The sequence below is a fragment of the Cricetulus griseus genome, chromosome 6 (genome assembly GCF_003668045.3).
Source record: "Cricetulus griseus strain 17A/GY chromosome 6, alternate assembly CriGri-PICRH-1.0, whole genome shotgun sequence".
Taxonomy (NCBI): domain Eukaryota; kingdom Metazoa; phylum Chordata; class Mammalia; order Rodentia; family Cricetidae; genus Cricetulus; species Cricetulus griseus.
The window spans coordinates 154,198,613-154,307,519 of NC_048599.1; the positions used below are offsets into that span (position 1 = coordinate 154,198,613).

Sequence of the window (108,907 nt, forward strand, 5' to 3'; positions counted from 1 at the left end):
AACAAGCCACTAAGCGCCACTCCTCCATGTCATGGTCTCTGTGTCAGTTCCCACTCAAGGTTCTGGCCTGGAGCTGTCCTGACTCCTGAGATAGTGGACTGTAACTGTAGACTGGAATAAACCCTTTCCTCTCCGAGTTGCTTTTGGTCATGGTGTTTATCATGAAACAGAAAGCAGACTATGGATAAATCGTCTCATTGACCAAGGTGAACAAAACAATTTATCTTTTAAAAGTGTGTGTATACATGTCAATGTAGTGCCTGTGGAGGCCAGAAGAGGGTATGTCTGATCCCCAGGCCACCCAATATAGGCCCTGAGAGATGATGAACTTGGGGCAAGAGCAATATGCACTCTAAACCACTGAGCATGTCACCCCCATGAAGCAGTTTTAGAAGACAGAATCTGGATAGCAAGAGGCCAGATGCTCTCCATAAACAGCAGAGCAAAGAGGAAGGAAATGAAGAGGCCATTGCTATTTTGTTAGTAATAGAGTTTAGACTAGATCTCATGGTGAGTCAATCACGAAGCGTTTTTGTCAGGCAGGTAAGAGTCCATCAAGACACACACCAAGAGGACAATGTTGGGAATATTAGTCAATGACAGAGGCTGCTAGTTTATGTAAATGAGGATGGATGCTTCTTTGGGGATTGGTTTGTTTCCTTGTGGGTTTTTTGTTTTTTGTTTTTTGAGACAAAGTTTCTCTATGTTGCTTTGGATCCTGTCCTGGAACTCACTCTGTAGACCAGGCTGGTCTATAGAGATCTGCCTGCCTGTGCCTCCCAAATGCTGGGATTAAAAGCGTGGGCCACCACCACCTGGCTGTTTTTGTTTTTTCTGCTGTTGTTTGGTTTGTTTTTAGAGAGGATCTCACTATGTAACCCTGGCTGGCCTGGAGCTCATAAAGATCCCCCTGCCTCTGCTTCCTAAGTATTAGAATTACAGGTATGCCTCACTATGGGAATGACCAATATTTGAATGGGTGACCCCAGTTAGTGTAACTGTTTGAGAAGGATTAGGAGGTGTGGCTTGCTAGAAGAGGTGTGTCACAGACGATGAGCTTGAAGTTTCAAAACCCATTCTATTCCCAGTTAAGTTGGATCATCTCTGAGATGAATTCAGGGCTGTTGTCATTTTGAAGGGTGTCTTAGGTTTTCTATTGCTATGAAGAGACACACACCATGACCACGGTAACCCTTCTAAAGAAAAACATTTGATTTGGGCTGGCTTACAGGTCTGAGGGTTAGTCCATTATCATCATGGCAGGAAGCATGGAGGCTACAGGTAGATGTGGTGCTACAGCTGAGAGTTCTACATCTGTATCAGCAGGCAGCAGGAAGAGAGTTTGAGCCACTGGCCTGACTTGAACATCTGAGACCTCAAAGCCTGCCCCCAGTGACACACTTCCTCCAACAAGGCCACACTTCCTAATAGTGCCACTCACTCCCTGTGAGCCTATGGCGGCCGTTTTCTTCCAAACCACTAAATTCTACTCCCTGGTCCCCATAGGCTCGTAGCCATATCATAATGCAGAAATGTATTAAGTACAACTTTAAAAGTTCCTATAGTCTATAAAAGTCCAAAATCTCTTCTGAGATCATGGCAATCTCTTAATTATAATCCCCTGTAAAATCAAAACATAAAAACAGTGAATGGACCAGACCCTCACCCAGCCCTCTGCTGTGACAGCCATGACAGGCTGCAGAAAAGACCCAGCAAGACGCAGTCCTCTGGCTTCCTGACCTTGTCCCACTTCCTAGTCACTAGGAGGTCAGTTACCCTCCATGTGGCAAGGAACCAATCAGAAGTTAGCTGGTGGGCTCTGGATGTGCTTTACGGTAACAGTGGCAACCACCCTGGGAGGGCCTATAGGCCATAGCCACCAGTTGGCCAATCAACACAGGACAGTTCGCCCAAGCCTGGAAGTGCACCAATCCTGAGACTGTTGAAGACCCCAGCACTCCCTTTGCTCTACCCCAATAAATTACCTGCCCCATGGTCCCTCTGGGTCCTTCTTGCTTCACCCACTGTGTCAGCCAGACGGAGGAACCAAGTTAATACAGTTGACTCATTGATTGATTAAAGAAACCTTTGCTTTTGCATCAGAAAGTTGGCTCCTTGGTGGTCTATTTGGGGTCTCTTGAACTTGGCATAACAAACAGGTCGCATACTTTCAACATATAATGGCACAGGATATACATTACTGTTCCAAAAGGGAGAAAAGGGAACATAGTGAGGAAATACTAGACCAAAGCAAGACTGAAAACCAGCTGGGTAAACTCCAAACTCTGCATCTCCATGTCTCCAACTCCATCAGATTGTTTCCACTCCGAATTAGTGGCTCTCTTCCGTAGGTATCCCATGGCTCTGGCATCTCCAACATTTTGAGGTCTCCAAAGCAATCCAGGCTTCACCTTCACACAATGGCCTCTTTAGACTTCCATGAAGGGACAGCCCTGGCCTCAGAGGCTTTCCTTAGTCACAGAGGGAGATTCCATAACCCCTTTCTTGTATCCTGACTGTAGAGCCAGAACCACATGGCTGAAGCTGCAAAGTTCTGCTGCTTGCTGGGACTGAAACACGGCCCCCTCATTAATTAAATCTTCATCAGATTTCTGTTTTTGATTTCTTTCACTGCCTAAGCCTGGCTGTCGTGGTCTACTCAATCTGTAGACCAGGCTGGCTCCAAACTCGGAGATCTTCCTGCCTCTGTCTACAGAGTGCTGTGAACTACCACACCCAGTCCTAAATTTTTCTTTAATTCCTTTTCACAAATTGGAAGCTTATCTGGGTGGGATCTTGCCCTAAGGTCATCACTCCTTTTATTGGTTTTTAACACCAGGATCTTCTTTAATCTGTTTATCTTCTTGAAAATAGGTCTTAGTGCCATTCTACTTCCTGGAGCCCTGTTTCTGTACATATTGTATTTTTCATTGCTCAGTTTGCTCCTTTTCACTATAGATCTGCATAGTGAGAGTGAACACTAATATCTAGACAACAGAGTCAATACTAATCTCTTTTGAGATTTCCTCTGCTAGTGCAACTAATCCAAAACTCTTCAATTTACCTTCAGGCAGACTTTTCAGACAAGGGCAAAAAGCAGCCACATTCTTTGCCAAAATAGCATGAGAATAACCTCTAAGCCACACACTAACAGTCTTCTCTGAAACCTCACAGTTCAAATCATCCTCAGTACCGATGTCTTCTAAACTCCTACTAGGATGGCCCCTTAATCCCCATTTAAATCATTCAGCTGCTTTTCTAATCCACAATTCAAAGTCCATATTCCTCCAAACAAAAGCAAGATCAGGCCTATCACAGCAATACTCCGGTCTCTGGCACCAACTTCTGCCTTAGGGTTTCTATTTCTGTGAAGACACACTACGACCACAGCAGCTCTGCTAAAGGAAAACATTTAATTGGGGCTGGCTTACAGTTCAGAGATTTAGTCCATTATGTCATTGAGAGATTTCTGTACCCCAATATTAGGTCTCTCCACCAATGCAGTAAGCCAAATCAAGCTGAATTAAAAATAAAAGATCAGGTTTTATTGAACAAAATGTTCCTTGGTGACCTTTCCGGCCCCCATGTTATGTTTTTGTTTAAATTAGATATAAAGAAAGAGAGGAAGCACAAGATGAGACATGTTAACCATTTTATTATAGGCCCGGCAGAGAGGGAGACTAAGAGAGCCGGTTGCCATAGAGAGGCAGAGAGAACACATAGATGGGAGAAGAGAGAGCGAAGAAGACGCAGAGAGAGAGTGAAGCAGGGAAGCTGGAACTTTTAAAGGGAAGACTGTGCATGTGCACTGAGGTTCCACGCATGCCCAGAGTCCTCACGCAGACTGTAATTGCGTGGTGGGTGATGGCATGTTCCCTGTGCATGCCCTGACTATTGTCAGAAGGCAGGGTCTGTCTCTTAAAGAGGTAGAGCCAATCAGCATTAAAGCCTGAACCTTTCACCCCAGAGATGAGATGGGGAGAGAAGACTGGAAAAATTACATGGCCACTCTCCAGAAGTCAGTTTAAATACTGTATAGGTGTGGTCTTGAACAGCTCCTGGGGAGAAGCCACCACTTGGCAAACTTTCTGAGAAGTGCCAGGTTTGGAACTGAAGGGACCAGCTCCCCATTTCAGCAGCCATAACAGACTAGCATGAGCCTGTCTGACCTTGTCTTGGTCACTAGGAGGTCAGATGCCTGCCTCGTGGCAAGGAACCAATCAGAAGTTAGCTGGTGGCGCTATGCTTTACAGCTCTGGGTGTGCTTTACGGACAAGCGCACAGCAATGACACGCAGAGCATAGCAACCACCCTGGGAGGGCCTATGGGCCATAACAACCAGTTGACCAATCAACACAGGGCAAGCCCTCCAAGCCTGGAGGCACACCAATCCTGAGCCTGTGGGTAACTCTAGACTCTAGACACTCCCCTTATGCTGCCCTATAAGATCTCTATGCAGCCGGTTCGAGCTGTCTTTCCCAGCCATCCGCCATGGTGGATGGATGGAAGGCCCAAGCTAACATGGGGTTAGCTCGTAAAACAAATACAATAAAGCCTCATGCAGTTTGCTAACTTCACCAGCTAACTTCTGATTGGTTCCTTGCCATGAGGCAGGCAGCTGACCTCTTAGTGCCCAAGGCAAGGTCAGACAAGCACGTGTTCAGCTGTTATGGCTGCCGAAATGGGGAGCTGGTCCCTTCAGCTGCAGCTCTGTAGGAGCTCCTCCTACAGGAGGCTCCTGGCGGCTGTACAGACCTTCTGAGCCTGGAGAGATGGTACCAGCATTGGTGTCCCAGGAGCTTGGCAGCTGAAGAGGTAGTGAGGATCACGGTTTAGGGTCCTGTCGATCAGGGCTCTAGAGACTTAGGAGGTAGCTGCTTGAGGAGTACCCAGTCCTCTGAGGAGAGTGAGGTGGGCTCTGGCTCTGGGGCAGTTGCATCTGTTGGTGTGGGGTCAGGGAGGTAGCTGTCAGCATGTGAATGGAGAAGGGACCATAGGAGGAAGAGGTATGGTAGGTACCTGCCAGTGAGGGTTCAGTGCTGGGAGGTGGTGAATGTGGAGGAAGGGCCTTCAGTAAAGGAGCTCAAAAGGGTTTAGGCCTGGAGGCAGGTAAGAGCAATGGGGAGGAGGGAGGGCCAAGACAACTTGAGTTCAATACAAGTTTGATGAGTGTGGTGGCCCTCTCAACCTTGCCAGAGGAGTGTGGACAGTAGGAGATGTGGGATTTCCAGGAGATGTTGAGGGCTTCAGACACGAGCTTTGATGACCCTGGAAGTGAAGGCTGGGCCGTTGTCCATTTGGATGGTGTGTGGCATGCTGAACCAAGATGAAGTGTGCAAGGAGTACCTGAGCCACCACACCTGCTGTTTCACGGAGGTGAGAGACACCCTGTGAAGATGTCAACAAAAGTTAGGAGAAAGCAGAGCTTGTTATGAGTGGTGGATGGAATATAGTGACTGGCTGAAACAGGGTGATCTTGAGGGCCTCACAGGTGAGTCTGGCTGCTGCTGCAAGGGCCCTCAAGCATGGCTGCCGTCCACACACAATGGGGTCTAGTTGTTTGGATAGAAAAGCAATGGCTCAATTCGAAGTCCCAGCCAATTGGGTTAGAACCCCACTGGCTACTCCCAACCTTTCATCTGTATAGAGGTGACACAGTGTGTGTGTGTGTGGGGGGGGGGATGGACTGGGAGAGCTAGGATAGGGGCCTTTAGGAGGGCTTCCCACAGTAAAGAGAAATGGAGGCAGACAGTGGCTGGATGAATAAGGGGCTCCGTGGGGGTCTCTCTGGATGCCTGATGCAGCGGCTTGTCTTTTGATGGTAAAGTCATCAGACCCCAAAATGTGAAAATCTGATCTGTTATGCTCAGGGGCTGTAATTCCTGCAGGGCTTGGGCTCTGTCAGAAGTGAGGGTCTTTGTTATTCTTTTAAGCTGCAGCTGCTGATATAAAGAAAGGAACAACAGATGAACAACCCACGTGGAGTTTATTTACAGGGGGGGGGTTGATGGAGCTGAGTTGTCAGCCAACCCAAGAAGAGCCAAAAGAGGGAGAAAGATGGAAGGCTGGACCTTTTAAAGGGAAGGTCCCATGCGCATGCACATGCGCAGTGGAGTTTTGTACATTCGCAGAGTCCTCACGCAGGCCATAATGCATGGCAGGTGACGTGGCAATGACTTAGCAAGTTTTCCTGTGCGTGCCCCGCCTGTCGTTAGGGGGCAGGGTCATCCAGGTGTATTGTTCTTACAATCCCAGCTGTTCTTTATTATAAAAGTTGGGGAATTGGGCGTGGCAGGTTAGGGAAGTAGGGGAAGAAATCTCAAGGCTGCTTCCTGTTGACCTGGGGCATTGACCATCTTTGGGGGGATCTGAGAAGGTTGGGGTGCTGCCATGTCCTGGGGTAGATGGTTGTTTCATTGCAGTCCGGGCTGTATGGTGCTCCCTGGTGCCTTTTAGACCTGGCAAGATGTTCGCAGAGCAGAGGACAAGGTTAAGTTTAGAAATTTTTTTTTCTTAGGTCCTGCACATGCCCTCGCATAATTCCAAACTCGCTTGTGCTCCTCATGTAGTAAGTTGTTACTTAAAATCATGATGTCATGGAAAGTAAGACTATAAGACTGTGCAATGTACTGAAATTCCTTTATAAAGGCAGTGGGGTTAGCGGTATAGGATCCTAATCTGTGCTGAATCTGAGAGAGCTCTGACAGTGGGAAGGGAACGTGGACTCTGCCCATGCCGTCCACACCGGCTACCTCACGCAAGGGGAGGACTGTGGCCGGATCAGCTTTGGCAGATCGAGATCCTGTTCAAGAGTGAGTAGTGGGGGGGTGAAGGTGGGAGCCAGGGGTGGGCGTTTGGAAGAGGAAGCTGGAACAGGAGCAGTTGAGGCAGAAGAAGAGATAGGAGGGTTGAGGGTCTGAGCAGTGATTTCAGAGGACTTGGTTAGAGATTGGAGACGAACTGGTGGAGGTTTGTTGGCTGGATCTAAGTCAATAAGATTTACTTCGGGCTTAGATTCCATAGCCAAGAATTGGGGATGAGGGAGAGAGTGTTTAGCAAATAGATAGAAAAAAGCCTGTACAGAAGTTAGATAAATCCCACAAAACCTCAGGGTCTAGAGTTCTGTTTGGGGGCCAGTGAGACTGGTTCTCTAAGGAATCCCTAGGCCATTTCTTAGTACTGAGATACATGAGTCTGAATGCCTTAACATATGACATGAGGTGTAAGTTCTCTAAAAAACATCCCAGTGGAGTGGATGGGCTTTATCTCCTTATTTGGTTTATTTCCCATGGGTGAACAAGTTAAAAACCAGTAAAAGCCCCTCTCCTAATGCTCGTCAGCTAGTGGGGGTACTGAAGGGGCTTAGCCCGATAGACCCTGGGTCTGAATAGGGACTCGGCTGTCCCAAAGAACAAAAAGAAAACAGAAGAACCCGACAGTCCCACAGCAGCTAGCCACTAAGGGTACTGATAGGACCACCCATAGGAAATAAGCCATGAGTGATTGTCAGCGAAGGGGGTCGACCGTGACTGTGACCATGAAGATTGTGGCTGGGTGCTCTCCCACCTCCAAGAACACCAGAAGGATGCCAGACACTCAACAGTCAATCCTTCAGGTTCAGGGAGACGTTTACGCCGACTGAAAGAGGGTAGTCTTACCCAATAGGGTCCAGTGTTGGATGTAGAGTCCCAGCAAACCAGTGAGATGGAGTGTGGGTTGTCGATCCGCCTGTAAGGGTTCCCTTGCTTTCCCATGTTCCCGCTTTCCCAGCGGGCGCCGGTGAAAGTACAAGGAGAGCCTTTCCACGTCCTAGGCACCAAATGTTACTCTTTTTAAGCAGCAGCTGCTGATATAAAGAAAGGAACAACGGATGAACAACCCACATGGAGTTTATTTACCTGAAGGGGGGGATGGAGTTGGGTTGTCAGCCAACCCAAGAGGATCCAAAGAGAGGGAGAAAGGTGGAAGGCTGGACCTTTTAAAGGGAAGGATGCACATGTGCACTGGGGTTTCACACATGCGCAGAGTCCTCATGGAGGCCGTAATGCATGGCGGGTGACTTGTCGATGACTTAGCAAGTTTTCCTGTGTGTGCCCTGCCTGTCGTTAGGTGTATTGTTCTTACAGTCTTAGACCTTAGGTTGAGTTGAAATCCTAAATACACCACAATGGGAGAGCAGAGCTGATCCTTAGATTGGGAAACACAGTATCCCAGGAGCCAAGTAGTTTAGGAGCAAAGAGGTGGCCCATAGGGACAGAGGAAGGAAGGACTGCAGAGAAAGAGATCATCTGTGAATTGGAGGAGTGAGCTAGGACCAGGATCAAATGTGGAAAGATCCCAAGCCAAGCTCATTTCCATACTCTGAAGGGGGCAGTGGACCGTGAGCTCCCTTCTCTGGTGGCCATTTTGACCCAGTAGGTTTGGTCTGCATATTGTCTCCCTGCTGCCTGAACTCAACCTCTCTCCTCGGGAGTGAGGGTCAAGTGCTGGGATGACACAGGGGTCAGACCACGTCAGGTCTTAGGCTTGGGAAAGATAATGAAACTTCTTGATATAGGCAGGAAAATTAGCAGAGAAGGAACCCAACTGGTCCTGAAGGGAGAAGAAGACATAGACTCAAACAATTCCCTCAGTTCCAGCCACTCGGAGGGGCCAGGGAAGGGCAGGGGTCTGCTGAGACTGTATATGAGAAGCCACCAAAGAGGAGTCCCGGGAGGGTTAGGACATTGTGCCAATGGGGACCAGGGTGTAGGCTGTGGCACTGAAGTATCCTTATTGGGAGGGGGTATGGAAGGAAGAGGGGCAGTGAGAGGGAGGGGAGAGAGGACGAAGTTTGCCTTCAAACTTTGCCCTGGAAGGGGAAGAAGGGGAGGGGCAGAGAAAGGAATGAAGGTTGGCCACTAAATGGAGCATATGGCAGTGGGGCTGGGGGTGGGTAGACAGGGTTGGCCAGGCAGACCTTAGAACACAAGAAGTCAGGCACTCTGGGCGTGGTGTGAGACACGCCCAATCTGAATAGATTTTGTAACAAGACACCCAAAGGTGTTTGGGAATTGGACTTAGATACGCAGCACCCCATTTCACAAGCCTGTGTCTGAACCCAAAGTCTAAAGCAATGTGTCCACTGCTGTAGGCCTGGGTTAGGGGACCTGTGGGATGTGACTTTGTGACACCAGAGAGATGCTATGTAGCTGCTGAGGGAGAAAGAGGTCTGGGCATCACCAGTAAGCCAAGGCCACAAATAGAGACACAGGTTAATAGAAATGAATAATAATTAAGAGATAGCCAATAAGAAGCCTGAGCCAGGGCTGGAGAGATGGCTCAGAGGTTAAGAGCACCGACTGCTCTTCCAGAGGTCCTGAGTTCAATTCCCAACAACCACATGGTGGCTCACGATCATCTGTAATGAGATCTGGTGCCCTCTTCTGGTGTGCAGATATACATGGAAGCAGAATATTGTATATATAATAAATAAATAAAATCCTTAAAAAAAAAAAGCCTGAGCCATCTGCCAAACAGTTTATAATTCATATAAGCCTCTGTGTATTTACTTGGGACTGAGGGATGGCTGGACAGAAACTTCAGTCTACAGTTGAGCTGATTCCTTTTGGAGTTTTGGGAATATAAGAGTTTCCCTTGGACTTTACAAGGTTAAGGCAGGAGACTCATCATGAGTTTGAGGTCAGCTGTGTGGGCTAAATAAGTTTCAGGCCAGACCGGGCATCAGAGTAAAAACTGTCTTTTTTTTACAAATGCAGAAGGGAGAAGAAAGAAGAGGCCTGCTTATCTCTCTGAGTAACTCTGGCTGTGCTGTTAAGTGTTTGTGTGGTGGTGGTGGTGGGGCAATCTTAGGGTTTCTACTGCTAAGATGAAACACCATGACCAAAAAGCAAGTTGGGGAGGAAAGAGTTTATTTGACTTACACTTCAGCTTAGCTGCTATCACCAAAGGGAAGTCAGGTCAGGAACTCAAGCAGAGCAGGAACCTGGAGGCAGGAGCCATGGAGGGGAGAGGCCATGGAGGGGAGCTGCTTACTGGCTTGCTCCCATGGCTTGCTCAGCCCATCTTCCTATAGAACCCAGGACCAGCATCCCAGGAATAGCACCACCCACCATGGGCTGCTCCCAACTGATGACTAATTGAGAAAATGCCTTACAGCTGGATATCATCAAGGCATTTTCTCAACAGAGGCTCCTTCCTCTGATGACTCTAACCTCTCAAGTTGACACACAAAACCACCCAGTACAATTGACACCTTGTCAACTTGACACACAAACACATCACTATTAAGCCAAGACTTTGCCTTTCTTACTCACTCCCTTGATCTTAAGTAACTTTAAAAGTCCCACAGTCTTTCAAAATTCAAACACACTAAAATTCCAGTTTCTTTATAATAGCCAATCTCTTAAAATCTAAAGTCTTTTAAAATTCAAGTCTCTCAATCAGGTGGTGGTGGCACACCCCTTTAATCCCAGCACTTGGGAGGCAGAGACAGGTGGATTTCTGTGAATTAGAGGCCAGCCTGCTCTGAGTGAGTTCCAGGAAAAGCTACACAGAGAAACCCTGTCTTGAAAACAAACAAACAAACAACAAAAAATAAAAAATTCAAGGTTCTCAACTGTGGGCTCCAGTAAAATATGTTCTTACCTCAAGAGGAAAGAATCAGGGAACAGTCACAATCAATCAAAGCAAAGAAAAAAAATTCTCTCCCAAGAGCAAATTCTAGGAGAAGGAGATTATGCTACTTTAGAAAGTCAATGCCAATATGATGATCAACTCTTGGGTTTATGCTGTACAGCAACTTTGAATGCTTGGGACAGAATTGGGGAAGTAGGAAAGAAAATTGAATCATTCATAAAAGTTATACAGGGCCCAAAGGAAGCTTTCACACATTTCTTACAAAGACTGTCATCAGCAGTCAACAGAATGATATCAGACACAGAAGCTAGAAAAATAATAATTGAAACTGTGGTTTTTGAAAATGCTAATGCCTGCTGGGTGGTAGAAAGAAAGAAAATGCTAATGCCCAATGCAGAAGGATAATTAGGCCTTTAAAAGCCAGGTCAGCACCTCTGGAGGATTGGATCTGAAATACAAGAAACTCATGGCTATGATGATGATAGATGGATAAGAGAGCTGCTTTCAAGAGGTTTAAAAAAATCTAAATGTCAGATGTCAATTGTAGCAAACAAGGTCACCTTAAAAAGGACTGTTAACAGGGTGTTCCTAGAAACAATGTTTTTTATAAACATAATCCAAACAGAACGCCCTCCCTTCTGCATTATGCAGAAGATGTTGCAAAGGCAGGCATTGGACTAAAGAATGTAGGTCAACAAGACGTTTTAAGGCAATACTTTGCCATCAGGAAACTCCCTGAGGGATCCTCTCACAGGCCCCTATACCAAGTTCAACTCAGTCCTTTCCTGTCTCCATGGAAACTCCTTCACAGGGCAATTTAAGAGGCTAATACCTATTGCAAGAAATCATACTGCTCTGAATGACAGAAGAGCTATAAAAGAGAGAAGAACAAAATGTCAGGAAAAATCACAAAGTGAGTATATTGGCAAACTTCTATAAATGAGCTGAGATGAAAATTAAAACTACGAATAATGATATTATCATTGAAGGCCTGGTAGACACAGGTGTGGATGGCCTTCATAGCTATTGATTTAAAAGATTGCCTTTTTAGTACACCATTACAAGAAAAGGACAGAGAAAAATTTGTGTTCACTGCCTAATTACAATAATTCTCAGCCTGCTTAGAGCTATCAGTAGAAGATTCTCCCACAAGGAATGTTAAATAGCCTACCATGTGCCAATATTTTGTACATCAGCCATTGGAAATAATATGTAAGCAATTTCCTCAATCTATAAATTTTCCATTATATGGATGATATTTTGTTAGCTGACTCAAATGTTGATACTTTAGAAAGTATGTTTGAACAAGAAAATTTTGCCTTGTTGGGAACTACAAATTGCTCCTGAAAAAATAAGAAGAGAAGATTCTATTAATTATTTATGATATAAAATAGGTTTACAAAAAATTAGACCCCAAAAGGTGGAAATTAGAAAAGACTGATTGCAAAAAAAAAAAAATTAAAAAAAAAAGACTGATTGCAGACTCTTAATGACTTTCAAAGATTGCTAGGAGAGATTTCTGATCAATGGCACTTCTTTGGGCTAAAACCTGATCAACTAATTCATTTAAACAAACCTTAGATGGTAACTAGGAATTAACAGCTGAAGCTGAGAGAGAATTGGCTTTGGTGAAAGATGAATTACAGAGAGCACATGTGGATCATTAGATCCAAAGCGTAAGTGCATTCTAGAAGGTGATATGTTACCCTCTAAGCATCCCCCACAGGAATCTTTTTTTTTTTTTTTTTTTTTTTTTTTTAGTTTTTTTTTAGTTTTGCAAGTCAGGGTTTCTCTGTGCAACTACCATGGCTGTCCTGGAACTCGCTCTGGAGACCAACCTGGCCTCGAACTCACAGAGATCCTTCTACCTCTGCCTCCCGAGGGCTGGGATTAAAGGCGTGCGCCACCAATGCCCAGCTCTCAGAATTTCATTTTAAAACACACCATAGCAAAGGTTTGAAAAAAGACTTTTCTATTACATGGCAACAAGCCAAGGATATTATAAAGAAATGTTCTACTTGTTCTCTATACAACCAAACTCCACTATCTCCACAATTGATACTCAAAGGAATGAAATCTGGCAGATGGGTGTGTTCCATTTTGTAGCATTTGGTAAATTAAAATATGTACACCACACCATTGATACCTATTCGGGTTTTTAATGGTCACTTGCTTTGAGTTTGGAAAGGGCTGGTTTGGTAATTACACATTTGCTCAGAGTTATGGCCATCATGGGTAAACCTTCACAAATAAAGACTGACAATGCTCCAGCATATGTCCCTAAGAAAATTAAACAGTTCTTTGCTTATTATAATATAAACCCTATTACTGGTATACCACATAATCCTATAGGGCAAGCAGTTATAGAAAGATCAAATTGAACTCCAAAGGATATGCTAAATAAACAGAAAGGGATGATTAAAAAATCCCAGAAATAGATTGCATAGTGCAACTTTGAATTTTCTGAATACTAATGAGAAAGGAACAACAGCTTCGGAGAGACAGTGGGTAATAGAAAAGCTTTAGAATTAAATCAGCCGGTACACTATAAAGATGTGTTGACCTCCAAGTGAAAACCAGGACATGTATTACATTGAGGAAGGGGTTTTGCTTTTGTTTTCACAGGTGAAGAAAAGCTATGGATACCATCAAAATTGATAAAGATTAGATATGACCAACACACCTCTTAATTAGAAGAGGTAATAGTTCACAAGCAACATGGCCACTTAATCAAATGTTTTTCATTTGATCAGATATAATTTGCCCAAAGAGGACTTCCCCAAAATTTAGGGTTGGGTATCCAGCTAAAGAATCCAGAGACCACTGGACAAATGAGACATCTGAACAAAAAGGAACAATCATCCAGAAAAATTGTCCCAAAAAAAGAAGTAAATTGGGCTATTGGTATATCATATTTCCAACAGGATGAAATTTCAAAAATCTTCCCAAACATTTGTTTCTGCCTTTCTCTACAGTCATATAATGCAAATGGCCTTTTTGTAGTCCCGATCCAATTAAAGATTAAAGCTGGCTTTGGAGTTGGAGTGTGGCTCTCTCCTCTAAACCCAATGCTTGTTAAAGTAAAATCCAAAAATCTGTGTCTCATGTCAGAAGAGCCACCTGATATAAAACAGAAGAAAAAAATATTTCAAGACTATGGTACTTCCACTAATCTCTCAATCCTTTGCTTTTGTATTGACTTTTAACAGCATAAATAGTATATTTATATAAAAATTTATAAAATTAATATATATATATATATATATTTTAAAGTTTTTGTCGTGATATTAATGTTCATATAGATTATGAAATAATTCTAGAAAAAGGTTTCATCTACATGATTTTGGGTTTGAGCCTCTATCAGTTTTCTGCAATGAACCATGACCACACCTACCAGTGACCTTTGAAGTCTCCAAAAGGAGGATGGGGCCCCACAACCACAATTTCTCCAGGACTGTGACGACACCATTAAGCTGAACAACACACAGCTTGTCTTTTAGGCTCTGGTTGGCTCTACTCCACTGCTACTGCTGTTCTTGGTGGTCATCTTGTTGGGCCCAAAAAGGGGAACAACTTTGGGAGACACAGTCCGCAGAGTCACTCACGGGATGCAAGTTCGATGCAAAAGCAAAAGAATTTTATTCCAACTCGTTAGGGTCTTTCTCTGAGAAGAGATCGACCCCAAGTTTCCAAAGCAAGCAGATTTTATATCTTTTTGGTCACTTGGCAGGAGTGTGACAACCTGATGATTGGCTATAACATATATGAGTCATTTACTGATTGGTTGGGAACTGAACTTACAATTTTGCCCACCAGGGGTTTGGAATGTTATTTTCGTTTTTACAACTGCAAGGCCATGGGACAGCCAGTGTTTTTTCCGGGAACAGAGTGACTTATATTTATTTTCAAAACTTGGGTGCTCTGGAGCAGGGTAACCCATAACAATTGTTAGAAACCAGACAGTTGTTGAGGATAATAACATTCCTTGGAAACTAGTAATAATAACAATTTCCAGAGACTGGTCATCATGACCAGCCATTTCATATGTTCTTTTTCCCAGAGCTGTGTGTGTGGCCAGAGTGATTTTCAAATACATGCTGGTATCAGGCTGGGTTTGAGTTGAGGTCTTTCAATCTCAAAAACAAACGCTGGGCTCTTCTGCTGCACCTGGGCTGCACTTTCACCATAGCCTCTCATAGGCTCTCTTCTGAGTTTTGCATAGGGTCTCTACTGTATATTCACATTAGGTATATATAGGACTCTTTTAAAATATAAACTTTAGCTTGTGTGCCAGAAAAACTAAGTCCCTGGCCAGATTTAGCCCACAGTCAGTCATTTGCTGATCTAGAGCATGGTAGTCTAAGGAAAACTCTGACTAGGCCAGAGTTAAGACATGCATGCATGAGTGTGTGTGTGTGTGTGGGGGGGTTGTGTATTGAACTGAATGAATGCCTTGTTCATGCTAAGCAAGGAAGGTCTCAACCCCTGAGCCATCCTCAGTCTCTTAATGGGGGACTCTAGTGGGAGCTCTACCTGAGTTACATCCCCAGCCTTGTTTTGTTGTTTTAACTTGGAGGCAGTCTCACTAATTTCCCAGGGCGTCCCTGAATTCATTCTATAGCCCAGATTAACACCTCAGCCCCTGAGTGCTGACGTTACAGTAGACTGAACCAACTTCTTTGTCAGGTTATTCAATGGATAGAAGGTATACCAGTCCCGAGGGAGGCTTGACAGCAGGACCTTAAATTTTCAAAACAGTCAGTCTGTGTAGCCCCTGCCCCCTTTGGCTTCAGCTATTATGAAAGACGCAACCAAGAAGAGAGGAAGTTTCTGGGGACTGCCACCAAATGGTCTAAGTTGTGTGAACCCAGAGTTGAAGCAGGTGGTCGGTCCTTCTCAGGTGAGTTTTGATCAGCTTCTTCCAGTAGCCGGTGGTGCTGAGGACATAGCAATCCAGAGACTGTTAATAGAGACTCTGGTAGCTGCTGCCACCTAGCGGACAATCAGCCATTACCACAATCCCGCCCACAGTCTTTCAAGGGAGTCTCTGTGAATTGAGGGTCCACCCATTATTTACTTTCAGCAATGTGGGATGTGAAGAGATAACGAAAACTTTATTTAAAGGGGGAAAATGGGTAGGTGCTACTTTTTCAGGCAAAACCAAGATGTTTTAAGTATGGGTGTGGTGAAGGTGTGTGCCTATAATCCCAGATCTTGAAAGACTGGGGAAGGAGGATAGTGAGTTAGAGGCCAGCCTGAGCTACACAGCAAGACTTTGTCTCGTAAATAAATAAAAATTAACAAACGGACAGGGTGAGTCCTTGAACACAGAGTTTATATTTGGACGTTCCCGGCCTTTTAGTAGTCAGTTTTCTGCTAACCAACCCTGAAATGGGGTGTGAGGTTGAGAAATGAAAGTCTCCGGGCTCCAGTCTGTCCTTGCAAGGATCCCCTGATTGATAGAGACCCTTCTCCAATTGCATGTGTTCGGGACTGTGTCCAGCAGGTGGCGCTGTGGGAACGGAAAGTGGCCTCGATGATCTTCCAATACTTCCAGGAAGCATCGCCAAAGAGATCGTTTTCTTCCTCCTTGTGGGGGTTCCAGATTTTTCAAGTAGCGCCTGTGTGTGTGGAGAGAGCAGCTCCTGAACAGGAGGACGCCCTGGTATCCAGGTAATAGAAGTCTCTGCGACAGCGGCTCACGCCACACTTGGTGGCAATGGGAAGCCCAGAAGCTCCACAGGCACTCCTTCCTCACTACGAGACTCATCAGTTGACTTTAGGTGTTTTCCCTTCTTGGGAAATGCAGAACTTTAGCCAGACACCAAACGGGACAGCGAAGACCGTGCTGATCTTCCTTCTTTGGGCACCAGTCAAGATGCCAAGGCAAGCAGCTGCCAGCACCAGGGAGTCCCTCCAGATACCACAGGCCCCGCCCACCGTCAGGTTGCGCCCTCCAGCCTTAACAATCAGGTCCTTCCCCTGTATCCAACTTGGCCCGAGAAGATATCCTGAGCAGCTTTCCAGGAGCATTCGGCATTCGGTGGGAGCTCTCTGCCCTAATGGGGCCATTCTGCCCTGGATATGAAATGTGCTCATGTGCTTGACCATTTGGTCTCCAACAGGCGGCACTGTTTGGGGGAGATTGTGGACCCTTTAGTGATGAAAACCTAACACCAGGAAATAGGTAACTGGAAGCAGACATGGAAGTTATAATCTAGCACTGTTTCCAGTGTGTCTCTGCTTCCTTGTAAGCCGGGTTATGAACAGCCTCGCACCACAGATGCACTGAAGCCATCACAGTGGACTAAAATAAACGCGTCCTCCCTGGCTTCTGCCTGGTACTTTTGTAACAGACACAGACCCTCGATCCTGGTCACTCCTCCACTTGTGTGACGGAACTTCCTGCTAGATCTTGGGAAGCTGCATGAATCCTGAGCTATGCCGACCCCATCCTTCCTATCCCAGAGGGTCACACGTTACTAAACTCTTCATCAACACTTCCAGCTCTGTGTTGCCTCCTTACAAATCTAGTACCAAGACAAAGACGCTGCTGCAAGACACGAGACTCCAGGATGAGAGAGAGGTCCCCCCTACTCACAGTCCACACATGTGGTTCCCTTGGACTTCAAAGCTCCATGGGGTCCAGAAAAAAAAAAAAAATGATACTCCAGGGATAAAGTTATTTTAAAGGATTCTTTGGGGATGGGGGTTGTTTGTTTTTTCCAGACAGGGTTTCTCTGTGTGTCTCTGACTGTCCTGGAGCTCACTCTGTAGACTAGACTGGCTTTGAACTCACAGAGATCCCCCCTGTCTCTGCCTTCCAAGTGCTGGGATCAAAGGCGTGCATCATCACTGCCCAGCTAATGGATTCTTGCAAAAGGATCTTCCACTCAAATTAAACCTTCTGGAGTAGAGTTTCTTCCTGTGAGATATGCTGGTTCCTAACTCAAAGAAGGCTAGGGGCTGGGGCTACAGCTAGCCCAACTTCCTAGAGTCCAGAGGACTAGGGGAGTCCTTGTCTGTGTGAGAGAGCTTCTCTCAGTGTGAGAGAGCTGCTATCTAGAGTCTCCCAAGAAGGGCTGTGAAGGGCTGGGGTGGGGGAGTGATAGGGGTGGGGGTTGGAGTGAGGGGTGGTATTACTCAGTACTGTAAGATGTTGCAACCTGAGTTTGATCTCTAGGATACAAAAATCACTCCCTCAAATTTCCTCTGAACTTCATCTGTACTGTACACTGTGTCATGCATGTGTCCACCCATATACATGGGAATACACACACACACACACATACACACACACACACACACAGAGAGAGAGAGAGAGAGAGAGAGAGAGAGAGAGAGAGAGAGAGAGAGAGAATAAATGAATTTTTTAAAAAAAATCTAAATTTCTAACACCAAAGAAAACGGATCTGCTCACACTGCATATTGGGACGTGCAACACCATGACAGCCTCACAGAAAGTGTGTCAGCTAGTGCTGGAAACAGCCCTCCTTACTGCCACCATGGTTACTATTTGGGTTGGTGGAATGGACTCAGCACTTCCTGGGAGAATCTGGTTGTTGCACACTTGGCCATGTTCCAACATGACTGCTCATCCAGAGAGGCAGATAGCTGGAACCCTCCAATTTGGAGGATGTTTTGGTTTTGATTTTTGGATGTGTTGGCTGTTGGTGGCTTTCTCACTATTTAACTAATAATTGCTGTCAGTTCAGCCTTGTCATTACCAGCTTAGTTTGTTATGCATTATTTAGTTAAATTGCAATGTATAACCATGTGGATTTGCCGCTCCCCTTGTGTGTGTGGCCTGCAATTTTCCACTAATTAGACTTTTTGAAGACACATATGCATTTATCTACTCAAATCTGCATCATCTCTTTGCATGTTGCCAGAGCAGATGAGCGTGGTGCCCAGCCCTCGCCAGGACCAAGACTCTTATTACCACCCAGTTATGTTCCCATGGGAAAGCAGAACACAGCAGGAACTCAGACTATTTCTGTCTCCTGACGAGAGAGGTGCTGGGGCTATGTCAGCAGGTGTGGTCTGAGGAGGGACAGACCCCATGCAACTGAGATTAAGAACCCCAAATTTCCAGCCTACCTCAGCCACCAACCCCAAAGTCTTAACCCACCTGTCAGGCATGAGTCAGCCATGCGCTATGATCCCTGTCAAATGGTTTTATTTTCCCCATTGTGGAGAAGCTGACAATAGGGTCTGTGGTCCCTGCAGCCCCAGGACCCTCTGGCAGGGCCCAGCGTTGCCAGCTCAGAGTTTGATCCACCCAAGGTGGGGCTGCCTCTGGGAGGAGCCAGGCCTGCTGCGGTTCCTATGGAGACACTCTGAGGTTGTTGGGACAGTAACCCACAAGCATAGGCCTGTGGTGAGGATAAGGCCAACGTTGTGTAGGTTGAGGCAGGAATGAACTCTCCATGGATGCAAATACCTAGAAATCCACCAGGAACATTCAGTCTAGAAAAAACAGAGGATACAGCAGGTGATGAGCAGGGAAAGGCAGAGCAGCAAAAAGAAGACACAGCTGGGGAGACACTCAGTTGGCCATGTGCTAGGAAGCAAGCATGAGACTCTGAGTTCAGATTCTTCCATGGTTAGCTTTCACTGGCCAATTGACACAGCCTAGAGTCATTTGAGAGGAAAGCCACAATTAAGGGATTGTATAGATCAAATTGGCCGTTGAGCATGTCTGTTGGGTCTGTCTTGATTGCTAATTGGTGTAGGAGGGCCCAGCCCACTGTGGGCAGTACTATTTCCTGGGGTGAGGAATCCTGAAGAGTGTAAGGAAGCTAACTAGCTACACCAAAGCCTTTGTTACTTTGTGGTGTCTGCTGTGTTTCTCTGGCTGTGACTCTCTGGATAGAGTTAACTCTGCATGTCTACCTTCCAGTTCTGCCTCCTTCACGGATGGGTTGTGACCTGGAAGTGGAAGCCAAGTGAGTCCTTCATCTCCTAAGTTGCTTTTGGTTGGAGTGTTTTATCACACCAAGAAATGTGAAACCAGAACAAGCACAATGTGCCCATGTAAAAAGAGGCTAGAGGGTGAGCACAGCACCCACTCCAAAACCCAGGGGAGCCGGGCAGACGCAGACTCATCTCCCAGAGCTCACTGGCCAGCTGAGCTATCTGACTGGAGAACTTTGGGCCCAAAGAGAGATCCTATCTCAAAGAATAAGGTGGAGAGAAAGAGGAAGGTATCAGACATCCAGCTCCAGCCTCCACATGCTCAAGCCAGCTACACACATCTACACACAAGCAGAGTGAACAGAGCTTTCAGAAGACCAGGCAAGGGACCAGGGACAACGGGAGAGCACAGAGCTAAGTCTTGCAGAAGCCCAGGACCACACTGACCTTTGGACCCAGGTGGGCTTGGAGGGGGCGGACCCCCTGGAGGCAGCAAGGCAGAGCTGCTAAGGGCCTCGGCCACCCAACTGAGGACTTGAGTACAGTGTTGGACCTGGGAAGAAAGAGGTGTTTCAGGGAATAGGGAACCAGGTGGTGTCCTCCCTGCCAGTCCCTCTCGGCCACGCCCAAGTCCTCACCTCTCTCTCCAGCCCCTTCAGACGTCGCTCATACTCTCTAATCTGTCCCAACTGCTTCAGTGCAGTGTCCACCCTAGAAAGAGACCATCAGAGCCCTGGTCCAGCCGACCTGCAGAAGCCACGCCTCCTGAAGCCCATCCTTGCATCCTCCCAGCTGAAGTCACAGCATCCCACCCGGGGAATCCTGCCCAACCCAGGCCCCTGCCTCACTTCTGAGACGTGCGTTTCAGACGCTCGGAGTCACTGTCTCGCTTGTCACGAGCTTGTGCCAATAAGAAGTTCTCTTTGTGCACAGACTCCCAAGTGAGCAGCTTGCGCTCAGCTTCCTTAGAGAGATAGACACCTGCAGGGTCAAGTCCGGGAGTCGACGGGCTGGCCTACCTGGGGCCTCGCCCCTCCCCCAGAGCCACCAAACTCTTCAGCCCCCGCCCCCATGGGTGCAGACCATGACCCCCATCTGAGCACTTGTCTGTCTTCCCTTCCCCCTCCCCAGTCCTGCCCCCTTGCAGACCAAGCTCCATTCTCACGGAAGTGCTCGAAGGCTGGGGAGGCGGGCAAGTGAGCCCTACGACACCTGTGCAGCCACCTGATGAGGAGGCGCACATGAGAGATGATAATAAGGGGCGGGGCCAGCGCAGGCCGAGAGTGGAATTCCCGGATGAGGCTGTAGCGTTGTGCCTTCCAGTAGAGGTCGCTGTTGTCTTGTACTTTGCTGAAAGTGTAGCTGTTGAGACCAGAGACCAAAGATCAATGGAGGATCAATATTGGAGGCCAATAGAGGACGTTGATCAGAGGATTCGGTTATCAGTCAAGATAAAGCAGTCAGGGGCTGCAGAAATGGCTCAGCTCCTGCAGAGGATCCAGGTTCAGTTCCCAGCACTCATGAGTTGGCTCACAGCTGTCTTAACTCCCATTCCAAAAGATCCAGTGCCCTCTTCTGGTCTTTGCTTCACTACGCTCATGTGTTGTGCATACATACATGCTGGCAAACATTCCTACACTCATAATAAAAATAAAGTTTTTGTCTGGTTTACAAAGAGAGTTCCAGGACAGCCAGCACTGTTACACAGAGAAACTCTGTCTCGGAAAAACAAAACAAAACAAAACAAACAAACAAAAACTAAATAAATAGATAAGGTTTTTGTATGCAAGTGTCTGTGGAGACCAGAAAAGGGTGTAAGATCCCTTGTAAGTTGAGCTCCAGCCATTCGTCCTATGTGGGTGCTGGGGTCACTGATCCTCATGACTGATCTCCAAGTGTTTATTTAATGTACAGGTGTGTGTGTGTGTGTGTGTGTGTGTGTGTGTGTGTGTGTGTGTGTGTGCATGTTGTTTGGATAACCTCGATGTCATTCTCAGGATGCTGTGTACCTTTGAAGCCCACCTGGTTCTAACAAGGACCTTAAGCCCAGTGTCTCTAATGAACTCTCTTGAATAGACACAAACAATACAGTTGGGCCTCACACTGCAAACAAAGGTAATTCCAAATGGGGCAGTGATCTACAAACTAGAGCTCAAACCCCAAACTCTTAGCAGAAAACCCAGAAGTCCATCTCCAGAATACGGACTGTCAACAGACACTCATATGGGACAGCAAGAGCATAGGCCACAAAAAAACAAAACTTAGGCTAGAGAGACAGCTCAGCTAAGGTTAGGAGCCCTGGCTGCTCTTGCAGGGGACCCAAATTCAGTTCCCAGCATCCACACAGTTGCTCACAACTGCCTATAACTCCAGTTCCAGAAGATCTAATGCCCTCTTCTGACCTCTGTAGGCACTGCACACATGGTGCATACACATACATACAGGCATAATAAAATAAACTACAAGAAACAAAACAATAATTCAATAAAGTGGACCTCATCAAAATTAAAAGCATTTAGTGCATGGCAGCCCATGCATGTGACCCCAACACTGGGGGAGGGGGCAGGGGCAGGATCACCCTAAATTCCAAGACCAGCCTGGGTTACCGAGTGAGAACCTGCCTCAGCATGCCAAAACAGCAGCAACAAGTCCAAGTAAGACACCAGTCTGGCCAGCACTGGGTGAAAGTCAGGACATGAGATATATTGAACAGTCTCAAGCTGGAAAAGCTGGGGTGGCAAGGCCAGGCACACCTGAACATGGCGATGAGCAGATTGAGTAGCAGAATGTTGGCCACCAGCAGGAAGACGACCAGGAGCAACACCACCAGCCAGTTGGCATACTGCGACACACAGAAGCCCGAGACGCGCCCTTCTGGGTAAGCCCAGGAGCCCTGCTCTTCAGAGCAGTTACCTGGATTCATGAGGGTCACTGCAGGGGGATAGCAGGTGTGAGGCAGAAACTGGGGAAGGGGAAGAGACTGGGAGACAGACACAGTCAGAGAGAGGGAACACAGACCTGACTGGAGAGCCCTTCCCTACCGTCCATTTCCTCCTGGGGAATTTGACCAAAGATCTGCAGATAGGGACGGTAGAAGACACGACGAAGGATACTCGGTAGGTTTCGGTCCCGGGGCCTCAGGATCCCCTCTGTGGCCACCCCATAAGCCACAAGCCATACGCAGAGAAAGAAGAGGAAGAAGAATACATCCTTCATCTGGAAGCAGAGGAAGATGGGGCTGAGTGTGTCCCTGTCTTTTCCTCCTGGCTGCACCCCTCCCCACTCCCTGGCTACGCTTCTTGCCTTAGACACTCAGCATCTTCAGAGGCCTGCCTCTTGCTGCCCTGCCCATCTCAAAAGCCTACCTCTCCCTGGCCACACCTGGCACCCCCTATTCACAGACCTCTCCAGTCACTTAAAGGCAAAGCCCACCTCATCTCTACAGTCTCTCACACCACACCCTGTCCCTCCTCCTCAGCCTTACCATCTTGCTCACGATGACAATCTTGGGCCCTAGCTGTTTGTTCACTGTGAAGATATGCAGCAGCCGCAGTGTGAAGATCATGAAGTCGAGGCAGAGGACTGTATGTCCCAAGTCATACAGCCCAGGGGTCAGCCTGAGGAGACAGTCACACAGCCCAGGGGTCAGCCTGAGAAGTCAAGTCACACAGCCCAGGGGTCAGCCTGAGGAGTCAAGTCACACAGCCCAGGGGTCAGCCTGAGGAGTCAAGTCACACAGCCCAGGGGTCAGCCTGAGGAGTCAAGTCACACAGCCCAGGGGTCAGACTGAGGAGTCAAGTCACACAGCCCAGGGGTCAGCCTGAGGAGTCAAGTCACACAGCCCAGGGGTCAGCCTGAGGAGTCAGTCACACAGCCCAGCGGTCAGCCTGAGGAGTCAAGTCACACAGCCCAGGGGTCAGCCTGAGGAGTCAGTCACACAGCCCAGCGGTCAGACTGAGGAGCCCAGGGGTCAGCCTGAGGAGTCAGCCACACAGCTCAGATCAGGGATGTCTCCTCAGATAAGGCAGAGGCCACACCGGGCAGAAACAGGGAACTTCTGAGCACCTGCCTTTCTCTGGTCTCAGTATAATGACAGATGATCCCCTAAGAATCATGTTAGGAGCTTGCCCTGCCATGTGCCTGCCATCCTAGCACTGGGGAGGCTGAGACAGAAAGATATTTGGGAGCTCCAGGCAGGCATGTTATAAAAGACCAGTATTAGCTCAGGACCCTTAAGATCAAGTTCTCACACAAAGGGGATTTATGTGAGACAGTGGGACAGGGGGCAGGCAATAAGAGACAAAGTCAGGAGACAGAGGATGAGGAAAAAGGCAAAGGAACAAGGGAGGTGGGCAGAGATACTTGTCCCTCTGAATAGAAAGGAGACAGACATGGGACATGGGCAAATGGCAGTTTATAAAGGTAAAGGAGAACCCCGTGTTAGGATGAGGTGTTTAATTTTAATTAGGCATATTAATTAGGTGAGCCAAAGAGGGCTTCTGACTGCTGGACATTGGTAGTCAGCCTCAGGAGGACAAACAAGGGAATAGGCCTTAGTGGTTAGCTTTAGGAATGTAGTCTAATGGTTTTTAGCAAGGCAGCAGGAATGGAGGACAAGGGCAAGCCTGCCAGAGGCACATGCTAGAGTTGACTAGTGTGTTTCACCTGGTCTATATAGGAGTTCTACACCAGCCTGGGCTACAGAGTGAGACCCTGTCTCGAAAAAGGGGGGGAGGACCCCTAAAATATGGAGTGGTCAGAGGCCCATAAGTGAGCAATTTGCAGGAGTCAGGCTGACAAAGGTTATAAATCTGATTTGATTGACAGTTCCATGGTACAAAATGCCAGGTATTGCCTAGCATGTCCTCATGCGGGGGGGGGGGGGGGGGGCCTCAAAGCTCCTTCTGTCGGGCAGACAGGCATATGGGTGAAGCTGTTTAGACAGAAATGTAGCCACTCCACCTGCCCTTCCACCCACCCCTTCTACACCAGGGATGTAAACTTGTATTTATTTATTTATTTGTTTGTTTATTTATTTATTCATTCATTTTTGGTTTTTTGAGACAGAGTTTCTCTGTGGCTTTGGAGGCTATCCTGGAACTAGCTCTTGTAGACCAGGCTGGTCTCGAACTGACAGAGATCCACCTGCCTCTGCCTCCTGAGTGCTGGGACTAAAGGCATGCACCACCTATGCTCGGCTAAACTTTTATCTTTTGCAACAATAAAAATTAGAAATAGAAATAACCCAAGTGTCCATCTGGACACTTACAGGATGGGTCATCATTTAGGCTGGAGGTGACGATGTTCCACCCTTGACACTGGCTCTCCTGTCCCCAGCAGGACCTTGGCCCTGTTTTCTCAGATAAAACATTACACAGAATAAAGCCTGGGACAAAGAGACAAATCAGTTTGCTAAACTCACTGATCTCCCTCTCCCTTTGAATAAATCATTCTTACCAGGTACTCTGTTTCACCTTCACACTACCTCTTAGTGTGGCAGGCGAGGAATGCTTCGGTAAAGTGGGGCAGCTGTCTATCACGGGGGGGGGGGGCTGGCGAGGGGGGGGAAAATAAACCTAGGACCTTGAAAATGTTAGGTAGGTACTCTACCACTGAGCCACAGCGGCACCCTTCAATGGGGGATTCTCGGCAGGGGCCAGGGCCAAGGCCAGAGCAGCTCACTCACCTGCAGCCGACGCCTAGCAGGAAGCAGGTGAGTGCCAGCAGGTCGCACTGGTTCCAGCTGTCGGAGAGGTAGAGGTGCAGCCGGTGGCGCAGAGGAACTTTGCCGGGCCCAGGTCCCCCGCTGGCCAGGCTACCCCAGCCACCGCCCAGGCCCTGGCGCAGCTCTTCGCACAGCAGCGTGAAGACCCAGAAGTACAGCAGCAGCTCAAAGACACCGGGTGTTCCGGGCTGGAAATCCACCAGCAACACACGCGCAAACAGCAGCAAGAATAGCAGGTAACTGATCACGTTGCCCAGGAAGGCGGTCACTGGGGAGCCCCAGAAGTGCGACCAGCGCTTGGCGCAGCCACCAAAGCAGCGGGCACGTACTGGCCGCCGTCGCCTTTCCAGGGCCACCTTTGCTGAAGGCTCCGAAGGCCTGCAAGAGAGCGATCCTCAGTGACCCCTGAGCTTGGACTGGCTTCCCAACTTGCACCTCCACATAGTACCACTTCACACTCTGCACACATGAAGACACAGGCACACCCAGCACATTGGAGACTGAGACAGGAGGATTGCCTTCAATTTGAGTCCAGCCTGGTAAAGAGTGAGGAAGAAGGGAACCTAAAGCATGGTATAGGGACTCATGCCTGCCATCCTTACACTTTGGAGTCTGAGACCAGAGGAGTGCCATGTGAAGAAACAAAACAAACACCAAAGAAAAACAAATAACCAAGAAAAGAACAAAAACAAAAATTGAGCATAAGCCAGGTGTGGCATCGACCAACTTTTACCCCAGCAGAGGCAGGCAGATCTCTGTGAATTGAGGCCAGTGCTGTATCTACCTAGTCAGTTCCAAGCCAGACAGGGCTATGTAGAGAAACCTGTCTCAAAAACAAACAAAAGCACTGACCTGTTTTTAAAAAATTGAGCAAAAGGAAACTAGCCTGGAAGACGCAAAGAGGACAAAGTCAGCAAGAAAACACCATACAGGGTCAGTGCACAGGGAAGCTTGCAGAACATGCAAACCTACAGATAAAGTCAGCAGGTGAGCTCTCAGGTGTCTAGGGCTGGGGGCAAGAAAGTGACAGCTGAAGGGACTGAAGTCCTATACTAGAAGTCTATTTAAATTAACTGGGCTGGAGAGACAGCTCAGTGGTTAAGAGCACCAGCTGTTCTTCCAGAAGACCTGGGTTCAATTTCCAGCACCCACATAGCAGCTCACAGCTGTCTATAAGTCTATTTCCAGGGGACCTGACATCCCCACACATACATGCAGGTAAAACACCTACACACACACACACACACACACACACACACACACACACACACACACACACACACATATATATATATATATATATATATATATGAGGAGGCCATTGAGAAGAGGCCCCTGTGTGTTTAACATTTGGTTTCCTAGAGATCTGTGGGCACAGGGACCTTTGTGTGGCCTTGAGTGCAGACAGGTCATTCTAAACTACTCAATACATCACACAGCATTGTCACCTAATCTTAGGAATTAATCCATGATCCAAGAAAAGGCTTCGTAAATATAAGCATCCCACAGGCTTAATCACATTAAATTGATCCCCGGGGTAGAAGGAGAGAACCGGCTTCTACAAGTTGTCCTCTGAACTCCACACTCATGCTGTGGCATGCGCCCTTCCCCTCCCCCCCCAAAAAAAACCCACACATACACAAATTAAAAAACGGAAATGTGACTTAGAGGAAACTTAAGGGGCTGGAGAATCGGCTCAACGATTCCAAGCACAGGCTGCTGTTCCAGAGACCAAGTTTGGCTCTGTACCTGCGCTAACCTGGAAGGATGCTGTCTGCAGGGGCCTCAGAGATTGTGCAGAACTTGGATGTTACTATCAGATAGCCTAATTCCTACTAAGTATCTTTAACCCCTTGTCTCTGGTGTCAGATCTAATATTCCAATAGTCAGATACAAATTTGCCATGTATTAACTTCATAAAGCCCTACTCTCCACCAATAGACAGCTAAGAATGCTGCGAGGTGGCACCTGAGCCATGGCTTAGGCTCTTCTGCCTGCCCTCCCCATCACTTGATGGCTTTTTTTTTTTTTTAAGACAGGTTTTCTCTGTGGAGCTTTGTAGACCAGGCTGGCCTTGAACTCACAGAGATCTGCCTGCCTCTGCCTCCTGAGTGCTGGGATTAAAGGTGTGTGCCACCACTGCCCCCGGCTTACTTAATGACTTTTTGTTTGTTGGGTTTTCTTTTGTTGTTTTTTCAAAGCAGGGTTTCTTCCTTCATTTCTTTCTCTGTCTCTCTGTGTCTCTGTCTCTGTCTCTGTCTCTTTCTTTTTTGTTGTTTTTGTCTGTGTAACCACCCTGGCTGTCCTGGAACTTGCTTTGTAGACCAGGCTGCCCTGGAACTCACCTGCCTCTGCCTCCTGGGTGCTGAGTTTAAAGAAACCCAGCCAAGATAGGGTTTCTGTGTAGCCATGGCTGTCCTGAAACTCGATCCATAAAACCATGTTTTTTATTTTAATGCCTTTGTTTTGTTACTATAAAAACTCCACGAACCTATTCTCACGTTGGAACATAGAACTATTAGCTCAGTGTTCCCAGGCTTAGGACATTCCTATCTGGCTCTAGAATAAGCTATCTCTGATTCCATTTGAGGTGACAGCTGTAGGGGGTTGATTGTTTATTTTGGGGTGTGGGTGGGTGGGTGGGTGTTGACAATTCCCAGCACCAACATGGAAGCCCAGAACCTGTATAACTCCAGTTCCAGGGGATCCAACGCCCTCTTCTGGCCTCAGAGGGCAACTGCATTCACATGAATATACCCCACAAATCCATACATAGACACATAATTAAAAATGAAATGAAATCTTTTAAGGTGTTTAAAGTGTTAACCTAGCACAGCCTGCCAGTCTCCTGTCTTGGAGTCCTCCCCAGCCCCAGGGAGTCTGAGTCACCTGAAGGAGTGGGAGAAGCCCTCCCAGAGCAACACTCCAAATCCTCCAAGTGTGTCCTAGCTCAGAAACACTTTTCCTTTCCCATGTTCTTTGTCTGTCTGTTTGTTTCTTTGGATATATGCCAGAGCCCAGCCATGCTTTCCTTGGTGCTTCTCACTTTTTTTCCAGAGTGCTGCCCACCATCTCGCCACCATGCTGAGGGGTGCCAACCCCATGGCGTAGGGGTTCCTTCCTCTCCTCCTCTTCCCAGTACTTTCTAAAAAAATTGCTTTTATTAACCAAACTAAGAACCGGGGCAGGTGGCAATCAGAGGTCTTCCTTGATGGCAACTCGGCTCCACAGTGTGTCGGGCAGAGCCCAGGGATGCTTCTGCCCCTGCCTCCCAGTACTAGTGCAGACATGCACAGCCACACCTAGATTTCTATTACAGGTGCTGGGAATCTGAGCTCAGTTCCTCATGTGTGTGCAGCAGGACTGCATTGGCTGTCTCCTCCCTATTTTGTTTTGTTTTTGTAGGTTTTGTGTTGTTTGTTTGGCTGGGATGGAACCCGGGACCTTGAATAGACTAGACAAGTACTCAGCCTACATATACTGAGCCTGTGATGTCTGGCCTTCATGGAGAGCCAGACAGAGGTGCACACCTTTAGTCTCTGCACTGGGGAGGCAGGGGCAGGCAGATCTCTGTAAGTTCCAGGCCAGCCTGGTCTTCAAAGAGAGTTCCAGGACAGCTAGGACTACACAGAGAAACCCCGTCTCAAAAATCCAGCAACAAAAATTGTTTCTCTCCCTTCACCATGGAATCTGGTCACTGAACTCAGGTCCTTTGTGTGGAAAGTGCCATCTCACAAAGTCAGTCCTTGAGCATCTTCAGTGGCGCATTGAAGCCATCCTCTCCTAGCTCTCCCTGCAGCCTTGCTTCAGTGCCTGACGGCAAGTGGCAGCTGATGCAATCCCACAGTGGCACCCTCACCCCACAGTGCTGAGGTATCACTCACCCAATAGGACCTGCTCCATTGATGCTACTATCCATGTCGAAGTCAGGGTTCTTCTGTGTGGACTCCTCCTCTGACTTCCTGCCATAGGGGGCAGGACACAGAGTGAAAGATAGGAAGGTTCTTGAGAAAGACCCAAACTTATTTTATTTTATTGGTTTTTCGAGACAGGGTTTCTCTGTGGCTTTGGAGGCTGTCCTGAAACTCACTCTGTAGACCAGGCTGGCCTTGAACTCACAGAGATCCGCCTGCCTCTGCCTCCCAAGTGCTAGGAATAACTGTGTGCCACCACTGCCTGGCGACCCAAACTTATTTTACCACAAACAGTGTAGATATTAGATGAGTTGCCCTCCTGTAGAGCCATGCCTAAAAACTAGAGAAATTGCCTATAGAGATACTACAGAAGCCATCCAACAACCCTCACCTTCCAAAACATTCCCTCCAGAGAAGCCCCAGACCCTAGGCGACTGACCTGAAGGTGATGAGGTTGGTGTAGATGAGAGGAGGGCAGAAGAAGGCGAGAAGCAGGGCCCAGATGGGCGTGGTGCTGTCCATGTCCCCCCACCACTTCTGTGTCAGCAGGGACTGTGGGGTGTGCAATGCTCGAGCTTGAATCTCCACACAGCACCCAACCCCATACTCTGACAAGGGCTGAGTCACACTGCCAGGGCACAAAGCAAGCTTCCATATGGGGGTGTCAATGGTTAAGAGTTTGGGGGACAGTGGTCAAAGGCAAACTCTTCAGGTTTAGCCAGTACAATGGAACAGACAACTTTTTTCCCCTAGATTTTGAGAGAGGGTTTTTCTATGTAGCCCTGCCTGTCCTAGAACTCACTCTATAATGTAGTGTCTATTGTCTGGAGACCAGGCTGGCCTCAAATTCACAGAGCTCCACCTGCCTCTGCCTCCTGAGTGCTGGGATTAAAGGTGTGCAATACCATTGTCCAACCAGCAAATGTATATAGGTGTTTTGCCTGCATGTATGTCTGTGCACCATTGGGATGGCTAAGGTTATGCTTTATTATAAAACAAAAATGCTTTGAATTTGGCTTGAAAATTGTGGTAGTGGTACTAGTCTTGCCCAGTGGGATTAACACTATGGGCATGGTGGCCAGATAGGTAAGAAGAGGGCACCCGATCCCATAGAACTGGAGTTACAGATGGTTGTGAGCTGCCCTATGGGTAATAGGAATCGAACTTGGGCCTCTGCAAGAGCAGCCAGTAACCTTAACTAGTGAACCATTTCTCCAAGCCCAGAGCAGCCAACTCTTATTGACATTATAGGGCAGATGCTATGTCAAGCACTTTGCAGGGACCAGATCACTTAACCCAGAGACTGAATGCTAGTGTTTTCTCCTCTTTTTTTTTTTTTTTTTTTAATTTCTTCGAGACAGGGTTTCTCTGTGGCTTTAGAGGCTTCCCTGGAACTAGCTCTTGTAGACCAGGCTGGCCTTGAACTCACAGAGATCTGCCTGCCTCTGCCTCCGGAGTGCTGGGATTAAAGGCGTGCGCCACCAACGCCCAGCGGTAATTTTGCTTCTGTTATGGATCATAATGAAAATGTGCAGGGCCTGTGAAAGGGTTGTCTGACCTCCACAGGGCTGTCTGAGAACCACTGTTGTAGGAACACTCCAGGAATGGTATCCATGGTGTCTGAGTCACACACTCACCTGTACCCCATCCTGGGCAAAGAATGAACGAGCATCAGCCTGCATGGCCAGCTGAAGGCAGGTGGCCTCTCCCCACAGGGGACATCGTCGAAGAAGCAGGCGGGCAGCTCGTTCCTCACTGTTGTGGTAACACTCTCCAAAGAGGTCTGGGGACAAGGGTACAGGTGAGGACGAAGAACAGGGTGGAGAAGTGGCCTTTGCATACCCACAATGTCCTTCCCACACACACCCACACTCATGCCCTCAAACTTGGCAGCCAGGTCCTTCCGCCGTGAAGCCTCCTCAGCCTCCCACTCTAAACGAGCCATCACTCGGAGGAGGAGACATGCCCCAAGAGCAGAGGCCACTGAGTTGGAGCCCTGGAGAGACAGAGAGAGAGCACCCAGACAAGCCATTAGCAGGGTCGCCAAAATCGCACTCAAAGACACAGTGGAGCTTGGGAGCACTGGGGGCCAGTTTCGTGGGCAGTGAGTTCAGTCTTGGAAGATAGACAAGTTCTGGAAGTAGATAATGGATGGATACAATGTTATTACTCTTCTTAAAAAAAAAAAAATTCAGGGGGTTGAAGAAATGGATCAGCTGTGAAGAGCAGTGACTGCACTCACACAGAAGCTCACAACTGTCTGTGACTCCAGTTCGAGGGGACCTGACACCCTCACACAGACATACAAGCAGGCAAAACACCAATGCACATGAAATAAATACATTATTTTTAAAAAAAATTCAGTGTGGGGTTGTATATCAGGTGGAATTCATGAGGTTGAGGCAGGAGACTCACAGGGTCAGCCCAGCCTGGGTTACACAGAAAAACTCTGTCTCAGCAAGATAAAACTAGGGGTAGGGATGTGCCCAGTGAGTAGGGTGCCTGCCTGGCTCCACAAAGCCTTCTCAACACCACATGAGTCAGGGACATGGGTACATGTTCAAGACCACTCTTGGCTAATATCAAGTTCAATGCCAGCCTGGGCTATTCATACCCTGACTCAAAATGACAAAAGAGAAAGACTAAGAATAGAGTGCTGTTTGGGTGAGGTCAGAGGTCAGAGCAGCCTACATGTCTCTAAGGCCAAGGATTCCAGAACGAGGGTCCGCATTTACCTTCTCCCAGAAATAAATGGCCATCTGGGCTCGGTTCAACAACAACGCCCAAATAAGCAGGTCACTCCAGGGGGCTTGCTCGAAGTTGGTATCCATTGAAGATTGCATGGTGGCCCAATCCAGAAGCAGGTGGGCCTGAAAGCAAAGAGAAGCCAAACCCGCCCTGTACCTGGGCCAGCCAGATCCTCTCAGACACTGCCCTTCCTCATCTTATTACACCGTCTTTCCGAAGCCGCAACATGCACCCTCCGCCTCCATGGTCCTTACATTCTCTCTGCAGTCCTGGCCCAGCTGGGAGTCTCGGATATTCCTGGCAGGGTATCTCGGTGCGCATGTTTCTCCCAACAACGTCCTTAGAACTTGCCCCACATTAGGAGGCCGGAGCTCTGTAGCCCCATCTTTTATAGGTAGTGCTTTGCCACCACCACAATGTGATGCCTGGTCCAGAAGACTGCGGATGAGTGAGTTAGGGGACACTGCACTGTACAGCTGGGCCAGGCGCTGGGGGGTCAGGAAGTGTCCCAGGCTAAGGCCATGGGAGATGAGCAAGCGCACAAACTCAGGCCGGTCGTTGAGCAGCGCGTCCATGAGAGAGGCCTCCAGGTGGAAGGACTGTGTGGGGGAAGGGCGCAGTGAAAAGCCGACACAGACCCGTCAGGGGAACTCACGTGCCACAGTGAAGCATGATGGGAGCAGAGCAGAGGGATTGTGAGTGGATGGGTAGATGGGTGGACAGAGGAGCGGATGGGTGGATGGATGGCTGGAGGGTGGGAGGGGGAGAGTAAATTAAGTTATTGGTGAGTGGATGGACAGCATGGATGGATGGATGGATAAACAAAGGATGAAGGATGCATGGATGGGTATAAAGGGAGACAAGGATTGAGTCAGGGACAGAGGAACAGAGATGAGTTGAGGAAGGCTGGGTAGATCATAATGGAAGACAGGTGATCAAGAAGTCAGCCAGAAAAGAAAGTGAAGCCTGATGCAGGGTCTTCAGTCCCTGGGTCCTGACTCCTCACCCGCCATTGGATGTCCCCGCGGAAAAGTTCACTTTGGGCAATGTCCACGCGGTTCCAAGCCACAGCCAAACGCAGCTCATCCAGGTATGCTGAGGCCTCAGAGCTCCCACAGGCTGGAAGGATGAGAGGGGAAGGGTGGGGGAAGTCGCAGTGACCCACTTGACAGCAGTGTTAACAATGACAAGAAGTGGTTCCAAATGGTGGCTATCTTCGGGACAACAGTGTCTCCTAAGGTTGATGGATGGGCCAACAGAGCTCCAAAGAGGAGCAGGGCCACACAACTTTTCTATTCCATTTTGAAAAACAAAAATACATCAAGAGTGGAATTATAACCATTCTGTCATCTCTTGTTCTTTTTCCAAAGTATCAAGAGAAAGAAAGCAAATGGTTGATAAAACCTTGCTTGTCCATGGGTAGGTGGGTGGGTGGATGGGTGGGTGGATGGGTGGATAAAGACATTAGTGTGAGATGATGGTATGGATAGGTTGGAAGAAGGGATTGGCAAGTGGATGGATGGAAGAAGAGTTTGTGGATCACCAAATGTATGTCCCCTTAAAAATTTCCCTATACCTTTACTTGGCATCATTTATCTCAAGAGTCTCCTGCCCTTACCCTTCCTGCTCACCCTGCTCCACACCATCTTTCTTGAGGTCAACTTACTCAGAGAGGCAGAACCCCAGGATCCACCCCTCATGTCCCACAGGCCATCAGGCCCTGAGCCATCATGCCATGCCTTCCATCCAGTTCCCATGGCCACAGCACATTTCAAGTGCCATATCCATGCTCAGTGTCACTGCAGTCTCATGGTCTCAACGCCCCTAGTCAGGCTGCCCTTCCTGCACACGAGGGCCTCTCTAACATAGACTGGTCTTGGTGCCCCCACCACTGCTTCTCAGGTTAAAGTCCTGACCTGCAACTCCTCCACTGGTAGGACCTATGCCCCTTGCTTCTCTTGACTGCAACACTCTCTGCCATTTATAGGCTATCAGGCATCTCTTGCCTTCTCAGAAATATCCCATGCTAGAGACTACATCACAGACCTAAATCCTCAGCCACAGAAAGCCACTAGCTGAGGGACTAGTGCAAGTTATTTTCCTCCCTCTGAGCCTTATCCAGCTGCAGTGGCCACATCAGCCTCTTCAGCCAGCTACCTCACAAACCACACCCACTAGCACATCTTTCAGAGTGGTGAGATTTAAGATGAATGGAAAGATTAATAAGAGCCAGGTGTTGGTGGCACATGCCTTTATTCCCAGCACTTGGGAGAGAAAGGCAAACTCTGTGAGTTTGAGACCAGCCTGGTCTACAAGAGCAAGTTCCAGGACAGCCTCCAAAGCCACAGAGAAACCCTGTCTCGAAAAACAAAAAACAACACAAACAAAAAAAATGAAAGATGAATAAGTAGATAGAATTGTTAAAGGGCTGGTGGATGGTTAATGATTAAAGGTGGATAGACTGCTATATCAGTGGGTGTATAGGTCCATGTATGTATGGACAAGTGAGTGAGTGGATGGGTAGCTACATGAGTGAATGCATGACTAGATGGTATAGATGGACAGATGGACAGATGGGCAGATGGGCAGGTGGATGGATGAATAGATACATAAGTGGATGGATAAATGGATGGACAAGTGGATGTGTGGATGGATAGATAGATAGATGAGTATATGGATGGATGGATGGATGGATGGATGGATGGATGGATGGATGGAGGGATAGAGGGAGGGATGGATGGACGGATGGATAGATGGATGGATGGATGAGTGGGTGGTAGACGGGTGGGAGACTGGACAAAAAATGATTAAGGGAAGGGAAACAGATGGAAGAATGAATGTTTAATGGACATATCAATGAGTGGATCCAACAGGGAAGTGGTGGTTGAAAACAATGAAAGTATCTAGGGAAAACTGTCCAACAGCACCAAGCAGAAACCTAGGAAACAGGAAAGACATGAAACACAAAGGAAGTGTGGTCTTAGGCTTAGGGGATGGAGGGAGGAGAGGGGGTCACCTCTCGGAAGCAAGGGTGAAAGCCCATCCTACCGTTCACAAGTGCCCTCAAAACAATGGTCTCAAACTCCTCGGAGCCATCTTCCGAAGAATAGACTGTCAGCAGCTCCTTTCGGGTCATGATCCTCTCCACCTGCAGATCACAGAGCTCCAGTCCCCAGCCAGAACCGGTGCCTGGCTCCTCCCAGCTTGGTTCCACAATGTTATACCTGGGCCTGCAGGACCTCAGGGTCTCCCTTAGGGAAGTAACGCCTAATCCGATCTCGGGCTTCGCCTCGTCTGAGTCCCCCACTCCCTGGAGCCAGAGTATCTTCCAGGGTCTCCACCAGGCAGTCGGCAGCACCCCCAGAGCCGGCCACCAAGAGACAGGGGAGCTGAGCCTGCGTGGCATCCTCTATCCGCTTCAGGAACAAGGGGAGAGCTAGTCAGGGTCCAGCCCTCCAGTCCCCGTATCCCTAAGATTATGGAGCACAGAGTCCTGGCCCTCAGCTCTCCTCCCACCTCAGACTCAGCACTGCAGCTCCAGATACCTTCAACATCTTCTCATCACCATCGATCAGAAGAAGGAGTACAGGGATGTCAATTCCAGTCCCTGAGAGAAAGGGGGAAAGAGAAACTTGGTCACCTTCTATCAGCCTTTGCTGGGGATGGTAAAGAACTACATTTCCCAGGAATCTCTAGGGCAGACATTAATCTTGAACCAACCTTGTGGCCAATACTCATGGGAATCATCATTCTTCTTATTCTTTAAATAAAAATTTAATTTTTATTCTTTGAGTAAAATTTGAAACTTTTCATTACATTTATTTATATAGTGTTGGGATGGTGCTCACAAGTAGGTAGAGGTCAAGGACAATTTGTGGGAGTCTCTCTCCTTCTGATTTGTGGGTTCTGGGGACAGAATTGTGGTCATCAGGCAGCAGGTGTCTTTCATTGCTGAGCCACCTCATTGGCCTGGGAATGTTGTCATTCTTTGTGAACTTTGAGGTGGGGGAGACACTATGGGTTTTATTATTAGTGTGTGTGTGTGTGTGTGTGTGTGTGTGTGTGTGTGTGTGTGTGTATGTGTGTATGGTGCATCTGTGTGTACATGTTCGTGTGTGGTCATGCACATGAGTGCGGTGTGCGTGTGCCACAGTGTTTGTGTGGAGGTGCTCGCCTTCCACTTGTTTTGGAGCAAGCTCTCTGGTTATACCCACTGCATACACCAAGCTAGCTGTCCCCATCCCCCATCTCACCACAGGAGGCTGGGACTGCAGATGTGAGCAGCTGCAGCCGACTCAATTTGAATTCGCAGAGCCTCACTCTTGCATGGCAAGCACTTTGTCTGTCTCATCATCTCCCGGCACACCCACCACACACCCCCACTCCCACCCCCAGCCCCACCCCCACCCCCAGTTTTTAGAACAAAGTCTCATGCATCCCAGCGTGGCCTCAAACTCATTATGAAACCAAGGACGACCCTGACCTCTGATCTCTTGCACGCATTCACCTCTTGAGTGCTGGGACATTTCAGCACCAGAAGTCAAGGGTGGTGCCACCTAACTGCAGAAGGCAGGAGAGAGCTTGGAGCCTTCTGACTGGACCAGCGAGGTGAAGGTAAAAGGAAGGAAATACAAATAGAGGGACCATCTCAGCACCATAAAAATATTGATAAAGTCCAACAGTAATAACATAAAGGCGATTGTGTGTTGTAAAGTAAGAAGACAGATGGTGTAGGGCGGGTGGGCCAGGCTGCACACCCCCACCCTGGCGGTCTGGGTTGAAGAAATAACACAAGAAAAGGAGGTGGCTAAATTTAAATGTGTGTTTTCTTTTCTCGTTGCTATTGCTGATCTGGGCTTTAGGGGACAGGATGTCTCTCTAGCCCAGGCTGGCCTCGATCTCATGGTCCGCCTGCTTCAGCCTCCCAAGTGCTGGGATCACTGCTGTGAGTCGCTACATCCAGGTAAAACTGTTTCCTCTCTTCTTAAAATCATGTGTATATGTGCGCATAAGTCAGATGACAACTTGCAGGAATTGATTCTCTCTTTGTACCATGTGGGTTTCAGGGATTAAACTCCAGTCACTGGCCTTAGCAGTGCCTTCTGCCTGTTGAACTATCTGCATCTCACTGGCTCCACAATCACACATTCTTGATCAAAGTGAAAACTACCACAAAGTAATAGAAAGTTACTGTGCTGTTTTGAATAAGAATGCCCCAATAGACTCATATATTTGAATGCATAGTTGCCAGGGCGTGGCACTGCTTGAGAAGGATTAGGGGGGTGTGGCCCTATTGAGGGAAGCTTGTCACTTCACGTGGACTTTTCTCGGTTTCAAATGCTCAAGCCAGGCCCACTGTCTCTCTCTTTCTACTGGCTGAGGATCTGGATACAGAATAAGGGTCTTCTCCAGTACTGCGTCTGTATGCATGCCGTCATGCTCCCTTCCGTGATGATGGTATACTAAGCTTCTGAAACTGTAAGCAAGCCTCCAATTAAACGAATTTATTTATTTATTTGTTTGTTTAGTTTTTCAGGATATTTTTTCTCTGTGTAACAGCTCTGGTTGTCCTGAAACTCACTCTGTAGACCAGGCTGGCCTTGAAATCACAGAAATCTTCCTGCCTCTGACTCCCTAGTGCTGGGATTAAAGGTGTGCGGCACTACCTCTGGCTTTCATTTTTTTTTTTTTTAATGCTTTATAAGAGTTTCCTTGGTCATGGTGTCTCTTCCCAGGGATAGAACACTGTCTGAGACAGTTATAAAGTCCTGCCTGTGAAACTCCGTACCCATGCAGGCCACATGAGATATAGGGCCTGTATAGATCACATCTGCACACAAGGACAACACACAAGCATATGCATTCAGCACTGTTTCTAGTGCCGAATGATCCAAATCCCTAACACCTGTGAAATGGGGAAATTCCTCGAGAGAGATATTTCATCTATATCACAGTCTCATAGAGCTCCAGCTGCTTCTGCCTCCTGGGCATTGAGATTAAAGGTGTGCCCCACTACACTTGGCAACTGTTTCTTTCTGTCCCTTCTTACAATTCAATTTGTTAAGCTGAATTCACACCAAGGGTGACATTTATCTATGATGAATGTCATGAAGGAAAGTCAGCCTCCAAGATCACACGCTAACTTCAGGAACCCCATCTGAAAGCTCAACAAGCATGGTGCTCAAATGAAGATTTGGGGAGAACATGCTTGATTTCTGACTTTTTTTTCTGCCCAACAGGTGAAAAATATATAGTTGGCAACATTTCTGGTCCTAGGCATTCAAATAAGTGAGCTCAAGTTGCACTGATCCAGACAACAGGAGTGAACAGACTGCAGTTTGCAGGGGTCAGAGACAGGGAAATCTGTGCCAACTGAACTAGAAGGTTCTGTTTTTAAAAGCTGGTTGTATGAGTGGATCCAGAGTTCAAAGTCCTCTGATTTATTACTTTGTGAGTTTTCTGTACCTAGGGAAATTACAAGACTGTCTTCCATATTTTTCTGTTCTCCTTAAAACCAATTTTTTGTTTGGTTTGTTTTTCAAGACAGGGTTTTTCTGTGTGGCCCTGACACATACACACACACACACACACACACACACACACACACACACACACACTGCCACCAGGCTGTCCTTAAACTCAGAGATTCACCTGCCTCTACCTCCCAAGTACTGGGATTAAAGTTGTGTACCCACCCCCAGCAAAACTATATATTTTTTTAAAAAATTGTGTTCTGTGTGTATCTCTGCATGTGTGTGCCTATGAGTGCCATGCCTAAAGAGGCCGAAGGGGGAGCTGGGTGCCCTGGAGATGGAGTTACAAACCGTTGGGAGCTGCCCAAAGATGGACCTCAGGTCCTTTGTAAGAACAGCAAATGCTCTTAACTACCAAGCCATCTCTTCACCCTCCCCTTTCTGCTCATTTAATCTTATTTATTTATTGAGAAAGGATCTTTTTATATAGCTCCTGGAACCCCCTGTGTAGTCCAGGCTGGCCTTGAACTCACAGACCTGCATACCTCTGCCTCCAGAGTGCTGGAATTAAAGGTGTGCCACCATGCCCAGCATGGATAGGACTCTTAACACTGGAAAGTTACCCAATCTTGACCACACCTGCCAGTGGGGTCCTGTATGGCTCCTGAACACAAATCCCACTCACCTCCCACTCCAGTCTTCTGCTGAGCCACGTAAGACTCAAACTGAAGGCGGAAGCGGTTCTCACCACCCAGGCGACCATGTGTGCCATCATCCACCAAGAAGAAAGCAGAATAGTTGTAGTCCAGGGGGAACTCAACTCCATCCTCAGGGTCACCACGCCATTTGTACCTCGCAGGGAATAAGCCCTGAGGAATAAGCAGGGAATAATGCCAGACAGAGAAGTCATTCAGAAGGGACAAAAATGCTCCCTGACAGACCCAGAGGATCAGACCCTGGCCTCCTCCCTCAGACCCAAGGATCTTCCTCAGCCCTGCTTCCAGCCTCCTCCCTCAGACCAGCATTCCAGGTCAGGGCCTCTTCTCTGAAACCCATTCCCACCTTGGGGTTGATCAGCATCTCTCTGTTCCGGACCACACCCCAGGGAGCCACACCCATGGCCACCACCTTGCTGCCTCCAGTGCTGGCCATCTGGTGGTCCCTCACAGCCACACCCACGTGCCGGCCTATGCCTGTGTGCAGTCCCCCTGTGACAATCCAGGCCCCTATTAGGACACACAGAGGGACAGAGTGGGAAACAGTAAAGCATGGAAATGGGAACAAGGCTCTCCAACCCGGGCAACAGTGGGGCCAAAGCCCAGGAGACACCGTCCCCAACCCCTGTGGTCACCTGTGCTCTGGGCAGCTCGCACCAGCCCACGACGCAGAAGGTCCTGCAGCCAGGTCTGGAGCACAGGGCCCCCCGACCCCCCCAGCACTGACACCACCAAGTTTGGAGCACGAAAGCCCCAAGAGCGGGTGACGAGACTGTACACAGTGGCAGGATCTGTGCGGTCAGACAGCCGGAGGAACTGTGGACACAGGAGGAAGAGACACATGGGGGACAGAGAGACAGAGACAGAAGGGACTGACCCAGACAGATGAAGACAGGGGCCCAGAGAAAGGGAGGGGGACAGAGACCCAGAGAGAAGCAGACAGACAGACTGGGAGGCAGCAAGGACCTAGAGAGAAAGAGGGACAGACACTTAGACAGAGGCACCCAAAGAACAGGGTGGGCCAGTAGGGAGACACATTCAGCCACTGTCCCAGCCCACCCAGCCTGGTGGTCCAGACATGCAGTCCTCACATTGCTGGGCCTTCTGCCGGTATACATGAAGTCCAGGTCCCCGTAGGCATCTGTGGGCTTCTCTGTAGTGTGCTCATCAGTGTTCCACTCTGAAACTACAGCTGCCCCAAAGGCATCCTCCATAGCCACAGATGAGTGGTCATTCCGAGGTCTCCCACACTGGCACAAGGTCCCTCTGGGGGCATGAGGGTAGAGCATGAACCCTGGGTGTCTGCACTGGCTCCATCCTGCACAAATGTCCATACCCTATCTACATGGACCCTGCATCTCCTGAAACAGAGTCCACAGCAAACCCAGCACTGGCTTTGACTTCGGGAGAAGAAACTGAGCCATGCTCGTCCCAAATACTCCAGGACAGGATGACTGGCCTGCAAGATCATAGTCAAGAGAAGCAGACGGCCATCAGTGGGTGCCCCCAAAGACGACATACACTATGAAACAGAGAATTTAAAACAGGAAAAAAAATCTCAAAAGAGCTGGGGGGTGGTGGCGCACGCCTTTAATTTCAGTGTCACTCAGGCACTGTGAGTTCGAGGCCAGCCTGGTCTACAGAATGAGTTCCAAGACAGTCAGGCTACACAGAGAAAAAAAAAAAAAAAAGATTCAAGAAAGCTTGGGTACCAGAGGCTGAGGCTGAGGCCATTGTGCAGTTGTGGTTTGGGGCAAGTATCTTCACCTCTCTGAGACTAAAGTTCTCCCTCCAATACAAAGATAGTAACAACTCCAAGGAACTCAGAGGAGCCAAGAAAATCAGGAAGTGTTTCCTGAAGTGAGGATAGCAGTCAGCCCCAGCTGGAGAAGAGCTGCGTGAACTCCAAACAGAGTTCACACAGCTTTAAATAACCTAGAATTACACAGTAGGAAAGTCCAGACTTTTCAGAGTTCCCTGACTGCTGGTGCTGGCCTGTCTGATAGCTTCTGCCATCCCCCACTTGCTCTCTCAGGCAGAAAAGCAGGAGCAGGCAGGCGGCTGAGACAAGGCAGTAATCTCTTTATTCACTGTTCATTGTATCATAGTACAGTCCCTTCCCTGCTTGTTTCCTTCTCATTCTAAGAAACACACAACAAATGATGGTTTCCATTTCTGGTCTCCATAGATACAATGTTTTCCTCTCTAAATAAGGACACCCTGGGCTGGAGAGATGGCTCAGGGATTAAGAATGCATGCAAGGGCCTGAGTTGGATCCCCAGTGCTCACACGGCTGCTCACAACTAGCTGTAACTCCAATAAGAGGGGATCCTGGCTTTCTCAGGCACCATACAGGCACACGGTACACAAACACACACAGGCAAAAGGCCCATACAGATAAAATAAATAAAATTTCAAAACATAAGAAACAAATTAAATATTTTTAAAATCATAAATGAACAAGTGTCCCTTGCTACTCAGGTGACTATTGCCTTTCCAAGGTGACTTTGGCCTCAGTTTCCAAAAGTGAGGAACAGTCTCCCAAGCTCTGATTCTAAAAGGAATGCAAATCATTATCAGAATCAGAACCTAAGTGAGCAGCTGGCCTAGGGATGGGGCTTTTTTATTGGGGGGAGGGGGAATGACAGGCTCTCATGTCGCCCAGGCTGGCTTCAAATTTATTACAGCCAAAGCTGATCACAAATTATTTCTTTTCATTTGTTTATTTATTTATTTTTGGCCTCAATTTCTGATCCTTCTGCCGCAGCCTTCAGAGTTCCGGAATTACAGGTCTGCGATACCATAGCTGGTTTATTTCAGTGCAAAGGATGGACCCAGGATTAAGGGCATGCTAGGAAAACATTCTGCTAGCTGAGCTATAGCCCCAAGCCCTCTTGGGGCTTTGTTTATCTTTTTTTTTTTTTTTTTTCTTTTTCGAGACAGGGGTTCTCTGTCTTGGAATTTGCTCTGTAGACCAAGTTGACCTCAAACTCAGAGATCTGCCTGCCTCTGCCTCCCGAGTCCTGGGATAAAAGATATGTGCCACCACCACCCAGCATCTTAAATATTTTTAATTTTATATGTATGAATATTTGCCTTAGTGTGTGTCAGTACACCACACACTTGTATGGAACCTGTGTGTGCAGGATGAAAGAGGGTGTTGGATCACCTGGAACTGGCTGTGAGGCATCACATGGGTGCTGGGAACTGAACTCAGGACCTCTGCAAGAGCATCGAGCACTCCCAGTCACTGTGCCATTCTCCAGCACCCTATCCCATGTTTTTTGTGAGCCCAAGCTGGTCTAAAACTAGCTTTATAGCCTAGGTTGACCTTGAACTTCTGATGCTCCTGCTCCACCTCCTGAATGCTGGCACAAGTGTGCACTTTACACATCTAGCGTAAGGACCAGTTTTACTGATTTACTGATGTGCATCAGGCCATGCTACTGGCTGATGCACAGAATACACGTCAGGCTGAGCCTACAGCTTGTTGTCTTCCACGAGCTATAATAAAGGACACAACCTCCTCCTTCTCTAATGCCAGGGGGCCCCGGAATGCCTCTGTTTCCCCCACACACACTTAATCCTCTTACCCATCTGGACCTCATTCTTGGTTGGGTCCACTCTTTTCTTGTACTCTTCTAGTCAAGATGTTTACATGGAATGTTGTAGAGCACCTAGTCCCATGGGGTCTATTGTCAACATGGGGCACCTTATAACATGATTTAGCAAGTTAAAATAAACGCAGGGGAGAAATGTTCACCTTGAAAGAATGAAGACCTGAGTTCTGTCCCTAGGATCCATAAACATGTGCTGTAATCCTAGTGCTGGGGAGGGAGGAAGGACAGGAGGTTCCCTGCCGTTCACTGGCTGGCCAGCCTAGCCAGGTCACCCGAAGCTAGTGAGAGATGCTGTCTCAAAAAACAAGATAGGAGGTGTGTGAGGAACACTACCTGAGGTTGTCCTCGGGCCTCTGTAAGCATGTGTGCACATATTTGCACCTGCACTTGGGAGCACTCACAAAATAAAATCAAAGGAAAACTCGCTCTCATCACAGTTTGTATCTCAGGGCTCCATCACCACTATGGCCCACTGTCTCCATACTCAATATGGACAGTGAGCATTGACACCCCCTAAAGAAAGTTCTGGTCACATGGCAACCGCAATGTTTCCTGTCTCCTGGCATCGTCGCTCTGTGTGGCTGTGAGGCCACACTCAGGTGTCATCTCACTGCCAGAAGGTGGCTGAACACCATGGAATGTACCCATTCTGGAAACCTTGGCCTGATCCTTCCTCTCCCCACAGCTGGAGCCCAACCCCCATGGTGGCTTTCTCTTCCCTTGGCTGCCCTTCAGGATACTGTAGCCCAAGGCCCCCAGGGGCTGAGAGAGAAAGAAGCTTCCGGGAAAGGGTGTGGACAGAGGCTAGCATTTGTCTTCAAGGTATTCAGAGCCATGAGGGGGCATTGTTGGGTAGGTGGGTGTTTGGTTTTTATTTTGTGTGTGTGTGAACATTTGTCTGCATGTATATCTGGGTACCATGTATGTGCAGTGCCTGTGGGAGCCAGAAGAGGAAGTCAGGAATGGAGGTTACAGATGATACAGATGTTTGGGAGCCGCCATGTGGGTGCTGGGAACGCGAACATCTCTCCAGCCCCTGGCTGGTTTTTTGTTGTTGTTGCTGTTACTTTTTAGCTTTTTTTTTTTTAAATAAGGTCTGCTTTTGTGGCCCAGGTTGATCTCACAACTGCAGTAATCTCTCTGCCTCAGTCTCCTGAGTGCTAGAACGACAGGCAGGGTTCTTGGGTTTGGGTTTTAGTCCTGGGAATGGAACCCAGCACATGCTAACTACATGTGCTATCACTAAACTACAGCCTAAGCCAAGAGACAGGTGTTTAAACTTTTCCGTGTAAGAAGGGAGAGGGGGGAGAAAAGGGAGGGAGGACAAGAAAATTGACCATGGAGTTGGCCTTTGCATTTTTCTCATCTACTTCCATGGTTTCAACTTCCACCTACAGCTGGGACCTCTCAGACTTCAACCTTCTGCTAAGTACCAACTGGGTCCCCACCCTCGGCACTGCCCCCACCCCCGGGCCCATCATGTACACAGAAGCAAGGGCTGCACTCAGCATCCCTTTCAAGCCCACTTGTTCTCCTGGGCTCCCTGTCTTGGCGATGACTGCATCCTGCCTGCACCCTAGTCTCCAGACAGCATGTCCAGGAGCCACCCTACCGATAAGCACGGGTCCCCAGTGTCCACTCTCAGCTTCCCGGCCTCCTATCCATCCTCACACAGCTCACACACAGAGCCTACCCAGCCCCAGAGAGCCTCACACTCAGGGTGGCCTCTGAGTGCCCACGAGGTCTGGCACCAGCCTCATTCATAACAACGTTCCTTATGCCCTGAACTCTACACTCCTTTCAAATCACACCAGGCTGTCATTAGGGAGGACTTCGAACATGCAGTTCCAAGGCCCAGAGCCACCTTCCAAGCACCACACTGAAACATCATCCCAATAATGCCTGCTCCCACCAGCTCCCATTTCCCACTACTTCTGTCACCCTGTCTGTAGCCTTTGCCAGACAGTACACGTGTTTCTTTACACATTATTTTACCTGACCCACTGTAACAACAGGCTCCTGATACAATCGCACTAAGGGAGAGACTCGACACTACCCCAGGCCAAAAGACCACCCTCGGAGCTGATTTAAAGCTGGACCCCGCTAGAGAGAGCATGGGTGACGCTGGAAGACCCTACGGAGCTTGCTCCTGCCCTGCCGCCCACAGCACATCTTGCAGTGGGAACTGCCCTCTTCTCACGGGAGCTGCAGATATTTCCGGGTGTTTATTAGGTGGTGGGCAAAGTTCCAGGACCGTCCCAAAGTGACCTTGTTTAGTTTGCACAGCAACCTCAGGAGGGAGGAGCTGCTCTGTGCCCAGGTGACAATCGTGGCCCAAGAAGGGAATTACTGTCCCAAAGCTGCAGAGCTCTGCACAGCTGGCACCAGGGCTGCAGGGCTATGCTCGCTGAGCCAGGCAGCAGCGATGGCTGAGACACAGAGAGCCAAAGCAGAAAGAGACAAAATGACACAAAAAGAGACACATGGACGGGACACAAAGACACAGAATGGAAACCTGAAGCGTACACACGCTTCCCCGCCCCCAGCTAGCGGGAGGATGCAGAATCCCTAGGCAGGGTGTCCCAAAACAGGAGAAGGGTCTGTCGGAGGTGGAGGCGGAAACTGTCCTTGGTGGGCGGGGCCTGTCTGTGGTGGGTGGGGTCTGTCTGTACAAGGCCTTTCAAGGTGGGCAGTGAAGGGTCTGTCTGCGTTGAGAGGGGCGAGTCCGGTCTGTGGGGGCGGTGCCTGTCTGCAGCGGGCATGGCCCGCGAACCTGTGCTGCCGGATCAGCAGCCCCGAACTGCTCACCCCGAATCATCGCCGAGGTCCTCTATGAACGTCGTGCACACCTTCTTCCTGAAGATCTTAGGGATCCAGCTCTGAGAACCGGAACAAGAAGGCAGGGAAGGGACCGCTGTCAGACACGCGTGATGCGAGTACAGCCTCGCGCGCCCCCCCGGGATACCTTGGGGACTTCGGTGTCCTCGTCCCGCGGGCTCGGGCGAGCCCCAAGCCCCTCGGTCTGAGAACTGCGGGCCCAACTCCCGCTGCATCTGACCCGGATCGGCGGGGCTGGCGCCACTTCTGGAACCCGCTCACACCCAGCCCGGCGCTGTGCGGTACCTGCTCCTTCTCTGGCCCCACCATGCTGCGGCCACAGCCCCTGGGGCTCCGAGTATTTCCTCCAGCAGCCAACCCGCCCGACCAAACCGGATCCGCAACTTCGCAGCCTAGCCCGGGGCGGGGAGTCCTGGGGAACACGTCACAGAAGGCGGGGAGAGGGCGGTCCGCGCAGCGGAGGAGGGACCGCCCGGGCTGCCTAGCCGGGGATGGGGTCGGGTAGAGGGGACCAAAAACCCAGTCTACAGTCAGAGCGAGAAGAGGAAGGAAAAAGACAGAGTGGGCCATGGGACAAACAGACTCAGAGAGGTTCAGAGACTGTGGGAGAAAGATCCGGAGAGAGACAGAAACTAAGGAAGGGACCCAGAGAAAGAAAAGGGGAGCAAAGACCCAGAGTGAGAGAGAGGAGAACAGAGATACAGAGAGAATGAGACACACAGAGACAGAGACAGAGAAACGCAGAGAGAGAGGGGGTAGAGGACAGAGGCCCAGAATCAGAGAGAGGCCGACCAGGAGAGATCAGGGAAGACACAGGAAGAGTTGGGGGTGCAGAGGGGGAGCGGTTAGAATTCTGAAAAAGAACAGGGACCCTCAGACCAGTGACTAGAATGGGGAGGGGCTTGATTCATAAAAAAAAACCCCAAAGGCATGGAGATGTTGACAAGTGTGGGATGGCCCCTAGAGAAGGCAGGGTATACCCGTCTCATGCCAAGTCCCTATGTGGGGACAGCTGGGGCCTAGTAACCTGAGCCCCCAGCACCCTCCCCCCTGCTGTATTTATAGCTCTGGCCTGGTCCCCTGCCCCCAGATCTGAGTTCCAGGGACAGGAGGTCATAGGGCATTGGGGACAGGTCTCCCTCGCTCTCTTCCACAGCCTCTGCATGACACCCACTTTCACACCAAATGTCTCATCCCGCTGCACATTCTTCATGATTGTACCCCTAACTCTTGCACTGTAGGGGTCCCTTGGCTCCTATACACACCCTTCATCTCCCAGTGCCCAGGCTTCTCCAGCATGACACTCTAAAAGTCTAGCCTGTGTCTTCAAGATGCCAAACTTGAGATTTTGGGAAGTCCAAAGACAAGTCCCTGCGCCCCCCTCCTGGCCATGAAGACCTTTCCACCACTCAGTCCTGAGCCAGAGGAACAGGAGGGGAGGGGCAGGCAGGGAGTGACCAGAATAACTTAGGCTGAGGATAAATTTAGCCACAAGGAGGGGAGGGGACAGACCCCATTGGCCCAGGAGTGGGAAGGGAGGTCCTGGAACCAGGGTCACGACTCTAAAGAGGACATCCTCAGAGAGGCATCCAAGACCCGGGGAAGATAGACAAGCAAAAAGTGGGAGTGATACCACCACCCAAGAGAGACAACCTGAAAGAACAAAAACAGTGCAAGGACCCATCGGAGGTAGCTGAAGCCAGGCTTGGGAGAAGGTCATCTGCTAAACATCCCCATGGGCTTCCAGGGGCCATGGCTGCATATTTGTCTCCTTTGGGCCACAGTGGCCAGCGTGCTGGTCCCTCCAGTGGTGACCCAGGAGCTGAGAGGGGCTGGACTGGGCCTCGGCAACTGGAATAACAATGCAGGCATCCCTGGGTCTTCAGAGGACATGTCAGCTGAGTTTGGCCACCACATCCACAGCCATGGGGGCTATCAAAGTGAAAAGGACAGAGACCATAGAGCAGAGGATGAGGATTTCTCCAGAGAATATGGCCACCAGCTCCAAGACCACAGGTACCCTGGCCATGAGGCTGGAGAGGAGAATATCTCCGAAGAGATCTTCAGAGGGCATGTTAGACAGGCCCATGGGCACAGAGGACATGCCAGTGAAGATTTGGGGGACTCAGCAGAGCCTGAGAACCACTTCCACACACAGAGGAGTCATAGCCATGAAGATGAAGATGAGGATAGTGTTGTCTCCAATGAGAATCACCATGGCCACAGAGGGGAAGATGATGATGGAGAGGAGGAGGAGGAGGCAGAAATGGAGGAGAACTCTGACAACAAGCACCAGGCCCATGATCATCAGAGCCACTCAAAGGAAGGGGGTTCAGATGAACACCATGATGCCTACAGCCACAGCCACAGCCACAGCCACAGCCACAGCCACAGAGACCACAAAGATGAAGATGATGATGGTGATGCCACTGAGTATGGAGACCAGGCCCACAAACATTGGCACCATGAGGAGGAAGATGATGGAGACTCAGATGGAGACCATCATGCCCACAGTCACAGACAAGAAGGTGATGAAGATGAAGACGACGATGATGATGGTGACTCCAGTGAATATGGACACCAGGCCCAGGGCCACCAAGGCCACAAAGACAGAGAATATGATGATGATGATGATGATGATGATGATGATGATGATGACGGCAACTCCACTGAGCACGGGCACCAGGCCCAAGGCCACAGAAAGGGAGAAGATGAAGATGAGTCAGATGAAGACTACTATCATGCCTCCAGGCATGGACATCGAGCCCATGAAGATGAAGATGAAGATGACAACGACTCCACTGAGCATGGGCACCAGGTCTGCAGACACCAAGGCGATGAGAAGGAAAGTGATGAGGATGACTTAGATGGAGACTACCGTCATGTCCCCAGCCAGGGCCACCAAAGCCACCAAGATGAGGAAAAGGAAGATGAGACTGTATCCAATGAACATTGGCACCAGTCTCCCAGATACACTCACCATGGCCTTGGAAGTGACACTCAAGAAGAGGAGGTAACAGTCAAACTCAGCCACCATGTTGCAAGCCACCAACCCCAAGGCCACAAGTCTGACAAGGAGGAGGACTTCCCAGAAGAATATATGACAGAAGTCCCTGGCCATCACCCCCATAGAGTCTCCAGGGAGGAACATGAGGACAATTCTGCTGAGTTTGGCCACAAGGTCCCCAGCCACAGGCCACAAGATCAAGATGAACAGACCAGCCAGGGTCACAGAGAGTCTGTCCAAGGTGACTTTAATCACCGGCCCCTGCAGTCTACAGGGGCTGGTTCTAAAGAACCAAGGAAGGAAGATGACCACAGTTCTCAAGAGGGAGATGAGGACACAGAGACAAGCAAAGGAGCTCACAGTGAGGAGGAGGAAGAGGAGGAGGAGGAGGATGGCCATGGATTCCCCATGAGCCAGGAAGATGAGGAAGAGGAAGAAAAAGATGAGAAGGAGAGCAGGGAAAACAGGGCTGAGGTTCTGACTCCACTGAGCCATCACAGAAAGCAGCAGCAGCAGCAGGAGGAGGAGGAGGAGGAGGAGGAGGAAATCTTAGAAGAAAACCTGCTACCTTTCACTATCATCCCAAACCCCCTGGCTGGGAGGGAGGTGGCCAGAGAAGGTTCCAGTGAGGAAGAGAGCCGTGAAGTCCCAGGTAAGTGACCTAGCTCTATGAGGGTAGGGAAGGCAGTTAGCCTCCTGGATTCACTGTTGCCCTCTGTCCCACAGGTCAGCACGATGCCCAGGAGTGTGAGAACTACCAGCCAGGGTCCCTGTGTGGCTATTGTTCTTTCTGCAATGTAGGTTCCTAGCCCAGATCTGCCAGGCATGCCCTGGGGAGCTGTGGGGGTCCTCCGAACCTGGGAGTGGGAGGAGCGGCAGAAACAAATGCTAGCAGAACAAGCTGGAGACCAGAAGCTGGGGTGGGGAGGCAGCGGCAGAGGCAATAAGAAGTTAAGGTTTCGGGGTGAGGGTCAGCTTCCTGGGTCTGTGATCACTCACAGGTCCTGCTCTCAGTGAGTGGGCCACTCAGGGTGATCTTGAGATAGAGATATATGAGAAACCACCTGAAAAGGAGGGGGACTCTGAGTTCAGACATGGAGGTGAGCATTTCCTGAGGGATTCTGGGCCAGGGGCTCCTCTAACCAGGCTCTTCCTGTCCCCAGCGATGTACTGAATGTGAAATCTGTCACTGTGATGAGGAGAACATGGGGGAACACTGTGACCAGTGTCAGGTGAGACCTTCCCAGATGGCTGGGACCGCTAGAGCGCCCAAGCCATGACCCTGGCCTTACAACACTCCATGCCTCCTTCCTGTGTAAAATGCTGACCCTCCAGCTAGCCTCAGGCCCTAGGGGGTTCTGGCTCAGCTCCCTGACCAGGCTCTCTCCCTGTCCTCAGCACTGCCAATTCTGCTACCTCTGCCCGCTGGTCTGTGAAACCCTCTGCACTCCAGGTGAGCTGCAAAGAGGGAGGGGCAGACACCATAGAGGGGGCAAACCCCAGCAAAGTGAACCCTAGTGGGGTTGGAGCCAACCTGAGCTGTGAACCAGGAAAGCTGATGGCTGTGGTTGAATGGTAGGGTGGGGTAGGGGGTGTGACCATGGCAAAGGTCATATGGGTAGAAGCTAAGATTGAGCTAATCTTGAAGAGTACTCCTAGAAGTAAGTGGGTGGGACCAAAGCAAATAGAAACAGAGGGGTGGGGCGGCTGGGGAACTAGAGGTCCAAAGCAAGCAGGAATTAGGGGGCAAACAACACATTTCTGCACTTGCCCTGAGTGTTCCCCCTCCATGCCTGTCCTGGAGGCCCCTCAAACCTCTTTTTCTCTGCTCCCTCGCAGGAAGCTACATAGACTATTTCTCATCCTCCCTGTATCAGTAAGTGTGTGGGGCTGGGTCGGGGATGATGCAGGTTAAGGGACCTGGTTTGAGAAGGGCTGGCCCACTGTGAGTTAAAGAGCTGGCCTGGGACTCCATGGTCCATCCTATGAAATGGGCAGGGTCATGGTGGCTAAATGGCTTCTGGGCACTGGCTAAGTAACCTTTGTGTCCTTTTGCCTAGAGCCCTGGCTGACATGCTAGAGACTCCAGAGCCCTGACCTAGCCACAGCTGTGGCAGATGCACCTCTCCTGACCTGCCCATCTGACAAGAGCCCTGAATAAATGTGCTCCTGGAAACAGTGTCCAGTGTGGGCTGTGTCCTGGGGGGGGGGGGCGGCAGAGGATACACTGAGGAGGCATCAGTCTCTTCTAGAGGGCCTCAGACAGAAGGTCTTTGACTTCTTGATTCTGGAGGTGGTCGGTTTGCGCTCTTAACATCTTGAGAACAAAAGCTGGGAGTGGCGGCACACACCTTTAATCTCAGCGCAGAGGCAGAGGCAGAGGCAGGCGGATCTCTGTGAGTTCGAGGCCAGCCTAGTCTACTTCGTGAGTTCCAAGCCAGCCAGGACTACAAAATGAGACCCTGTCTCAAGAAAAGACTGGTCAACACCAGAGCTTTTGAAACAGTAGGTCTTTACCCGTGATCACTGAGTAACGCCTGGGGCCGGGAGGCCAACTGAGAGTCGGGGTGAGGGGGCTCCCCGCTGTCCGTCCTCTCCCCACGCCACGTCACCCAGCGGCATAGTTGACAGAGGGATTTCCCCATGCAAACCCCAGAGGCAGAGGAAAACTGGGAACGCAGTGCAGCGTCCCTGACCCTTGGGCACAGACACCGCCATAGCACGGGGGCCGGGAGGCCCCGTGGGACACGAGACACGGGAGGGGGGACAGGGGACCCCGCTCAAGATGACCCCCGAGGACTGGCGACCAAGCGCAGCGGGGCAGGGCTGAGTGGCACATGGGGGCGAGGCTTGTAGCAGCGAGTCTCCCCTCCCCTCCTAGCAGACGAAGAAGGAAGACTTGGGCCCCGCGACTGGGCGAGAGAAAGGGAGGGGCAGCCTCTCCCCGCATGCGGCCCAAGAGGGAAGCCCCGCCCTCTTTCCGCAGGTGCGGGGTGCCTGTCTCCCATCCTAAACGGTTCAATAAATTACAAAGTAGAGAAAAGGGAGGCGGAAGATTGGGGTGGGATTTCTTCCTGTCCTCTTCTTCCGCTGCCCCCCCTTAGTCCATTTCCTGTGGTTTGGTCCAGGCCCAGTCCATTTGGGAGGCGGGAACAAGCACACCGGCTGTGTGTATAGATGGTGCAGTCCGCAGTGCGAGCTCCCTCATGGTGGTCTCCGTCTAGACAATACTCTACAAAGGAGGGAAAACGGCCCAGCCTTTGGGAGGGTCTTCATCCAAGTGACAGTGAGGCCACTTGCCTTGAAGCCAGACAGTTCACAGAGTGAGCACCATCTAGCACGCCATCCTGTGTTCCCCTTGCACCACCCCAAACCCTAAAACTCACCTGCAGAGTCGCCACTTGGAGGTGCATACACTAGCAGGAATAAGTCCGCACGGAAACACCATCTGCTCGTGAACTCCCAGAAGTCTGGCCTACAGAGAGAGCAGCAGCTGTTCAACCTGGAACCCCTCAAGTTTTCCCCAGGGAATTCCCTACTCCTTAGAACCAGAGACTGAAGATAGGGGGCCCCTAGATTGTTAGTAAAATACCCTACCACTGACCACTGAGCTGCACTGCAAGCTCCTCACGAGGGATTCTAGGAGGTTCCTCCACCAATGGGCTACATCTTCAACTCCCGCCCCCCCCCTCTCTCTCTCTCTTTTTTTTTTTTTTTTTTGTTTTTTTTTTTTTTTTTTGTTTTTCCGGACAGGGTTTCTTCGTGTAGCTTTGGAGCCTATCCTGGCACTCACTCTGGAGACCAGGCTGGCCTCGAACTCACAGAGATCTGCCTGCCTCTGTCTCCCGAGCGCAGGGATTAAAGGCGTGCGCCACCAACGCCCTGCCTTCAACTCCCTTTTTACTTAAAACAAAACTAAATTTATTTTATATGTGCAATAGTGTAAAGGTGTCAGAGCCTGAGCCCCTGGAACTTGAGTTACAGACAGTTGTGACCCACTATGTGGGTGCTGGTAATTGAACCTGGGACCTCTGCAATCTCTCCAGTCCCTCCCTTTTTACTTTTTGAAAGAGAGTCTCACTAAGCAGCCCTGGCTACTTTGAACTCACTCTTTGGTGGCCCAGACAGGTTATTGATCTTGCAATTATCTGTTAAGCCTGAGTAACTGGGCAACAGGCCTGTGTGGCCAGCCCAGATCCCCCAGGGCTCTTATGAGCTCTAAACCCTCCCACAGACCATGGGTCTCTCTACTTCCCGGCAGGCTGGGACCCAAATAAAGAGTTCAAGGGGTCCGAGGCAAGCTCATGTACCACCCTGAGAAGGAAATATGAGAATAATGCATTGCAGGAGTGCCTGGGTGGCTGGAGCGTTGTATTTGTTCAAGGAAGCTGGTAGAGTAGACCAGATGGAAGGTTGTCCCAAGATATGAATAGAGTCTGGACTGTCACATTTCAGAGTCCCCTACCTTCAGGCTGCAGTTTGCGGAGTGGGAGCCCCGGTGAGCCTAGGGCTCCTGCTGCAGCTGACCGAAAATTGGGGGGTAACATCTCAGCGGAGTCGGGGGTTACACCCCTGAGGTCCTTCTCTCGGAACATCTTCCTCCAAGATGGGGAGCGGCTGAAGGACTTGGCACTGTCCTAGTTGTAGGATAGGAACCCAAGGTGAGGGAGGAGTTCATAAACTCCCAGTCTACGGGTCTCTCCACTAGCCACGCCCCTTTTAGCTCGTCCTCCAACCACAGCTGGTTGGCAGCATCAAACCCCACCACCCCTTCACCACTGATTTGTAAGTACAGCGGGGGCGGGAGGGGTGGTGGCGGAGGGAGGACCTCAGCGCTGTTGCCACGCCTACCTCATCCAGCCGTCTGTCTGTGCCTAGGGAGATGAGGTTGCTGAATTCTTTCTCCAGCAGTTGCCGGGCCTGGAGAAGGATGAGGGGGAGAGGATAGTGAGCCAAGGTTGAAGCGTTCAGGGGAAGTGCCCAGCATGCTCCCCGACTAGCCAAGGCTCACCTGTGCGTTCTGTGTAGGTATCTGTAGAAGCAAAGCCAGGTCAGAGTAGTCGAAGGTTTCATCCAGGGCCAGCAGCGCCCCGTGCACCCCACTCTCGGTGAGATTAGTAGCGAATTCCTTCAGGCCGAGCCCAGACACCCAACCCATGACCCGTTCGTTGGACCACACCATCACGTCTAGAGATGAAAGGGAGATGCATCTCCCAGAGGTCAGCCCTGCCAAATTAGCCTAATTCCACCCTCATTTCCTTTACCAGACATACCTCTATGATGGTTCCACCCTCATCTAGGGAAATGGCTAATTAGGCCTGAGATTCCCATTTCCCTCCCAAGCCACGCTCCCTTACTGGTTCTACTAATTATTTGGAGGAACAGCGCCCCCTAGTGAGCAGGTTCACATTCGCTCTTGGCCAAGCCCTCATGCTGGCTCTACCCCCTGTGTGATAGCGCTCCCCAGTGGCCAGAACCAGCCAGTCTGGCACATAACTCTGCACTCATTCTGTGGCCTGTTCCCCATGGTGACTCCACCCTGTTTCTAGTAGCTGTTGGAATATCTGACTTTCCTCCCTCCAGCCGGCCACTCTACTTGGCCCCCACAGGACCTCACCTCTGATTTGCGTCTGGCTCTCTTCCCTCCTCCGCTCCAGGTCCTTCCGGTCATAGTTGAGCCGTTTTAGGCACATGATACCATAGTGCAGACTAACCCTGAGCAATGGGGGGAAACTGAGTCACCTAGGAGCCTTCCCATGGCCACTGTCGTTATCAGTCTCTCTCTGTCTCTGTGTGTGTGTGTGTCTGTGTGTGTGTGTGCGTGCGTGCGTGCGTGTGGTGTGTGTGTGTGTGTGTGTGTGTGTGTGTGTTACCCATACTGGGCATCCCCAGTGCACTAGTACTTACTTAAGTTCTCTTGCTTGTTCTCTCTCTCTCTCTCTCTCTCTCTCTCTCTCTCTCTCTCTCTTTCTCTATCTCTCTCTCCGGGATCTCTCTATTTTTACTTTTTAATTTTGAAACAGGGTCTCCTAAGCTTCCTGGACTGGCCTTGAACTCTCTAGTACAGGCTAACTTCAAATTTGCAATCCTCCTGATTTGGCCTCCCCCAGTAGCAGGTCACCAGGACCACACTAGATCTTCATTCTCCTATGGACCACCTTCTTGGTTCAAGGAGCAACAAGCTAGAATTTCACAGAACTTCCCATTAGCCAAAGCCTCTCCAGGGGTGTGACTTCTTCCCTTGGCCAGGCAGTCCCCACCTGTGGAAGCTGTCCACCATCTTGAGTTGGCCTCGCAGTTCCTTCTTGTTCAGATGGTCCAACATCCGAGCATCCACCAGTGACTCCATGAAATAGCTTCGGTACTGGGGCAACCCAAGGCTGGGCAACCAGTCGTTCCCCACCCACTCGTGGTTCATGTCGCCATATGCCAGGATCTGGGGCCATGGGCAGGTGAGGGAGGGGGTCAGGCCCTCTTGTCCTTTCCCATATGTACAGGGAAAGGATAAAGTTCGGTTCCCACCCCAAGCTAGTTTTCTCCCCACCACAGAGCAATCTGGCCTCTGGGAACAATGGACCAGCTCAGGGTCTAATGTGGCACAGGCTAGCCTCAAATTCGAAATGAAGTTTGAGCATGATCTTCAACTCTACATCCTCCTACCTCCACCCTCCTGCGTGCTGGGGTTACAGGTGTGCACCCCCACTCCAAGTTGATGCTAGAAGTTAGGACTCTATTATAGGCAAGGGCTCCACCAACTGACTCCCAGCTCTGCAGGTATGCACCCACTCAGCCCAAACATGACTACACCTGGAAAGTTAGGGTTCCAGAGTGACTTTCCTGCCACCCAGAGACCATCACTCCTCAATACCCAGTTTAGGACAAGTCTATGAGATAAGACCAAAGTCTTTTGCAGCTTTAGGGCCAGGAAACAGACCACAGCCCAACCTGGAGCCTCCACCCCTGGCAAGCTCAAGTCAAGCATGTGGCCTCTCTCTTCTCCAGTCACCGTGTATTATGTCCTCGACACCGCTCACTTGCCTGGCCCACTCACAGCCACCAAAACCAGCAAGGCTAACACTTGAGCCACTAAATGGTGTGTCCAGCCCTCTTCCCCATCCCTAACACAAGCCCTATCACCATCCAGCAGCTCCCTCTGGTTCCAGCAATACCATAGTCCCCAGCTCCCCCAGCAACCCACAACCATGGAATGGCCCGTGCACCAAGCTGGAGGTGGACACTGAGGGTTTCCATTTTGTCCCCCACCAAGCCACTATGAATTAGTTCACAGCTGCACACCAAGCTGCAGCCTTCCTGTCCTGGTCAGGGACTTAGAATGTTCAGGCAAAGGGTAGGGCGCAGGAAAAGAGAAAGACCATGCAGCGTGCACAAGCTGTTCATGCGAGCAGCCCGCCCTGCACCCTACCTGCTCCCAGCTGATCTCCTTGGTCTCCTGACCCATTAGTGGGTAGAGGGGGAGAGAAGGGCGGGTTAAGGGGACAGGCAGAGGAGAACAAAAGGGACAGACGATGCATGGACAGACTGACTCCTCCCGGCCCCCACACCCAGTAGGGATAGTGCCACCCTGAGGCCCACCAGCAGGAGGCACTCACAGGTTTCGTAGCTGCTGTCAGGGACTCCATCTCCTCATGTGTCATCCACACGTTTCCTGTGGGCTGGGGGGCACCAGGTGTTACAGAATGGGAGAAGACACAATACAGGTGGGGACAGAAAACAGATAGATGGTGTCCTAAGTGCCCCACTCTGACTCATTCTGTTTGGGGTTTCAAAACTGAGGTGACAGAGGAAATGACCCTGTGTTGGGCATCTCCCTAGACAAGTGTTCTAGCACTGGGCATTGCTTTTACTTTAAAAATATTTAAAATAACATTTAGTTGATGTGAGTAGGAGTTGATTTTCTTCTTCTACCATGTGGGTTCCAGGAACTGACCTCAGGTGGTTAGTTAGACTTGGTGGCAAGCCCCTTTACCATCTCACAGGCCCTCTTTTTTCTTTTGAGTATGAGACGAAGCCTCACTAAATAGTCCAGGCTGAACTTAAACTTACTCAGTAGCCCAGGCTGGCTTTCAACGTGCTATTCTATTGCTTCTGACACAGGTACCAATAATTGTCTGCCTGTTTGAGACTTCCTAGGAAAAAACTGGGTCTGGGCATTGTGGGGCTGATTCAGGAGGCAAAGGCACATGGATCTCTATGAGTTCTAGGCCAGCCAGACCTACATAGTGAGATCTTGTCTGAAAAGAAAAGAAAGAGGAAAACTATGGATTTGGGGACTGTCCCTTGGAAGTGGTGAAATTTCCAGGAGGGGAGTCTTGAGGACAGGAGTAACAAGCCCTGAAAGAGATGTTCCCTGAAGAAGGAACTCATGTAACCCACCCATGACATATGGGTAGAGCCCATGGGGAATACAGTCAGTGGGCCCAGGTTTGGAGCACAATGAGGGATGGGGCCCAGCAGCACAACTCACAGTGCGGGAGGAAGCGGGTGCTGAGGGTGATGTGAGCGACACCATCTCCTGAATGGCGAGGCGTAGCTTGAGCCTGTGCAGGGGGTTGCTGATGCCAATTTCCCTCTGGATCTCCGTGTCTGACAGGTTGGCCATGATGGCGCCGCTCTTGACATTGGCCCGGCAGGCGGCCACATACCAGGCAGGCATGCCCACCCAGAGCTGAGGCCGTGGAAAAGCAAGAGTGTGGAGGAGTCAGCAGAGAGAGAGACAGATGGGGAAAGTTCGCAGGCGAGGAAACAGAAGCAGCAAGACAGAGACGTGTGGGGGAAGAGAGGGAGAAGACAGGAAGATGAGGGATAAGTAGAGACAGGACAGATGGAAAGACAGACCCAGGTCGGCAGAGACAGGGAGAAACACGAAGATTCAGAGGGAGAGGAAGGGGTGGGGGGAAGAGGAAGAAGTTTCCCTTAGAGCCTCGGGTTCTGACCTCCCCCACCCATCCCACATCTGGACTTGCATAGGGCAGAGCCAAACAGCCCTGGATAGGGCAGCTGTCAGAGGGCTGAGGATACAGCCTGGTACAGTAGCTCAGGCTTGTAATCACAGCACTCAAGAGGCTGAGACAGGAGGGTTGCCATAAGTTTGAGGCTCCCCTGGGCTACAGAATAAGACCCTGAGTCTTACAAAAAGAAAAAGAAAAAGAAGTTGAAGTGGGGGGTTGGGTTAGTAACTCTACACTGAAGGCCATTTCAATGTCTAAATACCTCTAGCCAGGAGACCACGGTGGGGCCATCCCAGGCAGCAAAAGGCAGGCCCTGGCGACAGGCTTCTTCCAGAAGTTCGTGCCTAGCAGAGACAGCAGGCAGGGGCTGTGAACCCTTCTTATGGATCTCTCGCACAGGCACACACACAGTCAAAGCATCTTTGGAAAGTGCCGGAAGGTGTGGCCCTCTACACCCACCTTCCCACCCAGACAGCAAATCAGTAAAGCTGCACCCAGATTCCCTGGAAAGCAAGTTCAGGGTCATAGGTACTAGAATAGAGTCTCAGCAGCATCCACACCCACCCCAAACCCTGTGAACACTCACTTCCTCTTGTTCCTCCTGTCCTTATCTCCTGGGCCAGTCAGCTTGGATAGCCCCAGAGGGTCAGTGGCCAGTGTTTCGTCAGAAGGTGTCCCAGCTGGAGGTAAGGAAGCATCAAAATTAGTGAAGCCTTGGATCAGGGGATGCCAGGAAAACAGGGGGGTGGGGAGGTGGGGGTGGGGGAGCTCACATCTAACATCCTAAGCCCTGGAGAGACAGAGCCAGCAGGGCCCAGCTCAAGGCCATTCTATGCTACAAAGCCAGCCTGGGTCACATAACAAAACTAAAAAACAGGGCTTGGCATGCAGCTGCACATGCTTGATCTCAGCTCCTGGGAGGCAGGAGAAGGGGCTCTGTAGGTGCAAGGCTAGCCTAGTCTACCTACATAAAGAAATCTAGGACAGGCAGAGCTACATAAGGAAAGTAGAAGGAGAGAACTGACTTCACAAAGCTTTCCTCTGACCCCCATATATATCAAGAACACAGAGAATTTTAATACAATTTTTTGTTTTGTTTTTGTTTTTCAAGACAGGGGTTCTCTGTGTGGCTTTGGAGCCTGTCCTGGCACTTGCTCTGTAGACCAGGCTGGCCTCGAACTCACAGAGATCCGCCTGCCTCTCCCTCCTGAGTGCTGGGACTAAAAGCATGTGCCACCACTGCCCAACTTTAATACAATTATTTAATTAAAAAAAAAAAAAGCAGAGGTTGGGAATATAGCTTGTTGGTAGAGTACTTGCCTAGCATTCATGAGGGCCTAGGTTCAATTCCCAGTTCAATTTCCCAGGGGAAAAAAAAGTACTACCATATAAAGACAGAAATGAATTTCTAGCAGGGAGGCATGGAGGGAGGAGATGAAGGTTGGTATTACAAAAATACTTTACCCAGAGATGCACTTTCCCGGCCTGGGGGTCCCATGCGGCCCTTTTCTTTCTTGCCAAAGAGCCGACCTATAGAAGACTTGATGCTCTTCTTCTTCGGGGCTTTGTGGAGGGAATCTGGGGTGCCCTCACTAGAGAGACAGGACAGAGCCTGGGATGGACACCATCTCCCCAAGTCTTTGCCCTGTCCCCATTCTCAACCCATGCCCCCGCTGACCTTCCCCGGGGAGGAGCCCCATCTTCTAGGGACCCCGCCTGCAGTGCCAAAGCCTGGGTCATTCTCTCAAGACGAGCAGAGCGAGGAGTGGGTGGTGGGGTGTCTCCGGGAATAGCTGGGCCTTCCCCTCGTGGAACACCAGCTTCCTCCTTGGGGACATGGTTCTGGGGACAGAGAGAGATGCAGGATTAACTTGGGGTCATGATGGGATATTAACTGTGGGATCTGAGAGGACATCTAAGTTGTCCCTTGCTTGGACACTGACTTGAAGGTGGGCTAGCCTTGGTCAAATGGAGGTGTAAAGGCACTGGCCATGGTCACCTGGAACTGGAGAAGACTATACAGGAAATAGTTTTGCAATAAATGACAGCTGTGGAAGAGGGGTGGTCTCAAGGAAAGCTAAGGGGACTCAGGTCCTGAGAACAGGAAACAGGATGGACAGAAATAAACAAGCCTGAGTATGACCCCACCTTCCTCCAGAGTCAGTGTGCCTCTCCCTGTCCTCCTCCTCCCATTTCTCTTCCCTTTCTCTTCTTTCTCCTCCCCCTACTCCTTTTGAAATAGGGTTTCACCAGAGTCCAAGTTGTCCTCAAACTCCCAACAATCCTCCCGCCTCAGCCACACAAGCACTAGAATGACAGGTGTGGGGTCACCACACTCAAGTTCTCAAAGGTCATTTGAAGACTATAGATATCAAGTGCACACACATTTAAAAACAGTCTAATTATAGCCAGGTAGTGGTGACGGCTCATGCCTTTAATCCTGGCACTCGGGAGGCAGAGGCAGGTGGATCTCTGTGAGTTCAAGACCAGCCTGGTCTCCAGAGTGAGTGCCAGGACAGCCTCCAAACCTACACAGAGAAACCCTGTCTCGAACAACAAACAAACAAACAAACAAACAATAAATTACAGCACCATAACATGTGAAAGTCAAAGTAGGATCCCTGAAATGGCTTGGTGGGTAAAGAACTGGCCACACACACACTCACATACACACTCTCACACACACATATACATATACACACTCAGACACACACCACACACACCACACCACACACACACACACACACACACACACACCACACATATACACACATACACACACACACACTCACGCACACATACCACACACACACACATATATACACACACATACACACACATATACACACATGTATACACACATACACACATACACACATACCACACACACCACACACACACACACACACACATATTTCTAGAGACCAGCCTTCCTTTTGTCCTCTGGGACTTTAGGCTAAGGATGTTTCTGGAATCCACTGTGCAAAGGCTCAGTTGCTATTTGTGGGAAGTTCTGTTTCTGACCTCTCCTACCTACTCTGGGCTGGGGTGACAGAGAATACTCACGGTCTTCTCGGTTCCCTCTCGGGCAGGACTGGGTGGTGCCAGACGAGGCGTGGAATGGCCAGAGCTGGGAGGTGAGGGGCTGGCAAGAGTGGAGGTGGTAAGGGAGGGTGGCAGTGAGCAGCTGCTGCGGTATCGACCTAGTGAATCAAGGCCGGAACTGGACACCCGGCTCTCCAGCTCTTCTGCTCGCTGCTCTGTAGTCTCCTTCTCTTCTTGGATTAGCCTAGCAAGGGAGAAAGAAGACTGGGTGCAGGGTGGAGGGGATGGGGAATCACAGATCCTGGGGGCCAGAAAGTCTGGGGAGGGGAGAGGAGTGTGACTCAGGACAGTGAAGTAACTTAAAATTCTTTTGATGGGCAGCTTGTCCATAGCTGCAGGGACTCAAGGGGAGGCAAGAAATCCTGAGTGTCTCAAGAAATCACTGAAGGATTTGGGCTGAATAGTTGTAATTTCTATCAATTACAAGAGGTTGGCCAAGGGGCTGGAGAGATGACTTAGAGGTTAAGAGCACTGGCTGCTCCTCTAGAGTACCTGAGTTCAATTCCCAGCAACCCCATAGAGGCTCACAACCATCTGTAATGAGATCTGGTGCCCTCTGCTGGTGTGCAGATATACATGGAAGCAGAATGTTGTATACATAATAAATATTTTTTTTAAATCTTTAAAAAAAGAAGAAGAGGTTAGCCAAATAGTTACCGTGAAGGCATAAAAGGGCCTAGGAGTGTAGGTCAGTGGTAGAGCCCCTGCTTAGAATCCCCCAATGAGGGACTGGGGTGTGGCTCAGTGGTAGAGCCTCTGCTTAGAATCCTCCAGTGAGAGCTAACAGTATGACTTAGCACTACAGACCTCACTTGGCATACACACAAGGCCCTGGATTCAGTCCCCAATACGACAAATTATAATTTTTTCTTTTTGGTTTTTTGAGACAGGGTTTCTCTGTGTAGCTTTGTAGACTAGGCTGGCCTTGAACTCACAAAGATCCACCTGCCTCTGCCTCTGCCTCCTAGGTGCTGGGATTAAAGGTGTGTGTCATCACCTTTTGTCGACAAATTATTATTTTAAAGATAATATTACTACAGGAAGAGAAAGTATCCCAAGAATTGCTTGAGCAAAATGCTAAAATCAGGATGAAAATAAGGTCAACCAAAGTGGGGAGTAATAATGGTTCATCAAGTTAGGGGTGCAGATGAACACTGTCTGAGTAAGAATGTGATTATGGGGCTCTCATTTCCTGGGAGCTCATGAAGAATGCATGGCAACAGAACCAACAGATCAGGCACTCTCTGGAGAGTCAGGGAGGGCTTCCTGGAAACTGGGATATTAGCCAGAAACTCTTGGTAGGTGTAGGGTTGGGTTAAGGTTGAGTCTTTCATTTCTCCCTTTACAAGAGCACATGCGTTCCTACATGTGTGCATGTGTGCATGTGCATGGCACACCTGTGTGTGTGCATGTTTCTGCATATGTGTGAACACAGTGTGTGGATGTGAATGCATACAGAGGCCTGAGGTTGAAGTCCAGAAATATCACTGGTCACTCTACTACCTTATTCACTGAGCCAGCCAAACACAGCTTGTTGATGTGGCTGGTCTTAGTAGCCAGCTTCCTTGGTGCAGCCCATCTCTGTCTTCAGAGGCTGTAATTTCAAGTGAGTCACCTACCCTGCTTGACATTTCTATGGGTTCCAGGGGATCTGAACAGGTTTTCAAGTGTGCATGGCAAATGCGCTGACCAATGAGCCATCTCCCCAGCCCCTTTCTTTCAATCAATCTTTCTGTTCTTTCACTTTGTTTCCTAGCTTTTCTTCCTTCTTCCTTTCTCTTTCTTTCCTTCCCCTCCTCCTCTTCTTTCCCATCCCACACATGCTAAGTAAATGCTCTACCAAGTAAACTGCACTCCCAGCCCAAGCCGAGGCTCTGGGTCACTGTGTGAGGGTAGGATCTGTGGGTGGGTTTGCTGTTGTTGGGATCTTATGTTGAGATTCCTTATGTTGAGGCTTAGGGACATGGTTATAAGGGGCAGTGGTTGTCTTGACGATTTCTCCTGCAGAGTTGACGGTTGGTACTTTGTTCATACTCACTAGAGTGTTAGCTCAGGGACACTGGTACAGATAATGGGGGTGGTTCCTGGGTGTGGAATATTGTCTGGGAGAACTTGTTAAGGGTAATGGGAAAGTAGTCAGGCTTAGAGAAAGGGGTGGGGCTGACTCTGGGGAGCTTCAGGGCCTGTGGGGACAGCTTGGGCAAGACATAGCAGACTTAGCCTGGGGCTCACTTGATTTCCTTGTTGATGGCTTCCAACTGCTCCTGAAGCATGATGGCCAGTGTCTGCACGTCAGCTTGCCCACTGGGGGACAGCAACTCAGCCCCGAACATCCCCTCGGCCTCCTCCTCATCTGAGCCATCTAGCTCTCCAGGGAATGGGGGTGGGATGGACCCGGCAGGGGTAGATCGATCCCAATCCTGTCCCTGTGGGTGATAGCTGAGGTTGGCCCCTGGCTTTGCCCACACTTCTGACCCTACTGGCATCCCATGGTGCACTTTCTGTCTAGACCCTTCCTTCTGTGCGGAACAGTGGTGGAACCAGGGTGTCAGCTTTGTCCGGCTTCAGTTGAGCTATACCTCTAGTCCCTCTCTTGGCAGGTCTTTCGTGGACCTAAGAGATGGCTCAATGGGTAAAATCCTTGTTGCTGAAGCCTGGTGACCTGAGTTCAATCCTCAGATCACACGTAAAGATGGAGGGAAAGAGACATCCTCTGACCTCCACAGAGGGTTCTGTGGTGGGCATGCCCCAATAATATGTTTTGCTGCTGGTGTGTGTGTGTGTGTGTGTGTGGTTTATTTCAAGACAGGGTTTCTCTATGTAGCCCTGGCTGTCCTGTAATTTGCTCCATAGACCAGTCTGGTCTCTAACTCATAGAGAACTGTCTGTCTTGAGTGCTGGGCTTAAAGGCATGTACTGCTGCTGCTGCTGCCACCACCTGGAACATTCTTTTCCTTTAAAAATATTTATTTATTTTATTGTATGTAAGTGTTTTGCTGCTTGCATGTATGTGTGTGCACCATGTGAATGCCTGGTTCCCACAGGAGCCAGAAGAGCCACCATGTAGATTCTAGGAACTGAACTCAAGACCTCTGGTAGAGAAGCAGGTGTTCTTAACCACTGAGCCATCTCTTCAGGCTCTCTTCCTTTTTAGTGTAGAAGCCATAGCTCCATGTCCTTATCCACTGTTCCTATTCTTCTTTTGATCCTCTTTTTTCTGTTTGATATCACTCATTTGTTGTGTGTGGTGGGATGGGTGTACATGTGCCATGGTGCACATGTGGGGGTCAGAGGACAACTTTTGGGAGTCAGTTCTCTCCTTCCACCATGTTGGGCCTGGACATAGAACTCAGGTCACCAGGCTAAGTTACAAATGCCATGACCCACTGAGCCATCTCTCTGGCTCCACCTTATTTTTTTCTGTTGTTACAGGGTCTCCCTGTGTTGCCCTTGTTGGTCTGGAACACACAGACCCACCTGCCTAGGAGTCCTGAGTGCTGGGATTAAAGGCATTTGCCAACAGGCCTAGCCCCACTTTATGTTTTGAGAACCAGTCTCTCACTGAACCTGGAGCTCTCTAGGCTGGCTGATCCCAGGCTTCAAAGACCCTCCTGTCTGCACCTCTCCCAGGGCTGAGACAAGAGCACACCACTGCACCTGGCTTATCATACGCATGCTGAAGACTGAGCAGGCATGGGTGCTTACATAGTGAGCACTTTTTAAGTGTGCTTCTCCCCAGCCTGAGTCTCTGAGTGGCTCACCTAACTGTCCCTAAGCGATGCCCACACACATGCCCAACTCTTCCTTCTTCCTAGTTCCCAAACCCAACCAGCTTCTTCTCTTCACCTGGCCTCACCCACTCTGGGATTCTCTAATTTCCCCCCATCTTCATGCTCACCATGCAAATCATAGGAGGAGGTGAGGTGTGCAGGCAGGTGGACCCTCGGTGGTATCGGGGGCCAGGAGAGAAGACAGTGGGTGAGTCAGAGAGATTATGGCCTTTCATCCCAGAATCCTCCCTGAGCTAATCCGATCCAGCTGCCCCACCCCATCCCTGCCCACACAAGCCCCTCCCACTCTGGGCCCCAGAGGTGGCCGCTGACCTTGGAAGACTCATCTTTGGCCCCTGACCAGCGGCCCCTCTTGCCTGCCCGGCCACTGCCAGCTCCATAAGGATCCAGGGGGGCACCAGAAGGTAAGGTTGGTGCCTGGGAGTAACGGAGCTCCAGGGCACTGCCAGGGAGAGACCTGTGAACACAGGGGCCAGAAATGGGGTAGAGGTTAGGGCTTACAGGGACAGGCCAGCCTGGACTGGGGGTGGCAACAATTGAATTTAGTAGGTTATTTTAAAAAGAAATTGGGGTGGAGTGGTGGTAGTACAACTCTTGTGTGAGTTCAAGACCAGCCTGGTCTACAGAGTGAATTCCAGAACAGCCAGAGCTGTTACACAGAGAAACCCTGTCTTGGGGGAAAAAAAAAAATGAAGAAAAGAAAGAAATTGGGAATGTTGGGAATGAGATGCTTTATGAGAAGTTTGGGGAAGAGTTGGGAGTGTATATTGTCAAGATATATGTATGAGCTTATCAAAGGATAAATTTTAAAATATCCTTTTTTGGTTTGTTTGTTTGTTTGATTTTTCAAGACAGCTGAATAGCCCAGCCTGTCCTGGAACTCAAGAGATCTGCCTGTCTCTGCCTTCCCAATGCTGGGACTAAAGGTGTACACCACCATAGCCTTGCCAAAACATTCTTAAATAAACAAAATTGATGAAGCTGGACCTGCTGGAGTAAGCTTCAGTCTCAGCTACTGAGAGGCTATGGCAGAAGGGCCATAGATTTAAAACCAGCCTGGGCAACTTAGTGAGATCCTGTCTTAAAAGGAAAAGTAAAAAGATCTGGAGATATATAGGGTAGAGCTTAGAATTCCCCAGTGAGAGGATGGGGGTATGGTCAGGGGTAGAGCCTCTGCCTAGAATCCTGCAGTGAGAGGATGGTATGGTGACAGGGTATGGTCAGGGGTAGAGCCTCTGCCTCGAATCCTCCAGTGAGGGGTGGGGGTGTGTTCAGGGGTAGAGCTTCTGCTTGGAATTCTTCAGTGAGGGGGTGGGAAGTGTGGCTTGGTGGCAGTGTGCAGGAGGGCCAGAGATTTGGTCCCCAATACTATAAAACTTAAAAATAAGGGATGAGCTTGACTATTCGGGCCCCCTAGAGAAAGGATAGGAGGGCTTCCATCACCTGGAATAGGAGGAGGGGGGCCTCCCCCGTAGCTGGTCAATCTCCATCTGCATCCGTTCCATCTCAGCCAAGAGCTGCTCCTGTGGAGAGTAGGCAGAGCTATCAGGTGAGATTGTGTTGTTCTGAGTAGCAGGCCGCTCAACAGCTCCCCCATCAAGTTCCAGGCTCCCACCTTGCTCAGCAGCAGCTCATCTTGAAGTTTCTTCATATTAGCAATCTCCTCACTCAGTGAGTTCTGTGGGAACCAGAGTGAAATGGAAGGAGGAGGCCAAGCTGGAGGGGTTGTGGCCTAGTAAAATTCTGCTCTTGGAATGTTCAAGCAAAATGGTGCCTTCAGTCAGTCACAGAGCAGACTATGAGTAGGGAGGTCTCAGATGACAGATCTGAGGAAGATGTGTGGGCCCCAGGATGGCAGCTAGAGACATCCCTGGTTGTCAAAGGCCTGGGATGGGAGGGGGGCGCACCTTCTCCTCCAGTGCCCCCATGCGTTCCTTGAGGTGAAGCTGTAACCGTTCATTGGATTCGCTCAGCAGCTTGTCTACGGTCTCTGACAGTCGCTTATTATGGTCATCGTTCATCTTCTCCCTCTGCCGGGCCTGAGCAAAGGGAAACAGGGCAGAGGTTGTGATACCATTGCCCTTGCTCTGAATCATGTCCTTCACTTACGCCCTCTTCTCATCTTGATTCCCACCTAGCCTGGCCCCTATCTAAGCCCACCCCTAACCCACCCCTCATCCCAACCAAACCTGACTCTGACTCTTCTTCATCTCAGCCCCGCCCATCATCTTGCTCCTCCGTTAAGCCCCACCCTTCATGTAAGTCTCACCCAGCCTTGCCCCTCATCTAAGCCTCACCCCCTCGTTTTACTACTACTCCAGGGGTACCCTCACCAAGCACCGCCTCCCGTGTATGTTCCACTCAACCATGTACTCAGCTAAGCCCCCTTTACCAACCCCAGCTCCTTCATCTAGGCTCCTGTCATTATTCTCAGGCTCTCTCTCTCTCTCAGGCCCACCCCTCCTCTAAGCCTCATACACCCCACCACCTAGCACCTTCTTGTAAGTCCCAGAAGCTCCGCCCTTCATCCAAGTCCGGCTATTCGTGTGAGCCCCAACTAGCTCACCCCTTCAGCTAAGCCTTGTCCAGGCTGGCCCCTTTAGAAGACACACACAGGCACGTACGCGCTTCCAAGTCATACTACTCATGCAAACTCCTCCCCTGACATAGCCTCGCCTTTCATCTAGTCCATATATATCCTCAGGTAAGTCCTACCAGGCTGTACCCTAAGCTAAGCCCCGCCCCCTCACAGCTAGCTCTATTGGCTCTCTAGACCCCCTCACCCGCTGCAGCTCCTGGTTCTTCTCCTCCAGCTGTGCCTCCAGCTGCCGAAGCCGCTCTTCAAAGTTCCCATGGCGTTCCTCAGCCTAGTGGACAGGACCCGTGAAGTCTGACTTGACTCCACCAAGATCCCTTGGAGTTCCTGGTGCCGTCCCTGCACCCCTGGCCCCGCCCCTGCATCCCTGGCCCCGCCCCCTGCCAGGCTGTCACCTTGTTCAGAGCAGCCACGCGCTGCGCCAGCTGAGCCTCTATCTCCGGCAAGGTCTCAGCCTTCTGCAGGGTCTGTTGGAGCTTCTGCTTGGCGTCGTCCAGCCACTCGGCCAGCTGACGGCTCTTCTCTTCACTCTAAGTGAGAAACAGGCGGAAGAGCCGAGGGGATCAGTTACTCAGCCACAGCACCCTCCCATGTCTCTCGCCCGGTGGGCTCCCAACCTGTCGGTACAGCGACTCTTTGCTGGCCAGCTCGTTCTCCAGCTTGTCGTTGGCGTCATGTAGCGATGTGGCCTCGCGCTGAGCACTCAGGTAGCGCTTCTCCAGCGTCGTGATGCGTTCTTCCATATCCTCCCGCTGAGCCAGGGCCTGAAGAGAGTATAACGAGCTGTGTGGACTACAGCTCCCAGAAAGCCTTGTGGTAGCAGAGGCTGAGACACACACACACACACACACACACACACACACACACACACACACACACACCCTACCACACACACATATATACACACAAGGCACTCCAAAGATTTATGAAAAATAAGCTCCTTGCCCCGTTGGAAGGCTCAGGGCCTGGTAGTAATCTGTGTAATCCCAGTAAGTAGGAGGCAAGAGGATTTTGAGTTGGAGGCCAGCCAAGCTCAGGGCCTGCCTGGAATAAATAGGGAGACCCTATCTGATAAACAAATAAAAGATCAAAGACCTATGGGATGCAGCCTCCACTCAAACCATACTTCCTAGAATCACAGAGTACTTGCTGGTGTCTCTCTGGACAGTTCACAGCCTCTCTCAAAGAGCCACCAGGCTAACACCAGCTTAGAGGCCCAGAAGAGACATATTAGGATCAGGTGGGAGACAGGCCTGCCTGAGGCCATTGTGGGAAGACCGTGGCAGGGCAAACAGTCCCTATCATTTGACACAGCCAAACTGGACAAGTTACCCTGTCTGGAAGTAAAAAAATAAAGCAGCTAAAGGGTTGTAGCTTGGTTGTATAGCCACTGCCTAGAATCCCCCAGTGAAGGGGTGGGGGAGAGGGGGGTTGGCTCAGAAGTAAAGAAATAAGAAACTAGGACCATGGCTCAGAAGTAGATTGACCATGAACCTAGGATATGTGATTTCCTGTTTTCTGTTACCATGGTAACACAATAAAATGGTGCTAAGGGCCACTTTGCAACATGCAAATACTCAGATCAGTCCCATTGTTAAGTCCTTCTTGAACTCAGCTATTCTTGAAGGGTTGGGAGAAGGCTGGGGTGGGTGGGTGGGGGACAGAGATCGGCTCTCCAGGGGCTCCGCCTCACCTCTTTGAGGTCTCGCTGCAGCTTGGAGTTAGCTTCCTCGGCCTTACCCAGCTCGCGGTGAGCAGTGCCCAGCTCCTCCTCCAGCTGGCTCATCTGACGGCACAGCACTGCCAGGCGCTCCCGCAGCTGGCACACCTCTGCACGCTGGCGCTCCAGCGCCTCTTCCAGCTCTGCTGTACGTCGGTTGGAGTCTCCAATGGGACCCAGGCCATTGGCAAGGGTCTGGAGAGAAAGAGAAGAAGGAATAGAACCCAAAGTGGAGAGTGGGGTTGATCAGTCACCCCAGGGTCAGGGTATGATGAGGGGGAACCAAAGACCAGTAAAGACCTTGTAGACCAAAGTCCAAAGGGGTCTGTCACTGAGAGTCACAGAAGTTAGTTATGTGACCAGTAAGGCTCTTAGGGATTCAGATTTCATTGGGTCAAACATTAGAGACCACCAGAAGCCAATGAAATGGCTCAGCCATCAAGCTTGATGACCTGAGTTCAATCTCCAGGATTCACATTATGTAAGGATAGAAGTTGTCCCTTAGTTGTCCTCTGACCTCCACATGCTCACAGGCAACACCTCCCACATTATCACAGGTAAATGGAATAAGAACTTCTAAAAATAGTAAAATTCTCATTACAAAGTCAGGGAGTTACCGGGCATAGTGGTGTAGGCTTGTACTTTCAATGAGAGGCTTTCCTTGAGAGGCTAAGGTAGAAGAATCTTGAGTTGGAGGGTCAACATGAGCTTTAGAGCAAGACCCAGACTCACAAAAAAAAGTGGGCTAAGGATATGGTTCAGAAGTAAAGCCCTGTCTAGAATCCCTTAGTGGGGGGCTGGAAATGTTCAGTGGGAGAGCCCCTGCCTAGAATCCTCAAGTAAGAGATTGGGGTGCACTCAGTGGTAGAACAGTTGCCAAGAATGAAGCCCTAGATTCCATCATCAGCAAATCAATCAATCAATCAATCAATCAATCAGCGTTGAGTGGAAGTCACAGGGAAGTCACACCCCTCACCTGTCCATCCCCGTCCTTGCCTGGCTCCTCCAGCCCTGACCGCCTTCTAGATAGCTGATCCCGAAGGTTCAGAGTCTAGAATAGTCAGACACCAGAGCACACTGAGTTCCTCTCTAGAGACCCTGTGGATGTCTTCCTGTGATCCAACCCCAATCACCGCTTCCTTTGGAATACAACCAATCAATTTCTTAGTCCTCCACCAAGACCTGCCCCCCCCTTTTCCACCACACCCCCTACCTCCTGATTGCTCAGCTCCAACTCCTCCTCCAGCACAGCTACTCTCTCCAGTGCCATCCGCAGTCTTTCCCGGACCTGGGGAGGCGTGTGAGACACTATCAGACCCTGTAAGGCCTGGTACTGTAGGTCCATCATCCCAGCTATTCAGGAGGCTGAGGCAGAAGGATCCCGAGTTCGAGGTCTACTTAGGTTACAGAGATAAGACCCAGTCTAAGTCTGATAAACCTGCCCCTTAACACCCTGGGGAAGCTCTGAAGCCCATATAAAGAGCATGGAGTTCCAGCCAGGTATCAGGAAGGCTATCATCCCCCTGATATCCTCTGCTAGTTTTTTTTTGGGGGGGTGTTTTTTTGAGACAAGGTTTCTCTGTGGCCCCCTGGTTGTCCTGGAACTCACTCTGTAGACCAGGCTGGCCTTGAACTCACTAAGACTTGCCTACCTCTGCTCTCAAGTGCTAGGATTAAAGGCGTGCACCACCACTGCCTGGCTCTACTACTGTATTTTCATTTTTATTTTTTAGACAATATAGCCTGGAACTCTCTGTGTAGACCAGACAAGCCTCAAAATTACAGAGGATCTCCCTGACTCTGGCTTCTGAGTGCTGGGATTAAATAGTTCATATTTCTTTTTAATCAAGTTGTGTTCCAATCTGACACAGTAACGTTTTCTCAAATGTGAATCTCTCCAACCAATCATAGCCAGCTTTTCTCGTTCCCTTTTAATTCAGCTGCGGTCACCACAAGTTTTCAGCAATTTCTGATTCTCCTACCTTTTCATCCAGGGCCTTGTGGTGCTCAAAGAGGGATTTTAGAGCCTTAAGTACCTCCACCTCGGAGGAGACCCCTCCAGGGGATTGGGCCTGGCGTTTCACCACGGTCATTCGCAGGGAGCGCTCGTGCCTGGACACCAGGCACTCAAGGTGTTCCAAAAGGAGCTGGAAGGATAGGACACCGAGTCAAGGAAAAGAAGCAAGGGAGAAAAGGTAGGATCGAGAAAAGAGGTGACACGTTGGGAATACACAGAGGTGAGGGAAAAAAGAGACAAATAGCAGAGGTAGAGCTGAGGAAGGCATGATGCAAGGAAGCAGAAAGTCAGGTCAGAATAAAAAAGGATGGGAACACAGGAAGGAAATGATCCCTGAGGCTGGAAATGAGATGGAAAATTAGATGTTGGAAAAAGATATGTAGGTCGGCACCACCCTGTGCCCCATCCAGCTTAGACCCCATAGCCAGCCTACAGCCCTCACCCGGGTGTTGTTACGCTCCGCCTTCAGCTCTGCGATCTCTTCTTCTCTTTCTAGAAGCTGTTCCCGACATAAGTTAAGCTCTTTCGTTAGAGCCGCAAACTCCTGTCCAGGCGTGGGTAGAATCAGATAGATGGTTGACTCAATTATTCCGCTATTTCTCTCTTTGGGAGAATTTGAAGGCTCCGCCTCTCCTGGCTAGGCCCCGCCTCCTCCAGCCACTCATGATGGACCCTTACTATGTCCTGCTCCTCTAGCAGCTCAAACCTCGCCACTCGGGGCGAACCCGTCTCCCTTTTGTTGCTCTGAACCTATTGCAATGTCCTGATTAGGTCTCACCTCGTCTTGCTGCTCAGGCCTCTCTTTTACGGCTAAGCCTCAACTTTCTTGGTGCTCAGACCCCGCCCTTCCATCTAAGCCACGCCCGTCTCGGTGATAAGGCCCGCCCACCAACGGTAAGCCAATTCCATATTCCTCCCTGCCAGAGACGTCCGGCACCACCCCTCCTAGGCCACCTTCTACCCTTCTGCAGGCCCCGCCTTCCCGGCAAACCCTACTCTTCTTACTTCCCAGGCCCTGCCTCCTGATAAGCCCCACGGTTCTTGCCGCCCAGGCCCCGCCTCCTCAGTGAACCCTGATTCTCCCGCCTCTCAGGCCCGACCCTTCCTCTAGAGTCCCGCCTCTCCCAATCGGCCTCTCCTCCAGGCTCCGCCTCCCTCAAACTCTGCCCTCCCATCAAGCTCTACCCGGGTGTCTTGCCACTCAGGCCTGCATCCTTCCAAATCCTACTTCTCAGGCCCGCCCATTCTATATAAGCCCGCCCATCAACAGCGAACCAATCCCATGCTTCCTTTCTCATGGCCCCGCCCATCCAGGACAGCCCTTGCCTCTAGGCTCCGCCTCCCTCAGGCCCCGCCCAACCTGAGGCAGAGCGATGCTGAGCTGACGCTGCAGGGAGTCCTTCTCGTGGCCGAGCTCACGCAGACGCAGCTGCGCTGTCGCCAGCCCGTCCTGCGCCTCTCGCAGCGTCTCCAGCAGGCGCTCGCGCTCCGTGAGCATCGTGACCATGAGGCGCTCCAGCTCGCCGCCCGCCTCGTCCGGGCCCAGCGCCGAGCCCCGCCGGCCATCCTCACTGATGGTGGGCATCACCTCGCACATCATGACGGCGGTGCGGGCCTGCGGGTTCGCAGAGGGGGCAAACTAGCCTTGTCAGGGCTCAGAGGAGAACTGAGGCGCTGCTGGTGTGGTACTCCCTGGGGCCCAATTCAGTGATTGCACAGGGTAACTGAGGTCAGCCAAGTTGACCATGAAATGGGGAAACTGAGGTACAGCCACGTGGTGGGGAGGCAGGGTCACTAAGTGCTGGCCCCCAACAGCGGGAAACTGGGGCCTGTCCTTTGTAGTCATGGCATAGATAAACTGTGACTCCATTGCTCTCAGATAAACAGCGGGGACTTATTAGGTAAAAGCATTTTGGGACGCTGAGGCTTGGCTACGCCAGACACTGGTAGCAAACCAAAGCATGGCCACTGGGAGACCAGTCACTGGCTGAGTGGGTTAAAACTAACCTTGTGGCTCGGCTTTAATCTTCAACCCACTCCATAGATGAGGAAACTGAGGCCCAAACCAGAACCACACTTGAGAAATTCTTGGGGATTCAGATACTGAATTATGTCACTAGGCTGTGATTTGCCCATCTCTCTATTAGCTAAAGACCAACACTCCACTTGAAAGAATAAGAGTGAAAAACAGCACGAGAGCTGGAGTCATAGCTCAGTGGTACAGCACATGCTTGGCACAACGTGAAACTCTGGGTTAGATCCCCCATCCCAATAAAATACCCATTTATTAAGCCAGGCAAAGTGATGTATGCCTGTAATCCCAGTACTTGAGAAGTGGAGCCAAAAGGATCAGGAGTTCAAAGTCATCCTCATTTTTTATGGAATTCTGGGTCAGGCTGGGTTACATTAGACCCTTTTCCCAAAAAACAAAAACAAAACAAAAATGCATAACTGGTTGCCGGATTGAATCATTGCTTCAGGTCACAGGTGTCTAGGCTCCCCACAGCCCGTTGCCCCCTACACCTAGGTGTCTGGAACAGTCTCTTTCCGGGCCCCTCTTTACTCCTAGTGGCTCTAGGTCGCCTGCAAGACCCATAAATCTAAGCTGTTGGACCCTTCTCCCCGCCCTCTCAGGATCTAGGCGTCCTGGGATGCTCCTCCAGCCCCGCCCTCATGAGGCGTTAACCAAGAGTGTGGGAGGAGGAAAGGGCGGGGTTAATAGGGCCAGAAGGCAGGACTTGGGTCCCCTGGTCTAGGGACCTGGAGGAGATGTAGGGAGGGCCAGTGAGCCTCTCCCTGGAATTCTTCAGGTCCAACAGGTCCATCTGGCCTGGCCGAAAGCAGGAGCGACTTTCACTCCCCCCCCACTCCCCGCCCCCACAGACACACCAATCCATGCAGCCACCTAACCGGTTTGAGATTGGATATTTCCCAACTCCACCCAAATGAGAACTGTGACCAAAGCCTTGGGTTCCTGTGAGAGGAGAAGGGGGTTGAAGGGCTCTGGAATACAGGAAAGAATGCAACTGGGTCCCTGGATCCCCTTTGTCTTTAAATGGTAGGTCTGAAACTCTACACGTCCCAGAAACTGAGTTCAGGAAAACGTTTATGAGAGAGGAGGACAACTTTAGGCTAAACCCCAACGTGGAAGCTCAAACCCACAATTGTCAGAACATACAACTTAGGATGACTTAGGTTTCTGTAGACCTCAGATTCACTGAGAATGCTGGAAAGATGGCTCAGCAGTTGAGAGTACCCCACTGTCTGCTCTTCCAGAGCACTCTCAAGGCATCCCACACCTGTATCTCCAGGTCCAGGGTTTCTGACACCCTCACACAGACATGCATGCACCAATGAACATAAAAGAGAGATAAATTACTAAAAGAGAGAAAGAAAGTGGACATTCAATGTCACCAAGATGCTACATAATGCAGAGAAGACTAGATCTTCCACACTGAGCATGTGACTGAGGGCAAGAGCTCTCTCTCTCTCTCTCTCTCTCTCTCTAACTAGAGGGCCCAATGCTACAACTGAGGTCTGGAAGGTAAAACTGGCCCAGAGCAACCTGATAACATGAGTAGATGTCTGGGCACCCAAGAACCCAAATCACAGAGGTGAGCAAGATGACACAAAGGGTTGATCTGATCAAAAGTCAGAACCCATAGCTCAGAGTTTGCTCAGCTTGAATGCATGAACACAAGATATGAACTGAGATCACAGCTGATCCCAGTTGAGGTAGGAGGATTGCAAGTTTAAAACTAGCCTGATGAAATCCTGTTCCAAACACACACACACACACACACACACACACACACACACACACACACTGTGGCATGTGTGCAGACATTAGAAAAAAAAGTGTAGTTAACAACAGAGAGATACAAGAGATTCCCTAATGGGAAGGGCAGTGTTCAGGAAACAAGAACATTTTGAGACTGGAAAGGAGAGAGTCTAGAACAGACATAGAACTCCAAAGTGGCAGATGGAAATGGAGGCCTATGCTCCACCAGGGACAAATCTGACACTAAAGCTAAGGCCACAGTAAGGACAAGAAAGAAGCCAAGAATTGAGGGGATGGGTAGCTAAAACCCGAGGTTTGAAAAGATAAGACTCTCTGGGATCTTTCAGGTTTAAGACTGTGCAAGCTACAGGGGCTGGAGAGGTGGCTCAGCAGTTAACAGCGCTGACTACGGGGAAGCCCACTACTGTCTGTAACTCCAGTTGCAGTGGACCTGGCACCCCACACACAGAAAAAACACCAATGCACATAAAAATAAATAAATCACTTTTAAAAGATTGTGCAAGCTAGAGTCCATAGCACAAGTCCAAAGAATGCTAGAGTATTTCATTGAAAACACCATATTCTGTAAGTTAGACTACCCATGGGATGAGAAGGAAATCTAGAACAAGGGCAGACATGGCCAGAAAATAAAACACATCTAAGATGAAAAGTCAGGATAGGTTATTTCAGGGGTGGGAGTTGGGCAAGATCTTTTTTGTTATTGGTCTAGTGCTAGGAACCAAACCTGGGTCTTGTGCATGTGAGGCAAGTGCTCTACCATGGGAGCTACACCCCATCCCCAGTAGCTACAAATAGAGGACATGTCTGAGGAGAAGGCTGAGAGCAAGAACTGGCATAGGGATATTATCTAGGTATTTGAAAAAGATCAGACAGAAGAAAAAAAAAGGAGGAGACGGAAAAGGAGAAGAGGAGGAGGAGGAGAAGAAGAAACAAAAATGTGACCAACAACATAGTTTGGTCTCTGCCAGCCTGGGCTACAGTATGGCAAAACCCGGCTTGTTGGGGATGGGGAGGAAGCAAGTGGAAAAAGACATGCCTAGAATTTATCACGTGGTATAGAATGTAGATCACGCCTTGGTGAAGACGGAACAGATGTATCATCTGGAAATGTTCTGGAACTTGGAATCTTGAACATAACACAAGGAAAGGAATCATTATAACTAGAAATGCAGGAGGATGGCTGGTAGGTTCCAGATTACCTCATGAACCCTGACCACAGAACACAATTGGAGGAAGGAATGGTTATTTGGTACTTGGAGTATGGGTCTCTACAGGCAATGAGATGCCAGAAATACACCAGTCACCAGCATTAGTGGGAGTGGAGACTCTGAAAGTCTAGCACCTGAGATGACAGGCAGGTGAGTTCATTAAGGCCACAGAAGATATGAAGTTGATAGAATGATGAGGCCACTAAGACCTAAAGATGGGAGTGCAGTGGAGAGCCTGGGTCCAGACCTTTGAATCCACGTGGAGGTGGAGGACAGGGTGTTAGAGACTTAGAACCTGAATATTTGATGAGCGTGTAGGGCTAGGCAGGTGGTCTGATGGTCGGGACAGCTGCCACAGTCTGAGATTCTGGGTCCATGAGATGTGTGTGTTTGAATGGATGTTACAAGATGGGGTGAGACACCTAGATCTCTCCGGGGGAAGGAGGACAGAAGCAGAGGAATTGTATTCCAGATTTCTGAAGGGAACTCACGGAACCTGAGTCCTTAAGGCAGCAAGCAGGTGCTGGTGTACCAGGAGACTAGGCACATTTGTCTGAAGGGGCAGCAGGGGTGGGGGGGTTGTTAAACTAGGTGCTAAGTGGAGTGGGGTGGGCAAAGGCTGGGAATCAGGATTCCCCAGGTGCTGAATAGGGTGACGGCGATTACACAGGGCCAGCAGATGTATGGGCACTAACAGCCTTTCAGAACCAGGTGGGATCTAGAAGCTCCATACCAAGGTCTCTAAAGTGGCCTGGGTATGGACATTCAAAAGCCCTGACTATGAGTGAAGCAGCTATAGTCTCGGAAAGCTAGGGTGCCTAAACATGGGCCTGAGAACCTTGAGGCCCAGCTGGGGGGGGCGCCGGGGATCCCCAGGTCAAAGGCGCGGCGGGAGGATCCTCACGCCGCCTGCAACCCCTCCTTGGCGGCGGTAGCAGGAGATGGGGGAGGCGAAGCTACAGAGAGAGCTGACCATGGACAGCTCCGGCGCAGGCCTGTTTCCAAGGCGAGCCGGCCTGGACCGAGGAACGTTGCCGGCTGTTCCAGCCAGAAGGTGGGGGGCGCGAATAGGGGGACGATTCGGACGCAATAGAGGTAGCTCCACAGCGATGACCAGTGCCTGGAGCTCCCAGGACTGGGCCCAGAGGAGGGAATCTAGACTGAGGGGTCCCCTGGGCTGAGCTGATCCAGGCCCTGGAGGCGAAAGGAGGCAACCCGTCTGAGATACCAGGGTTCGGCTGGGGACTCTGGGCTCCGAGAAGGGACACGCCTGGCTCTCCTGGGTTGGCTTGTGAAATCTAGACTCTGGGTTCCCTCGGGATATAGATGGGAATGCAGGATTTCGGGCAAGCGAGTGGGGGAGGCTAGCCCAGGGGTCCCCGGGGTGGGCGCTGCCGGGCAGGCTGGGCCGGGCTCTTACCTACCTGGTCCGCGGCGACTGCGGGAGGAGCTGGGCTGCAGTAGGGACGCGGGGTGGGGTAGGGGCACCGGGCGGGGCCCCTGGCGGCGGCCGGGGCCCGGATCTGGAGCTCTGGAGCCCTGTCTACGCCGCTAGCGCGGGCTCAGCGTCTCTTGCTCCGGCTCCGGCGCTGGGGACCCCCCTCCCCCTCACGGTCTCACAGCCTTCTTACTCCCTAAAATAGCCCCCTGCCCTTGTCACCGTACAGCCTCCCCCCCGCGAGGCCGCAGTCGCCAGATCCAGGGGTGCCCACCAGCGCCCCCCAAATCCCACCTTCTCCCCCCCAAAAAAGAATTTCTCCTCCCTCCCCCTCCCCCCCCATAGATCCCAGGCGGTCGGGGCCCCTTTAACAGAAGACTGACGGACGGCGCTGAGTGGCCAATGAGAACTGGCGTCCGTGCCGGCCGGCATCTGGGCCCCGCCTTCACATCGGGAGGGAGGGGCCGCGCGGGCGGAGAGCTGGGGCCGGGACTCAGGGTGCAGCGACCAATAACCATGCCGCGTGCGGCGGCCTGGGGTGGAGGCGGAGCCCGGCAGAGGATGATGTCACCCGAATCTAGCAGCGCGCGGCGTGGAGTGCGAGTCGCAGCCCCGCGTTCCCGCGGCGGCGCGCGTCTCCCGGGACAGGAGGGCTGGGAGGCGGGATGGGAATTCAACATTCAAGGTGGGAATTTTTTTTTTTTTTTTTTTTAAGGCGAGGGCGGCTCCCGGAAGAATGTGCTCGGTTGGAAGGTGAGGCGAGTGGCCGATGAGTGGCGAGTGCCTGGTACTCCGCACCCCTGCGCCCTCCTGGGGAACTGCACGCGCCCCTCGCAATCCCCGACTCCCAAGCAGACAGTGGCCCGGCCCGCAGGTCTCCCCCGGCGGATGGTTCGCTCCGCCACGCCTACAGAGGCAGCGCTCAGGCTCCGGCGGCGTTTCAAGACTCCCGCGTCTGAGCCGCGGTAGAGGACCTTTCCAGGCCCTCGCCTTCCGGACCTCTCCAGTGTTGGGGACGGTGGTCCTCAGTGCTGCGCCCCGGCACGCACTTAGACGCAGCCTTGAGTCGGGCTAGTCCCTGGGAAGCCGACCAGCCTCAGCTTCAGAGCTTCTCGAGCGATGTCTGTCTCGCTACCCATACTAGAAAGAGCTTGGTTTTAACCCCAGCTTCACCCCCTCCTCCACAGACACTATTCCAGGATTCGCGACAGACACACACGACACTCGGTGAGGGTTAATGATCTTTAAATAAGGTGCAAGTAACAATAAATAATACTGTACAAGGAAGGAGGGTCCTGCTCTGTGATTTCAGCCTCGAGACTCCAAGGACCTGTAAGGATGTGGAGAGGGGAGGTTTAGGCATAGAGGAGGTTCAGTGGGGCACATGTTCAAGGGTAAGGTTCTGGAGACAACGGTTCAGAAAAGCAGGCACAGAGACTCTGAGATCAGGGAGTCAGAGGGTCCCAGGGCTTTGGCTACTATGGTAGGGGTCAAGGTCAGGAAGCCCCGGTGAAGAGCCAAGGATAAAGGAGCAAGGCCTGGTTTGGGAGTCTGAGGTTGGAGAAGGCAGTGGGGGGGGGGGTAGTCTCTTGGAGGCTCACGTGTAGCTGTGGTGCTGCTGGCGCCGACGGGCAGATCGCATCTTCTCAAAGCGGGCTTCCATCTCCTCCAGCACCCGAGGGGTATATCGAACCACCAGTTTCACTGAGCCCTGGGCGGCCTTCAGGAGTTCCACTGCCTTTTCGTGGTGTTCGCCCTCCACACTCTGCAGGGCAGGCCTCGCACAGACTGCTGGCCCAAACCGCTGCCCTTACCACCCTACCCAGGACATGGGACCAGTGGATAGTGAGATGACTGCTAGGGTTGAGTCTCCAAGGCTTCATCCTCCCTCCCCCCAGTGGATTTAGACTCAGCACCTACACCCTGAAACCTGCCATGTCACTACAGCTTAGAGTCCCTAGTCAATGAATGAACCAGGCCACTGAACCTGTTTTCATCCTTCCAGAGTCCTGGAGAGGTCCATCTACATCCCTAAGCCTAATGCTCTCCTTTCCTCACAGCCCAGGAACAAAAACCCAGCTTTTCTGGCCAGACTACCTCCTTGGCAGTGGTTCCTTGGATTCTAATCACTAGAGTTTCAGGATGGTGGGTGGCCCAGACTTCTATCAGAGCCAACCTTTCACCTCATGTCGGGGAGTGCAGTTACAGACCCTATCTGTTCTCATCCAGAACTACCCCCCATTCTTGAAGGAAGAATTACTCATCCTTCAACATCCAATCCAAATATTCCTCCTGCAGAAACTTCCATCCTCTACACTGGACTGATATCCTAGCCAGGCTCTCCTAAGTCCTTGAGGGCCAGCAGTGCACCCCCCCAAAGGGTGTCTACAAAGGCTATGCTCCCTGTGGAAGGAAAGCAACTATCCAGTGTTTCCACACAGACACTGCACCACCCACTCACCACACCATTCACAGACAGCAGCTGGTCTCCCCTCTTGAGGCCGCCATGGCGATCTGCCACACCTCCAGGGATGACTCGAGAGATATAGATGGGTGAGTTCTGCTCTTTACCACCCATGATGTTGAAGCCCAAACCCTCATCAGTTTTTGGTAGTTCCACGACCCTGGGATGTGCATGTCCCTCACTGGCTGTGAAGGCAGCCACTGTGGCCTGAAAGAGAGGAGGTGCCTTAATGTGAGGGATTCCCCCACTCCTTGAGGGAAGGACACTCCAGCCAGGGTACAAAGGTCAAGCAGGGATTCCTGCCACAGCTCAACAGTAAGCCACCTTGTGGTCACTGGAACCTGTGAGAACACTTGCATTCTTCCACAAGACAGGTAAATCCACCCAGGTATGTCCTCAGGACTTAGCACCTACCAATCTTGTTTTCAGACAAATGAAAACTAGCCCCCACTCCGGGGGTGAGGTGGGGACTGGACTGAGTCTGCAGGAGGTAACAAGAGTGTGGCATTGCAGATAGGTGTCCCTGTTTATGACACCCAACTGGATTGTCTTTTAGGGTCATCTTCACGGCAGGAAAGTGAGGCCAGTTTCCATGCCTGTTGCTAAAGAGAATCTCATGTGCATTCAAGTTAAGAATGTGCAGTTATTTACAGGGTATTATAAATAAATCTTCATAGGGTGGAACAGAGATGCTCAAATGAGAAGGAAGGCAGGGGAACAGACAGCTTTGGGAGGGCACTGTGCGTTTTGTGATCACCCAGAGCTGCAGGGGCAGTCGCCTACCTTAGCTGTGGCGTGAGCCCGCACCTCGGCACTGCCAGTGATGTCCAGCGTGTCATAGAGCTGCTCGTACACCTGGGGGTAGGGGACACAGCAACATCAGGGAGATGCCCCGGACGCAGACAATTTGTGTCTGTGTCCGCTTGCCCGATGTTGCCCCCGCCGCACAGCGCAAGGAACTACAACTCACACAGTTCCAAGGTGCTCACCTCGCGGATGGCAGAACAGAAGCGACTCTGCAGGACCCGCTGCAGGGCCTGCAGCTTCTGCGGGGGCAGCTCTCCACTGCGCTGCAGCCGCTCCAGCAGCTCCACGGCCCGGGACACGTCTGCAGAATGCAGTGGGGACCACGAAGGCACGCGAGGGCAGCAGGAAGGGCGACCGAGGTCAGGCTGGAAGCGTTTCGACACGGCCAGCGGGTCCCCTGAACCCCCAACCCCAGACGGGGTGTTCTTGGGGCGCTCCGCCCCAGACCCTCCCACGCCCACAGACCGCAGGTCGCGCCCCGCCCACCATGACTACACCCGCCCGCAGCATCCACGCCTGGCTGGCGTGGCCCACATAGCCTAGCGGCCACACTGGACCCCCTCGCCCTGCCACGGGAGCGCTTACCCCGCTCCAGACCCAGCGGTTCCACCAGCGCAGCCATATCGCGGCCAACACGAACCACCCGCCCAGGCGCCAGCGAGGAGGAGGTGCAGAGCGAGGCCCCGCCCACCCGGTGCCAGCAAGGAGGTGCAACGCGAGACCCTGCCCACATGGCTACCAACAGTTTGAGGCCCTGCCCTCATCACTGGCGGAGAGGTGGTGCTACAAGGGGCCCCGCCTGGCTCCCGGTGCCCCTACATCTACCAGATGCATGGGTTTGTTCTGGTTTTGATCTTCCTGTCTCACTGTAGGTGTGCTTTGCTTCTTACAGCATGTCTCTTCCCTTTCGGTACGTTCCCCTCATTTCCTCACTCACAAGCCCAGAGGGCGTGGTTTCTCAGGACGCCAAGGGCCTAGAAAAGAGGATCTTTGCGACTTGGAAGCCTGGGATATATATACCAAGAGCCTGTCTCCAGAAACCAGAAAAATAAAATCTGAAGCTGAAGATGTAACTCAGTAGTGCTAGCCTAGAATGCTCGAGACTCTGGGTCCCATCCCCAGCGGCACATAAATCATGGGTGATAGGCAATGCATGTCTGTAATCCCAACACTCAGGAGTGGAGGCAGGAAGATCAGAACTCTCTTCAAGGTCACCTTCAGATACAAACATGCACATAGAGCCTAATGGCCCACACCTTTAATCTCAGCAATCCAAGGCAGACAGATTTCTAGGCCAGCCTGATTTATATACCGAGTTCCAGGCCAACCATGGATACACAGTGAGACCCTGTTTACATACACACACACACACACACACACACACACACACACACACACACACAGAGAGAGAGAGAGAGAGAGAGAGAGACAGACAGACAGACAGTCAGACAGACAGACAGAGACACAGACAGACACAGAGACAGACCGTCAGGTTCACTGAGATTTTGGAAGATGAGCCTTAAGGTTTAGGTTACCAAGAGTATCCAAGAAGCTGGGTAGTCAGGTTGGCACAATAGTGTTTTTGTCTAAGTCCCTAAGAGTGACATGAGAATTTATGTGTATCTGAAGGTCTTTGAAGGCATCTAAAGAGTTTGGATTGCAGAAGGGGTGGGAGGGAAGCTGTCCCAGCAAGCTGAGGCCTGGGTAACGGGTAGACTAATGTGGAATATGCCCACTTGGGTTGAGAGGCAACGTGGAGAGTATTGAGGTGTACAGGCTACCATTTGTTGTGAGGGTGGCTGTGTGAGGGAGCTCTTGCAGATCTTTTCAGTTTGAGAAGACTGGTTGGGCTGGGAATGTAGTTCAGCTGACAGGGTACCTGCCTAGCAAGCAGAAGGCCTTGGCCTCAGTCTCCAGCATTGCATGACCCTGGTGTGATGGTGCACTTCTGAAAATGCAGTGAAGCCCGGACACTCGAGCCTGTGATGTCTGAAAGGAGGCCTGGTAGCTGGAGGTAAGATGTTGCTGCTATGGTCTCTGCATTTGGGTCCACTGTTAAACCAAGGGGACAGGAGTGCAGGAATAAGGTAACAAAGAAGGGGGGAAGCAGGGAGGAAAGCAGGTGAGGTGGCAGAAGAGGGTGCCAGTGATATGGAATGCTGTTGACAGCTGTTGGGCTGCAGGACTCTAGTTTAGCTGGATGGAGATGTGGGGTCACAGAAAAGGGTGTGTTAAAAGGCAGAGTGGGAGCAGGCTTCTCTGGCTCTCCACCAGTCCTCTCAGTAGCAGTATCAATGACAAAATATCACTGTGCCTTCCCTAACAACCCACTTCATTAGATAATCAAAGATGGCCTTGAGCATGGCCTCCCACCTCAGCCTTCCAAGAGCGGGGTAAGGCTTCAACCTCCATGACTGGCTTCAAAAGCAATAACCTGAATCGCATCAAACCAACCAGGTACCTACTTCAGAAGCTTTATGGGGCTAAGCTTCTGCCTTCCTGTCTTTAGCTGGGGTAGAGTATTGTCCTTAACCTTTTGAGCCATCTTGAGTCCCAGGGACAAGCAGAACCAAACTGTAGTGCCCACCCACCAGCGAGCGAGGGAAATGATCCCTGATGTCAGGTTCCACTCTCAACAATGAAATCAAACATTAAGGACTTATCAGGACACCTCAGAGGTTAGACTGGGGCCAAGACAACAATGAGTTTATTATGGGCTGAACTACACCTTGGCCAGGGCTGCTTAATTACACACCTCTTACCTTATAATAACAACCCCATGTCAGTGCTCCAAGACAAGACATGCAGTCACTGAGCCACTTGTCTGTCCCTCTTCCCAGTGCTCTTCAGAAGTACTTGAGCCTAGCCTGCTGAGGCTGATAGTGCTGGCTAGATGGTGACTGCAGTGTTCTGTTCTTGCTAAAGACCCTAGTTGGGTTCCCGTTATCAGGTGACTTACAATGACCTCTAACTCCAGACTCAGGGGATCTGACATCTTTAGCCTCTTAGGGCACCTGTACTCATGTGCACATACCTACACAGACGCAAAATACACACAATTAAAAGCATTTTTAAAACCCTGAACAATGAGGGGCTCGAGAGATGGCTCAGCAGTTAAGAGCACTGACTACTCTTCTAGAGGTCCTGAGTTCAATTCCCAACAACCACATGGTGGCTCACAAGCATCTGTAATGAGATCTGGTTCCTTCTTCTGGCCTGCAGGCAGAACACTGTATACATAGTAAATAAATAAATCTTAAAAAAAAAAATTAAATGGTACAAACAATGCATCTAATCTTAAAACAAATCCCTATGAACAATGGCGCCAGGGATATAGCTCCACTGGTAGAGCACCTGCCACGAATGTGCAAAGCCAGGTGAGTTCAAGGACAGCCTGGTCTACAAAGCTACACAGAGAAACCTTGTTTCAAAAAAACAAAACAAAAAAAAAAAGTGCAAAGCTCTGGGTTCCATCCTAAGCACCCCATAAATTGGGTCTTACCAGTAGCACACACCTGTTATCTCAACACTAAAGAGGTAGAGGCCAACCTGACCTATATGTTAAGTTCCAAATCAAGCAAAGGTATGTGAGATCATATCTCAAAAAGGGTGGTGTGGGGTGTAGACACAAGATCCCTTTGACCCTCCCCATGAAAGCAAGCCCACAGATACTGCAAGTTGGTCCTGTATCAAGCATCACTGCTTCTGCTTATTGCCCTAGATTATGTATTATATGTATTATGATGTATTATCTGTACATTTGCTCACCACCTTCCCTCCTGTGAACATATTTACTTTATGACTTTGTGTATGTGATACAACATAGCCCTCACGGAAGTCAGCGCCCTCTTGTTAATTCTTAGATGTTAACAGCTTTTGGGTTAATTCATGTTTGCCTGTGACATTCTGTGTTCTGAGGTATTTCAAGAGGTCCCTGCCTTTTTGGTGGTTTTTACAAACTTCCATTCTGTCCCCTACATTCTCAACTTCTTTCCAAGTCTCAGATACAACAGTAATTGTATTGACTTTTTTTTTTTTTTTTTTTTTTCGAGACAGGGTTTCTGTATGTAACAGTCCTGGCTGTCCTGGAACTCACTTTGGAGGCCAGGCTGGCCTCGAACTTATGTAGGTCCACCTGCCTCTGCCACCATGCCTGGCTTACCTACTAAATTACAGACCTCAGGGTTGAGTGTGGTGGCACATAATCCCAGCACTTAGGAAATGGAAGCAGAGGCAGGTAGATCTGTGAGGCCAGGCTGGTCCACACAGTGAATTCCAGGACAGCTAGGGATAGAGACTGCCATAAAAACAAAAACAATTTGTCAAACTCAGATTTGCTCATTCTTCACTCTTCCTTGTCTGTTTTAGCTTCACCTCAATGGCCCTGCATCTTCTACCTACCATTCTCCTTTGTGTCTCATCAATCTTCTTCCTAATAAGCCTGAGACATTTCAAGTAGATGCTGAAATGGCCTAAATCCTTCATTGTCTTCCTAGTCTGATCTGTCTCCTAGTGGCCACCCTGCCAGGGAGTGAGGTAAGGGGTGAGGGGGTAGGCACTCCACCAGAACAGTGTGGTTGCTGAAATGAGATTCTGGGGGCTCTCAGGACCATACTGAGTAGCTCAGGGGTAAGACACAGCATGTTACAAGAGTTTAACATTTCTACAACTTTTTCAAGGCCATGGATGTAGTGGCCATTTCCCACCAGGAACAACAGTAAGCACCCATTTTGAGAAAGCAAACACCATGACAATCCACAAAATACAATACAGTCATAGCTGGGAGAGGAAGGGACACACTGTTGATATCACCCAAAATAGGGTTGTCACCACACACTCAACTGAGATACTCAATACCCGGACAAAATCTTTTAGGGAGGGCTTCTCACCCCTGTAAGAAATCCCAAAGCCAAGTGGTGGTGGTGCACACCTTTAGTCTCAGAACTAGGGAGGTAGAGGCAGAGGCAGGCGGATCTCTGTGAGTTTGAGACCAGCCTGGTCTATAAGAGGTAGTTCCAGGAAAGCCTCCAAAGCCACAGAGAAACCCTGTTTGCCCATCTCCCCAGAGGAGAACTTGACATACACAGCTTGAGGATGGCTTCATGCTCATTCACTCGGGCCCACTCTTGGCAGGAGCCTGTGGTAGGTGCTCTCATCTCATGAAGAACAGGAAACAGCACAACACATCCCCAAGAACCTATCCCATACACTGACTTATTTCCTCTACCTGGGCATAGCTATTAAAACCCACAAAATCTCCCCAAATGGCACCAGCAATTGGGGACAAACATCCACGTGGCATGAGCCTTTTCAATTCCTTAAGAAGGGTGGCCATGTCTCCAGAGATCATCCTCCAATACCTTTCACAACTTTTCCCTGTCCTAGCCAAACCAAAGGCCTACCTGCAACATGGGGGAGAGATCCACAGGAACGAGTCAGTGTCCTCTCAAGACAACTATCTGTGGTCTCATGTTGCAGCTGTTTCTCAGCTAACTGCTGATATTCTTGGTTGTGTATGTAGACTGGAGTCCTGTCAGTCAAGTCTAAACAGGACTGCCGTCAGCCTTTCTTCAGGACTTTGCAAGGCTAGCCACTGCTTCCTCAGGGCTCACCAGACTCAAAGCTCTCCCAACTTTGTCTTCCATCCAGAAATGTGTGGATATCTGTTGATGACTATTTCATTAGCAAACTTTACAACCAGTCATGCTTCCTGACCACAGATCTGCCCCATCCTGGCTGGCACTGTACCTCTTGACCTACTGTCCTGTCACTTGTTCACAAGGCCAGGGCTCACCCGCTAAGCAGTCCTGGTGGCCTGGAGCACAGGCTCTACTTCAGGTCATAACATGTGCGCCATTATCAATACACAAAGTGGGCTGGACAATATAAAGTGACAACCTTTCGGGAAGAGAGTAAGTGCAGTAAGACACCAAGTGCCCACTATCAACAGGAAATTAATTTTATTTTTAAATCCAAGGGACCAGAACAAAAAACAAAACACCTCTATCCTCAGAGGATAAGCCATGGTGGAAAGGCTAGGAAGGCAGACAGCAAAGTAAGAGCATGTCCAACACACAGGCCTCTTCATTCAGGTGCTGCCTCCATCAGATACCCATTCTCTGGGGCCATGTACCCATCACCGCCCTCTGCCTCCATGTACATGTCGCGGCCATCACTACCTAGCCCTTCCAGCCCATTGTCCTGACCACTGCCACCCCCACCCCGGGCCTCATCCCTGCCCCGCTCACTACCCCGTTCCCCCCGTTTGTGCTCTCGATCCCGATCACGGTCTCGATCCCGGCGACGTTCCCTCTCACTCCGGTGGCTCCTACGTCGCTCCCGGTCTCGATCCCGGCCCTTCTCCTCTGGGCCATCAGGGCCATCAGGGCCAAGCTCTCCAGGAGGGCCATCATCAGGAGCTGCATCACCAGCTTCAGAGGGTTCAGCCATGTCGCCGCCACCACCACCACCGCCACCGCCGCCACCACCACCTCGAAGCTCCTCTTTTCTCTCCCGTTCTCTGCGTGCTCTCTCCCGACTTCGACTGCTTCGTCGCTTTCGGTCTCGGTCCTTGTCCTTGCTCCTCTCTCTGGAACGGCGACGCTCGTCCTTGTCTCGACTCCGGGAGCGCCTCCTCCGGTCCCGAGAGCGGGAGCGTCTCCGTTCTCTCTCCTTGTCTCGCTCTCGGCTTCTTTCTCTGCGCTCCCGCTCGCGGTCCCGGTCCCGGTCCCTGTGTGGAAGCGGGGAGGGGCCCGGCCTAGATTAGGTTAGCAGTGTGTCGCAGGATGCCCCAGACCACTCTGTCCCAAGAAACCAGGTGCCCAACCTTACCTCTCATCATATCGAGAAGTGTCATCTCGGCCCGAATGCCTGATGTTCACATCTGCCCCACCTCTTCTGGTACCACCAAGGCCACCTCCTACAAGTCAAGCAAAGGAACACAAGGTCAGTGGGAACAGAGTACAAATGACAAATTTGAGAGGGGCTCCTAAGTAGCTGACAAAAACCAGGTACCTCTTCTGGCAGCAATGAGCACAATCCCATGCCAATCATTTCCATGTCCTCTTGTCACAGAATAACCTATTTTCATGCCAAGGTGCTAGAGCTCAAAGACATCCTAACAAGAACCTTCATGCCTCCCAAGATAATCTACCTCACCTGAGACCTGAGACTCCAGACTAGCACACTAGCAACTTGCACTTTTGTGCACAAAGTCAAAAGTGTGAACCCATAGGAAAGTGGAAAGAAGCTGGGCATGGTGTTACACCCCTTCAATCCCATACTTGGGAAGACAGGGTCAGGTTTATCTTGAGCATGAGGCCAGCCTGGTCTACACAATGAGCTCTACACCAGCCAAGGCTACAAAGTGAGACCTTGAAAAAGGAGAAAATAGAAAAAGGAGACCTGCCACACCCCGCTTCCCAGGGGACCCTTCATTTTCAGCCTCCTTAGCTGCCCTGCTCCCCACAACAGGCATAAACCTTATCTTCCTTCAAGTAAGCATGCTCTCCTTGTCTTTACCTTCTACTTCCCTGTCAGTCTCAAAGCACCAACGCAGATCCTGCTCTCATCAACATACCATGCTACTCCACTAAACTGTCATAGGCTGCCAGCGCCTGTCAGGCGGGTTTTTCAAGCCCACCAACTGTGCAAGGTAACCACAACTTCACCCCTTCAGATTTTGATGTGCCACAAAAAGAGGGACTTTGCTGAATTTGCACAGATTTAATGCCTGGTCTAGAAAGGTGGTATGTACCTGACCACCAATGAGCCACTTGCTCCCAGTGACTTGGCAAGGAAGGCCAAGTTTCTAGCTGAGAAACCCACATGTCTGTGGTCTCCTGCACCAGCCACCTGAAGAGGGTCCAGAGAGGTGAGAGTGTGCTTCACACAAGACAGAGGTCAGTCACATGTTAGGCTGTTAAACTAGGATAGGTAACAGGCTGGACTACTACAAAGCAGGACCCAGACTTCCAGCTTAACAATGGGCTAGGCCATCAAACAAGAGGATGTCAACAGCATCTTTAAAAAGAAACCCTCTCTTCACAGATGAGGCAAGCTCCTACCCTCTACCACTCTAGTTCAAAAGCAACAGAACCAGTAAGGCCAGAGACTGAAACCTCAGAAACCAAGCGAAACAATTCTTTAAAAATAAACAGCCAGGCATGTAATTTCAACACTCAACAGGGCAAGGCAGGAGAAATCACCATGTGCTAGAGGCTACCCTGGGCTTCACGTTGAGACCCTTTCTCAGAACTACACTCAAGTAATAAAAAATGCTTCTACACACTTTATATGGAAAAGTACTGCAAAAGCTTCACAAAGGTTACATGTGTGCCTGTGTGAGTGAACCCATACTATCACATTATCAGCAAGTCTGTACACCAGGACAACTGGTTTGTTGCTGAGATTTCAGGAATCTCCCAGCACAAACCTCAAGTACTCATTCTTTTTCTAAGAACTGGAGGCCCCTGGGGGTTGGGGTGCTAGGTCAACTCAGCAAAGCCAGGTAATGCTGCCCAAGACAGACTCCTGGCACACAAGACTTGCATCCCAGGCATAGCCTAATACTAAGCTATTAGATGGGCAAATAGCACAGAGAATGACACTTGTCCACAATCTCTCAACATCCAGCCTCAAAGTCCTCTTGGTGAGGATCCATAAGTCCATGGGCTTAGGACTGAGACAAGAGTCCTGCATCAGTAGGTCCCTCGTTTCCTTATGCTTCAAAACCCTCATATGTATTTCCAGACCTGCCACAGTAACAACCCCGACGGAGATAGCCAATAACAACTATAAAGGGAGTGAGTAAGGAAACAGATGAAAGGTCAGAGCACACATAGGCTGCTGTTCTCTTGCTCCAGATGTAAAGGTAGAAACTGGGCTAGTGACTCAGACAGTGAGTGAATGAAGAAACCATTCAATGAGAGGAGGCTCAAAGCTGGAGCCAGTGACATCTCCAACCTGGCCTAAGATAGACAGCAAGTACACTAGGTGTTAGGTGGCTGAGGGCAGTGCTGAAGTTACTGCCAATGCAGAAACAAGAGCTGCTGCTGGTCACTCACTCAGGAAAGACCAGGGTAGGCTTGGATGCTCATGTGTAGGTGTTTGTGTATCCCTCAACACTCATGTGTAGGTGTTTGTGTCTAAGCCATGAAGAGCATGAGAGAAGACAAGCTGGAAACAGAGGGGAACAGGCAGCATATGAGTTGGGGAAACTGAAGGCAAAATGATCCACAAACAAGCCCCGGTACCTGGAAGGCAAAATGTACTCACCTAGCCGCCGGGGCCTCCAGCCCTTCACAGTCCGGCCCCTCTCCACATCCACAAGGACCCTCCTGCCATCTATCTTCTTGCCATCTGCGTGCTTGTAAGCGGCTGCAACAGATGTGGGGAAGGGGGGATTCCCCAGAAGGTGCTCTAGTCAGACAAGGATCCATGCAACAGCATCCCTGCCCCTCAAACCCCATCTGCACACATACACTCACACACCCACCAGTCAGCCAGGCAACCAACAGCCAGACAGCCCTCGTCTCACCCCCCCCCCCGCCCGAAGGGCCTGCTCCATCCAGTCCCTGATTCCTCTGTGGCACCCCCAATTGCCATTGGGGGGCAAAACATTCACCCTGGCCACCCCCAGCTCCCATATGATGGAGCAGCCCCCTCATGCCAGGGTGGCCAAAGTTGCTGCAAAGAAACTGGAGGTTAGCTGAATGCTGGCCTCTGCTGTGGGGAGGGCTCCTCCACACCCAGGCATGCACCCTGGACACCATGCTGGGCAGGAGGCTGGCTAGGCCCCTCCACACCCAGGCATGCACCCTAGACACCATGCTGAGGCAGGAGGCCCACTGGGCCCCTCCACACCCAGGCCACACCAGTTTTCTTTTTCTGTGTTTTCATAGGGAGGTCAGTGCGAGGAAACAGACATCAGAACAGAAATGAACAGGAGTGGAGACTTTAAGGAACTGGCAGGGATAGATAGAGGTGGGTGCTGAGCTCCCCAGGGGCCTCCAAGGACCCTGGCTGGGCCCAGAGGTACAAGTGCCGTGCTACTCAAAATCCCTGCCTTACCTGAGCAGACTGACCCTGCCACCACCTAGCCTGGTCAGCTCTGTCCTCCAGGCCAAGCTCAATGGCCAGCAGGGCACACAGCCCAGCCTTAGCCCTCAGGGAAGTTGAGGAGCATAGGACAGAGTGGGGAGGCCCAGCCTTCAGGCCTGTGATCAGGCAGGGATGTTAAAAAGTCCCTGTCCAGGTCCCAGCCCTGGCCTAAGGGACTGTGCTCACCAACCACAATACCCTGCCCCACCCCTGCCCGCTCCCCCCCAATAAAAACCAGAGGAAGAGAAAAAGGTGCCATTTACCGATGCCGGCCTTGCGGGTGTCCAAACCGAGCGGGATGGGGGGGGCTCGGCAACTCCTGGGGGCCTGGTGAGGAGGCGGGCTTCCCGGGGGATGGGGGTGGGACACGGGACTGCTTACCTGGAGACCCCAAGCTTACCTGAGCACTCACACAGACCCCCACACCCACCACCATTGGGGTAGCTAAAGCTACAGGGTAGGTAGCCAGGTCTTGGGAGAGGGAGAGTCTACATTTCCCATATCACCTAGAGACAGGTGGATGAAGGAAGTAAAGGGGCCTCAGAGCCTCACAGAGGAATGAGTTGAGCCTGGGCTTGGTCTATCCTGTTTGACCTTAAACATCAGGCCCCAAGGCCTCAAAGCACCTGCAGCCTCACCACTCCCTGAAAAGTCATGCTCCACTAGTCACAGGCCCAACACTCAGTACAGGGGTCGGGCTTTTCCACCTCCAATTCCATATGCCCGCCCACTAGTGGCAGCAGCTGAGACTGGCACACAAGGGAGACACCTGGGATCCAGGAAATAGGATGCTTCCCATGCTCCAGGAGGGGCCGATTGGCCCCCAATCCCAGAGCAGAGTGACAGGGAAGGGAACTTGAGAACTGAGGTCAGTCAAGTACAGGAACCCTGCTCAGGTTCCCCATCCCAAACCCCAGGAGAGGCCCAACCCGAGAACAGCAACAAGACCATGTGATTGTGTCAGTCTAGGCTTCTCTCTCTTTCCCTCTCTTCCGCCTCAGTATATGTTTAATAAAAACTACCACACCTTCAGTTGTTTGAAGCCTTTTCCACCCCTCCCATAACCCAAACCCAAATCCATGCACTCTGGGGAGCTCAGGCACTGAGCATCAGTTGCCTTCTCAAGAGGCTCCCACCATGCCAAGGAAGATAGAAGGGACACAGTATTCCAACCTAAAAGCCAGTTTCTCCAAGACCACTATGGTGACAACCCCACAGAAGTCATAGGGAGCGAGGGTCAAGCTGAAGGGCTCCATATAGAGCCCTTGCCCCAGAGCACCCCAACTTTAGGATTGCCAACACGGCCCCAGGTTATTAGGGGCTGGGTGGAGCCCGACTATGGATAGAGGCCAGTGCCTCTTCCACCGAGGTCCACCCTTCCCCTTGGGACCAGTGAGATTACCAGAGAAATGTGGATGGGGCGAAAGGGGTGGAGGGCACCCAAATGAGGAAAGGGCTGTGGGTGAAGGGAGACTGAAGGGTGACTAGGGTGGGAAGGGAAGCCTCGCTGTTCCTAAGCTGCCTGGCTAAGCTGGGCTGGTGTGCAGTGCTGTGATCTTACCCATGATACAAACCCTTATACCAACCATACACTGAGGTGTTGTAAGGGGAGCGTAAGCATCAGCTGCAAGCCAGCTGCGTGGTGGCTGCAGTGACAATAAGAACAATCAATTAATACGGCGGCCCCTGGACACGCCGCAGCCCTGCCCACCCCCACCCACCCAGCCCTGCCCAAATGGACGCCGCGCAGCCTCAATGGGGCTTTGTAGCTGTGGGGTGGGTGCTAAACATTGCCCACCAGATCACTGCTTGATGAGAACTGGGTGGGGGCTGGGGTAGGGAGGTGGAGGTCGGGTGGCCCAGCCCAGTTCTACTGGGGAAGGAAAGGGCTGGTTCAAAGGCCAGCTGTCACTCCAACCTGGCGGCCCCCAACTCCAATGGGGGCCTACTGGGGAAAATCTCCCCAAATCCGACACCTCCCACCACGTCCAGCAGCCCCATACCTCACCCAGTGCCTTCCTGGCCCGAGGTTCAACGTGTGACACTTACCTCCCTGGGCTCACACACACGTTGTGGGGGATTTGGTTTTTGATTTTTAAAAAACACGTATATATATATATATAAAAAAAAAGATATATCAGAAACAGAGGGAGAAGAGACAATGCTAAAGTCAGGTATGGCAGGGAGGGAGCAGACGACGGGGAGAGGCTGGGAAGCAGTGGTGAGAGGGTCAGAAGGAAAGGCAAAGGCACAGGTACTCACAGTGCATGTCTCGTTCATGTTCATACTCAATGAAGGCATAACCACGGGGTTTTCCAGAACGCTTACTGTATACCATGTGGATCTGCAGGGCAGACAGAAGGCAGTCAATGCCACAAGTTACAGGGCTGCCCCACCCACCCCATTAACACAACTACTGCCCATGGGTTGGGGGATGCGTAACAGAGTTACCCTTCAAGAATCCCAAGAGGCTCTCACTCTAGTGGAAACCAGAGGGGCACAAAATAGCATGTGGGAGTCCGAGGGTCCTGCAAAGCAGGCTGAAGAAGGCTCTTGGGAAACTCAACATTCTGATGGTGGAGAGCCTCAGATAAGGCCAAAGGCAGACAGGCACTGAGTCAAGTGTCCACAAAGGCAGACCAGTGAAGAGTAACAGTGTGCTGAGCATAAAGTGCCACTGTGGATAGTCCATGTACATTAAGTAAAAGGAATCTCCCTGCAACATGGCCAAGAGCATGTACAGATAGCCCAACATATGGGAAGGCAGGTAGGCTAGAGGACCCAGAACACTTAAGAGGCCTCTGCAGGACATAACAGAACTGAGAGCATGTGGCCACACTGTAAAGGTCATGTAAGGCCAAGCAGAGCTTCTGAGCCCTCTCCACATGCCAGTGACAGAGAAGGCTTGAGTACAGAAAACCAGGATTCAGACAGGAATGCTGAGACACAAGGGGTCAAAACAGGTAAGATTTCTGGTAAATACTACTATTAGAGAAGGTTCCCAAGGGACGAGTGGCCCTCCATCCACATCACTGTCTGCCCACACATGGATGGGTAAGGTCAAGGTCTGAGATCTGCTTAGGAATCAAAGATTAACTGTACAACCTATAATCTTCAAAAGTCAACTGAGATTCCAAGCTGACATGCCAAAGCCAGATTCCATCAGGCTTCAAAGGGGGTGGGATGGGGAGGAGGGGAGAACCAGTTCAAAAGACCCAAGAATCAGGGACAGGCCAGAGGGCCCATCCTGGGCTAAGAGGTTTGTATCCATCATGAACGCCAGATCTTACTTTGTCTCCCAGCAGAAGGAAATAAGGCACTGACTTTTGATATCAAAGCTTTGCACAGCTCTATCTTCTATCTTTCTTGTTTTTCAGTACAGACCTCACTCTGTAGCCCAGGCTAGTCTCAACCTTTTGACAATCTTACTGCCTTAGTCTCTCTAGGGCTGGGATGTTATAAGCCAACATACTTAAAGTTAGCATTGCTATTTTCTTTTTTCTTCTGTCCAATACTTTCCATTTAAATAATTTTTTGAGAATGATCCATTGTAAGATGACTGTGAGCCACTGTGTTTGCTGGGAATTGAACACAGGACCTTGGGAAGACTAGCCGGTGCTCTTAACCACTGAGCCATCATTCCAGCTTTCACACCTATTGTTAATGATACACACACACACACACACACACACACACACACACACACGTATATGTATATATGTGTGTGTGTGTTTGTGCATCCCTAAATATAATCTGTTCAATCCATATATACCTGTGTGTTTTCATGGCTGACCAATTAGTGTTTCTCCCTAGTTCCCTTCTATTTTTCCTTCGTGCTCTCACGCTGTCTCTTTTTGAAAACAGGTTTTACGATGGGTGGTGGTGGTGCACGCCTTTAGTCCCAGCACTCGGGAGGCAGAGACAGGTGGATCTCTGCAGCAGACACCCCAGATTGAGGGCCACATAACACATCCTCTCATAGCTACCTAACACAGCAATGGCACTGTGCACACACACTTGGTATACCTATACACAAGCAAAATACATACAAGTAAATCTAAAAAAAAGAAAAAAGAAAAAGAGGAGGAGGAGGAGGAAGAGAAAGGAGGAGGAAGCAGCAGCAGAAGAAAAGCCTATCTGTTAATAGAGTCACCTGTCTTTTCTGTTTGTTTTTGAGACCAAGTTTCTCTATGTAACAGAGCCCTGGCTATCTTCAAACTCAGACATCTGCCTGCCTCCTCTGCCTCCCTAGTGCTGGGATTAGAGGTGTACTCCACCATGCCCTGTGAGATACTATCTTAACAAATAAAAAAAATCTAAAAGGGGGCCAGGTGGTGGTGGCTCAAACCTTTCATCCCAGAACTCAGGAGGCAGATCTCTGTGAGTTCGAGGACAACCTGGTCTACAGAGCTAGTTCCAGGACAGCTAGGGCTACACAGAGAAACCCTGTCTTGGGGCGGGGGGGGGGGCGGGGGAGGGGAGACGGGACCTAAAGGGGCTGGTGACTTAGTTGGTAGACTTAAGACTCATGAAGCAGCCTGGCGTTGGTGGTGCACACCTTTAGTCCCAGGAGGCAGAGGCAGGCAGATCTCTGTGAGTTCGAGACCTGCCTGTTCTACAAGAGCTAGTTCCAGTATAGCCTCCAGAGCCACAGAGAAACACTGTCTTGAAAACACTCCCCACCCCAAAAAAGATTAATGAAGCTCCAACAAGATGACAGGACAGACTTAGTAGACTTCTTAGGGGAGGACTTACTCTCTTTGAGGAGCAGATGGCAAGTGGGGTGGGGGGTAAGTAGGGGAGTGGGAGGAGAGGAGGGGGAACTGGGATTGGAATGTAAAACATGAATCAATCAAAAAAATATTCATGACATCCTAGTGTTCACTCCCCAGCGTGGAAAAAAATTATGGTCGTACACACCTGTAATCCCACTGTAATCCCAGCACTTTGGAGGCAGATAGGAGGATCAAAATTTAAGGTCATCCTCTACATAATGAATTCACCAAGGCCAGCCTAGACTACGTGAGACAATCTTAAAAGATTAAGAGCCAGTGAGATGACTGAGTTTGATCTCCAGGAGAAAAATCCTGGAGAAGGAAAAAATGGAAGCAAAAGAAGAAAATCCATCTCACAAGTGGTTCTCTGATCTCTACACATGCCACCCCTACCTTCTTCCCCCAATGTAATCATGTAATGCAGAGGACCCAAGTTTGGTTCCTAGCAACCACATGGCAGCTCAAACCACATATAATTCCAGATCCAGGGTATCCAATGCCATCTGGCCTCTAAAGACCCAGCACATGGCAGTGGCATAAGCCTATAATCCCAACATTCAAGAAGCAGAGGCATGTGATCTCTGTGTGTTCAAGGACAGCCTAGTCTACAGAGTGAGTTCTAGGACAGCCAGTGCAACACAGAAACCCTGTCTTGAAAAAAAACAGAACAAAAAATAAAACAAAGCAAGTATTAGAAATGGCTCAGTAGTTAACCAGAGCACTTCCTACTCTTGCAGAGGACCTGCGTTTGATTTCCAGCACCCACACGGTAGCTTATAACTATGTGTAACTCTTGTCCCAGGGGATCTAGAAACCTATTCTGGCCTCCTTGGGCATCAGGCACTAATGTAGTATATTTATATATAAGCAGGCAAAATGCCACTGTTAAAAATAATTTTTAAAATAAGTAAATAATAAATAAAGCATCATTTATACAAGGGCTGGGGATATAGTTTCAGGTACAATGCTTGCTTAGCATATACTGCTGTCTGAAGCTTAAACTCTCTCATCCTGGGGACAGAAGAGAAAGGAATACCTTGGGCAGTGAAGACAAGAGGACTGGAAGTTCAAGACCATCCAAAGCTTTATAGTAAGTTTGAGACCAGCTTTGGATTCAATAGACTGCTTTAAACAAAGAAACCCACCTAAACTCAACCTCTAACCTTAGTGGGCCAGTTCCTCTCCCATATACCAACTTGCAGCATGTGGAAGTTTGCCAATCTGTGCTTTAAATCCACAAGCACTCACCATTTCCAATGCTCCCCCGCCTAGGACAGGGTTTCTCTGTGTAGCCCTGGCTGTCCTAGAAATCAGCCACTCTGCCTCCTGAGTGCTGGGATTAAAGGTGTACGCCACCAAGCCACCACTGCCAGGACCAATGTTACTTCTGATACTAAAGCTACACCAAAGGAAATAAACCTAGGCTCTGAAAAGATGTGAACCATTCCTAGGCTGGGAATCCAACAGACTTCCTCTCGTCAGGCTACTGCCCCCTCCTCCAAATACCCCAACTCAACCACATCTACCTCAACCCACTTACTCTTTTGATGGGTCCATACACTTCAAACTCTCTCCGAAGCTTAGATTCTGTTGTGTCATAGTTCTACAGAAGACAAAGCTAAGTTAAATGGGAGAAGCACACTGTTCCAAAGCCCACAAACAGCCCAAGATTAGACCCAAGTTCTCAGCAGCCCAAGGTTCCCAGGCTAGGAATCCGGTACTTACCACTCTAGCCACGAACAGAGTCTTGAAGGCATCACCCTGAGCATTGGGATCATTGTGAGGGTCCCCTGTACAAGGAGGAGAGATTCTTTTAAGTAGACAGTGCCCATAATCTTGGGTAGAAGCAATGGGCAGAGGATGAGGACATGAAGATGGAACCTAAGTAGGCCCCTTTCTAAAAGAAAAGCTCACCATAACTTGGCAAGCTTGATAATGCACCCTACTTAGGATTTGGTTTCAGTAAAGCTAGATGGCCTTTTCTAGAGTGATTGACAATGAGGACAACAGACTGCTGGGGTAAAAATTAAATAGATAGGAGGTGGCAGACCAAGATGCCATTTAAGAACTATGGACTTTGGCCAGCCATTCCCAGTACATGCACGGTGAGCTGAGCAGTAACTGAGTCTATGGAACCCCTCTGGAGGGATGACTCAAGCTATCTTGTTCCCTAACAGTACTGCCACTCATTAAGATTGCAGCCACAGCCAGGGGGAAGCCTGATACCAAGCAGTCTCAGATCTAAGACAGGAGTCCAGGATAAACTGGGTGTGATGACCCATGAATTAATCCCGGCACAGAGGCAGGCAGAACTCAGCCTAGTCTACATAATGAGTTTTAGGTCAGCCAAGCTACATAGTGAGACTCTCTCTCAAAAAGAAAGACAGTCCGAATAGTCCCCCCGCCCCATATCCTACGGCCTTTGGTAGGGACTCCAAGCTAGTGCTGAAGGAAATGACCAGGACAAAGTGGCATGGAGAACTACCTCCCATGTAGTCACCAAGGGATTAAGTCTTCAGAACCTAGTAACCACTGGCAGCGGTGGTACATGCCTTTAATCCCAGCATTCAGGAGGCAGAGGCAGGTGGATCTCTGAGTTTGAGGCCAGCCTGGTCTACAAAGGGAGTTCCAGAACAGCCAGAGCTGTTACACAAAGAAACCTTGTCTCAAAAACAAACAAACAAACAAACAAAAAACTAAGACATGGCTCAGAGGTTAAGAGCACTGGCTGCTCTTCTAGAGGTCCCGAGTTCAAGTCCAGCAACCACATGGTGGCTCATAATCGTCTGTAATGAGATCTGATGCCCTCTTCTGGCATGCAAGCATACATGCAGACAGAACACTGTATATATAAGTAAATCTTAAAAAAAGGGGGGGGAGGGGGTCCTTCTGTTTTTCACTGGTGGCCTATAAGCATGTTTTAAAAGTCCAGAGAGACTGTCCTTACTACAGATTGTTTTAGCATATTTTTGACAGGACACAGGCAAGTCTCTTCAGTTATCAGTTGTGACCTTCCCACCAACATCAAAACTAAACCCAAACAATCAGCCACAGTGGTGGTCCTTTTGATCAAAAGGGCATGGCTGTTAATATGGTGACAGAAGAGGACTCAAGACATTAAGACTGTCACAAGGCCTGGTGACACATGCCTTTAGTCCCAGTACTGGGCAGGCAGATGGATCTCTGTGAGTTCAAGGCTGGCCTGGTTTACAAAGCAAGTTCCAGAACAGTCAGGGCTAACCCTGTCTCAAAAGAAAAAAACCTAAAAGCTACCTAAATAAAAAGGAGGCATGGGTATATGGATCAGAATAATAAAGTTAGGAGAGTACATGCACAAAGGCTTGGGTTCAGTGGAGAACAGCACCCCATAAACTGGCTGCTGAGACATGTCCAAAGGTGTCAAGGTAAAAATGCACACATACACCCCAAACACTAGGTGTAGAGTGCAATGGGTATGTATGTGTCCAGTGCTGCCTACAGGGTGGATGCCAGTCAATGAGAACTGAGCTTGCCTGAAAGGCAGTAGGAAGCACACAAAAGAGGGAAACATCTCTATTTGAGATGCCTAGAGTTCTTGCTTACCATGGGGCTGATGAAGTACTCCTATCTGAAAGAATACATTACCAGGAAGACAGCAAGTAATAGGCAGTGCCTATTACTAAGTGTTCGTGTGTGGCATGCTTGCCTCTGTACTCAGCTGCACCCCTTTGCTCTCACTGGTCAGAACCCCAAGAAGAAACTAGCCCACAAGAAGTCTCAAAGCTACAAAAGTTCACTAGGCTGACCAGAAACCTAACTGCCCTTCTGTATAAGATACAGGCCTAACTTGATTGATTTCTACATTCCCCCACCCCAGTTTGAGAGCTTCAGTCACATCCAAGAGCCTGCTATGCTGGTTCTTAACACTTTTTAAACATACCTACTGACTTGCCCCAACTTTTCCTTATCAAGTTGTTTATATGTTTTTTTGTTTGTTTTAAGGAAATGAGGTCAGTCTGTTCTATACAATCTTTCACATTCTCCACGGGGTGCAAAGCATACCTGGATAGGCAAGGAAGAGACTGGGCTTTTATGCTGAGGTCAGGAGGCGGAGATAAGCGCTTGTCCTAACAAAGCCCCATAAAGGATTTTGGCTAGGGAAGGTCAAGTAAACAAGACACACTGCTACAGCACTGCCCAAGCCAAAAGGGATCGGTGCTACTGGAGGACAGGAATGTCTAATGTTGTGACATTTAGCAAGTAGCAGGACAGGTCTTGGTGATAAGCTGGGAAAGTTATATTGATGCTGTGGCTAATCTAGTTGTAAACTTTAACACATCTGAAATCAACTAAAACCCATGCCTGTGGGGATTTCTGGATTGAATTATTTAAGGTAAGAAGATCCAACTTAAATCAGGGCCACACCTTCTGTTGGCAGCCAACATAAAACCATGAATGAATGAAGTTTTTGCCTACCTATCTTCACTCTCCTGCCAAGTTCATCCATCCTGCTGTTGAGCCATTCTTTCACTGGTATTAGAACCTACTTATTCAGAATTCCAACATGGAATAAAGCTGAGATATCCAACTTTGTGGACCGAACACTAACAGACTCTTAGCCTTTCTGTTGAGAGACAGCCACTCTAATCTGTGTGTGTGTGTGTGTGTGTTGCGTGTCCGGCATGGACACAGATATATATAAAACATAAATGGAGGTCGACCAGTTGTCTTGTTTTAAAATAATGTATAGAGGTTTACCAGTTGTCTCTGTGGATTTTTTTTTTTTAATGGAGGTAGACCAGTTGGCCTTTTGAACTTGATTGACTGATTGATTGATTGAATTTTCCCCATTCTCAATTCTGTTCCTTTAGAGAATCATAACACAGGTATAAAAAACAGAGTATCAACATCTGGAAAGCCATGTCTCAGGGAAGGTTGAATCCCTTAGGAACTGGGAGGAGAGGAAGGTGATTGTGTGGCTTCAACATGTAGTATGCGCATGAAAGAACATCTAGCCAGGTATGGTGTAAGAACCAGAGCTCCATGCCCCATCTGTTAGTCATGTATACTAAATACACTTGAGAAAACCCAGAAGTTCTAGCATATGGTTTAGAAAGAAACGATTCACTAAGGCTGCAGACAATAGATGGAGATAGATAATGATGAGTCTTTACATACAGAACACTGAGATCTCATCCTTTTGAGTCTGGTTACCAAGCACTACTTAAATTCTCCACACCTGGATGGTAAAGCATCTCCACTTCCAGGATCAGGAAGCCAGGGATAAAGACAGGACCAACTGACCAGATCACCTCATGCCTTATCCTGGAGACACAATGGGATGTGGTCCTTTTATAGATAGGGCAAGTGACTGGGGTAATCCTACCTGTTAAAAGCCTACACCAACTGGAGCTGGAGAGATGGCTCAGCGATTAAGAGCACAGATTGCTCTTCCAGGAGTTGGTGTTTCATTCCCAGCACCCACATAGCAGCTCATAACTATCCAACTCCAGTTCCAGGGAATCCTATGCCCTCTTCTGATCTCCCACATACAGATAGGCAATACACTCATACATGTTTTTTAAAAACTAATAAGGCATACAAGAACTTTTAAAACAGAGAGCCTAATCCAAGAGCTATGCTTGGCAAGTGGTTGCTAGGAAAGTGAACTAACTCTGCTTTCTCAGGCACCCAGGAGAATAGTGGCTCAGGTATGACCTGGTAAGAGCAGCAAAATGAAGCCAGGCGTTGGTGGCGCATGCCCTTAGTCCCAGCACTCAGGAGGCAAAGGCAGGCGGATCTCTGTGAGTTCAAGACCAGCCTGGTCTACAAGAGCTAGTTCCAGGACAGCCTCCAAAGCCACAGAGAAACCCTGTCTTGAAAAAACAAAAAACAAAAAACAAACAAACAAACAAAAACAAGAGGAACAAAATGAGACTGGAGGGGAAGATTGATAGGAGGGAGGAGAACCTTACACATTTTCAGCTCTGTCTCCACTTCCTGCTGTCGCCGTTCAATCTTTTCCCGTCTCTGCCAATAGAAAGAAAATGTAGAGTTAAGTGCAAGCAGGGGTACCTGGACTACAGGGATCTCTGGAAAAAAGTAGGTAAAAATATAGCAAGACTAAGAAGTGCCTGGCGGCAGCGGCGAACCTTTAATGCCAGCACATGGGAGGCAGAGGCAGGCGGAATTCTGTGAGTTCAAGGCCAGCATGGTCTACACAATGAGCTCCAGGACAGCCAGGGCTACACAGAAAGACCCTGTTCTGAAAAAACAAAAGACTCACGTAAAAACAACATACCTTTCTCTCCATGCGTTCTTCCCGGGTTTCTGCCCTTGTTGGAGGAGGGGCATCTCGAGGGTCCTAGGAACAAGAGAGGTGATGGAAAATAGCATGGCATACCAGCAACGAAAAGACTCTCAGTTCCCCCCCATACACAAGTGCCATTAGTTCCAGTATAAACAGAAGACAGAGGGTGGAAGTGGTCCAATGAGGACCAGTGCTGCCCAGACTACTGGAGGTCTGTGGCAAGGACAATACAAACATCTCTACCAGGTGTTGGTTGTGCACCTCTTTAATCCCAGGACTCAGGAGGCAGAGGCAGGCAGATCTATGAGTTCAAAGCCAGCCTCGTCTACAGAGCAAGCTCCAGGACAGCCCAAGTAACTTTACTAGAATAATTAAACGGAAAGAAAAAAATATCATTTTTGAAGGTACTTTTAAACAAAACACAGAAACAATTCCCTTGTATTTAGCAAAAGCATCAATCACCAGGGATGGTGGTAGTCCACGCCTTTTATCTCAGCACTCAGGAGGCAGAGGCAGGTGGATCTCTGAGATCCAGGCCAGCCTGGTCTACACAGTGAGTTCCAGGACAGCTAAGGATACACAGAAAAAAAACCTGTCTCAAAACAAAACAAAAAAGCACCTACAATGACTGGTAGACATTTGTTCTTCATCAGAGTGTAACATAAGTTACATAGCTGTAAAGTACAGTTCCAAAGCTACCTGGCAAGAAGAAGAAGAAAAAAAGCAGGGTGGTAGGGGTGCACACCTCTAATCCCAGCACTCAAGAAACTGAGGCAGTGTAGCTGGGCAGTGGTGGCACACACCTTTAGTCCCAACACTCGGGAGGCAGAGGCAGGCGGGTATCTGAGTTCTGAGGCCAGCCTGGTCTACAAGAGCTAGTTCCAGGACAGGCTCCAAAGTCACAGAGAAACCCTGTCTCAAAAACCAAAACCAAAACCAAAACAAAACAAAAAGCTACATGGCTCCCAAAGGAATTCTGCAACTCCCCACAGTTCCAAACAGAAACCCCAAAGAGTGGAGACACAAGACTTTAATCCCAGTACTTGAGTACTTGAGAGCACAAAGCCAAGTAGATGTATCTCTGCAAGCTTTAAAAAAAAAAAAAAGACAAAATGGGGCTGAAGAGATGGCTCAGCAGTTAAGAGCACCAGCTGTTCTTCCAGAGGACCTGAGTTCAATTCCCAGCACCCACATGGCAGCTCACACCTGTCTGTAACTCCAGTTCCAGGGGCTTTATGGCACCAAGGAAGCAGCATGCATATGATAAATAAGTTTTTAAAATAAATAAGTTTTTAAAAAATTCTTTTGATAGGTATTGTTTATTACATTTCTTTCTTTTTACTTAATTTTTCCGTTTATCTTACATCCAAAATAAATAAAGGAAATTAGCTGGTCCTGGAAGTGGACACCCATTAACTGCAGCATTTGGGAACCTAAGTAGGACTGGTATACCATCAAGGCCACTCTGAGCTACACTGTGGTAATGTCTTGCTTGTACAAATAAAGCCTGTTTGAGGGTCGGAGAATGAAGCTTGCCACTAAGAGGTCTGTAGATCTGTCCATTTACACTACATAGCAAAACTCTGTCTCAAAACTCAAACAAAGGGGCTAAGCACGATGGTTCTGCAAGTTAAGGCCCTTTTCACCAAAGGTAACAAACTCAGCTTGCTCTCCTGAGCCCACACAATGGAAAGAGAGATCTGATTCTTTCAAGTTGCCCCCTTATAGGTTTATAGGTTTGCACACACACATCCATACACACCACAAATACAAGTGTAATTAAAACTTAACGATGCCGGGCGTTGGTGGCGCACGCCTTTAGTCCCAGCACTCGGGAGGCAGAGGCAGGTGGATCTCTGTGAGTTCGAGGCCAGCCTGGTCTACAGAGCTAGTTCCCGGACAGACTCCAAAGCCACAGAGAAACCCTGTCTAGAAAAACGAAAAACAAAAACACTTAATGACGGGCTGGAGAGGTGACTTAGTGGGTAAGAGCACTGACTGCTCTTTCAGAGGACCAGGGTTCAATTCCTAGCACCCATATGGCAGCTTACAACTGTCTGTGATTCTGGTTCCAGGGTACCTGACATCCTTGCCAAACACCAATGCATATAAGATAAAAACTAATAAATTAAAAACTTAATATAAAAGAAATAGAACGCACACAAATGCAAAAACAAGATTAAGAAAAGTAAAATCATAAACCACAAAACTAAAATATGTTTAAAATCTCTACTCCAAAATGCAGCCTGCTCTCATTCAGCACCCAAGCCCTTCTAGTAGGCCCCATGTCTCCCTTTACTCACCTCAAATTCCCGGATGTATGGTGCAATGCCACAATAAGGTTGGTTGTGATGTTTTTCATGTGGCAGCTTTTCTAGGGGTGGCAAGTACGGGATGGGGTCTCGAGGGGCAAAGAGGGCCAGAAGGTTGGGAGGCAGAAACTGTGTCATCTTGCCAAACCTGAGACCAGAAACCTTAGGTTAGGGAACTTTAGCACAGGAGGTTCCCTCTAGAACCCCTTCACTCAAAATCAAACAAGCAGACAGGAGAGATCACGAGGACGCTGCTATCTATCCCGGGTGAGCCGGTGGAAGACATCTGCACGAAAAAGGTCGGTCTTGGCAGGAGCTGAGAAACAAAGGACTAAAAACACAGAAAACAAGGGAAAAGGAATCAGGAGGTGAGGGACCTAGAGACCTGAAGCACTAAGCTCAGAGGGTTGCTGGCCTCATACCTTGGAGATTACGAGGTAGGGGTCTCAAGGTAGTCCAAAAAGATCAAGCCAGGGGATCTGCGTAAAATATCTAGGATCCCAGAGGCGAACGGAATTATGGGTACAGATCCAGGATGCGACAAAAAAAAAAAAAAAAAAGCGAGGAAAAGAGGCAACACATAAAACGCAAGGGCCTGTGGGTAGGGGACCGCGAGAGGCAGGGGGAGGGGGACGCTGAGGGGACTCTGGGTAAAGGATGGGGTGGTTTGAAGCGCGGACCCGGTAAGCGGGCCTCAGGCGCGGGTAGAGAGTTCGGGGACCCCGCAAAGGCTTGTGGGTAGAGCGGACCCGAACCCCGTTAAGGCCACTCATTCACTCACTCACCGCGCGGCGCTCTCCTCGGCCTGACGTTAGTCTCAGGCCTCGCGGCCGCCGTTCACCAACAAAAACTCCCGCTCTGGCTTCCACTTCGGCGGCGTCTGCGTCAGCTACCTTCAGAGGTCCGCGCCGCGCGCGCAAACCAGGCCGCTCCTCACAACCCGCGCGGCCTCGGCTCGCGACAGGAACGGAGAGGGATCCGGTCTAGAATCCCTCCGCCGCACGCACCGCGCATGCGCCGCACGAGTCAAAAGACACCCATTTTGAGGTCTTGGCTCTACAGCGAGCACTGCGCACGCGCAAAGCCAAGACTCCGCCGTCAGAGTCCTTCAATGCTTAGGCTGCCTTGGCCTGGCAAGCGACGTGCGCATGCGTGCTCAGGCACTAGGTCGGCACCCACCTCGCGCTCTAGCCAACCGCCTATGCCCGCGAGACACTTACTGATGCCCCACCCCTTTCCCCTTACACTTCCCGGACCCTGTACGCATGCGTGAACGTAAAGTGCCAGGTGGAATATCCTTCCGCAGACTGTTAAAAAGTACCTACCTCATCAGGGTCATTGCTTTTATTTTATTTATTCATTTTTTTAAAGATTTATTTATTGTGTATACAGTGTTCTGTCTGCATGTGTCCCTGCAGGCCAGAGAGTGCACCAGATTTCATTACAGATGCTTCTGAGCCACCATGTGGTTGCTGGGAACTGAACTCAGGACATTTGGAAGAGCAGCCAGTGCTCTTAACTTCTGAGCCATCTCTCCATCCCGGGTCATTGCTTTTAAATTCTATTTAATGGATAAGTTCTCTCCCAAGTGTCTTGTATGTTCTAGACACTGTTTGAACTCTAGGGACACAACATGTGACAAAATAGTCTTCTTGGAGCTTACATTGTTTGGAAATATAATACGTTTGTTTAGTGGGTTTTCTTTTTTGTGTGTTCTGTTGTTTTATTTTTCTTTATTTTTTTACACAAGGTTTCACCGTTTGGCTCAAAATTACCTTGCAGTGTGTGTGTGTGTGTGTGTGTGTGTGTGTATGTGTTTTGGCTTTCTGAGACAGTTTTACTGTGTAGCCCTGGTTGCCCTGGCTTACCCTGTAGACCAGACTGGCCTCAAACTCACTGAGAGCTTCCTGTCTCTGCCTCCTGGGAGTTGTGATTAAATGGGCGTGCCACCATACCCAGCAGGGTTGTGTTTTCTTAATTGTGTGTCTTTTCTGTCAGTCTGTGGTGGGGGTGTGCACATGGTTACAGGTGCCCCCAGGGGTTAGAAAAAGGTGTAGCCCTTGGGAGCTGGTGTTATATGTTGTTCCAGGCCTCTCATATTGGGTGCTAGCACCTGAAGTCAGGTCCTCTGGGAAAGTGATGCCATCTCTTCATCCTGAGCTCAGGGCTTCCTTGCATGCTGGGTAATCTAATCACTCTGCCAACTCAGGTCTTGCTCTAGTGAAGGCTGATCTCCAACTCATTGTTACTGCCTGGTTGTTTTTATTTTCGTATGTCTGTTAGTGTACAGGTGCCCAAGGAGGCCAGAAGAAGGCATTGGATCTTCTGGACTTTAGTTACAGACATTGTTTGTTACCTGATCTGGGTGTTGGGAACCAAACTCAGGTCTGCTTTGAGAGTAGCAGCCAATTTTAACCACTGAGACATGGCTCCAGCCTGACACAATTCTTTTCTTGGATATCTGAGAGTAAATTGCAGTGGCACTTCAGCCTTCAATACTGTGCACAGGTCCTCTGAGAAACAAGAACTCTTCTATAGAACCACAAACTTCCAGCAAGAGGCTTGTGTTCCCTGGCAGCCTATAATCCCAGAACTTTGAAAGTGGAGGTAGGATGATTAGGGGCTCAAGCTGGCTTGAGCTATACAGGACTCAGTCTTGGGACTGGAAAGATGATTTAGAGGTTGAAAGTGTGGCTGTTCTTGCAGAAGTCAAGAGTCTCCTTCCCAGCACCCACAATGGTGGCCCACAAACACCTGCTACCTTTTTCTGGCTCCCATCAGCACCCGCACTCAGGTGCCCCCACATATACATATTTTTTTAAAAAGATGTCTCAAAACACAAACACACCTTTAATCCCAATACAGGAGAGGCAGAGGCAGGCGAGTCTGTGAATTCAAGGCCAGTCTGGTCTCTCCGTAGGGAGTTGCTAGACAGCTAATTACATAGTGAGACCCTGTCTTAAAAAATAAGTAAATAGAAAGTGAAACAGAATTTTATGTCGCTCCTAATCATATTTTGGCAAATGATCCAGGAATGTTTTATTTTCATGTAAAATATGGTCCCATCAAACAGGTTTGTAAGACTTTACCTCCAAACAAAAAGCATTGGGGCAAGGAGACAGCGGGCAGGGTGTGAAGCAGTAGCAGAGCACTTGCCAGGCACGCTGGAAGATTTGGTTCTGTCCCCAAGACATGATTCTTAAAAAGCCCTTAAACTGGGCTCAGTGTCTCACACAGGTATTCCTAGTATAGGGTCGCTGAGAATGGAGAGTATAATTCCAGTCTGATCTACCCTGTCTCAAAAACAAAACAAAAATCCTCCAAAACCAGAACAAGGGGCTGGAAAGTTGGTTCAGCAGTTAAGAGCACTGGCTACTCTTACACAGGACCTGGGTTTGATTCCCAGGATTCGTGTGGGGTTCACACCTGTCTGTAACTCCAGTCCCAGGGGACCCCAGGATTCATGTGGGGCTCACACCTATCTGTAACTCCAGTCCAGGGGACCCCAGTGCCATCCTCTGGCATCCACAAGTAACACGCATATACGTTGTGTACAGACATACATGCAAGCAAAACACCCACACACATGACAATAGCAAAAATAATTTAAAAACTATTTCAAAATAAGTTGAAATGTTTTTAAATGTAGTTCACCTTCCCTCTATAATCAGCACAACTCCTATCTTTGTATCTGAAGCCACTGGTTATTGACAGAGCCCTTGATGTGACAGGTTGAAGTTGGGGAAAGGGACTAGGTTGGAATGGGTTCCAGATTTCAATGTTAAGACACCTGGTAAACTGGCTGTGGGGTGCATGCCTGTAATCCTAGGGCTGGCAAGATGGAGAGAGGAAGGCTAAAAGTTTGCCATCAGTCTGAGCTACACAGTTCAAGGTCAGCCCAGACAGCCCTTATGAGCCCAGCCTTTGCTTCAATAGATAAAACAGTTCAGTGTCTCAAGTATCTATACCAAACAATATTAGGAACTGAGTTCTGATCCACAATAATCACGTAAAAAGCTGGATGTAAACTGGGTAGTGGTGGTGCACACCTTTAGTCCCAGCACTTGGGAGGCAGAGACAGGTTCTATGTGAGTTCAAGGCCAGCCTGGTCTACAGCAAAAATTCCAGGGCAGGTTGCAAATTAAACAAATAAACAAAAAAGCTGGATGTAGCAGAACTTGTTTGTATTCCTAGTGCTCGGGGGAAAGGGAGAAGAGACAGGCAGCTCCTGGACTCAGACAGTAGTGTTGAAAAGTTAGACATCTGGATTACACTAATGTCAATTTTGTTTTTCATTTAAGCATAGCATAATTTTTGGAACTGAATGAAGGCTGTTGAAGAACTGGATTTTTATGGAGCTGGCTGTTCTTTAAGAGGTCTTGAGTTCAATTCCCAGCTCAGCAACCACAACCACAGGTGGCTCACGGTCACCTACAATGGACTCTGAGGGCCTCTTCTTTATGTCTGTATAAAGTCATACATGCAGATACTCATACAAGGTGTGTGTGGTGTGTGTGTGTGTGTGTGTGTGTGTGTGTGTGTGTGTGTGTGTGTATTGGTGGATATATGCACGTAAGTATGGCTATTGGAAGAGGCCAGAAGAGGGTGTGAGTGCTCAGTATCTGGAGTTAAAGGTGGTTGTGAACCATCTCCACTGAGTCCTGGGAACAGAACTCCAGACCTCTGGGAGCCATCACTCAGGATCTCTCTATATAACTCAGGCTGGCCTCAAACCTTCAGTCCTGTGTTCTTCCTGATACTTTATTGGTAGGCACTCCACCTGGCTCTTAAAACAATTTTTAATCTTACCTATTTAGTAGTTATTTTGGGTACTAAAGATGGAACCTAAGGCCTTTTAAATGCTAAGATTACAAAACGTTGTAAATAATCACAACACCAGCCACTGGGGATTCTAGTC

The 108,907-nt window shown here is 49.8% G+C and overlaps 5 protein-coding genes and 1 long non-coding RNA gene across 15 annotated transcripts; 1 reads left to right on the forward strand and 5 right to left on the reverse strand.

Moving 5' to 3' along the window:
• Positions 1–6,008: 6,008 nt before the first annotated feature.
• Positions 6,009–10,047, reverse strand: LOC118239044. The gene is made up of 3 exons (XR_004770441.1): positions 9,924–10,047; positions 7,659–7,846; positions 6,009–6,458 (listed from the first exon to the last, which is right to left on the reverse strand). It is a non-coding gene; the product is annotated as an uncharacterized LOC118239044 (long non-coding RNA).
• An 8,748-nt stretch (positions 10,048–18,795) lies between these two features.
• Positions 18,796–46,024, reverse strand: Trpm4 (transient receptor potential cation channel subfamily M member 4). Of its 5 annotated transcripts, none has more exons than XM_027420648.2 (25): positions 45,874–46,024; positions 45,559–45,629; positions 40,222–40,396; positions 39,766–39,946; positions 39,477–39,640; positions 39,100–39,283; positions 35,487–35,548; positions 35,166–35,357; positions 34,990–35,089; positions 32,948–33,060; positions 32,196–32,540; positions 31,929–32,063; positions 31,060–31,189; positions 30,831–30,976; positions 29,633–29,745; positions 29,164–29,241; positions 25,241–25,657; positions 23,039–23,171; positions 22,596–22,770; positions 22,308–22,485; positions 20,720–20,916; positions 20,403–20,535; positions 20,193–20,265; positions 20,002–20,107; positions 18,796–19,107 (listed from the first exon to the last, which is right to left on the reverse strand). In XM_027420648.2, exons 1-25 carry the CDS (start codon positions 45,895–45,897, stop codon positions 19,103–19,105), a joined length of 3,630 nt encoding a protein of 1,209 aa, XP_027276449.1. In that variant the 5' UTR covers positions 45,898–46,024; the 3' UTR covers positions 18,796–19,102. The 5 variants fall into 5 exon arrangements, 4 of the variants coding, with proteins under 4 accessions (XP_027276449.1, XP_035302273.1, XP_035302275.1 ...); XM_035446382.1 differs by having other exon boundaries at positions 23,039–23,204; XR_004770493.1 differs by lacking the exons at positions 18,796–19,107; positions 20,002–20,107 and having other exon boundaries at positions 20,779–20,916; positions 23,039–23,204.
• On the forward strand, positions 45,964–50,765 carry Hrc (histidine rich calcium binding protein). The gene is made up of 6 exons (XM_027420644.2): positions 45,964–49,247; positions 49,322–49,392; positions 49,759–49,827; positions 49,994–50,048; positions 50,435–50,471; positions 50,656–50,765. The coding sequence occupies exons 1-6, from the start codon at positions 47,324–47,326 to the stop codon at positions 50,690–50,692; spliced, it is 2,193 nt and encodes a 730-aa protein (XP_027276445.1). The 5' UTR covers positions 45,964–47,323; the 3' UTR covers positions 50,693–50,765.
• Positions 50,766–51,090: 325 nt separating this feature from the next.
• On the reverse strand, positions 51,091–77,490 carry Ppfia3 (PTPRF interacting protein alpha 3). 4 transcript variants are annotated; one of them, XM_027420640.2, is made up of 30 exons: positions 77,228–77,490; positions 72,154–72,408; positions 71,236–71,337; positions 70,759–70,923; positions 69,990–70,064; positions 69,753–69,827; positions 68,750–68,971; positions 67,674–67,820; positions 67,452–67,586; positions 67,244–67,327; positions 66,368–66,499; positions 66,076–66,138; positions 65,904–65,983; positions 64,773–64,917; positions 62,902–63,095; positions 60,631–60,853; positions 59,243–59,406; positions 59,029–59,156; positions 58,151–58,244; positions 57,827–57,908; positions 57,081–57,281; positions 56,206–56,268; positions 56,019–56,045; positions 54,856–55,031; positions 54,213–54,310; positions 53,607–53,782; positions 53,447–53,515; positions 53,061–53,232; positions 51,982–52,070; positions 51,091–51,895 (listed from the first exon to the last, which is right to left on the reverse strand). In XM_027420640.2, exons 2-29 carry the CDS (start codon positions 72,391–72,393, stop codon positions 52,012–52,014), a joined length of 3,591 nt encoding a protein of 1,196 aa, XP_027276441.1. In that variant the 5' UTR covers positions 72,394–72,408; positions 77,228–77,490; the 3' UTR covers positions 51,091–51,895; positions 51,982–52,011. The 4 variants fall into 4 exon arrangements, with proteins under 4 accessions (XP_027276441.1, XP_027276440.1, XP_027276442.1 ...); XM_027420639.2 differs by having other exon boundaries at positions 51,091–51,827; positions 77,228–77,489; XM_027420641.2 differs by having other exon boundaries at positions 51,091–51,827; positions 62,902–63,089; positions 77,228–77,488.
• Positions 77,491–78,469: 979 nt separating this feature from the next.
• Lin7b (lin-7 homolog B, crumbs cell polarity complex component) lies at positions 78,470–81,245 on the reverse strand. Its single transcript, XM_035447110.1, has 6 exons — positions 81,078–81,245; positions 80,695–81,003; positions 80,489–80,560; positions 79,703–79,912; positions 78,843–79,006; positions 78,470–78,571 (listed from the first exon to the last, which is right to left on the reverse strand). The coding sequence occupies exons 1-6, from the start codon at positions 81,243–81,245 to the stop codon at positions 78,550–78,552; spliced, it is 945 nt and encodes a 314-aa protein (XP_035303001.1). The 3' UTR covers positions 78,470–78,549.
• Positions 81,246–86,448: 5,203 nt separating this feature from the next.
• Snrnp70 (small nuclear ribonucleoprotein U1 subunit 70) lies at positions 86,449–104,986 on the reverse strand. Of its 3 annotated transcripts, none has more exons than XM_035446234.1 (10): positions 104,775–104,986; positions 103,981–104,137; positions 101,669–101,731; positions 101,343–101,397; positions 97,114–97,178; positions 96,929–96,991; positions 92,876–92,957; positions 89,789–89,890; positions 87,344–87,431; positions 86,449–87,242 (listed from the first exon to the last, which is right to left on the reverse strand). In XM_035446234.1, exons 2-10 carry the CDS (start codon positions 104,125–104,127, stop codon positions 86,597–86,599), a joined length of 1,311 nt encoding a protein of 436 aa, XP_035302125.1. In that variant the 5' UTR covers positions 104,128–104,137; positions 104,775–104,986; the 3' UTR covers positions 86,449–86,596. The 3 variants fall into 3 exon arrangements, with proteins under 3 accessions (XP_035302125.1, XP_027276446.1, XP_027276447.1); XM_027420645.2 differs by having other exon boundaries at positions 86,449–87,269; positions 104,775–104,985; XM_027420646.2 differs by lacking the exon at positions 104,775–104,986 and adding an exon at positions 104,412–104,514 and having other exon boundaries at positions 86,449–87,269.
• Positions 104,987–108,907: the final 3,921 nt, after the last annotated feature.

Excerpts from the sequence above, each read along its gene's own strand:
- Trpm4 (XM_035446382.1), bottom strand. The coding sequence starts at position 45,897 with ATGGTGGGGCCAGAGAAGGAGCAG. Across the intron at positions 30,977-31,059 it reads GTTTGAGGGCATGAGTGTGG|ACCTCTTTGGAGAGTGTTAC; the intron begins GTGTGTGTGGGA and ends CCTTGTCCCCAG. Across the intron at positions 22,771-23,038 it reads TTGTCATCGTGAGCAAGATG|ATGAAGGATGTATTCTTCTT; the intron begins GTAAGGCTGAGG and ends CTCTGCTTCCAG.
- Hrc (XM_027420644.2), top strand. The coding sequence starts at position 47,324 with ATGGGCTTCCAGGGGCCATGGCTGCATATTTGTCTCCTTTGGGCCACA. Across the intron at positions 50,049-50,434 it reads TGAAACCCTCTGCACTCCAG|GAAGCTACATAGACTATTTC; the intron begins GTGAGCTGCAAA and ends GCTCCCTCGCAG. Across the intron at positions 50,472-50,655 it reads TTCTCATCCTCCCTGTATCA|AGCCCTGGCTGACATGCTAG; the intron begins GTAAGTGTGTGG and ends CCTTTTGCCTAG.
- Ppfia3 (XM_027420640.2), bottom strand. The coding sequence starts at position 72,393 with ATGATGTGCGAGGTGATGCCCACCATCAGTGAGGATGGCCGGCGGGGC. Across the intron at positions 56,046-56,205 it reads TGACAGCAGCTACGAAACCT|GAGACCAAGGAGATCAGCTG; the intron begins GTGAGTGCCTCC and ends CTAATGGGTCAG. Across the intron at positions 54,311-54,855 it reads ATGGTGGACAGCTTCCACAG|GGTTAGTCTGCACTATGGTA; the intron begins GTGGGGACTGCC and ends CCCATTGCTCAG.
- Lin7b (XM_035447110.1), bottom strand. The coding sequence starts at position 81,245 with ATGTGGGCAGGGTCTCGCGTTGCACCTCCTTGCTGGCACCGGGTGGGC. Across the intron at positions 80,561-80,694 it reads TCTGTTCTGCCATCCGCGAG|GTGTACGAGCAGCTCTATGA; the intron begins GTGAGCACCTTG and ends CCCTACCCCCAG. Across the intron at positions 79,007-79,702 it reads TGCTGTCTGTGAATGGTGTG|AGTGTGGAGGGCGAACACCA; the intron begins GTGAGTGGGTGG and ends CCTGCCCTGCAG.
- Snrnp70 (XM_027420645.2), bottom strand. The coding sequence starts at position 104,127 with ATGACACAGTTTCTGCCTCCCAACCTTCTGGCCCTCTTTGCCCCTCGA. Across the intron at positions 97,179-101,342 it reads GGAGACAGAGCTGAAAATGT|GGGACCCTCACAATGATCCC; the intron begins GTAAGGTTCTCC and ends CTCCTTGTACAG. Across the intron at positions 92,958-96,928 it reads TGTATGGACCCATCAAAAGA|ATCCACATGGTATACAGTAA; the intron begins GTAAGTGGGTTG and ends TCTGCCCTGCAG.